The sequence below is a fragment of the Rutidosis leptorrhynchoides genome, chromosome 4 (assembly GCF_046630445.1).
Source record: "Rutidosis leptorrhynchoides isolate AG116_Rl617_1_P2 chromosome 4, CSIRO_AGI_Rlap_v1, whole genome shotgun sequence".
In the NCBI taxonomy this organism is placed as follows: domain Eukaryota; kingdom Viridiplantae; phylum Streptophyta; class Magnoliopsida; order Asterales; family Asteraceae; genus Rutidosis; species Rutidosis leptorrhynchoides.
In genome coordinates this window covers 511,407,264-511,551,442 of record NC_092336.1, presented here as the reverse complement: position 1 = coordinate 511,551,442, position 144,179 = coordinate 511,407,264, and the positions used below count along the sequence as shown (strand labels likewise).

The window sequence follows — 144,179 nt, the reverse complement described above, 5'->3', positions numbered from 1 at the left end:
TACTTAGAGAAGCTCATAAAACCAGATACTCAATACATCCTGGAACGGGGAAGATGTACAAGGATCTCAAGAAACATTTTTGGTGGCCGGGTATGAAAGCCGATGTTGCTAAATACGTAAGAGAATGTTTGACGTGTTCTAAGGTCAAAGCTGAGCATCAGAAACCATCAGGTCTACTTCAACAACCCGAAATCCCGAAATGGAAATGGGAAAACATTACCATGGATTTCATCACTAAATTGCCAAGGACTGCAAGTGGTTTTGATACTATTTGGGTAATAGTTGATCGTCTCACCAAATCAGCACACTTCCTGCCAATAAGAGAAGATGACAAGATGGAGAAGTTAGCACGACTGTATTTGAAGGACGTCGTCTCCAGACATGGAATACCAATCTCTATTATCTCTGATAGGGATGGCAGATTTATTTCAAGATTCTGGCAGACATTACCGCAAGCATTAGGAACTCTTCTAGACATGAGTACTGCCTATCATCCACAAACTGATGGGCAGAGCGAAAGGACGATACAAACACTTGAATACATGCTACGAGCATGTGTTATTGATTTCGGAAACAGTTGGGATCGACATCTACCGTTAGCAGAATTTTCCTACAACAACAGCTACCATTCAAGCATTGAGATGGCGCCGTTTGAAGCACTTTATGGTAGAAAGTGCAGGTCTCCAATTTGTTGGAGTGAAGTGGGGCATAGACAGATTACGGGTCCGGAGATTATACAAGAAACTACCGAGAAGATCATCCAAATTCAACAACAGTTGAAAACCGCCCAAAGTCGACAAAAGAGCTACGCTGACATTAAAAGAAAAGATATAGAATTTGAAATTGGAGAGATGGTCATGCTTAAAGTTGCACCTTGGAAAGGCGTTGTTCGATTTGGTAAACGAGGGAAATTAAATCCAAGGTATATTGGACCATTCAAGATTATTGATCGTGTCGGACCAGTAGCTTACCGACTTGAGTTACCTCAACAACTCGCGGCTGTACATAACACTTTCCACGTCTCAAATTTGAAGAAATGTTTTGCTAAAGAAGATCTCACTATTCTGTTAGATGAAATCCAAATCAACGAAAAACTTCAATTCATCGAAGAACCCGTCGAAATAATGGATCGTGAGGTTAAAAGACTTAAGCAAAACAAGATACCAATTGTTAAGGTTCGATGGAATGCTCGTAGAGGACCCGAGTTCACCTGGGAGCGTGAAGATCAGATGAAGGAGAAATACCAGCATCTATTTCCAGAAGATTCGTCAACACCTTCAACAGCTTAAAATTTCGGGACGAAATTTATTTAACGGGTAGGTACTGTAGTGACCCGAACTTTTCCATGTTTATATATATTAATTGAGATTGGTATTTACATGATTAAATATTTCCAACATGTTAAGCAATTAAACTTTTTAAGACTTGATTAATTGAAATATGTTTCATATAGACAATTGACCACCCAAGTTGACCGGTGATTCACGAACGTTAAAACTTGTAAAAACTATATGATGACATATATATGGATATATATATAGTTAACATGATACTATGATAAGTAAACATGTCATTAAGTATATTAACAATGAACTACATATGTAAAAACAAGACTACTAACTTAATGATTTTTAAACGAGACATATATATAACGATTATCGTTGTAAAGACATTTAATGTATATATATCATATTAAGAGATATTCATACATGATAATATCATGATAATATAATAATTTAAAATCTCATTTGATATTATAAACATTGGGTTAACAATATTTAACAAGATCGTTAACCTAAAGGTTTCAAAACAACACTTACATGTAACGACTAACGATGACTTAACGACTCAGATAAAATGTATATACATGTAGTGTTTTAATATGTATTTATACACTTTTGAAAGAATTCAATACACTTATCAAAATACTTCTACTTAACAAAAATGCTTACAATTACATCCTCGTTCAGTTTCATCAACAATTCTACTCGTATGCACCCGTATTCGTACTCGTACAATACACAGCTTTTAGATGTATGTACTATTGGTATATACACTCCAATGATCAGCTCTTAGCAGCCCATGTGAGTCACCTAACACATGTGGGAACCATCATTTGGCAACTAGCATGAAATATCTCATAAAATTACAAAAATATGAGTAATCATTCATGATTTATTTACATGAAAACAAAATTACATATCCTTTATATCTAATCCATACACCAACGACCAAAAACACCTACAAACACTTTCATTCTTCAATTTTCTTCATCTAATTGATCTCTCTCAAGTTCTATCTTCAAGTTCTAAGTGTTCTTCATATATTCTACAAGTTCTAGTTACATAAAATCAAGAATACTTTCAAGTTTGCTAGCTCACTTCCAATCTTGTAAGGTGATCATCCAACCTCAAGAAATCTTTGTTTCTTATAGTAGGTTATCATTCTAATACAAGGTAATAATCATATTCAAACTTTGGTTCAATTTCTATAACTATAACAATCTTATTTCAAGTGATGATCTTACTTGAACTTGTTTTCGTGTCATGATTCTGCTTCAAGAACTTCGAGCCATCCAAGGATCCGTTGAAGCTAGATCCATTTTTTTATTTTCCAGTAGATTTATCCAAGGAACTTAAGGTAGTAATGATGTTCATAACATCATTCGATTCATACATATAAAGCTATCTTATTCGAAGGTTTAAACTTGTAATCACTAGAACATAGTTTAGTTAATTCTAAACTTGTTCGCAAACAAAAGTTAATCCTTCTAACTTGACTTTTAAAATCAACTAAACACATGTTCTATATCTATATGATATGCTAACTTAATGATTTAAAACCTGGAAACACGAAAAACACCGTAAAACCGGATTTACGCCGTCGTAGTAACACTACGGGCTGTTTTGGGTTAGTTAATTAAAAACTATGATAAACTTTGATTTAAAAGTTGTTATTCTGAGAAAATGATTTTTATTATGAACATGAAACTATATCCAAAAATTATGGTTAAACTCAAAGTGGAAGTATGTTTTCTAAAATGGTCATCTAGACGTCGTTCATTCGACTGAAATGACTACCTTTACAAAAACGACTTGTAACTTATTTTTCTGACTATAAACCTATACTTTTTCTGTTTAGATTCATAAAATAGAGTTCAATATGAAACCATAGCAATTTGATTCACTCAAAACGGATTTAAAATGAAGAAGTTATGGGTAAAACAAGATTGGATAATTTTTCTCATTTTAGCTACGTGAAAATTGGTAACAAATCTATTCCAACCATAACTTAATCAACTTGTATTGTATATTATGTAATCTTGAGATACCATAGACACGTATACAATGTTTCGACCTATCATGTCGACACATCTATATATATTTCGGAACAACCATAGACACTCTATATGTGAATGTTGGAGTTAGCTATACAGGGTTGAGGTTGATTCCAAAATATATATAGTTTGAGTTGTGATCAATACTGAGATACGTATACACTGGGTCGTGGATTGATTCAAGATAATATTTATCGATTTATTTCTGTACATCTAACTGTGGACAACTAGTTGTAGGTTACTAACGAGGACAGCTGACTTAATAAACTTAAAACATCAAAATATATTAAAAGTGTTGTAAATATATTTTGAACATACTTTGATATATATGTATATATTGTTATAGGTTCGTGAATCAACCAGTGGCCAAGTCTTACTTCCCGACGAAGTAAAAATCTGTGAAAGTGAGTTATAGTCCCACTTTTAAAATCTAATATTTTTGGGATGAGAATACATGTAGGTTTTATAAATGATTTACAAAATAGACACAAGTACGTGAAACTACATTCTATGGTTGAATTATCGAAATCGAATATGCCCCTTTTTATTAAGTCTGGTAATCTAAGAATTAGGGAACAGACACCCTAATTGACGCGAATCCTAAAGATAGATCTATTGGGCCTAACAAACCCCATCCAAAGTACCGGATGCTTTAGTACTACGAAATTTATATCATATCCTAAGGGTGTCCCAGAATGATGGGGATATTCTTATATATGCATCTTGTTAATGTCGGTTACCAGGTGTTCACCATATGAATAATTTTTATCTCTATGTATGGGATGTGTATTGAAATATGAAATCTTGTGGTCTATTATTATGATTTGATATATATAGGTTAAACCTATAACTCACCAACATTTTTGTTGACGTTTTAAGCATGTTTATTCTCAGGTGATTATTAAGAGCTTCCGCTATCGCATACTTAAATAAGGACGAGATTTGGAGTCCATGCTTGTATGATATTGTGTAAAAACTGCATTCAAGAAACTTATTTTGTTGTAACATATTTGTATTGTAAACCATTATGTAATGGTCGTGTGTAAACAGGATATTTTAGATTATCATTATTTGATAATCTACGTAAAGCTTTTTAAACCTTTATTGATGAAATAAAGGTTATGGTTTGTTTTAAAATGAATGCAGTCTTTGAAAAACGTCTCATATAGAGGTCAAAACCTCGCAACGAAATCAATTAATATGGAACGTTTTTAATAAATAAGAACGGGACATTTCATATATACCAATAGTAAATACATCTAGAAGCTGTGTATTGTACGAGTACGAATTCTGGTACATACGAGTAGAATTGTTGATGAAAATGAATGAGAATGTAATTGTGAGCATTTTTTCTAAGTAGAAGTACTTTGATATGTGTCTTGAAGTCTTTCAAAAGTGTACTAATACATATTAATACACTACATGTATATACATTTTAACTGAGTCGTTAAGTCACCGTTAGTCGTTACATGTAAGTGTTGTTTTGAAACCTTTAAGTTAACGATCTTGTTAAATGTAATTAATCCATTGTTATAATACTTAAATAAGATATTAAATTGTTATGTTATCATAATAACATGGTGTATAAATATATCTTAACATCATATATATATATATATATATATATATATATATATGTTAAAATACTATTACAATGATAATCGTTACATATATATGTGACGATCGCTCCAAATCCATATGGACAATACGTCATTCATTGATTTCATTGCGAGGTATTTGACCTCTATATGATACACTTTGTAAACATTGCATTCTTTTGAAAAGGCACACCATAAATGAATATTTAAATCAAAGGTTTTCGACATATGATGATTTCTACATATAGACAATCACCGTAAATAATAGTTTACAATAGTACTTCCGTTGACAATGCAGTCAAAATAAGATACATGGTGATGATTTGGTGAATGCAACGTTTCCTTGAAAAGTATGTCATGTAAGACTCCATGCACATAACTTGTCTAACATATAAGCAACAGCGGAAGACTTCTAGTAAACCTGAGAATAAACATGCTAACAAGTGTCAACACAAAGGTTGGTGAGTTCATAGTTTTAGTGTTTCGCATAATCTGTATATAAAAGTGGATCACAAGATTTCAGTTGTTTCATCCAGAAACGTTTATCAAAATATTCCACGAAATTGAGCACCCTGGTAACTAAACTTAACGTATATATAATTTATACCCTTTGTATAATCATCTTAATAATACACGCAAACCAACGTGTACGCTTCTCAAATAGCATACGTCCGTTAAAAGGCTAGTGCTCTAGCTCGGACGGGGATATCAAGCCCTATGGATCCATATACTACTACTCGCGCCCACCAGTTCTTATAACCGGCAGTTACTAGTTACCAAAGCTAAGGGATTTTCGGTTCAAACTCAGTGTAGAATTTAGTATGTACTTGTATCCATTGCGTTTAAAATAAAGTGCATGTATTCTCAGTCCAAAAAATATAGATTGCAAAAGCAATTAAAAAGGGAGCATATGAAACTCACGCATATAAATATTGTAAATCAGTTAATAAAGCATTTGCATGTATTCTCAGCCCAAAAATGTAGAGAGTAAAAGGGATCATATGAAACTCACGCATATAAATATTGTAAATCAGTTAATAAAGCATTTGCATGTATTCTCAGCCCAAAAATGTAGAGAGTAAAAGGGATCATATGAAACTCACCTTAGCAGCACATAAAGTCATTCACCGAAATGTGACCGAAACTCGGAATGCAAACTAACCGTAGATCTCAACTTATCAATATTGAGATTCAATATTGTAGGAAAATATGTAGACGTAACGGAGATGATAAACACTAGGTTTGATTCATAAATATATCCCCGAACATTACCCATAACCTCCTTGGCAATAACCCATAATTTCCTTAGCTTCATCCCGCTCAAAAACCCGTTTTGAAAATAAAAATAAAATTGATACAGAGTAAATATAAATAAAATGATGGATGATATGCATATATATATATATATATATACACATATATATAATATAATAATATAAATATAATAATATAATAATATAATATATAATATAATAATAAGCCGCCATCACTTTTTATGTCGACAAACTTTTTATGTCGACAAACATTACGCGTTTCGCGTAGATAGATACACGGTCCGCGTATGGTGTCTTCACGAAAGTTGTAGATTTTTGAGTTATGGACGTCTGGACACTGGAATCACCCTTTTTCGAGTCAGTATGATTTAGTTATGATTTTTCTCGTGCAAGTGCGCAGGTTTAGTGATTTCCATCATTTTAACTTGAAATCTTGAGATGAAATGTTGTAGTCTTTTAGTGCTCATTAGAAACCTTTATTTTATCTCTATTTTTATTTTCATATCATTGAAAATCCATAAAAACATTTTAACAATAAAATTCTATTATATCGAAAAAAAATGTTTTCGTACGTTTGAAACTAAATCAAATAATACTATAAGGTTTAGTTTTCCAAAACTACTTATATTCCAAATCACTTTATTAAAAGGTTTAAATAATAGAAATTATTATATCATAAAATATTTTCATATAATAAAGTAAAATCATATAATATATACGTCATAATGGTTTCCGGTTTTTACTTACAGTTTATTCGTGAATCGTAGGGTTAAGTCCTATGAACAATTAAACGTATGAAATTATTTTAAATCAACATATCCATTTGCTTATCGTTTCAGGAATATTAAACCGTATCGAGAATTTGGTTCAGAATAATTCGAAATTTTTCGGGTCATCACAGTACCTACCCGTTAAAGAAATTTCGCCCCGAAATTTGAGTGAGGTCGCCATGGCTAACAATAAAAATGTTTTCATGACGTATATGTGTCGATCAATAGAGTTTTATCACCGTTAAATAATATGGATAAAACAATCCAATTACTCGAAGCGTATGAGGGAAGTTATCGTAATAAAGTGAAATGAAAGAATAGAGATTCGTCTTAGCTTTTGACGTAGTTACGATTGATTTCCGGAATTTAAGGAATAGAAAATCTTCATAATATAAATAAGATTTGATTCTTCGGAATTTGCGGAAATTAGGATTTTATTTGATTAAATGCGTAATCCGCCTTGATTGTTATGTCTGATATTTCGCTATAAATTGACCACTTCCGTTTCATTTATTTTCATCACTCCTATAATCTTCTTCCTTATTTCATACTTCCAAAAGATTGTGAAAATGCTTCATCCAGTTCTGATTCTTGATATTTTCCTGGCTATCGTATCCTTCATTCTTCTTTTTCATCTGCCACCAGAGGAAGTTATTTTCTTCTACTATTACCTTGGAGTTATAGTGTTTTTCATTCTCCCGTGTCTTTATATTGCTATACGCATTGATATACACGGTTTGTAATTTCGGGGTTGTTATCGGGCTTTATGTTCTCCATTATATTTCGGAGCTTCATGCTTTCGTTTTCTCTTCCCGACCTTAAGTCAAGCGGATAATGGTCTAGAATTCGTAGGTATGAAGTTTCAGATGAACATAACTAATGTTCTAAGAAAGAAATGGTAATCGCACGATCTTGACTTATCAAATTACCATAATATCCGAAAAAGACCGAATCATCAAGAAAATTATTTTCTTGATATGTTTAGAGGTTAAATAGAATGGAAGAGTTATGTAACATGGTTCATGATGAGGGTATGATCTGTGAACCTTTATCACGTTCCATTAGAAACTCAGCATGACTTACTGTAACATAATCACGTTGATCAAGTGTCATTATATTATACTAACTCATGCTTCAATTCCCAACATTACTTCAAACATCCATTTTTCTAATTTTTCAGAATTTTAGAAACTAAAATAGTTTCTTTTATGTTATAACACAGATAGCGCAAAGAGATGAATGATTTCAAATAAGAATGGTTATGAAAATATCTTCAGAAATATCGAGGATATTTATAATGAAAGATATGATAATATCTTAGAATATTTAAGATAATGATGATGATGATGAAGAATATCGTCCGCAAAGGTTTTAGAGTAAGGAGCAAGGTATTTACTAAGGATGTCAGCAGACACTGAATCATTTGGATTCTTTGAAGGCAGGTTCAGTCTTTGTGATTTATCCACAGCCTCCTTCATACTTTGCTCAATCCGTTTTCCAGTTCCAAACCTTCTCTTTTTCTCAGCTTTACCACCATACTATTCTTTATCATCAAACTTTTGACTGTTAAGGTCGTTTACAGTTTTTACTGCTTCATCAGCATTTTTCCAAAATTCGGAGAACTAGTTTTGTAGTTTGGGATGTTTTTCAGAAGCTTCACATTCGAAGTATGTAAGTCTAGAAGATAGAAATTATATGTATATATATATAACTGCGAAATTCAAAATACTGATTCCTAATTCCCGGTAGTTGGTATGGCAATTACCGTTTCAAGAGGTGGATCAGTACGTGATAGGGTTTCTATGAGTATAAGGATTTTTTTCGGAAGGTCAAGGATCAATGAAGTTGTTGGTAAATTTACTGCTAATGTGGTGGAACATGAAAGGTTCCTCGGTAACAATTATGATGGGGTAATCGTTATAATAAAGCTTATTCGAATGAACAATTGAAGGTGATTTGCTGGAGTGGTGACAAAACTGTCTATTTTGAAAAGGAATTGAAAAGTTATTTTAGCTAATAAATGCCAAAGGGTCTGACACGGATACGTGTTAAACTATGACTTTGATTTCGAGGGTTTTTCAGGTACCAGACTACGGTAACATGTGGTTGGATCATCATATCGATGATTTATTATTTGAAGTGTCTTCAGGAATTTCGAGGGATTTGAACATAGATTGTAATCGTTAATATTCATATGATGTTCTAGGAATTTGAATGATACAAATACTTTTCTGGGTTCTATGATGTTCTAGCACAGTTTTGAAGTCAAAGTATAGCTTCGAAAGATGTAGGAATCTAAGAATGATGTCTTTTGTTAAATCTTGACTTGGATTTTGATTTGTCAAAATCAAAATATGTAATTAAATTTGGATGAGGATGGTTGCTTTGATATTTATAAAAGAATATATATTGTTGTGAAAGTAGTGAGGATAGTTGATGATTTGTTGAATCAGAGTCGAAGAATGTAACATATTAATTGTGAATTTATATATCTCTCGGGTATTACCTACCTGTTAAAATATTCTCACCATTAACAGTTTGTACAAAAGAATTTTCTTAATTACAATCTTTATGAAAATATACTTACATATATATTTTCCTTAGATGTAATCATGGATTTAATGAGTTAACATAATATTAATCTCATCTGGTTTTCGACTAGGACTAGAATATATAATCTCTAAAACTTTTGGAAACTACATATTCTCTGCAAAATATTTCTTCGATGAAGTTATGAATCAATACTTCATCGTTTGTTGTTGTTGGTATTCCTTGGTATCTATGGTGCGTATGTCGTTGATGTTCGAGGTACAGATTGTGATGTTGAGGTGTGGGATGCGGGTGTTGTTGTTGGTGGTGGTGATGGTACTGTTGGTGTTGCTGATGGTGGTGTTGTTGCTGTCGGTGCTGCTGCTGGTGCTTGTAACCTTTGCACCACATTCTCCAAAGCCACTATCTGAGCGCGAAGCTCGTTGACTTCTTCTATTACACCTGGGTGATTATCGGTTCGGACGAGTGGACGAATAAGATTTAGAATTTGAGATAATATATAATCGTGACGAGACACTCTGAAAATGAGAGAGAAAATGGTGTCTCGAATAGGTTCGCCGGTAAGTGCTTCAGGTTCTTCGCCAAGAGGGCAATGTGGTGGATGGAAGGGATCACCTTTTTCTTGTCTCCAATGATTAAGTAGACTACGAACCCATCCCCAATTCATCCAGAATAGATGATGGCTAATTGGTTGATCCATTCCGGTTACACTGTCTTCGGAATTCAGGTGAATATCCATATCAGAATAGCTGTCGGAGTTTAAGGAATTTGAACTAGATACGTGATCCATCTTGTATAATCAGGGAATTGATTTTGATATGAGATAGATTATAGGATTTAGTTTGGTATTCTCCGATACATAATTTACATATGTATATATAATACCAAAATCCCATAAGTTACGGAGAAATTTTCGGAAGAGGTCAGCAAAAGTTTAGAGTAACAGATACGCTAAGATGTGAATTTTTGTCTATACACTATTTATGCAATAAATGCAGGAAAACGTGTCTAGACTTAAGAATGATAAACATGTAATTTCTGACAAGAAATGTTAAGCAAAACTTTTAACATGCAGACACGGTCGAAGTCCAGACTTACTAATGCATCTTAACAACTATCAGTTAGACACATTCAGGCAAGACCTGGTTCGCTAGGACCAACGCTCTGATACCAACTGTGATGATCGCTCCAAATCCATATGGACAATACGTCATTCATTGATTTCATTGCGAGGTATTTGACCTCTATATGATACACTTTGTAAACATTGCATTCTTTTGAAAAGGCACACCATAAATGAATATTTAATTCAAAGGTTTTCGACATATGATGATTTCTACATATAGACAATCACCGTAAATAATAGTTTACAATAGTACTTCCGTTGACAATGCAGTCAAAATAAGATACATGGTGATGATTTGGTGAATGCAACGTTTCCTTGAAAAGTATGTCATGTAAGACTCCATGCACATAACTTGTCTAACATATAAGCAACAGCGGAAGACTTCTAGTAAACCTGAGAATAAACATGCTAACAAGTGTCAACACAAAGGTTGGTGAGTTCATAGTTTTAGTGTTTCGCATAATCTGTATATAAAAGTGGATCACAAGATTTCAGTTGTTTCATCCAGAAACGTTTATCAAAATATTCTACGAAATTGAGCACCCTGGTAACTAAAATTAACGTATATATAATTTATACCCTTTGTATAATCATCTTAATAATACACGCAAACCAACGTGTATGCTTCTCAAATAGCATACGTCCGTTAAAAGGCTAGTGCTCTAGCTCGGACGGGGATATCAAGCCCTATGGATCCATATACTACTACTCGTGCCCACCAGTTCTTATAACCGGCAGTTACTAGTTACCAAAGCTAAGGGATTTTCGGTTCAAACTCAGTGTAGAATTTAGTATGTACTTGTATCCATTGCGTTTAAAATAAAGTGCATGTATTCTCAGTCCAAAAAATATAGATTGAAAAAGCAATTAAAAAGGGAGCATATGAAACTCACGCATATAAATATTGTAAATCAGTTAATAAAGCATTTGCATGTATTCTCAGCCCAAAAATGTAGAGAGTAAAAGGGATCATATGAAACTCACGCATATAAATATTGTAAATCAGTTAATAAAGCATTTGCATGTATTCTCAGCCCAAAAATGTAGAGAGTAAAAGGGATCATATGAAACTCACCTTAGCAGCACATAAAGTCATTCACCGAAATGTGACCGAAACTCGGAATGCAAACTAACCGTAGATCTCAACTTATCAATATTGAGATTCAATATTGTAGGAAAATATGTAGACGTAACGGAGATGATAAACACTAGGTTTGATTCATAAATATATCCCCGAACATTACCCATAACCTCCTTGGCAATAACCCATAATTTCCTTAGCTTCATCCCGCTCAAAAACCCGTTTTGAAAATAAAAATAAAATTGATGCAGAGTAAATATAAATAAAATGATGGATGATATGCATATATATATATATATATATACACATATATATAAAATATAATAATATAAATATAATAATATAATAATATAATATATAATATAATAATAAGCCGCCATCACTTTTTATGTCGACAAACTTTTTATGTCGACAAACATTACGCGTTTCGCGTAGATAGGTACGCGGTCCGCGTATGGTGTCTTCACGTAAGTTGTAGATTTTTGAGTTACGGACGTCTGGACACTGGAATCACCCTTTTTCGAGTCAGTATGATTTAGTTATGATTTTTATCGTGCAAGTGCACAGGTTTAGTGATTTCCATCATTTTAACTTGAAATCTTGAGATGAAATGTTGTAGTCTTTTAGTGCTCATTAGAAACCTTTATTTTATCTCTATTTTTATTTTCATATCATTGAAAATCCATAAAAACATTTTAACAATCAAATTCTATTATATCGAAAAAAAATGTTTTCGTACGTTTGAAACTAAATCAAATAATACTATAAGGTTTAGTTTTCCAAAACTACTTATATTCCAAATCACTTTATTAAAATGTTTAAATAATAGAATTTATTATATCATAAAATATTTTCATATAATAAAGTAAAATCATATAATATATACGTCATAATGGTTTCCGGTTTTTACTTACAGTTTATTCGTGAATCGTAGGGTTAAGTCCTATGAACAATTAAACGTATGAAATTATTTTAAATCAACATATCCATTTGCTTATCGTTTCAGGAATATTAAACCGTATCGAAAATTTGGTTCAGAATAAATCGAAATTTTTTGGGTCATCACAATATGTCTCGTTTCGAAATCCTTAAGTTAGTAGTCTTGTTTTTACATATGTAGTTCATTGTTAACACACTTAATGATTTACTTAATTATCATTTTATCATGTTAAATATAGTGTAACAATATCTTAATATGATACATATGTATTTAGTAAGACGTTGTTATAACGATAATCGGTATATATATCATTTTCGAGTTTCTTAAATCAATAATCTCATTTGTGTGTATATAACTCATTGTTAACATATTTATGGAGATACTTACTTATCATAATCTCATGTTAACCATATATATATATATATATATATATATATATATATATATATATATATATATATATATATATATATCCATTTATATAACACCATGTAGTTTTTACAAGTTTTTAACTTTCGTGAATAGCCGGTCAACTTGGGTGGTCAATTGTCTATATGAAACTCATTTCAAATAATCAAGTCTTAACAAGTTTGATTACTTATCATGTTGGAAATATTTAATCATGTAAATATCAATCTCATTTAATATATATAAACATGGAAAAGTTCGGGTCACTACAGTTGTTTCATGAATGAGTTTGGGTCCGGTGATTTGTGTGTCGCCTACTTCGCCCAACAAAGAGGTGAACGACATTTTCGGCCGTATAATGATTCGAATGGTGCAGCGTTAATACTCGCGTGATAACTATTGTTGTAGGAGAATTCGGCGAGAGGCAAGTGCTTGTCTCAAGCTTTTCCGAAATCGAACACGCAAGCTCGTAACATGTCTTCCAAGGTTTGAATCGTGCATTCGCTTTGTCCGTCGGTTTGTGGATGATATGCGGTGCTCATGTCTAAAGGCATTCCCAACGCTTCTTGTAAAGTACGCCAAAATCTAGAAACAAAACGGCCATCACGGTCAGAAATAATCGATAAAGGCACACCGTGACGGGCAACGATCTCTTTAATGTACAGTTGTGCAAGTTTTTCCATGTTGTCGGTTTCCTTCATGGCTAGGAAGTGTGCGGCTTTGGTGAGACGGTCTACAATAACCCAAATAGTATCATAACCGCTCGCCGTTCTTGGTAGTTTTGTGATAAAATCCATCATTATCCTTTCCCACTTCCATTGCGGGATTTCGGGTTGTTGAAGTAGTCCGGACGGTCTTTGATGCTCGGCTTTGACTTTGGAGCAAGTTAGGCATTTTCCAACATAAGTAGCGACGTCCCTTTTAATGTTCGGCCACCAATATTGTTCCTTGAGGTCGTGGTACATCTTATTGGCACCGGGGTGAATCGAATATCTTGACTTATGGGCTTCGTCCAAAATAAGGCTTCGTAGGTCCCCATAACTAGGCATCCAAATTCTTCCGGCGAAATATCGGAGTCCGGTTTCTTTAACTTCGAATCGAGAGGTGAGGACGTTCAAGTGTTCGAGAGAGATGTTTTCATCCTTGAGAGCCTCATCTTGGGCTACACGAATTTGATTATTAAGATTGGTGTGGATGGTGATGTTTAAAGCTCGGACACGAAGAGGCACCGCTCTTTCCTTTCGACTTAAGGCAACGGCTACTACGTTTGCCTTCCCGAGATGGTAACGAAGCTCGCAATCATAATCGTTCAATGTTTCAATCCACCGTCGTTGTCTCATGTTTAGTTGTTTGTTTAGTTGTTTTTGATCGAAGATGTGTTGAAGGCTTTTGTGATCGGTGAAGATAGTACTCTTGGTTCCATAAAGATAGTGTCTCCACATTTTAAGTTCAAAGACAACGGCTCCGAGTTCGAGATCATGTGTCGTGTAGTTCCGTTCATGAATTTTTAGTTGTCGAGAGGCATAAGCAATGACTTTCTTTCGTTGCATCAACACACACCCAAAACCATGTTTAGAGGCATCGCAATATACAACAAAATCATCATTGCCTTCGGGAAGTGAAAAGATAGGTGCGGTGGTTAGCTTCGTCTTCAAGACTTGAAATGCGGATTCTTGTTTGGTCGCCCAAATGAATTTTTTTCCCTTGTGAGTTAACGCGGTTAGAGGACGTGCAACCAAAGAGATGTTTTCGATGAATCTACGATAGTACCCGGCGAGACCCAAGAATTGACGAATGTGAGTAGGAGTAGTAGGAGAATTGACGAATTTGACGATAGTACCCGGCGAGACCCAAGAATTGCGGGATCGACCTTAATACCTTTGTCACTTACGATATGACCAAGGAATTGAACTTCCTTCAACCAAAATTCACACTTGGAGAATTTGGCATAGTGTCGTTCTTGTCTCAAGAGTTCGACCACGAGTCGAAGGTGTTGTTCGTGTTCTTCTTCGCTTTTAGAATAGACCAAAATGTCATCGATGAACACAATAATGAATTTATCGAGATACGGTTTGCACACGCAGTTCATAAGGTCCATGAACACCGCCGGTGCGTTAGTGAGACCAAATGGCATAATAAGAAATTCATAACTACCATAACTAGTCCGGAAAGCAGTTTTGGAAACATCTTCCCCCTTAACCCTTAATTGATGATAACCGGAGCGGAGATCGATTTTCGAATATACACGAGATCCTTGTAATTGATCAAAGAGGTCATCGATGCGTGGAAGAGGATATCGGTTCTTAACCGTCAATTTGTTTAGTTCACGATAGTCGATATACATTCGTAGGGATCCATCTTTCTTCTTAACGAATAAAATCGGAGCGCCCCATGGTGAATGGCTAGGTTGGATAAAACCACGGTCAAGTAGTTCTTGGATTTGACTTTGCAATTCTTACATTTCGGATGGGGAAAGTCTATATGGTGCAAGTGCTATGGGTGCGGCTCCCGGAATAAGATCGATTTGGAATTCTACCGGTCGATGAGGTGGAAGACCCGGCAATTCGTCGGGAAATACATCGGAAAAGTCACTAACAATTGGCACATCATCGTATGCTTCTCGTCAATCTCGACTTTTTTAACATGGGCTAGAATCGTGAAACAACCTTTACGAAGGTATTTTTCAACTTTAAGGCACGAGATGAGGTTGAGTCCGGTGCAACGCTTATCGCCATAGACAATCAAGGGTTCACCATTCTCGATAGGAATTTGAATCGCTTTAAGATCGTAAAGAATGTGAGATTTCGTTTTGGCTAGCCAATCCATACCAATGATTACATCAAAGCTCCCTAGTTCTATAGGTATCAAGTCAATTTCTAACTCTTTACCCATTAAGTTTAATGTACACCCCCGATAAAATTTGTCGGCACTCAATAGTTTTCCATTAGCCACCTCAATGGTATAAGTAGTATCTAGTGGGAGTGGTAGAGTGCTAAAGAATGAGTCAAAGTCTTGGTTACAAAACTCTTATCGGCACCCGAATCGAATAAACAAGAGACATAAGAATCGTTGAGAAGAAACGTACCCGTGACTAGTTCATTGTCATCTCGGGCTTCCTCGATGTTGATGTTGAAAGCTCAACCGCGTGTATTGGGGTTAGCTTTCTTCTTTGGGCACGCATTCCTAAAATGACCCGGTTGGCCGCATTAAAAACAAACGCCCGATTTTGGCGCATTGGGCCCCTTTTGAGCAACGGGGGCGGTATTTCTACAATCGTTGGCCAAATGACCACTTCTTTAGCACCGGTGGTAAAAAGGTTTGTCACATTCATCGTAGTGATGTTTGTGGCATTTGTTGCAAAAAGGTTTATTTCTGACATAACTTTTCTTGCCGTCGGAGGTGAAAGGCTTTTTGGTGAAGTTGTTGTTGTAGTTGCTTGATGGAGTGGCTTCCCATTTTCTTTTGCTGCCACCCGATTTATCCTCGGCCTTAGGTGCAGGTACTATGATTTCATCCACCGTTTCAATCAATTTGCGGGCCATATTCAAAGCTTCTTGATGATTAGTGGGTTTGGATGACATTACCCCGTGTTTGATGCTCTTTGGAAGACCATCCATGTAAAGTTCAACCCTTAAAGACTCGGGGTTCACAAGGTTTGGGCACATCAAGGCTAGTTTGGAAAATCGTTGATTATAGGCCTTGAGATCGTTTCCGACCGCTTTTAAAGTTCTTCGTTCTTATTCGAGCCTTCGGGTTTCTTCACGAGGAAAATATTCGATGATCATCTTTTCCCTTAAATCGGCCCAAGAGAGGGCGTGAGCTTCATCGGTACCCACCGATTGTACATAGGTGTTCCACCATGTAAGAGCGACACCGGCAAAAGTATGAGTGGAGTATTTGACCTTGTCTTGGTCCCGAAAACCGCTTATGCTAAAGACGGCTTTCGTTTGCTCAAACCATCAGGTGAGCACAACCGGTCCCCCGGTTCCATCGTAAGTGTGAGGTTTGCACCCCATGAAAGCTTTATAGGAGCATCCCCCGTTTGAATTACCGGCTCCATTGTTGTTGTTGTTGTGGTTGTTGTTATTGTTATTGTTGTTGGATGAGTGACCGGCCATGGTCGCATCCACGGCGGTGGCTATCATTCGTTGTAGAGCTTGTTCGGGTATTTCATGGCGTGGTACACGGCGAGGAGGCATTGTTCCTTCAAAACACAAGAATATCGTTGATTAGTATTCTCAATAATACTAACCGTGATATGGAATGAGGATAAAGAGAAAATTTTCCTTGACTCGCCTTAAATTCTTTATGTCATAATGTCGGAACGTTCATATGAGTCACCGTAATATAATTCCGGAAATTATATTACCCTAATTCATATGTGCATTCGACATTATTTCACTAAGTCAAGGTGGCGTGTCAATCAATTTAAACAACGAGAGATTAAGATGGAATAAAAGTTAGATATAAATAGAAGAGTTCGAGTATAAATGCACAAGTAGTCAAGTAATTCCTACTTCAAGTATATATGTCGGTTGTAGTCTAAACTCACTAATGTACCCTATGACTCGGGGTTGACACCAATGACCTCTAAATCCCTACAACCAACGCTCTGATACCTTCTGTAGCGACCCGACAAAATTGTCATTGATGGCGCCGTCTACTTAGGTCCCGTTACGTGGTCATAAGTCTTTAAAACAACGTTTGACCAGAAAATATGTCGCATTCATTTCAATTATAAAGATGTTTCAAAGTTTACAAAGTAGTTCGACGACCAAACATGTTACATTGTTTTAAGAACAACTGAAACCTATGCAACACAAATTAAGTTAAGTCAAAAGACGCTCCACGTATGCATGTATACTCGACATCCAAGCAAGTATCAAAAATAATGTGCAAAAGCATGTATCACCTAGCGTTCAAGGACCTGAGAAAACATATAGAAAACTGTCAACGAAAAACGTTGGTGAAATCATAGGTGTAATAGCAACGTTGTTTTTGAACCACAAGATTTAGTATAGTCGATTATCCAAATCATTTGTATTCCAAAGTATGTTCGCGAGCACCCAGTTATCAAGACTTAACTGTTTTGTACCCTGTTACGTAGTGTTAGAACATACACTATACTCGAAAATATATTTCATCCACTAACGGTAGCGAACCGTCCGAATGAGGGCTCATCAAGCCCAATGTGATCACATAAAAGTATGATACGTATATGTTTCTCATCCCATAGTTTAAAAGTAAAAGTTGTTGAAAATGTGGGACTATGATCTAACCTTGAGTGCACGAGTAAATAAGGTACTTCACAAAGTAACGTGTGCAAGAACGAATGCTAGTCTTGACCTAAACAAGTAGGTTGTATCAATATCGGTAAACACGGTCGGTCAAAGTGTTCAATTAGTCATATGGCTCATTACGAACCAATTAATTAGCATGTGAATCAAATTTGCCAAGTTTCATGCAAGATACAAGTATAAGAGCAAGTTATAATGGTTGCATAAGTAATTGGTTAAGTTTGATCAAAAGTCAACTTTGGTCGGGTCAAAGTTAACGAAAAAGTCAACACATTTGGGTCGGGTCCTGAACTATTTTTCTGAGGTTTTTAATTATATATAAGCATGTTAGAACAAGTTACATGTGAATTGGAGGTGCATAGCATAGTTAGAATTAAACGAAAAATGACCAACCAAATCAGAACCTGGCAGTTCATCTGGACGGCGTCCAGATGTGAAGGCCTGGACGGCGTCCAAGAATCTGGTGTAGTGACCCGAACTTTTCCATGTTATATATATATTAAATGAAATTGTTATTTACATGATTAAGTGTTTCCAACATGTTAAGCAATCAAACTTGTTAAGACTTGATTAATTGAAATAGGTTTCATATAGACAATTGACCACCCAAGTTTACCGGTGATTCACGAACGTTAAAACTTGTAAAAACTATACGATGACATATATATGGTTATATATATAGTTAACATGATTTTATTATAAGTATGTATCTCATTAGGTATTTTAACAATGAGTTATATACATAAAAATGAGACTATTAATTTAAGAAACTCGAAAACGATATATATAACGATTATCGTTATAACAACGTCTTACTAGGTACATATGAATCATATTAAGATATTGACACACTTGGTTAATTATGTTAAATGATAAGTAAATATATTATTAAGTGTATTAGCAATGAAATACATATGTAAAAATAAGACTACTAACTTAATGATTTCGAAACGAGACATATATGTAACGATTATCGTTGTAACGACATTTAACTGTATATATATCATACTAAGATATATTATATATCATAATATCATGATAATATAACAATTTAACATCTCATTTGTTATAATAAACAATGGGTTAACAACATTCAACAAGATCGTTAACCTAAAGGTTTCAAAACAACATTTACATGTAACGACTAACGATGACTTAACGACTCAGTTAAAATGTATATACATGTAGTGTTTTAATATGTATTCATACACTTTTGAAAGACTTCAAGACACTTATCAAAATACTTCTACTTAACAAAAATGCTTACAATTACATCCTCGTTCAGTTTCATAAACAATTCTACTCGTATGCACCCGTATTTGTACTAGTACAATACACAGCTTTTAGATGTATGTACTATTGGTATATACACTCCAATGATCAGCTCTTAGTAGCCCATGTGAGTCACCTAACACATTTGGGAACCATCATTTGGCAACTAGCATGAAATATCTCATAAAATTACAAAAATATGAGTAATCATTCATGACTTATTTACATGAAAACAAAATTACATATCCTTTATATCTAATCCATACACCAACGACCAAAAACACCTACAAATACTTTCATTCTTCAATTTTCTTCATCTAATTGATCTCTCTCAAGTTCTATCTTCAAGTTCTATCTTCAAGTTCTAAGTGTTCTTCATAAATTCCAAAAGTTATAGTTTCATAAAATCAAGAATACTTCCAAGATTGCAAGTTTACTTCCAAGTTTTCTAAATCCATTCCAAGTAATCATCCAAGATCAAGAAACCTTTGTTACTTACAGTAGGTTATCTTTCTAATACAAGGTAATAACCATATTCAAACTTTAATTCAATTTCTATAACTATAACAATCTTATTTCGAGTGGAAATCTTACTTGAAATTGTTTTCGTGTCATGATTCTGCTTCAAGAACTTTCAAGCCATCCAAGGATCCTTTGAAGCTAGATCTATTTTTCTTATTTCCAGTAGGTTTATACAAGGAACTTGAGGTAGTAATGATGTTCATAACATCATTCAATTCATACATATAAAGTTATCTTATTCGAAGGTTTAAACTTGTAATCACTAGAACATAGTTTAGTTAATTCTAAACTTGTTCGCAAATAAAAGTTAATCCTTCTAACTTGACTTTTAAAATCAACTAAACACATGTTCTATATCTATATGATATGCTAACTTAATGATTTAAAACTTGGAAACACGAAAAACACCGTAAAACCGGATTTACGCCGTCGTAGTAACACCGCGGGATGTTTTGGGTTAGTTAATTAAAAACTATGATAAACTTCAATTTAAAAGTTGTTATTCTGGGAAAATGATTTTTATTATGAACATGAAACTATATCCAAAAATTATGGTTAACTCAAAGTGGAAGTATGTTTTCTAAAATGGTCATCTAGACGTCGTTCTTTCGACTGAAATGACTACCTTTACAAAAACGACTTGTAACTTATTTTTCTGACTATAAACCTATACTTTTTCTGTTTATATTCATAAAATATAGTTCAATATGAAACCATAGCAATTTAATTCATTCAAAACGGATTTAAAATGAAGAAGTTATGGGTAAAACAAGATTGGATAATTTTTCTCATTTTAGCTACGTGAAAATTGGTAACAAATCTATTCCAACCATAACTTAATCAACTTGTATTGTATATTATGTAATCTTGAGATACCATAGACACGTATACAATGTTTTGACCTATCATGTCGACACATCTATATATATTTCGGAACAACCATAGACACTCTATATGTGAATGTTGGAGTTAGCTATACAGGGTTGAGGTTGATTCCAAAATATATATAGTTTGAGTTGTGATCAATACTGAGATACGTATACACTGGGTCGTGGATTGATTCAAGATAATATTTATCGATTTATTTCTGTACATCTAACTGTGGACAACTAGTTGTAGGTTACTAACGAGGACAGCTGACTTAATAAACTTAAAACATCAAAATATATTAAAAGTGTTGTAAATATATTTTGAACATACTTTGATATATATGTATATATTGTTATAGGTTCGTGAATCAACCAGTGGCCAAGTCTTACTTCCCGACGAAGTAAAAATCTGTGAAAGTGAGTTATAGTCCCACTTTTAAAATCTAATATTTTTGGGATGAGAATACATGCAGGTTTTATAAATGATTTACAAAATAGACACAAGTACGTGAAACTACATTCTATGGTTGAATTATCGAAATCGAATATGCCCCTTTTTATTAAGTCTGGTAATCTAAGAATTAGGGAACATACACCCTAATTGAAGCGAATCCTAAAGATAGATCTATTGGGCCTAACAAACCCCATCCAAAGTACCGGATGCTTTAGTACTTCAAAATTTATATCATATCCGAAGGGTGTCCCGGAATGATGGGGATATTCTTATATATGCATCTTGTTAATGTCGGTTACCAGGTGTTCACCATATGAATGATTTTTATCTCTATGTATGGGATGTGTATTGAAATATGAAATCTTGTGGTCTATTGTTACGATTTGATATATATAGGTTAAACCTATAACTCACCAACATTTTTGTTGACGTTTAAAGCATGTTTATTCTCAGGTGAATACTAAGAGCTTCCGCTGTTGCATACTAAAATAAGGACAAGATTTGGAGTCCATGTTTGTATGATATTATGTAAAAACTGCATTCAAGAAACTGATTTCGATGTAACATATTTGTATTGTAAACCATTATGTAATGGTCGTGTGTAAACAGGATATTTTAGATTATCATTATTTGATAATCTACGTAAAGCTTTTTAAACCTTTATTTATGAAATAAAGGTTATGGTTTGTTTTAAAAATGAATGCATTCTTTGAAAAATGTCTCATATAGAGGTCAAAACCTCGCAACGAAATCAATTAATATGGAACGTTTTTAATCAATAAGAACGGGACATTTCATCTGGATGGCGTCCAGATTAGTGCACAGATCTGATTGCTGAAATTACATAAGTGCACGAACCAAAACTTAAATAAACACAATTTATGATCCGCAAACAATCAAAACATGTATCTTATACAGTTGGAAAGGTAATTTGACGAGGAACGCAACTAAGCACATTTCATCAATCAATCTAACATTTACAACAACCAAAATCGCATTAAATGCTCACCATTTATTACATTCAAGTCCATTAAATGCGTTTCATGATTCGGGCAACCAATTTACAAGTATGATACGCCGTTTTGAAGGTAATTAAACATAAATCACATCTAAACACCTACAAACAACATTGTCAAGCATTTAATGCACCAAAAGTTCATATTCAAGTCTATCAAACCCTAACCAAAATCTCAAAATCAATAATCATTTTAATGAAGCTTTCTTAATCAACCTACACATCAAAATGAAGCTAGTGATGCTAGTAACACATTTAATACATGGACTTCTAACATCTAACAACATTTAAGCAGCCAAACCTCAAGATCAAACACACCAAGTTTTAAATTCATGCTAGTTACTTAAAATAACAAGATCGAGCATATAATTCACATATTCATGTTAGACTGGAGCCATAGACACTAATTAACACTTTTATAAGTTAAAAACATCAAGAACACAAAATCTAGTATTTTTAAAAAGTTACCCAAATGTAATGAAGTTGGTATGGATTCGAAGAGGAAGTTGCAAGGATTTCAAATATGCAATTTGTTTTGAAGAACGCTTGCTAGATTCAAAATGGATGATGATTCTTTATTTGGTTGTTTGAGAGAAAAAGAATGGAAGTATTAGAGAAAGAGGAGGATGAATGAATGGAGGAGGAAGGGTTTGACCCTTGACCTAGTCAAATGTTTGGCATCTTTGCGAGTTTAGTCCCTCAAGTTTGAATCGGGTGCGTGAATTACCTAAACGAGATAATTTAAAACGTGTATTAGCGGAAGATGTTATAATTATATAACGGACTTTAAAATGACATAACGGAAGGTATACGGAAAAAGACGGGATGTTACATTACCTACCCCTTAAAAGAAATTTCGTCCCGAAATTTAAGTAGGCGTAGTGGTCGTGGTTTCTTCCTCGAGATCTGGCGTTTTCGAATCCACAAATAAATGAGGGTATTTCTTTCGCATTTGATCTTGCGTTTCCCAAGTAAACTCGGGTCCCCTTTTGGCGTTTCAACGGACCTTGACAATTGGAATTCGGCTTTGTTTTAGCGTTTTGACGGAGGTGTCCACAATTTCCACCGGTTCCTCCACAAAATGAAGTTGGTCATCAATAGTAAGTTCCTCGAGAGGGATGACGAGTTCGGGTTCGGCAAAACACTTCCTCAAGTTCGATACATGGAAAGTAGGATGAACAGAGCTCAGTTGAGGCGGAAGATCTAAACGATAAGCAACGGTTCCAACACGCTCCAAGATTTTGAAAGGACTAATATACCACGGATTTAGTTTCCCGCACTTCCCGAAATGGATCCCACCTTTCCAAGGCACGAATTTTAACATTACGTGGTCGCCGACTTGAAATTCGAGGTCGTTGCGTCTTTTATCGGTATAGCTCTTTTGACGACTTCGGGCCGTCGTAAGCCATCTTGGATTTGAACGATCTTCTCGGTTGTTTCATGAATGAGTTCGGGTCCGGTGATTTGTGTGTCGCCTACTTCGGCCCAACAAAGAGATGAATGACATTTTCGGCCGTATAATGCTTCGAATGGTGCGGCGTTAATACTCGCGTGATAACTATTGTTTTAGGAGAATTCGGCGAGAGGAAAGTGCTTGTCCCAAGCTTTTTCGAAATCGATCACGCAAGCTCGTAACATGTCTTCCAAGGTTTGAATCGTGCGTTCACTTTGTCCGTCGGTTTGTGGATGATATGCGGTGCTCATGTCTAAACGCGTTCCCAATGCTTCTTGTAAAGTACGCCAAAATCTAGAAACAAAACGGCCATCACGGTCAGAAATAATCGATAAAGACACACCGTGACGGGCAACGATCTCTTTAATGTAAAGTTGTGCAAATTTTTCCATGTTGTCGGTTTCCTTCATGGCTAGGAAGTGTGCGGATTTGGTGAGACGGTCTACAATAACCCAAATAGTATCATAATCGCTCGCCATTCTTGGTAGTTTTGTGATAAAATCCATCGTTATCCTTTCCCACTTCCATTGCAGGATTTCGGGTTGTTGAAGTAGTCCAGACGGTCTTTGATGTTCGGCTTTGACTTTGGAGCAAGTTAGGCATTTTCCAACATAAGTAGCGACGTCCCTTTTAATGTTCGGCCACCAATATTGTTCCTTGAGGTCGTGGTACATCTTATTGGCACCGGGGTGAATCGAATATCTTGACTTATGGGCTTCGTCTAAAATAAGGCTTCGTAGGTCCCCATAACTAGGCACCCAAATTCTTCCGGCGAAATATCGGAGTCCGGTTTCTTTAACTTCGAATCGAGAGGTGAGGACGTACAAGTGTTCGAGAGAGATGTTTTCATCCTTGAGAGCCTCATCTTGGGCTACACGAATTTGATTATTAAGATTGGTGTGGATGGTGATGTTTAAAGCTCGGACACGAAGAGGTACCGCTCTTTTCTTACGACTTAAGGCATTGGCTACTACGTTTGCCTTCCAGGAATGGTAACGAAGCTCGCAATCATAATCGTTCAATGTTTCAATCCACCGTCGTTGTCTCATGTTTAGTTGTTTTTGATCGAAGATGTGTTGAAGGCTTTTGTGATCGGTGAAGATGGTACTCTTGGTTCCATAAAGATAGTGTCTCCACATTTTAAGTGCAAAGACAACGGCTCCGAGTTCGAGATCATGTGTCGTGTAGTTCCGTTCATGAATTTTTAGTTGTCGAGAGGCATAAGCAATGACTTTCTTTCATTGTATCAATACACACCCAAAACCATGTTTAGAGGCATCGCAATATACAACAAGATGAATGAAACGCAAAATGATGAAGATGATGGTGATGATTCACGAAACAAGATGAATAATTAATGATGAAAGGAAGGAGATGATGAATAGTAAATGTCGATGATGATGATGTTACTGTTACAGTGAAAATGGTGACCGTAAATGATGATTGATTCAATGATAATGATGAAGTCTGATGTTTGTAGAGGAGGTGAAGATAAAGATGTATGATGATGATGTTTGTAGAAGGAGGAGAAATATGAAAACATAATATAATGGGTTAATTATAATTATGATACTAGTAATAGCAGAAAGACAGTCACGGATGGATGGTTAAGGGATGTTTTGGGTGAACGAGAGGTCTCGGGTTCTGTGACGACCCGGGAATTTCCGACCAAATTTAAACTTAATCTTTATATGATTTCGATACCATAAGCAAAGTCTATAATGTTGTGTCTCAAAAAGTTTGAACTGTTTCATTTATTCAATTGACCTTCGACTGCACTCGACGATTCACGAACAATTAATTGTAAATAGATGTGTGTGTATGTATATATAAATAATAATTCGAAATATAAATTTGAAGTATTATATATTGTTGTCATTAAAAATTAATAAAATAAAAATAGGATATTATAATAATAATTATTTAAAATATATAGCTATATATAAATAATGTAAAAAAAAATAATAATAAATATTGAAATGATCGTAATACTCATTTGATGTTCCGATTGATATTAAGCAAGCTAAATTCAAACTTATGTAATTCTAAAATAAACGGTGATTCAAAAATGAGTTTTATAAATTTTTGACTTAATAACAATATATCTAGAAGTTGTTTGTCAAATTTTAAAACTTTTTATATTTTACTTGGGGGTTGGGAGTAAATAATTAATGTAATTTTTTATCTAATAGTTAATGACCAAATTTTATACTATAATGACTGATGTAAATAAATGAATTTAATTTAAAAATTTGGAAATTCTCTGAGAACTTCTAGTCCGCCAATGAGTAACCATGGAGTACGAAATAATAGTCCGTGATAAACTGTCGGTACAATAAGTTAATTGTGAATGGCTGCTAATGTATACTTTATTATTGTTAATTGTACGGAGATTTTACAAATCTGTATTAGTGATTACAACATCACCACTTACACTCACTTTTCAAATTTTGCTAAAGTTATTGTCCTTGCTTATTACTATGTTTGGCTTTGCAACATGTGAGTATACAGGTTATGTTGTCTGTGCAAATTTTCTCCACAACTTAAATTATATATCTACATATATGTAGATAGTTAGACACACACACACTTACACATTCTAGCAACCAACACCCTCTCCCTCTTTCTCTGTACGTGCAAGAATCAACCGGCTACCTCCGCTTTATGGTTTCTAGCTTCTATCTCAGTTTAAGAACGTGAACCAACACCACACAACCAACCGAAACCAAAACATCACCACCTCATCACCATTAAAACCATTAAAGACAGCTACATATAATCGTTACATATATATAGTTTTACAATCAAACAACCATCATTGTTGCAACCATCAAAACTACTCAACCCATCACCAAAACTCTTATTAGTCGCAACTATAAATGAAAAACACGAGCCCCACAAAACCTACAACTATTTTCATACGTGTTTCCGCTATAAAAACCGTTACCAGACATGCAAACTTTTATTGTTGCTATTCCATTACTGTGGCTTTTATTATCCACTTCTGTTCCTGCTGTTTGAAGGTCTAAAAACACCACTATAAAACTACCCATAACTGCAGCCATTCCTGCTAATATTACTGCAGCTGTTCGATACCCAAACATCACCATTACACCACTGTTTTGCTTTTTGTTCGAGAATCACTCTACTCGACTTGTTCGTTCGGATGTAACCTATGTAAACTCACAACAATAAATTAACACCACCAACACAACTTTTCACCCCAATCACCTTAATCACCAAAACTCCACTGTTGCTAAGTCGATTGTTGTTGCTATTTTTCCGTTTGAAAAACTTCATAAACCGTCACCACCCAACCCAACAACCACCGTTACAGCTACTATATTTCTCTTCTATTTAAATCATCGACCTAACCAAACACTAATTACTGCATACCTCATGTTGCTGCAGTAAGTATTTTCTTGTCTGTTAGTCGAACCTTTTAAACCAAGTAAAATAGGAAGAATACGTTCCAGCTTATGACTTTATCAACTTGGGTGTTTGGAATATTAAAATAACATCACATAACCAATTCTTGAAAACAACTTGCGTATGTGGGACTAGATCCTTGTAAGTGGCCGGCCAAGTAAGATAAGACTTCACACATACATATAACTTTTAAGTTTAGATAGTATATATATATATATATATATATATATATACATATATATATGGCATGTAGGCTGTCGGTTATGATTATTAATGGGATATGACTCATGGTGAGCTGGTAAACGAATTCCTTTATCACTAGCATTGGGTCGATTAGGATTTAATTGAATTTACATAATGGGATTTGGTTGTTGGGTTTAATGATTTTAATATTTGGGCCGAGAGATATGTTCTTGTTTTGAGCCGTAAGAGTTTAGATTTCATGGCAGCCATTCTTGTTCTTATTCGAGGCAAATGACAAGACCTTAAGGTGTTGATTAAGGATAGGTATAATTAGGTGATGATTTTGAACAAGATGATAATGGTGATGATAACGATATACAATAAATAAGATGAGGATTTATGCTACGATGATCGTTAGATGATGATGATGGTATTATGATGATGAATGATGATGAAAGTAGCTGAGATGATTGATGATTGCGTTCATAGATAATGATAGTAACAGTGACGAGCTTGATTAACAAACCGAAGACCCCACCATTTGAGTTCCTGTCTAGTTAACCTACTGAATGCACAATTTGATTCCTGGACATTAAACTGAAATGAAATTGGGTTTATTAAACGGGATATGTTGGGCTTATGAGGTTTCTGTTGGGCCAATGTAATTTGGACTAGGATATAAGAGATTTTACAATGATAGGGGTTATAAGATTATAAATCGATACAATAACAGATAAAACAAAGGTAGAGCAATGGTTAAGTGGGTTGACGGGTGAGTGGGAGGTCGCGGGTTCGAGTCCCATCCGAGACAAATTCTTTTTAGAAAAAGTTATAAGGTAGTTTCATGTATTATTATTTTTTTTTATTGTTATTATGATTATTATTTGTTGTTGTTATTAAATTAATTATTATTATCACTAATATTAGTGATATGAATATTAGTATAATTAATAGTATTATCATTATCATTATTATTATTACTAGTATTATCATTAAGTATTATTATTAATATTATTAATATTATTATTATTATTATTATTATTATTATTATTATTATTATTATTATTATTATTATAAGTATTATTTTACTTTCATTAACACTATAACTATTATTATTAATTGAATTATTATTATCATTATTATTTTTATTATTATTAGTAACATTATTATTATCAAAACTATAATTACTATTACTATCATTAATAAAGTATTATTACTATTATTATTATTATAAAAATACAACTTTTTATTTATTATTAATAGTATTTTACCAAATAAATATTAGTTACATACAAATATACTTAATACATATAACATAGCTATATTAATATTTTTATAATAAATAATAAATATTTATCTAAAGTGTGTATATAAAATAAATGAACTTAATTAATTACTAAAACCTATAATTATTAAATATAACAATTATATCACTAATAATATATAATTTGTTCGATTTCTAATTATATGTGTTAATATATAAAAATGAATATAGATTCGTGAATCCGAGGCCAACCCTACACTTATTCAATGTCGTCGTATGTGTTTTTACTACAAAATACAATATGGTGAGTTTCATTTGTTCCCTTTTACTCTTTACATTTTTGGGACTGAGAATACATGCGTTGTTTTTACAACTGCTTTATTAAATGCTTTTGAAATATATTTTTGAACTGCGAATACATGAAATGCTTTTATAAATGTTTGACGAGATAGACACAAGCAAAACATTCCTCGAATGAATTATTATGCAGACAGAAGTTCTGCGGATTATTATTGAATTATGTGGACATGATAATTGCCACCATTGAATTATGTGGACATGATAATTGCCATCATTGAATTATGTGGACATGATAATTGCCACCATTGAATTATGTGGACATGATAATTGCCACCAATTGATGTAAATGTTATGTCTCGAGAGAATGATTTTATACACAGGTTATGTGTATGTTATTTTTTATGCACGAGATATGTGCACGGTTACTAAGATTTATGAAAATGGTTTCGTACACAAGAAAGGTGTACTGTATTTAAAAGATATTGCATGTACATTACATGTGGGTATAGGATTCGGGCCCATTTGTACCATGCTGGATTTAAATCTTGTGGTCTATCAAAATGATGAATTTTATTGTTTTATAATAAACCTATGAACTCACCAACCTTTTGGTTGACACTTTAAAGCATGTTTATTCTCAGGTATTAAAGAAATCATTCGCTATGCATTTGCTCATATTACATGGAGTCGTTCATGGCATATAGAGGTCAGAACCTCGCAATGGGACCAACTGAAGAAGACTTCGTCCATGTGGATTAGGACGGGTTACTACAGGTTCGAGCCCGGGAAGCGTTGTTTTTATTTTAAAAGCCTATTCTTTTGGAGGTAGCCACTATTATTAAGTTTATTATTATTATTATCTTTATTATTATTATTATTATTATTATTATTATTATTATTATTATTATTATTATTATTATTATTATTATTATTATTATTATTATTATTATTATTATTATCATTATTATTATTATTATTATTATTATTATTATTATTATTATTATTAATGCTGTTACTAGTATTATTATTATTAAAAGTATTACTAATAATACTAGTATTATCATTATAATCATTAGTATTATCATTATAATTATTATTATAAGTATTATCATTTTTATTATGATTGTGATTATTATTATCATTATTAAGAAAACAATACAACCTATTATTATTATTATTATTATTATTATTATTATTATTATTATTATTATTATTATTATTATTATTATTATTATTATTATTATTATTATTATTATTATTATTATTATTATTATTATCATTAATATTAGTATTATTATCATACTTATAATTATTGTTATCATAAGAATTATTATTAATGTTATCATTATTATTATTATTAGCATGATTATCATTATTAATATTGTTATTATTAAAAACTATTATCATTATAATCATTATCACTTTGTTAACATGAAAACTAATACTGATATTATTATTAATATTATCAATATCATTATTTTTTAAAAATTAGTATGATTATGAAAATAAAGATTTTAAAAATAAATATACTGTTTTCAAGAAAATTATAAATGAAATATCATTATTATTATTATTATCACTGATCATTATCAATATTATTACAAATAGATATTCGTATATAAAATTTCATTACCATAATATTAGTAATACTATCACTATATTTTTTTTTAAAATGATACTAATTAACTTATAAAAGATATCAATTGATATATAAATATATTTTTATCATATAAAAACCCTAGTATAAATTTTTATTAATAACCTGTTGTAAAAAAAAGATAAATAATAGTTATATAAAATATATAAATTAAAAATATTAAATTTAACTAAATAACATATAATATAACAAGCATACTATTAATAATAATATATATAAACTTGCTCGATTACCATTATATGTGTTAATATATATACATGTTATAGGTTCGTGAATCCGAGGCCAACCCTGCATTGTTCAGTTCCATCGTGTGCATATTTTTACTACAAAATATCGTATCGTGAGTTCATTTGCTCCCTTTTACTCTTTACATTTTTGGGACTAAGAATACATGCGCTGTTTTTACAACTGCTTTATTAAATGCTTTTGAAATATATTTTGAACTGAGAATACATGAAATGCTTTTATAAATGTTTGATGAGATAGACACAAGCAAAACATTCCTCGAATGAATTATTATACAGACAGAAGTTCTGTGGATTATTATTGAATTAGTTGGACGTTATAATTGCCACTAATTGTTATGAATATTTTCCTCTGATTATTATTGCTTGGTAACCTAAGAATTAGAAACGGGTATGGAACTAATTCACGCGAATCCTAAAGGTAGCTATCGGGTTTAACACCCCACCCAGAATGTTCACTAGACGGAAGAGCTAGTGGGCGTGGTGTTTAGTACTTCGAAGTTTATATATTATACAGACGAGATGTTCTGTTTTGGGGATATTATTGATGCGCATTATATGTTAAGGTCGGTTACCATGTTAAGCAATGAAATCAAATTGAATGTTATGTATCGAGAGAATGATTTTTATATACAGGTTATGTGTATTATATTTTGTACACGAGATATGTGTACGGTTATTTAAAAATTGCGAGGCAACCTACGGGGGAGAAAAGGATACGAACCTACTCTGCTAAGCATTATGAAGAATGATTTCGTACACGAGATAGGTGTACTGTATTTAAAATCCTGTGGTCTATCAAAATGATGAATTTTATTGCTTATGATAAACCTATGAACTCACCAACCTTTTGGTTGACACTTTAAAGAATGTTTATTCTCAGGTATGAAAGAAATCTTCCGATGTGCATTTGCTCATTTTAGAGATATTACTTGGAGTCATTCATGACATATTTCAAAAGACGTTGCATTCGAGTCGTTGAGTTCATGAATATTATTATTAAGTCAATTATAGTTGGATATATTATGAAATGATATGCATACCGTCAACTTTTGATGTAATGAAAGTTTGTCTTTTAAAAACGAATGCAGTGTTTGTAAAATGTATCATTTAGAGGTCAAGTACATCGCGATGTAAGCAAATGTAATGTATTCGTCCAGATGAATTCGGATGGGTCGTTAAACAAATTCCGGGGTTATTTTGGACTCATGGAGAATATGCACTTGCCCATTAATGGTAGCGAAGTATCTAGTGTTGACGTGTGCCTTACCGGATGACAAATCCTGTGTTCCTTTTTCATTGATTTCGAAATTTTGTAATTCAAGAACATCACCCCAACAATTAGCAATTTTACGAAAGGTAGGCTCAGACCAACATGTAATGGGGACCCCTTTTATGTCTAACCAAATTAATCGTCTTGAGTGAGGTTCCTCGTCCGGGTCCCATGGCTTTATATCGTCAAACCACTTACAAATTGGATGTTTTTTTCCGAAACTTTGGAGGTTAAGTACATCGATACCACTACGTATATCATCAAATATAAGTAGTATTTGTTTGCCTCCGAGGTATTTGGTTTTGAAGCCGGTTAGATTTTCGGATTTGCATATTTCGTCAAAGAATTCAAGATGTTCATGGTTTTTGATGGTGCCAATAAGAGCATGTCCTAGAAGGTTAATAATTTTGCCGTCTTTTGGAATCTTAACAGAGAATTCTTTGGTAGGTTTATTGTCGACATATATGACATTGGGTGTGTGGGTATGCTATTAGCGTTTGTGGCAGTAAGGTGTGAGGCAAGGTTGCTGTTTAAAAGATCAGAAAATTTTTGATTATCAACAAAAGAGTTGTGATTTGTACTAGGGTTAACTTTGGGGTGATCAGTCTTAAAGGTGGGTTCGGTTTCAGTGTGACCTTTCTGATTATCGCTATTATTACGGGCTTTGTAAACAACAAGAGACTTACCGTCGATGTGTATCATGTTAAGTCTTCTAGCCATCGAATCGACGAGGTGTTCAGGTATGTTTTTGTAACGAACGAAGCCATAACATTTTCCATTTTTCAATCTCTTTTTGGGTATGTAAACCTCCGAGATATCACCATATTTTTTGAAGAGACCCCATAGTTTCACCGATGTCCATGAATCAGGGAAGTTGAAGAAAAGATACGAGGTGACGTTTTTATTTTCAGATCTAGATGGGAGGTGAGACATATTAGGTTTTCCAAGCTCCTTTATTAGGTTTTTGGCATTCTCATTGATCTTGAATCTTCGATATAACGAGTAATTAGCAGCGTTTAAGTTCGTGAAAAGGTTGGATCTAGGGTTTGTTAGGTTAGGGTTGGATCTAGGGTTTATCGGATTAGGGTTTGTAGAAGATGAAGCATTATGTTTAGTAGATGTAGGGTTTAGTGGTGGAAAATCGCTATAAACTGGATCGGCCGATTGATGAACAATATGTTTTTTTCTATTTCTATCAACCTTAATCCATAATCCAACGTTTTCGGGTTGATATTTTATGTTGTTAATCACAAGTTCCGATCTGAGATGATGATAGGGTTTGTACGGTTTAGGGTTTAATGGGGTAAAAGGAGATGTAGGGATCTTGAACATGGTAACTGATTAAAGTAAAGAGAATAGAAGAACAAAGCAGCAATTAAACGAAAAAAGATTGAATACCGTTAGATGAGAGGATTGCCGGAAATCGCTATGAGAAAGAGAGCATTTTTTTTTTTTAAGTTCTGATCAAATAAAAATGCAGTTATTGTCGCTACAGGACATTCTTACTCAAAATACGTCATTATAATTTAGTTCAACTCTATTTTGTGTCGAATCAAAATAAAAACAATAGTATTTTAATTAAAATATAAATATATATAAATGATAAGGCACTAATTAGGCCCAACACATTCAAATAAGCCCAATATGATTTTATGAGATACCCCAACAAAAGAAAAACGTACACACAGATATACTTCAAATAAACCGAATATGCGGCCATGCGGGTCAGGCTAGATAGACAAATATACTCTTTTTTTATTTTCTTTTTTTTTTCTTGTTTTTTTTCTGTCACTAGTCGGTAAATGTTTTAATATTACTACGATGAATAAAACTCTATAAGACAACCATTTCTTTTTATTTCGTTAATTAAGTAATGAAGTGGATGAGACTGTGAGAGGGCTTAGTGTGTTTCATTAAGGGTTTTCTAATTTATTGTTAAGTATTTTTTCTTTGTCCTTACCGACTGAGCATCATACTTGTGGTAGAAAGGAAAACTACATGCTTAAACGAATGTCTGCATCGAATTTTTTTTATTTATTAAAACGACAACCTTACAATTGTCACAAAATTATATACAATATATATCACACATTATGTATATATTGTTTCCTTAGAGGCTTGAACTTACAGACTCACGATCAGTGGATTTCTTACCTATCGTTGGGTCAAAATTCCTTTCAAAGTAGATACTTCTTGTAATAAAAAATGATACATACATACATACATACATACATACATACATACATACATATATACATATATATATATATATATATATATATATATATATATATATATATATATATATATATATATATATATATATATAGTGTTAGGATCAAGAGGGAAGTAACCAATCGGGGGGGGGGGGGAGCGGGGGGAAGCAAAACTTTTTTTTTCTTCGTTTTTTGAAAAAAATTTGTTCACGAACATTATAGATGAGATGAAAATATGAACATTTAGTAGAGACACTTTGTGATAAATGTTTTTATTTTGGCGGGAAAATGCTCGAAGAAGTAATATATAACAATTATCATATTTTTCGGGCGTATATTGAGGTTTTAGCTATTGGGGTTTAGATATTAGGGTTTAGATATTAGGGATTATAGGGTTTAGATATTAGGGTTTAGAAATTTAGGATTTAGGGTTTAGATTTAGGGTTTAGATTGAGTTTTTAACACGAACGGTTTAGAGTTTAGGGTTTAGGGTTTAGGGTTTGGTGTTTTGGGTTTATGGAATAAACCCAAAACACCAAACCCTAAACCCTAAACTCTAAATCGGGCTAAATTTTACTTCACAAAACATGAAAGAAAAAAAATGTTCATATTATTCACGAACAATATTATCTTGAATGTTATTTTTGTCGGTCGTTTTCCCGCCTAAATAATAACATTCATCACGAAGTGTCTCTTCTAAATGTTCATATTTTCGTGTGCTCTTGATGCCGGAAAAAAAAATTCCAAAAAAAACGAAAAAAAAAATTTGCTTCCTCCCGCTTCCCCCCGATTGGTTACTTTCCCATTGAACCTGCCCCTATATATATATATATATATATATATATATATATATATATATATATATATATATATATATATATATATATATATATATATATATATATATATTGTAGTGACCCGAACTTTTCCATATTTATATATATTAAATGAAATTGTTATTTACATGATTAAGTGTTTCCAACATATTAAGCAATCAAACTTGTTAAGACTTGATTAATTGAAATAGGTTTCATATAGACAATTGACCACCCAAGTTGACCGGTGATTCACGAACTATAAAAACTTGTAAACACTATATGATGACATATATATATATATATATATATATATATATATATATATATATATATATATATATATATATATATATATATATATATATATATATATATATATATATATATATGTAGTTAACATGATATTATGATAAGTAAGTATCTCATTAGGTATTTTAACAATGAGTTATATACATAAAAATGAGACTATTGAATTAAGAAACTCGAAAACAATATATATAACGATTATCGTTATAACAACGTCTTACTAAATACATATGAATCATATTATGATATTGATACACTATGTTTAATCATGATAAATGATAAGTAAACATGTCATTAAGTGTATTAACAATGAACTACATATGTAAAAACAAGACTACTAACTTAATGATTTCGAAACGAGACATATATGTAACGATTATCGTTGTAACAACATTTAACTATATATATATATCATACTATGATATATTAATATATCATAATATCATGATAATGTAATAATTTAACATCTCTTTAGATATAATAAACAATGGGTTAACAACATTTAACAAGATCGTTAACCTAAAGGTTTTAAAAACAACACTTACATGTAACGACTAACGATGACTTAACGACTCAGTTAAAATGTATATACATGTAGTGTTTTAATATGTATTCATACACTTTTGAAAGACTTCAAGGCACTTATCAAAGCACTTCTACTTAACTAAAATGCTTACAATTACATCCTCATTCATTTTCATCAACAATTCTACTCGTATGCACTCGTATTTGTACTCGTACAATACACAGCTTCTAAATATATTTACTATTGGTATATACACTCCAATGATCAGCTCTTAGCAGCCCATGTGAGTCACCTAACCATGTGGGAACCATCATTTAACATCTAGCATGAAATATCTCACAAAATAACAAACTAATGGAGCCTATATGGTGACACCATATTCACGTGATTGAACACACACATATACACTTTCATTTTGCAACTTACATGCATCAAACTACTCTCTCTCAAGTGTTATTCGATTGTTCTAAGTGTTCTTCATCATCTTCATCAAAATCTAGCTCAATCTAGTTCATAAATCCATACATAAACCAAGTTATAAAACAACTACTCAAGAACACACCAACAACACTTCCAAGTTTGCTAGCTTACTTCCAATCTTGCAAATCCACTTTGAGTGATCATCCAACCTCAATAAATCTTTCTTATTTACAGTAAGATATCTTTCTAATACAAGGTAATACTCATATTCAAACTTTGATTCAATTTCTATAACTTTAACAATCTTATTTTGAGTGGAAATCTTACTTGAACTTGTTTTCGTGTCATGATTCTACTTCAAGAACTTTCAAGCCATCCAATGATCCTTTGAAGCTAGATCTATTTTTCTCATTTCCATTAGGTTTATCCACAAAATATGAGGTAGTAATGATGTTCATAACATCATTCGATTCATATATATAAAAATACCTTATTCGAAGGTTTAAACTTGTAATCACTAGAACATAGTTTAGTTAATTCTAAACTTGTTCGCAAACAAAAGTTAATCCTTCTAAATTGACTTTTAAAATCAACTAAACACATGTTCTATATATATATGATATGCTAACTTAATGATTTAAAACCTGAAAACACGAAAAACACCGTAAAACCGGATATACACCGTCGTAGTAACACCGCGGGCTGTTTTGGGTTAGTTAATTAAAAACTATGATAAACTTTGATTTAAAAGTTTTTCTTCTGGGAAAATGATTTTTATTATGAACATGAAACTATATCCAAAAATTATGGTTAAAATCAAAGTGGAAGTATGTTTTCCAAAATGGTCATCTAAACGTCGTTCTTTCGACTGAAATGACTACCTTTACAAAAATGACTTGTAATCTGTATTTCTGACTATAAACTTATAATTTTTCTATTTAGATTCATAAACTTAAATTCAATATGATACCATAGCAACTTGAATCACTCAAAACGGATTTAAAACGAAGAAGTTATGGGTAAAACAAGATTGGATATTTTTGCTTGTTGTAGCTACATGAATATTGGTAACAAATCTATATTAATGATATCCTAGCTAACTTATATTGTATAATACATATATTCTAATATATTATGTAATCTTGGGATACCATAGACATGTATACAAATGTTTTGACATATCATATCGACCCATGTATATATATTATTTGGAACAACCATAGATACTCTATATGCAGTAATGTTTGAGTTAGCTATACAGGGTTGAGGTTGATTCCAAAAATATATATACTTTGAGTTGTGATCTAGCCTGAGACATGTATACACTGGGTCGTAGATTGATTCAAGATAATATATATCGGTTTATTTCTGTACATCTAACTGTGGACAACTAGTTGTAGGTTACTAACGAGGACAGCTGACTTAATAAACTCAAATCATTAAAATGTAATAAAAATGTTGTAAATATATTTTGAACATACTTTGATATATATGTACATATTTGTTATAGGTTCGTGAATCGACCAGTGGCCAAGTCTTACTTCCCGACGAAGTAAAAATCTGTGAAAGTGAGTTATAATCCCACTTTTAAAATCTAATATTTTTGGGATGATAATACATGCAGTTTTATAAATGTTTTACAAAATAGACACAAGTAATTGAAACTACATTATATGGGTGAATGATCGAAGCCGAATATGCCCCTTTTGCTTGGTAGTCTAAGAATTAGTAAACCGATCTACTAATTGACGTGAATCCTAAAGATAGATCTATTGGGCCTAGCGAATCCCATCCAAAGTACCGGATGCTTTAGTACTTCGAATTCGTTTTTATCATGTCCGAAGGATTTCCTGAAATGATAGCGAATATTCTTATATGCTTCTTGTTAATGTCGGTTACCAGGTGTTCACCATATGAATGATTTTTATCTCTATGTATGGGATGTATATTGAAATATGAAATCTTGTGGTCTATTATTACGATTTGATAAATATATAGGTTAAACCTATAACTCACAAACATTTTTGTTGACATTTAAAGCATGTGTATTCTCAGGTGATTATTAAGAGCTTCCGCTGTTGCATGCTAAAATATGGACAAGATTTGGTGTCAGCATGCTTGTATAATATTGTTTAAAACTGCATTCGAGATTTACTTTGTTGTAACATACTAATATTGTAAACCCATATGTATTGGTAGTGTGTAAGTGTGATATTTTTAGATTATCATTTCTGGATATCTAGGTGGTGTCTTTTTAACCTTGTCGATAAAATAAAGGTTATGGTTTATTTTAAAAACGAATGCAGTCTTCGAAAAACGTCTCATATAGAGGTCAAAACCTCGCAACGAAATCAATTAATATGGAACGTTTATAATCAATATGAACGGGACATTTCATATATATATATATATATATATATATATATATATATATATATATATATATATATATATATATATATATATATATATATATACACTAGATTTATGAGCCCGTGCGTTGCACGGATACTCATCCGAAAACATTATATAGTATTTTGCAAATGTATATGAAATAACGATATTATACGGTTATTTTCGTAAATACATAATAAATACTCTGTATATACTAAACTCAAACTTATGATAAAATCTTAACTTTTGTGACATAACTGATTTAGTGTAAAGATAAAGTGAATTGAAAAGATGATTTTTAATTGTATCGACATCATTTATAAACCATTTGAAATTTGTAACCTTTTGTCACAGGAGTAATGACATTGTCTTCTTTGAAACACTAAACCATCTTACCTTTGAATTTAAGTCATCAGGGGCTACTTTTTCTGCTCCAAATTGAATAAGATAAGGGAGATGTGGTAATACAATATATGAATTACACCATATTTTTAAAAAGTTAATAATAGATATTTGAAAAATAGAACGGTAAAACGATCACATGAATATAAACTTAACAAGAAAATCAGAAGGAGAAAATAGATGTCCATTACGATCTTGAATCCGTGCTTTGATAACCATCTTGTAATGAATTGATTTTGAAGAACAATAAATTGATTTTGAAATAACGAATTAGGGTTTGCCATACCTTGACAATATCTTCATCGGCGATGAACAATTGAACATCAGATCATCATCTGGTTAAAATCACAGCTTTTGTTTACTGGTTGATTGATGGTAAAATCGTTGATGGATTGTAATTAAAAAAATTGTTGATAATGAATTATAATAAGAAATATTATTAAACAAATGTTCCGAGCATGGTGTCTGCAAATGAAATCATATTGAGCATTGCAAACACATTCAAAAAATATTCGGAAGCATATAGCACACTTAAAAGACACTCACAAACTGGAAATAATTAAGGAACTCAGTGAATTTTGTAGATCTACTGCAGCGTCTTTGTTTTGTAGATCCCTGCACCAATTTGTATAAAACTCATTTTACACAAAACACATGTATGAGATATTATCATGTAACATTGTCAAATTGAGTCATTTCCATTAAGAAAAAGTAAATTTACGGGTTAACATTAAGTAGTAACCTTAAAAAATTTGGTTGTTTCCATCAACAATAACATTAACAACTTAACAAATGCGGACATATGCAACAAAACGAAATTGAATCCCAATCAATAGTATAAAAAATAAATAGAATCAAAAGTCAAAATTGATAATACCCGCGTGCAATACCAATAATCCATATTAATGCTTGACCTCCAAATCGCAGGTCACTGATTAACTAAACAAAGCCAACCAAATCAAAATCGGATAATAAACAAACGTTCAATTACATTAAATTCAAGCATTGGAATTACATGTTTCAAACCTCAATCGTCAATAAAAGATAAATAAAAAAACTATGATTTGTAATGAAATCGAAAGAATCCAAATATAAGCATAGTACCTGTTTGATTGTATTTCTTCACCAAATCGATTTAAATACAATTGAACCCATGTATTAGGGTTCACCAGGAATTGAATTCGCCAAATTTGTATCCGAATTCAATAAAAACTACCCAATTTAGGTATCTAGTTGCATTCATCACTTGTCATAATATATATCAAATTGAACAGAAACATAACTAAACAGTCACAACTAATAACTATAATTATAATTACTAATAATTAAACAAAACATATAACCCTAGGTATGCATAAATTAAACTTACGCATGAATTTGTTAGAATTGGATAGATACTAAACTTTGGGCCGCGTGTTAACAAATTGTAAGCCGATGGGTGTAGTGAAGGGTTTAAGAGGTGAATTGACGGTTCCGATGAAACTGACGGAATTGGCCCTAATATTCGTTGACGATTATGTTGTAATATTGGTACCTTTAAACCGATTCATCATCTCCATATGATATTCAAGAGATTACGTCATGAGTTTATGAAATTGGAAACCCTAAATAAATTGATCGCATCATCAGTTTATGAAAGAAAAAAAGAACGTATCTATTTATGAAATTGGAAGCCATAATTCAAGCAATGGATGAATCTTCAATTGTGATTGAATTGCATCTGATTACGGTTTAATAGTTTGAAGAGAGAGAGAGGGGAACGGTTTGAATGTTTCAATTGAAGGAAAATGAAAAGGGTTAAAACCCTAAAACGAAAATTGAATGTGGACACGCGTCTGTTATACATAAAAATCGAATTTTTTAATTCAAAATTATGAGAAAATTAGAAATGTTGAGGAGTAACCAGGAAGCGCCACGTGGATATATCTTACCGTTTTAGTAAGATAGATGATATATATATATATATATATATATATATATATATATATATATATATATATATATATATATATATATATATATTGGTAGGATCAAGCGGGAAGTAACCAATCGGGGGGAAGCAAAAATTATTATTTTTTTTTTCGTTTTTTGAAAAAACTTTGTTTACGAACATTACAACAACAACAACAACAACAACAACAAAACCCAATCTCATATGAGTGGGGTATGGGGGAGGTGAGATGTAGACAATCCTTCATCTATCCTAGAATAAAGAGAAATCATTTCTCCACCCCGAGTTAAACACTCACAAGGGCGGAGAAAGTCCTCCCTCTCTCTATTCGACGGGTAAAGAGATTGCTTTCAAGGGGACCTCCGGCCATAGAGAATGAGAAAAAACAACAATAATAAATAAATAAATATATATATATATATATATATATATATATATATATATATATATATATATATATATATATATATATATAATAGTAATAAAAAAAATAATAAATAAGTAAAATAAAATAAAATAAACAGAGACGCCATGAAAATGGTAGAATTAAATTTTCATAGGTTTTACATTGTGCCTGGAGTTCAATTTAGGCTCTAAGCGGCAGTCAAATCGCCAATAAATCGACGCTTGCTAAGCCTCGCTTAACAGAACCGTGTAAAAAAAAGTATATGTATATATATATATATATATATATATATATATATATATATATATATATATATATATATATATATATATATATATATATATATATATATATAATGGGAAAAGAAGACGTACCTTAGACAGTAGGGCGAAGCTCAGGACAGAACGAGAGATGCTACAACTAAAAAGCGAAAACATATATGACCGCAAACAAGCAACCCTAAACACAACAAAACATACAAACCTTGCAACACAGACCAACAAACGAACAAACAAACGTACGTGCGCAAGACAGTAGTGCGAAGCACAAGAAATTTCAAGAGAAGTTACAACAGAAGAACAATAAACATGTATGACCACATACAAACCACCAAGAACAACAAAACATACAAACCTAGATACATAGACCTACAAACAATCAAACATACAAACAAGCTTACATACATACATACATACATACATACATACATACATACATACATACATACATACATACATACATACATACATACATACATACATACATACATACATACATACATACATATATACATACATACATACATACATACATACATACGTACATACATACGTACATACATACATACATACATACATACAAACATACATACAAACAAGAAACCGTAAGTAACCAAACAAAAACATGCATGCCTGAAACATGGTCGCGTGCATACATACATACATACATACATACATAATAAACGGCCCACATGCAAACATACATACATACATACATACAAGCATACATACATACATACATTTATACACACATATAAACATACAAGAAACAGTACGTACAAACATGTATACAGAAGCATACGTAACAAGGCCGTATATAAAACAAACGTAGCAGACATAAAGCAAACATATAATCATACATACAAACATATCCGCAAACCCTAAACAAGTAAACAAACAAACACAAACAAGCACAAACATACAAACCCAATAAAAAGAAGAGGGCCCGATAATAAGCAGAGCGTAAAAATACACGCTACATGACGAAACGAACAAACAAAAACAAACACACGAAAATCACAGTAAAAGAAGACACATAAACACCCACACATAAACACACAAACCCCCCAACACACAACCACACCAACACACCAGCACCTAACCAAACAAAAACCTACTCCTCTATTCTAATTCTAGTCCTCCATGTAATCCTATCAGAAGTCATGTCCTCGATCAATAAAAGCTCCTTCAAGTCGAGCTTTATTCTATCCTCCCACCTACGGGTAGGTCTACCCCTTCTCCGTACACCGTCAACCGTAAGTGTCTCGACTCTCCTAACAGGTGCAGCAGGAGATCGCCTTCTCACATGCCCAAACCATCGTAGCCGCTCTTCTCTTAGTTTGTCGACGATGCTTCTAACTTTCAGGTTCTCTCTAAAAACACTATTTGGAATCAAATCCAGCATGGTTTTACCGCATGTCCACCTAAGCATCCTCATCTCTGCCACCTCCATCTTCCTCTCTTGCGCCTTTGTCATTGGCCAACACTCTGATCCATATAACATGGCAGGTCTAATCGCCACCTTGAAGAATTTTCCTTTCAACTTTAGGGGGATCTTCTTGTCGCATAAGACTCCAGTCGCTGCACTCCACTTCACCCACCCTACTTTTATACAGTGCGACACGTCTTCATCTATCCTCCCCGATTTGTGGAGCATCGAGCCTAGGTATCTAAACGAAGTTTGTGGATGCAAGATCTGGTCTCCAATGCAGATGTTCACTCCATCACCTTGTTCATCATCATTCCTATCAAAATTGCAACTAAGATATTCCGTCTTTTGTCTACTAATGTGTAGTCCATTACTTTCAAAGGCCACCCTCCATTGCTCTAGTCTTCTATTAAGCTCCTCCTTAGAATCCGAAATAAGCACAATATCATCGGAAAAGATCAAGCACCAAGGGATGCCCTCTTGTATCCCTCGAGAGAGCTCATCAAGGATCAAAGCAAAAAGAAAAGGGCTAAGGGCCGATCCCTGGTGCAGGCCTACTTCTATTGGAAAAACTTCAGTATTTCCCACCGGCGTTCGAACACAAGACTTCGCCCCTTCATACATATCCCTAATAACATTAATATACCTACTCGAGATACATCTACCCTTAAGGGTCTTCTAAATCAAGTTTCGTGCCACGCAATCGTAGGCCTTTTCCAAGTCTAAGAGAACCATCTCTAGGTTCTTTTGTTTTTCTCTATACTTCTCCATAAGGTTCCTAATAATATGGATTGCCTCTATCGAAGAGCGCTTTGGCATGAAACCAAATTGGTTATCCGAAACATTGGTTTCGCGTCGTAGTCTAGTCTCAATCACTTTCTCCCAAAGCTTCATAGTATGACTAAGTAATTTTATGCCTCTATAGTTACCGCAACATTGAGCATCCCCCTTGTTCTTATAGATGGGAATAGTCTCGCTCACTCTCCATTATAAATTGGATGAAAATATGAACATTTAATAAAGATACTTTATGATAAATGTTTTTATTTTGGCGGGAAAACGCTCGAAGAAGTAATATATAACAATTATCTTGTTTTTCGAGCGTATGTTGAGGTTTTAGATATTAGAGTTTAGATATTAGGGTTTAGATATTAGGGTTTATAGGGTTTAGATATTAGGGTTTAGATATTAGGGTTTAGAAATTTAGGGTTTAGGGTTTAGATTTAGGGTTTAGATTTAGGATTTAGATTGAGTTTTTTAACACGAACGTTTTAGAGTTTAGGGTTTAGGGTTTAGGGTTTGGTGTTTTGGGTTTATGGAATAAACCCAAAACACCAAACCCTAAACCCTAAACTCTAAATTGGGCTAAATTTCACTTCACAAGACATGAAAAAAAAACGTTAACATTCTTCACAAAGAATATTATCTTGAATGTTATTTTTGTCGATCATTTTTCCGCCAAAATAATAACATTCATCAAGAAGTGTCTTTTTTAAATGTGTCATATTTTCGTGTAATCTTGATGGCTGAAAAAAAAATTCCAAAAAACGAAGAAATTTTTTTTTTTTGCTTCCCCTTGATTGGTTACTTCCCCATTGATCCTGCCCCTATATATATATATATATATATATATATATATATATATATATATATATATATATATATATATATATATATATATATATATATATATATATATATATATATATATATATATATATATATAGGGTGAGGATCCATGGATAACCAAAGGTAGTAGAGAACCAATGGAACCATCGACTAACCTTTCAAACTTGCGTGCTGATTGACTTTTTTTTGCAGATTGACTTTTTTTTCTGTGCAATTTTTTTGTGCAGATTAAGTCAATCTGCGTGCAGATTGACTTTTTTTTGCAGTTTTTTTTTGCCGATTGACTTTTTTATGTGCAGATTGACTTTTTTTGTGCAGATTAAGTCAATCTGCGTGCAGTTTTTTGTGTGCAGATTGACTGTTTTTTTTCAGTTTTTTTTGCACATTGACTTTTTTTTTGTGCAGATTGACTTTTTTCTGTGCAGATTGACTTTTTTTTTTGTGCGGATTGACTGTTTTTTTTCATTTTTTTTTTGCAGATTGACTTTTTTTGTGCAGATTGTGTCTGTACATGCAGTTCAGTAGAACTGTTACAAAGTTGTAACTACCGGATCATTTGATCTTTTATATATATATATATATATATATATATATATATATATATATATATATATATATATCTTATCCTTAATTAGAAAACTAATATGATGCCATATTTTTTGCAAAAAGGACACATGTCAAAAAATGAACCTTTAGATGATTTTCTTTAATCCAATCCCAGCCATTCAAATAGCAAATGACATCATTTAACTTTTTACGCATCAGTTAACAAACCTAATTTACCCTTATGCCCATGCCCTAACTGACAGACTTTTACCCGTTAGATGTATTTGCACGTTTAAATCTGAACCATTCAAATTCTTGATAGCGTCATATATGTCTCTCTCTTCTAAAATTTGCCCTAAGGCTCTGTTCCAGAGATCATATTTGGAGAGAAAGGAAAGGATTTGAAAAGAATTGAAAAAAAAATTGTGTTCCTGAGTTTTGATTTTAAGAAAGGGAAAGAAAAGGGAAGGATGATTTTAGCCTAATTTCCCTTTCAACCTTTCCTTCCAAATTGAAAGGATCCCAAATCTTCTCCTTTCCTTTCACTTCATTTCATTTCATTTCTTTTGGGCAAAATCTGTGGAACAGAGCCTAAACTTCCCTTACGGCCCTTACCAGTTACCACATAAAACCGCTCCTATTATTATACTTTGCAGAAAATCGTAAACATAAATTCACCCATTTAGAATGTTAAAAATTAACAACTGCTCTTCAAAACCGATCGAAAAGGAAGTGGACCAATGATACGCAAGGTTAGTTTTTATATCTGTTTTGATTTTCCAAATTTGGTCCTTTTGTATTTCAAACATGTATACATCGCAGATGATCATTGATCAGTACAACCAGAAAATTTTGCATTCAACCGGAAATTTAAAGCAACTCCGGCGGCAGTTTCTCATACTTTTAATCGATCTTTATAATAAATTGAAAGTTTCTCAGAATCTTACATGGGGCGGAGTAAGATGTATCTTCAAATTAGGTTCGTCGATGGTATGAAATGTAATTTGTAGTGAAATTTATAACATGTTCTATGAAATTTATATGACTTCATATTTTAGCACATTTCATACTAAAATGAACAATATAACTATCATGTGGCCATTACTAAACTGATGAGAATGATTTCGATTCAAAAAGTTACCGACATTGTTTGAAAGATGAACATAATGAGATAGTAGTAAATATCAACTCGAGAATTTCTATCGATTTCAATAGAAAATTCAGGGCATCAATAAAGGGCGTAGGATCTACCGGCATGGGAGGAGTTCGTCAACTGATAAATTGTGAATTCAAGTGAAATTTTTTCATTTTGTTTGTAGTTGATCGATATAGCGGTAGAAATATGTGAATAAACTTTAAGATCTGTTCATATTTACGTTTAGGCATGTGTTTGTTTTAACAATTTATCTAAATAAATATTAAGCTTTCAAAAAAAAGTAGAAGGAAGAATCGAATTAAATAGTTAATGTTTTAGTTTCGCGAAAGCGTAGGTTATAAACTATGCAGCTGCTCGAAAACTTAGTATTTAGTTCAACCGAAATATACACTGCACTTGATGACTTTAAAGTCGACCCATTCAAGACTGTTGAAGAATTCAGATACATTATGGAGGTAAATATCTTCAATGAATTATGAATTATATATGAGTATATTAATTGTAACTATTATTTCGACTATTTTTTTTCTAATTGAAATGCATCATCGTTGCAAAAAACAGGCTTCTACATTTGTTACCAGAGCTGAGTAGGTGAACATATGTTCTGAAGATGGCTGGTTTTCATAAGGATTGTGTTCCATATGGGAAGAAAGCTTGCATCAAAGAGTGTGATCAGTGCGATAGGTGAAACACCGGCAATTTTCTTTTTTAAAACACAGCGGAAGACTTTATTAACAAACACACTATAAGTCGCGTCATTACATTAATCTGAGTAATTAAGTTTAACTTTACACAACGGTGTTACGTTATTACAAAACATGATTTAAACAAAAGTCCACATCAGAGTAGGGTTGTCAAACATGTCTTCTGCATCAGCACCCATCCCGACTAACGATACCTAAACCTGCAATGGGTAATTATGTGGGGGATTAGCGCACCGCTAAGTGAATGGAATCTATCTAACAGATATAGCTTAAGTCACACACAAGCTATATACTAATAACAACACATGCTAACTACCAACTAGCATACAATAAGACAATACGAGGATCGACGGCTTATACGAACACAGGACTCCTAGCTGATCGGACTTGAGTCTACCGATAGTCCCTGCTACTCAATTCACAGTATAGTTATCCAGATGCAAGGGGTGCATCGTTCACACTATACTCCACAATCAGTAGCCTATGGACCTAACCTCCCCTAGGCACGGTTGACCTCATACGGACTCTAACCTCTCCTAGGCACGGTTTCGAGTTCCCAGTCTCCCTAGGCCCGATTGGTGCCATTCACACAGTGTACACATAAATCACATACAACATCAGGCATACTATCTTATTCTAACATGGCAATTTCTACACTATGCATGGTAAAAGAATCAACCACAGTAGCATGATATGCTACTTAAACTCTATCCGGAGATAGACCCACTCACCAATTACCAGCAACTGCTCAGTTATTATTTCTGAGCTTCCTCCTTGTCCTTATAACCTGAGAACAACACAAACAAAGTTAATATACATATCCAATAAATAATATAATCATTTCATACGATTAACTAGGTCATAACACCATATATTCATAATTTTATGAGTCTACATCATGACTCCATTCAATAATGGCATACAGGTGCGTGCAAAACACGACATACACACTAAAACTTCTTTTCTGGCCCAAAAACAGTTTAATCTAGTTTCTTAAAAGTTCACCATTGAAAAGTATTCTTTATTACGATTCTAATGATAGTTTATTCATCAAAAACGGAGTTACGTTTTGAAAGTTACGCCCGTTTCAATTTCATAAAAGGTACTGTAGCAAATAGTGGCACTGTAGCAACTCGGGTACTGTAGCAAATAGTGACACTGTAGCAACTCGGTACTATCGCAAAAAACTGTAGCAACTGGGTTTCGAATAAGAGTTGCTGATTTCGAACATTTTTCGCCCAAAACTCGATTTTTGAGCGATTTTGATCAAATTTTAAGCACATGGAAGCTACTAAACATATATACAACCTATTTCTAACATCAATTGATATTTTTAAACATTAAACAAATAGATTTGAGCTAATTTCTATCAAAAAGCCATTTAACACAAAAATCCAATTTCTTTAAGAATTAACACACGAATTCAAGTAAACAAACATGGATTAATGATAACAAAGATAATAAGAATCAATCCTTAAAGCCTTACAATCCAATTTCTAGCTTGGATTAATTTAGGGTTTGAGAGTAAATGAAGTTAGGTACGTACTTGTTTTGAGATAATTCTAGAAAATGGGAAGATAGAAGCTGATTACACTCTTAAGTGGGTATTAAAACCCATACCCCACAACACACGGGTATTTACCAGTTATCTGATAACCTTTCGTATCTCCTTAGGCAGTCCTAACGGAGTCCAAATTAAATAAACCAACCTGTTCTGGGACCCTTGTCACAAACTGGTCACAACACAATTATAATAAAATACTAATAAAATAATTAAAATAAAAGCACTTAAGACTAAGCACAAACCCTAAGGGCAAAATAGGCAACTTACAACTAGCCCGGGTTTCAGTCTGTTACAATAGGGTCAAAGATGTGACGAAATGGTATGAAACAGTATTATTGCATGAAATACGTAGTTACATACACTTAACACTATATGTAACATTATCTGTGATGGCCCGCTAAAATCCCTATTGTCGCAGCACATCATTCAGGTCCCATTGCGAGGTTTGCCCTCTATATGATGCGTTTTATAAACATTGCATTCATTTCAAAAGACGCGCTTTCTATATAAGAAAGTTTTAAAATCTGTATACATTTTTAAAGCATGTATATAAATGTTTTCGACTTGTGGTGATTTCTACATATAGACAATTCCAATAAATGATAGTTCATAATAATACATCAGTTGACTAAACAGTCAAAATATAATACATATTAATGTTTGAATGGAAAGTTTTCTTGAAAAATATGTCATGTAAGACTCCATGCACATAGCAGTTAAACAGCGGAAGCTTCTTTAATACCTGAGAATAAACATGCTTTAAAGTGTCAACCAAAAAGGTTGGTGAGTTCAAAGTTTTATCATAAATAATGATTTTCAATAGTTGTAATAGACTACAAGATTTCAGTTTCATAAATAACCATACACTCGCAAGTGTATAAAAAGCATTCTATAAGTTGTAGGCACCCGGTAACAAGCCTTAACGTTCTTGTTTTACCCTCTGAAAGTACACCGAATCAGGTGTGTTATATAAACCTCGAAGTACTAAAGCATCCTATAGTCAGGATGGGGTTTGTCAGACCCAATAGATCTATCTTTAGGATTCGCGCCTACCAGTCATACACCAGTAGTTATGGTTAACCAAGCTAAGGGGATATTTCTCGTTTAAACCCACGTAGAATTAGTTTTAGTACTTGTGCCTATTTCGTAAAACGGTTATAAAATACGCATGTATTCTCAGCCCAAAAATATATAATGCAAAAGCATTTAAAAAGGGAGCTATGAAAACTCACGTATCAATATTGTGGTTCAATATTGTAGGAAAAGTATGTAGACGCAACGGAAATGATAAATGCAAGGTTGGCCTTTGATTCACGAACAATACCCCCGAACATTACCTATAACCTCCTTAGCTATAACCCATTTGAAAACCCGTTTGAAATCACTTGAACATAACCCCGTCGTAGTATTTTATGTGTATACTAATAATAATAATACTACTAATGATAATAATAAGATTAATAATAATAATATTAATTTTAATAATAATAATAATAATAATAATAATAATAATAATAATAATAATAATAATAATAATAATAATAATAATAATAATAATAATAATAATAATAAAATTGTGATGATGAATATGATACGGAGTAAATATCTATTTCTATGTGAAAATTAATTGAACGAGAAATTGAAGTTGTGTGAAATTATTGGTGTCGATCATTCATATATATAGATTAATAAAATAATAATATAAAAATTTTGTAATAAAATATAATAATATAATAATAATCAATAATTCAATATAATAGTAAAAAAATTAAAATTTGAAAACTTGTGAATTTAAAAAGTAGCCGCCTTTGTCTCATTCTACCAACAGTTTTCACGGACCGGTATTTCGTACTCTGTTGCTAATAATTGACGGGTAAAAATATGGATAAAAATTCCACTTTTTATATTTGTATATATATATATATATATATATATATATATATATATATATATATATATGTTTTGGTCTTAAGCTTTATAAAATTAGTTGTAAAAAAGTTCGTTTATAAAGTTTTTAAGCGTAATATGTGTTTTTCTAGTTTTTGACTGGACAAAGATATATAATATAATATAAATTTTAATATAGTAATATAATAAATATAATAATATAATAATATTGAAATAAAATATAATAATAAATTTAGAATCAAATTTGAATCGTAAATTTTTAAAAAGTCATATTTATTAAATACTTCAGGGGTATATTATGCAACTTATAATTAATATTTCTATCATGTCGCTTTCATGTGAATAGTAAATGAATTAATTTCATTTCATTTACTATTCAATGAATAGTAAATGAATTAATTTAAATTTAACTATTTAAGCTACACGTTGTTGTTCGTTGTGCTTTATAAATTGTATATTTTTAATTTAACTTCGTTTCTTAAAAAAAAATTACAAAAATTATATCATAAAAATAAAACGACTTAATACGTAAAATTTTTAATTTGAAATAGCATCGTTTAATAGTAAATTTTTTTATCATTTCATATATAAATATTATAAAATTTAGTTTTCTAGAACTAATTATATTCAAAATCATTTTATTAAGAGGTTATAATAATAGAAATTATTATATCATAAAACGTTTTTATTTAAGAAAGTAAAATCATATATAAATCATGACGGGTTCAAGTTTTAAATTATAGGTTGTTCGTGAATCGCAGGGTAAAGTCCAATGGTTAATTAAATGTATGAAAAAATATTTTAATGCAACACATCAATTTTCTTATCTTGTCGGAGTTATCAGAGTTTAAATTTGACCGAAATTTTCGGGTCATGACAGTACCTACCCGTTAAAAGAAATTTCGTCCCGAAATTTGGCTAAGGAAAGTTGATAATGAAAACGGGGATATTTTCGTATCACGAAATATGATATAACTTGAATTCTTTAAATGAATTCGATTTTTAGTATAATCATTATCAAAGAAAATGATAAGATCGATGAATGGAGTATTTCGAGTACCCTAAATGGGTCGGGTTCCGTTTTATGATAAGCACAAGTTCAATAAATTTCTCACTATTGAGAAATACAAATGAAATGATAAAGATTTCTCCGAAAATACGATAGATAGGATTTCAAATGAGCATAACTAGTGTTATAAGCAGAAGGAAAAATGTAATGGCACGATTATATTAGCAAACTATTGGAATCACGGAAAGTATAAAACTATCAAGAAAATACATTCTTGGTATGTTCAGATGTTAAGTAAAATAAAAGAGTCGCGTAACATGGTACATGGTGAGGGTAATGTTGATCAAGTACTACCTTCATCATGTGCCATCAGAACTTCCGCATGAATTACTATAATATAATCACATTGATCGGGCGTCATTATATTACACTAACTCATGCTTTCATTCCAACACTACTCTATAATATCAATGAACTTAAATTCGAATGTTACAAAAATTTTGAAACTAAAACAGTTTCCGTTATGATGTAATACAGATAACGTGAAGAGATAATTAATTTCAGACAAGAATAGTTATGGAGGTATTTTTCAGAAATATTGAGGATATTTATAATGGAAGATACGATGATATCTTAGAATTTAAAAAAAAAATCAAAGGAAGATGAAGAAAATTCTTCCGCAAGGATTTAGAATACGTAAAGAGATTGCATATTTTCTGAGATTTCCATCAGAAACTGAATTATCTAAATTCTTTAGGTACAGGTTTAGTCCTTGTGATTTGTCAACGGCCTCCTTCATAGTTTGCTCACTCCATTTTTCAGTTCCAAATTTCTTTTCTAACATACTTTTCTTTATTATCAACTTTTGACTATTAAGACCATCAACAGCTTTGGCTGCTTCATCCGCATTCTCATATATAACGAGTCCGATTCGTTGATTTTCAATCTGATATGCTTTCAAGAATTTTGAATTGGAGTGTTTGAACGCAGGTTGTATCCGTTAGTATATGATGGTGGAGGTGAAATCATCACGAATTATGAAAGATACGAATAATATTCTCCTCGGTTTTATGAATAACTTTTTGAATTCAAAGTATGGTTTCGAAGGATGTAGGAATTTAAGATTGATGACAATTCTTAAATCTTGACTTGGATTTTGATTTGTCAAAATCAGAATATGTAATTGAATTGGCATGAAAAATGGTTGTCTTGATTTTTGTGAAATGATGTATATTGCTATGAAAGGAGAGAGTATAATTAACTATTGTCGAAACATCAGCATAACATATTAATGCGAACCTAAGTATTTCTCGAGTATTACCTACCCGTTAAAATAAAATTTCACAAGTAATATTTTGTACAAAAGAATTTTTATTACAGTCTTTATGAAAATATATGTATGTATATTTTCTTCAGATGTAATATGGATTTAATGAGTTAATATTATATTAATCTCATTTGGTTTACGGTTGGAACTAAAAATGAATAATCCCTAAAACTTTAGAGATTACATAATCTTTACGGAGTATTTCACTAATGTAATTAATACATCATTATTTATTCTTATTGATATTCCTTGGTGAATGATGTTGATGCTCATGAAATACTTGTGAATTCCGCAAAGTACGAATGATGTTTTCTGGAAAGTTTCGAGTATATCAAAAATGGGAGTGTAAAATCAAACATGTAGTTGAATAATACACTTGGTTCATTATGAAATGGAATTCATTGGTTTGAAACAGAGATTGTAGTTAACTAAAGATGTACATCATAGTATATTAGTAATATGAATTAACCGAGTAGTATCTACTTGTATACGTTGGTTTGCGTGTATTATTAAGATGATTATAAAAAGGGTACAAATTATATATACGTTAAGTTTAGTTACCAGGGTGCTCAAATTCGTAAAATATTTTGATAAACGTTTCTGGATGAAACAACTGAAATCTTGTGATCCATCTTTATATACAGATTATGCGAAACATACAAACTATGAACTCACCAACCTTTGTGTTGACACTTGTTAGCATGTTTATTCTCAGGTTCCCTAGAAGTCTTCCGCTGTTTGCTTATATGATAGACAAGCTATGTGCATGGAGTCTTATATGGCATATTTTTCAAGAAAACGTTGCATTCACCAATTCATCATCATGTACCTTATTTTGACTGCATTGTCAACGGAAGTACTATTGTAAACTATTATATACGGTGATTGTCTATATGTAGAAATCATCAGATATCAAAAACCTTTGATTTAAATATTCATTTATGGTGTGCCTTTTCAAAAGAATGCAATGTTTACAAAACGTATCATATAGAGGTCAAATATCTCGCAATGAAATCAATGAATGACGTGTTCGTCCATATGGATTTGGAGCGATCGTCACAGTTGGTATCAGAGCGTTGGTCCTAGCGAACCAAGTCTTGCATGAATGTGTCTAACTGATAGTTGTTAAGATGCATTAGTAAGTCTGGACTTCGACCGTGTCTGCATGTTAAAAGTTTTGCTTATCATTTCTTGTCGGAAATTACATTCTTGTCATTCTTAAGTCTAGACACGTTTTCCTGCATTTATTGCATAAATAGTGTATAGACAAAAATTCATATCTTAGCGTATTTGTTACTGTAAACTTTTCCTGATATATCTTCCGAAAATTTCTCCGTGATTTATGGAATTTGGTATTATATATACATATGTAAATTATGTATTGAAGAATACCAAACTAAATTCTATAATCTAATTCATATCAAAAATCATCTCCCTAATTATACAAGATGGATCCCGTATCTAGTTCAAACTCTGACAGCTATTCCGATATGGATATTCACCTGAATTCCGAAGACAGTGTAACCGGAATGGATCAACCAATTAGCCATCATCTATTCTGGATGAATTGGGGATAGGTTCGTAGGCTACTTAATTATTGGAGACAAGAAGAAGGCGATCCCTTTCATCCACCACATTGCCTTCTTGGCGAAGAACCTGAAGCACTTTCCGGCGAACCTGTTCGAGACACCATTTTCTCTCTCATTTCCAGAGTATCTCGTCACGATAATATATTATCTCAAATTCTGGATCTTATTCATATGCTCGTCCGAACCGCCAATCATCCCGGTGTAGTAGAAGAAGTCAACGAGCTTCGTGCTCGGGTAGTGGCTTTGGAGAATATGGTGCAAAGGTTACAAACACCAGCAGCATCACCGGCATCAACAGTAATACCGACAACAACACCAACAGTACCATTACCACCACCAACAACATCCGCATCGCAAACCTCAACTTCACAATCTGTTCCACGAGCATCAACGTCATACGCACCGTAGTTACCAAGAAATACCAGCAACAATAATCGATGAAGTATTAACTCATTTCCCCTGAAAAAATTTTATGTATATTTAATATATATGAATTTTGAAATCAAAATAAATATTTTCGTACTAAGCTATTACGTGTGAATCTTAACTGGTAGGTACTACTCGGTTAGTTCATATTACTAATATGCAATGATGTACATCCTTCCTTAACAACTTAACCATTGTTAACTACAATCTCAGTTTCAACTCCATGAATTCCATTTCATAATAAACCAAGTGTATTAATCAATTACATAATTGATTTTACATTTTCAATTTCAATATACTCGAAACTTTTCAGAAAACATCATCTGTGCCTTGTAAGCTTCACAAAAATTCCACGAGCACCAACATCCTTCACCGAGGAATATCAATAAGAATAAATAATGAAGTATCGATTACATTAGCGAAATACTCCGCAAAGATTATGTAATCTTTAATGTTTTAGAGATTAATCATTTCTAAGTCAAGCCGAAAATTAAATAAGCTTAATATGATATTAACTCATTAAATCTGTTTTACATCTGAAGAAAATATACATACATATATTTTCATAAAGTCGGTAATAAAAATTCTTTTGTACAAAGTATTAATTGTGAAATCTTTAACGGGTAGGTAATACCCGGGAAATATATAAGTTCGCAATTAATATGTTACACTGTACATTCTTCAATTTTGATTCAAAAATTATTAACTATGCTCACAGCGATATACAATCGTTTCCATACAAATTCAATTACATATTCTGATATTGACAGAGCAGCATCCAAGCCAAGATTTAACAAGTGACATCATTCTTAGATCTCTACATCTTTCAAAGCTATGCTTTGACTTCAAAACGGTGAAAGATCCTTTAGCATTGTTATTACCGAAAATAATCTTGCAATTTCTTTTCAAAGTATCCAGTTTTATCACACTTCCAACCAGTCAACTTTAACTTTTCAGATTAAGCCTTATTGTAACCTTGATATATACATTTTGTTACTGGGGAACCTTTCATGTTCCGCCACATTAGAAGTAAATTTACCAAACAACTTTATTAATCCTTGACCTTTCGAAAAATTCTTATACTCATTGAAACCCTATCATGTACTCATCCACATCTTGTAATAATAATTTCCATACCAACCACCGGGAATTAGCAATCAGTATTTTGAATCTCGCAGCATTTTCTACGACAACAGTTATATATATATATATAACATCTATCTTCTAGACTTGCATACTTCGAATGTGAAGTTTCTGAAAAACACCTCAAACTACGAAACTAGTTCTACGAATTTTGGAAAAATGCTGATGAAGCAGTAAAAACTATAAACGACTTTAACAGTCAAAAGTTTGATGATAAAGAGTAGTGTGTTAAAAAAGCACAGAAAAAGAGAAGGTTTGAAACTGGAAAACGGGTTGAGCAAAGTATGAAGGAAGCTGTAAACAAATCACAATGACGAAATCTACCTTCAAAGAATCCAAATGATTCAGTGTCTGCTGAAACCATTAGTAGGAATCTTACTTCTTATTCTAAACCTTCACAGACAGATTTTCCGCATCATCCTCTGATATTAGAAATTCTAAGATATCATCGTATCTTCCATTATAAATATCCTCCATATTTCTGAAGATATTTTCATAACTATTCTTATCTGAAATCATTTATCTCTTCACGCTATCTGTGTTACATCATAAAAGAAACTATTTTAGTTTCTAATTTCTGAAAATTTCAAAAAATGGATGTTTTTGAAGTAGTGTTGGGAATTGAAGCATGAGTTAGTATAATATAATGACACTTGATCAACGTGATTATATTACAGTAAGTCATGCTGAGTTTCTAATGGAACGTGATAAAGGTTCACAGATCATACCCTCATCATGAACCATGTTACATAACTCTTTCATTCTATAAAACCTCTAAACATATCAAGAAAATATTTTTCTTGATGATTCGGTCTTTTTCGAGGTATTCTGGTAATTTGACAAGTCAGATTGTGCCATTACCGTTTCTTTCTTAGAACATTAATTATGTTCATTTCAAAATCCATACCTACGAATTTTGGACCATTATTCGCTTGACTTAAAGTCGGGAAGAGAAAACGAAAGCATGAAGCTTCGAAATATAATGGAAAATATAAAGCCCGAAAACAACTCAGAAATTACAAACCGTGTATATCAATGCGTATAGCAATATAAAGACACGGGAGAATGAAAAACAATATAACCCCAAGGTAATAGTAGAAGAAAATAACCTCCTCTGGTGGCAGATGAAAAAGAAGAATGAATGATATGATAGCCAAGAAAATATCAAGAATCAGAACTGGATGAAGCATTTTCACAAATCTTTTGTAAGTATGAAATAAGAAAGAAGATTATAGGAGTGGTGAAAATAAATGAAACAGAAGAGGTTAATTTATAGCAAAATATCAGACATAGCAATCGAGGCAGATTACGCATTTAATCAAAGGAAATCCTAATTTTCTTAAATTCCGAAGAATCAAATCTTATTTAAATTATGAAGATTTTCTATTCCTTAAATTCCGGAAATCAATCGTTACTACATCAAGAGATAAGACGAATCTCTATTCTCCATTTCACTCTATTACGATAACTTCTCTCATACGCTTCGAGTAATCGGATTGTTTTATCCGTATTATTCAATGGTGATAAAATTCTATTTACCAACTCATATTTGTCATGAAAACATTTTTATTGTCAGCCATGACGACCTCACTCAAATTTCAGGACGAAATTTCTTTAACGGGTAGGTACTGTGATGACCCGGAAATTTTTGACCAAATTTAAACTTAATCTTTAACGTTTCTGACACGATAAGCAAAGTCTGTAAAGTTGAATCTCAAAATTTTTGAACTATTCAATTACCTTTCGATTGTTCTCAACGATTCGCGAACAATTATAGGTAAATAGATACATATATATATATATACCATAACTTGAAAACGTAACAAAGTGTTGAGTATATGATACTGTGCATTAAACTTATTGGTTTGATTATCTGATTGATATATTTAGATACAGAGTTAAAAGATTATGCCAAACGATTGAATTAAAAGATAATTATTGAGTCCCTTAAGGATTATGATATTATTACGGGTATCTGTTGTAAGGTCCACGTTGATTTGGGAAATCTTTCATTCTTAACGGTATTCGGAATAAATGGTAAAGTGTTTGTTTAAATAACATAATTTGGACACATACAATAATAAGGAATATCAACTGTTGGAATTAGATATATGAATAACTTGCGATATGTATTTTAAAACGTGATTATTAATATCGAAAATATATATTTAACAATACGATAAAATATAATATTAACTTGGTCATAAAAACGAATTGTTATTATATATATATATATATATATATATATATATATATATATATATATATATATATATATATATATATATATATATATATATATATTAACAAATAGCGAGAAGATGATTTATAGAAGTAAATGATCAAAATACTCGAAAGTTTAAGATATACTTTGAGTGGTATAGTTTAGGGATAATTTAAAAATTAAATATATTATATATATTATATAAAATTATGTCGACAAACAAAAAGTTAAAAGTTTGTGAGCTGGATCAGAGGGCCATGCGATCGCATGGCCTTGAAGCACAAATCCCATGCGATCGCATGGGGTGCTTTTTCAGAAAAGGTACTATAAATTCAATTGTTTTGCTCGAACATCACACACACTTACACAGATATAGATATATACTCCGTAATATTTATATTATTTATATTATTATTATTATTAATATTATTATTATAATTATAATTATTATAATTATTATTATTATTAAAGATTAATATTAATATTAATCTTATTATTATCAGTAGTATTAATATTATTTTTATTAGTATTATACATAAAATACTACGACGAGGTCATGTTTAAACGATTTCAAAAATGATTTTCGAGTGAATTAAAGCTAAGGAAATTATGGGTTATTGCCAAGGAGGTTATGGGTAATGTTCGGGGGTATAATTGTGAATCAAACTTAGTGTTTATCATCTCCGTTACGTCTAGGTACTTTTCTACAATATTGAATCTCAATATTAATACGTAAGCATTTATATTTTATATTTTATAAATTAATAGTGTATACATACTAGTGCTCGAGTGTATATATTTATACATGCTTGTATGCTAAATTTCATCGTTAAACAGTTTATAATAAATCACAAATTAAATACATATATTACGGGTAAAAGGTATATGATATACATGTTTTCGGAAAGCTGGCGAAAAATCAATAACTTTTCATTTAGATATCGAATAGTTTCGAGGAACGAATCAAAAGATATGGTCAACTGAATTATAATTGACATTAATTGGAATTTCTTTTTGAATCTGCAATTAATACTTAAACAACTTGTTTACGAGATTGATAAAATGGATTTTTGAATATTATCAACCGAGTAAATGAATCCTTATATAAGGTACGTCTCGTTTGTTGAACTATTGTCAAAATTAACTTTTTGAAACAACTTTGAATAACTTTTGTATGTCAATTTCGAGCATTAGGATTGTGATACACTATGACCTGACCTAGCTTGATAGACATTTATTGACCAACATATGTTCTCTAGGTTGAGATCTACGATTATTTGATATACCGAGTTTCGGTCACATTACGATGAACAACTTTATGTGCTGCTAAGGTGAGTTTCATTGATCCCTTTTTAATTGCTTTTGCAATATATATTTTTGGACTGAGAATACATTTATTTTAAACACAATGGATACAAGTACATACTAAATTCTACACTGAGTTTGAACCGAAAATCCCTTAGCTTTGGTAACTAGTAACTGTCGGTTATAAGAACTGGTGGGCGCGAGTAGTAGTATATGGATCCATAGGGCTTGATATCCCCGTCCGAGCTAGAGCACTAGCCTTTTAACGGATGTATGCTATTTGAGAAGCGTACACGTTGGTTTGCGTGTATTATTAAGATGATTATACAAAGGGTACAAATTATATATACGTTAAGTTTAGTTACCAGGGTGCTCAATTTCGTAGAATATTTTGATAAACGTTTCTGGATGAAACAACTGAAATCTTGTGATCCATCTTTATATACAGATTATGCGAAACATACAAACTATGAACTCACCAACCTTTGTGTTGACACTTGTTAGCATGTTTATTCTCAGGTTCCCTAGAAGTCTTCCGCTGTTTGCTTATATGATAGACAAGCTATGTGCATGGAGTCTTATATGGCATATTTTTCAAGAAAATGTTGCATTCACCAATTCATCATCATGTACCTTATTTTGACTGCATTGTCAACGGAAGTACTATTGTAAACTATTATATACGGTGATTGTCTATATGTAGAAATCATCAAATGTCGAAAACCTTTGATATAAATATTCATTTATGGTGTGCCTTTTCAAAAGAATGCAATGTTTACAAAACGTATCATATAGAGGTCAAATACCTCACAATGAAATCAATGAATGACGTGTTCGTCCATATGGATTTGGAGCGATCGTCACAGATGTTGATGCTCGAAGTACAGATTTTAGATGTGATATTGAGGTGTGGGATGCGGATGTGGTTGTTGGTGGTGGTAATGATAATGTTGATGTTGATGATGGTACTGTTGATGTCAGTGATGCTGCTGGTGTTTGTGGTATTGAGGCTTCCGATGTGGATGTTGTTAGCGGTACTGGTGTTGTTGATGGTGCTTGTAATCCTTGCACCATATTCTCCAAAGCCGTCACGCGAGCGCGTAGCTCGTTGACTTCTTCTATTACACCGGGATGATTGTCGGTTCAGACAAGCGGATGAATAAGATTCCGAATTTGGGATAGTATATAATCGTGACGAGATACTCTGGAAATGAGAGAGAAAAGGGTGTTTCGAGCATGTTCGCCGGTAAGTGCTTCAGGTTCTTCGCCAAGAGGTGAATGTGGTGGATGGAAGGGATCACCTTCTTCTTGTCTCAAATGGTTAAGTAGATTACGAACCCATTCCCAATTCATCCAGAATAGATGATGGCTAATTGGTTGATCCATTCCGGTTACGCTGCTTTCGGAGCTCATATCGAATTCCATATCGGAATAGCTGTCGGAATCCGAGGAATTTGAACTAGATGTGGGATCCATCTTGTATAATCAGGGAAAGAATTTTTAGTATGAAATAGATTATAGGACTTAGATTTGGTATTCTTCAATACATAATTTACATATGTATATATAATATCAAAATCCCATAAATTACGGAGGAATCTTTGGAAGATGTCAGGCAAAGTTCACAGTAACAGATATGCTAAGATAGGAATTCGTCTATACACTATTTATGCAATAAATGCAGGAAAACGCGTCTAGACTTAAGAACGATAAGCAGGTAATTTCCGACAAGAAATGATAAGTAAAATTTATAATATGCAGATACGGTCGAAGTTCAGACTCACTAATGCATCCTAACAACTACTGGTTAGACACACTAATGCAAATTCTGGTTTGCTAAGACCAATGCTCTGATGCCAACTGTGATGGCCCGCCAAAATCCCTATTGACGCAGCACATCATTCAGGTCCCATTGCGAGGTTTGCCCTCTATATGATACGTTTTACAAACATTGCATTCATTTTAAAAGACGGAGAAAGTTTTAAAATCTGTATACATTTTTAAGGCATGTATATAAATGTTTTCGACTTGTGGTGATTTCTACATATAGACAATCCCAATAAATGATAGTTCATAATAATACATCAGTTGACTAAACAGTCAAAATATAATACATATTAATGTTTGAATGCAAAGTTTCCTTGAAAAATATGCCATGTAAGACTCCATGCACATAGAAGTTAAACAGCGGAAGCTTCTTTAATACCTGAGAATAAACATGCTTTAAAGTGTCAACCAAAAATGTTGGTGAGTTCATAGTTTTATCATAAATAATGATTTTCAATAGTTGTAATAGACCACAAGATTTCAGTTTCATAAATAACCATACACTCGCAAGTGTATAAAAAGCATTCTATAAGTTGTAGGCACCCGGTAACAAGCCTTAACGTTCTTGTTTTACCCTCTGAAAGTACACCGAATCAGGTGTGTTATATAAACCTCGAAGTACTAAAGCATCCCATAGTCAGGATGAGGTTTGTCAGACCCAATAGATCTATCTTTAGGATTCGCGCCTACCAGTCATACACCAGTAGTTATAGTTACCAAGCTAAGGGGATATTTCTGGTTTAAACCCACGTAGAATTAGTTTTAGTACTTGTGCCTATTTCGTAAAACAGTTATAAAATACACATGTATTCTCAGCCCAAAAATATATAATGCAAAAACATTTAAAAATGGAGCTATGAAAACTCACGTATCAATATTGTGGTTCAATATTGTAGGAAAAGTATGTAGACGCAATGGAAATGATAAATGCAAGGTTGGCCTTTGATTCACGAACAATACCCACGAACATTACCCATAACCTCCTTAGCTATAACTCATTTGAAAACCCGTTTGAAATCACTTGAACATAACCCCGTCGTAGTATTTTATGTGTATACTAATAATAATAATACTACTAATGATAATAATAAGATTAATAATAATAATATTAATCTTAATAATAATAATAATAATAATAATAATAATAATAATAATAAAAATAATAATAATAATAATAATAATAATAATAATAATAATAATAATAATAATAATAATAATAATAATAATAATAATAATAATAATAATAATAATAATAAAATTGTGATGATGAATATGATACGGAGTAAATATCTATTTCTATGTGAAAAAGAATTGAACGAGAAACTGAAGTTGTGTGAAATTATTGGTGTCGATCATTCATATATATAGATTAATAAAATAATAATATAATAATTTTGAAATAAAATATAATAATATAATAATAATCAATAATTTAATATAATAATAAAAAAATTAAAATTTGAAAACGTGTGAATTTAAAAAGTAGCCGCCATTGTCTCATTCTACCGACAGTTTTCACGGACCGGTATTTCGTACTCTGTTACTAATAATTGACGGGTAAAAATAAGGATAAAAATTCCACTTTTTATATTTGTGTGTGTGTGTGTGTATATATATATATATATATATATATATATATATATATATATATATATATATATATATATATATATATCTGTTTTGGTCTTAAGCTTTATAAAATTAGTTGTAAAAAGGTTCGTTTATTAAGTTTATAAGCGTAATATGTGTTTTCCTAGTTTTTGACTGGACAAAGATATATAATATAATATAAATTTTAATATAATAATATAATAAATATAATAATATAATAATATTGAAATAAAATATAATAATATAATAATAAATTTAGAATCGTAAATTTTTAAAAATCGTATTTATTAAATACTTCAGGGTATATTATGTAACTTATAATTAATATTTCTATCATGTCGCTTTCATGTGAATAGTAAATGAATTAATTTCGTTTCATTTACTATTCAATGAATAGTATATGAATTAATTTAAATTTAACTATTTAAGCTACACGTTATTGTACGTTGTGCTTTACAAATTATACATTTTTAATTTAACTTCGTTTCTTAAAAAAAATTACAAAAATTATATCATAAAAATAAAACGACTTAATAGGTAAAATTTTTAATTTGAAATAGCATCGTTTAATAGTAAATTTTTTTATCATTTCATATATAAATATTATAAAATTTAGTTTTCTAGAACTAATTATATTCAAAATCATTTTATTAAGAGGTTATAATAATAGAAATTATTATATCATAAAAAGTTTTCATTTAAGAAAGTAAAATCATATATAAATCATGACGGGTTCGAGTTTTAAATTATAGGTTGTTCGTGAATCGTAGGGTAAAGTCCAATGGTTAATTAAATGTATGAAAAAATATTTTAATGCAACACATCAATTTGCTTATCTTGTCGGAGTTATTAGAGTTTAAATTTGACCGAAATTTCTGGGTCATGACATTATCATACAATAATATCTTACGTTATTATATCAAACCTACTGTTCGATATTAAATTTCTATATTCGGCACTGTTAGAATGACAATCCATGTTAAGGACTGGTCTGGTGCAACATCCTTTTGTTCTCTTCGGAAACAATCTGGCCACAAATCCATAATCCTAAAGCATAGTTGCACTTGGTTACATGCAAAGATGGATATGGTAAATATATTTATGATTCTGATGTTAACATAATAGCTATATTTTTATATATTAGTCAATTTTTTACATTGTTCTGTTATTAATATGCTCTTTATATATGATAGGTTGCTGATCCGACCATTGTACCTGATGAGTTTGTCTTCCTTCTAAATAAGGAGTTTGTTGCAGAAAAGTTGGCTAATAGGTTGGCCTATGTTAATAATGAATCCCTGTGAATGAACTCCCTCTCAATGAAGTTCCAAGGTACTACCTTTGACCTTACCATAGTATGTATAATTTAACTAGTTAAAATTTTAATGTTTGACATATTATTAAATAATTGCCTTTTTAAATCACTGAAATAAATATCAATGTAAAGTAGCAAATGCAGTAACATAAGAAATATTGACCATCATCTTGTCATTTTTTATATGCTTTAATGAAACTTTCAGTTCTATTCCTCAATACCGTACTTATAAGCTGCTATGATCATTGCATAGGTACCAACTGCGATTGTTGACCTTACAGCAGGATAGTGAAATTTCGCCCAAGAGTGATACCTCCAAACGCAAGAAAAGTCCACCTAAAGCCATTGACTTGGAATGTTCAACCTCGTCTTCAAAGGTGGTCAAATGTCTAGCGTCTTTGAAGATACCAAAGATGGAGGACATATGAGAAGTATCGGTCTTGGATCAACATTTTGATGGTGTTTTAGGACTTCCTAGGATTATGTTTGTGGCTGTTGTTTAGGTTGCTTATGTTTTGTGTTCGTATCGTGGTGAACTTTGTTTGTTTCGGTTTTTTCAATTTTCTCGAGACACTGGTATCTTAGTTTAACTGTTTCGTTCGTATCAGTATTTATGTCAGTGTTGATCCGTGATTTAATAATAACATAACGAAGTGTTTTTTCTTAGTAACTTCAGTATCGTGTACTGTTTTTTAGTTAATCTCTATAGTGCACTTTAAGTTGTCTACTTATCTAAACGTATTGAAGTTGATTTTTAGGGATTTTAGTATGATTATACATTCTACGTTTGTGGAGACCAACACCAGTTTGCAAGCTAACTCTTCTACCAATGTTATCAGCATACATGATGCAAATGATTCTATCTTCATAATCAGTAATTCTCCATGTCTATTATTGGGTCTTAAAATGTATCATTCTAAGCATTTACTTTTGGAACGTCTTTTAATATAACATATTCAAATATCATAATTTGGCTAACTTTATTTTGTTCTGCGATTGAATACACACTAAAGTTTTAAGTCTAAACAAACAAAAGTGTTATTTTGTTCTGCGATTGAATACACACAAAAGTTTCAAGTCTAAACAAACAAAAGTCTCACCTCCCCCGTACATCACTCATGTGGTATTGGGTTTTGTTGTTGTTGTTGTAAACAAAAGTTTTATTTTGTTCTGCGATTGAATACACACAAAAGTTTTACCAAGTTTTTGAGGATGACCAATCCAATTACTAACACTATCTCTTGTGCTGTAAAATTATTTATCTTTTGCATCTTATGCAGTTGACCATGTTCATTTAAATTTCGCTTTTTAACAAAAAGGGGCTCTCCCCATACCTACATTAAGCGGTTGTTGGCGGTCACGTCCTCAACTATGAAATTATATTTATGTATTTATCTGATAAATAGATTTGTTTTTTTTTTTCAATCACAATGTAATTCTGTCAGTTATAACTTTCTTCTTATAAATATAGATGTTTTACTTTGCATGTTCATTTTTGATTTTATTCGTTTTGTATCACTCAATAATTAAACATGAATTTCATTAATGTTTGTATGTCCATTCACATAAATGTCTTATAAACAATATTTTATTTTATAATCATCTATTTATAATTCCCGCCAAGTGGCCGGTTATAAGCTATATATATATATATATATATATATATATATATATATATATATATATATATATATATATATATATATATATATATATATATATATATATATATAGTAGAGGGATTAAATGAGAACTTTTTTTGAGTGGAAACTGTGAGAACCCCGGCGGGCGAATAAAAAATTGTAAGGGCGAACAAAATTAAATAAGGTCGAACAAAAATTGAAAAAGCACAGGCAACTTAAAGAAATTAGGGCAGTTCTCAAAATCATTCATGAGCCTTTCTTCTCTAAAAGCACCTTCATAATTAGGGCTTTTCAATTTGGAGCTTTTCAAATTGTAAAGAAAATTCTATATTTCATCCAAACTTTCCTTCAAATATGAGAGATCGAAGCTGTGTTGTCATCACCAAAGCTTGGCTTAGAAACTTTTCAATTTGTGTTGCTGTAGAGACAAGTGGGTATGCTAAGCGTGATGGTTGAGGGAGGATTGTACACTCTATATAATTCAATTATCCTTTTAGTTTCTATAGGTTACAAATTATTATTATTCATGTTGTGGTAGCTTACAGAATATAGCTACAATATAGATGAGAGTAAGTTGAAGCATACTGCAACGCCTCGATGCAGAGCATTTAATAGTGCAACACATATGTAGAAGATGAGTCTGCTACCACTACAAAAATTGTTGTTGTCAAAGTTTAGATCAATTTTGTTGTTTTCTTCAAGATGCATATCTATGCATCTAAACAATTCTATTGAGAAAGATAAAGGCAAAGCTTGTTATTTTTATCCAGGTATGTCATGGAAGATGTAAACTTAATGTTTTGCACATTCAATTTGATTCTACAAATTGATCAGAGTTCGAACAATTTGTACTAAGTTCGAACAATTTTTACTAAGTTCGAACAATTCTTAACATATTCGAACCATTTTTGTTTAGATGCAAAAATGGCTTTGGTTCTAAATTTTTGGTTCTACATTTTGAATTCGAACAAAAAAGGGTAATTCAAACAATTTTGAGTCTGTTCGAACAATTCTTAGTTCTACATTTCATAATTCGAACAAAAAAATAGAAGGTCGAACAATTTTGATTATATTCGAACTTATTCTATATTTGTTGTTTACAATTAAAGTTCTACAAAAAAGATGCAAGTATATGCATCAAACAGAGTATCCATTGTACTGTAAATTACTCACTTGCTAAAAACTTCAAAATTCTATTAAAAGAAACATTATAATAAACATATAAATTGTAACTAAATTCCTTCATGATACTCTGTTTTTAGCAATATTATTAGTAAATACGGAATAGTAATTAATCGAATCACAGTTACGAAGATGGATACAAGTATAAGAAAATATGGAATTTGTTGGTTGTTGATGATTGTTGTTGATTTTGAAACCGATTTTAACCTCAATTCTTCAAATTAGATCGTCGATCGTAGCAAAATATGGTTGTTCGAAATTTTTTTTTTTGTTCGCCCGCCACTTGAATTCTCAGGGAACTTGAGTTTTCAGGGGATCCTCACCATATATATATATATATATATATATATATATATATATATATATATATATATATATATATATATATATATATATATATATATATATATGGTGAGAATCCATGGAGAATCAAAGGTAGTAGAGAACCCATGGAACTCGTGCAGATTGAGTCAATCTACTGCAGATTAACATTTTTTTTTTTGCAGATTGACTTTTTTTCTATGCAGATTGACTTTTTTTTTTGTGCAGATTGAGTCAATCTGGGTGCAGATTGACTTTTTTTGCAGTTTTTTTTTTTTTTTTTGCAGATTGACTTTTTTTCTGTGCAGATTGACTTTTCAATCTGCGTGCAGATTGAGTCAATCTGCGTTTTTTTTCCAGTTTTTTTTTTTTTGCAGATTTTTCTGTGCAGATTGACATTTTTTTTTGTGCAGATTGAGTCAATCTGCGTGCAGATTGAGTCAATCTACGTTTTTTTTTGCAGTTTTTTTTTTTGCAGATTGACTTTTTTTTGTGTAGATTGACTTTTTTTTGTGCAGATTGAGTCAATCTGCGTGCAGATTGACTTTTTTTGCAGTTTTTTTTTTGCAGATTGACTTTTCTTCTGTGCAGATTGACTGTTTTTTTGCAGATTTTTTTTATTTTTTTTTGTGCAGATTGACTTTTTTTTCCCATAAACCCTAATATCTAAACCCTATAAACCCTAATATCTAAACCCTAATATATATATATATATATATATATATATATATATATATATATATATATATATATATATATATATGTATCATATGTCATGTTATATACTTTCCCTTTCTTATGATTTACTTCATTAGTTATTAAAATGAAAATTAGTGAATAAATAAATGATAAAAGATTAAACAAATGGCCCATTAATAACAGAATGGGGGCAGATAATGATAAAATACAAGTATTCGGGCCGGCCCGCTTCGCTGAGCCCAAGATCGCTTGCCTGAAAGAAAAAAGAAAAAAAAAATGCCAACTTCAAGGTTTGAACCTGCATTCCTTTAGATTTCAACAAACCTCCTTACCAACTGATCTACATTTTCATTCTGATAAATTTATAGTTTGTTTAAGATATATCCCTTAAAATTAGAGGGTTGGTAAAAATTAAAAAGGTAATCAAAATGGGTGAAATTTAACATAATGTAAAAACCGGGGGGTAAGGTGACAAAATTTCCAAAAAAATTCAAATTAATAGTGTCATTTTTTTGTCTTCTTTTGTTTTTCAATTGATACTATATATAATATATAATGAAGGAAATGAATATCATTGTTGTTATAATAATAACAATATTATTTATATGTAGATAGTCAATTTTGTACTAATACTTAGTCAATATTGGGTAGCTTTGTTTTTGTATAAATAGCCATGTATTGCAAGCTAAAACACTTGCACCATTTCTCACACTTACAAAGTGTTTCCTTCTTTCTCTCAATTATCATCTTTGTTCTTACACTTCATTATTAGTATTCTTAATCAAGAATCAAACTGCTAAATGTAGTTATAAGCCTACAGAATTATAACACAATCAAACCACTAAAGGTAGTTATAAGCCTACTTAATTATAACACGTTATCAGCACGAATTGCTCCGTATAATCAAGGTTTATCTAAGCAAGCACAAGTCACTAATCAAGGTTATAAATTCTTTAACGATATCTTCTATTATTTATTAGTAAGGTAACTATTATTATCATCATAAGTAAAATTATATTTCAATAATCTAACTTTTATTAACTTCACTAACATTTATATTTATGTTATTTAAGTTATATATGGTCGGTTATACCGCCTGAATTATATTTCTGTAATCTAACTCTTAACTTCACTAACATTTATATTTATGTTATTTAAGTTATATATGGTCGGTTATACCGCCTGAATTATATTTCTATAATCTAACTCTTAACTTCACTAACATTTATATTTATGTTATCTAACATTTATGATTACTTATGCAATTAATCATTATTTATTTCATGCATACTAATGTTTATTCTTAAAATTTATTATTTATGCATAATATGTTTATTCTCTTAATCTTCGTATTTATACTAAACGTATTTATACTAAATGTATTTATAGTAATCGTATTTGTACTAATAAAATTCTTTTATTAAAATTATTATTAGTACAATGAGTACATAACAGTCGTTAACGTTAACTAACGACGTTACAACAGTCATATATACATAACGGTTGTTAACGTCAACTGACGACGTTACAACGACTATATTTTTCAAATATAAAATAAACATCTCCGTTTTCACATTTTCACAAATCAATCTTCATTTTCTCAGATTACCACTCTCAAAAAGTTTTTTTGTAAAGATGATTCACACAAGGATAATTTTTCCTATTGTATTGGTCATACTAACTATCATCATTGTTGCTAATATACCACGGGGTGAACCTATATTCTATCCTGCTCTTGTGATTTTATCATTTGTAATCATGCCATTATTCTATTGTTTGCTACTTATGAATTTAAAATGATTCTAATTTCATTTTATTATTTGTCTATGAATATAAGTTGATTATGATTATGATTTATGTTGTTCATCTTTTGATAATAGAAAATGTCGAATTTGAAAAGGCTTAAATTTGCTCCTTTAGAATCAAGTGGGAACAACTACTTAACATGGGTTATGAATGTAGAAAAACATCTCGAATCAATCGGTATTTTAGAAACCCTGAATGAGAAATATCTATGTAGCACCAAAAAGCGCATATGATGAAAAGCGCAACGCATATGATTAAAAGCGCATATGATAAAAAGCGCATATGATGAAAAGCGCAACGCATATGATTAAAAGCGCATATGATAAAAAGTGCATATGATGAAAAGCACATATGATGAAAAGCGCAAACGCATATGATTAAAAGCGCATATGATGAAAAGTGCATATGATGAAAAGCACATCGCATATGATTAAAAGCGCATATGGTGAAAAGGATATATGATTAAAAGCTCATATGATAAAAAGTGGATATGATGAAAAGTGCATATGATGAAAAGCACAGCGCATATGATTAAAAACGCATATGGTGTAAAGGATATATGATGAAAAGTGCATATGGTGATTAATGAAAAGCACATATGGTGATTAATGAAAAGCACATATGGTGATTAATGAAAAGAATATTGAGAAAGAATCACCAATGTTTCTTGAAAGAATTCAAGGTAATATATATGGACCAATTCATCCATCATGTGAACTATTTTGATATTTCATGGTTCTAATAGACGTATCTAGCGGATGGTCTCATGTTTGTGTGTTATCAAGCCATAATATGGCATTTGCAAAGTTTCTTGCACAAATTATTAAATTGAGAACACATTATTCTGATTACACCATTAAAAGGATGAGACTTGATAATGCTGGTGAGTTAACATCTCAAGCATTTAATGATTATTATATGTCTACATGGATTGTTGTTGAACATCCAGTTACTCATAAGCATACACAAAATTGGTTCAGCTGAATCAATAGATAAACGCTTGCAGCTAATAACTAGACAATTGGTAATGAGTACAAAACTCTCAATATTTATATGGGGACATGTAAATTTACATGACGCGACATTAATTCACATTAAACCAAGTGCAAGTCATAAATATTCTCCGTTACCAACTTAATTTTGGTCGAGAGCCAAATATTTTCCATCTTAGAACATTTTTGTGGAGTGTATTTTTAATTGCACCACCACAACAAATGGTTCCTCAAAGAAGGATTGAAATATATGTTGGATATGAAACATTTTCAATCATAAGATATATTAAACCCATGACGGGTGATGTTTTTACAGCACGTTTTGCTGATTGTCATTAAAAAAAAAATTATTCCCTATATTATGGGGAGAAATGAAAAATAAAGAAAAATATGCTTCATGATGTGAACATCAATTAAGGTATATAGAACTCGCACAAAAGAATGCGAAACGAAAGTTCAAAAAATAATGCATATGCAAGAACTTGCAAATTAATTACTTTATGCATTTATAGATACAAAAAGAGTGACTAAATCATATATAATAGTAGGAAATGCTCCAGCTCGAATTGAAATTTAAAAAGCTGACAATAATATCACTCATGAGTCTTTGCCACGTCTGAAACGTGAAAGATCAATTGGTTCCAAAGATAAAAATCCTCGAAAAAGAAAATCAGCTGATAATGAGGTAAAAGAACGTGTTCAAGAAGAACCACAAATCAATATTCCTTCTACAGAGGATATTGATAAATGTAAATACATAAATTGCGATAAATTATGCAATATTATGGAACCGAAATGAAATGAAAAATCTTGATGAGATATTTTCATATAATGACATCATGAATAAAGATGATGATTTGGAACCAAAATCTGTCACTGAATATCAAATAGACATGATTGAGCTCAATGGAAATGAGCAATACGAGCTGAATTAAATCGCTCAATAAAAGAAAAATTTTCGGATCAATCGTTATCACTTTTAAAGATGTGGAACGTATGAGATAAAAAAAATGAATTTTTATCCGAAAAAGAAATGAGAAAAAATGAAGTTACAAGATAAAGCTAGACTTGTAACTCAAGATTTCTCTCAAAGACCATGAATGGATTATGAGAAAAACTTATTCTCCTGTTATGGATTCAATTACTTTTAGATACTTAATCAGCCTAACAGTTTCTAAAAAATTTAGAAATGCATCTCATGGGTGTTATTACTACTTATTTAAATGAATCACTTGATAGTGATATACATGAATATCCATGAAGGATTTAAGGTATCAGAAGCATCTAATGCAAAACACAAGGAAATGTATTCCATTAAATCACAAAGATTTTATATGGGCTGATACAATGGTACAACCGATTAAGTGATTACTTGATAAGAAACAGGGTATACAAATAATCTTATTTGCACATGTGTTTTCATTAAGAAAACAACAATCGAATATGTGATCATATTTGTTTATGTTGATATTCTTAACATCATAGGGACAAATAAAGAGATCCATAAAACCATTCAACTTCTAAAAGAAAGAAATTAAAATAAAAGATCTTGAAAAAAAAAATCAAGTATTGCACTAGTTTGCAGATTGAGCATATGCCTAATGGTTTACTTGTACATCAAACAACTTACACCGAAAAGATTTTAAAACATTTTTTAAAGACAAAACCATTGGTTGTTAGATCACTCAATATTGACACTGATCCATTTCATCACTGTGAAGATCATGAAGATATCCTAGGACCAGAAGTACCATATCTTAGTGCAATTGGAGCTCTTATGTATCTAACAAATTATACCAGACCTGACATTTCTTTTGTAGTTAATTTGTTGGAAAGGTTCAGCTCAGCTCCTACCAAAAGACACTGGAATGGGATCAAACACATATTTCGATACCTTCGAGGAACTACTGATTTAGGATTATTTTATTCTAACGAATCAAAACAAGATTTGGTTGGTTATGCAGATGCAGGTTATTTATCTGATCCTCATAAAGATAAATCTCAAACTCGATATGTATTCCTAAATGGAGGTACCACAAAATCATGGCATTCTTAAAACAAAAACTTGTTGCAACATCATCAAATCATGACGAAGTGATTGCATTATATGAAACTACTCGAAAATGTGTTTGGTTGAGATCAATGACACAAATCATTATTGATTCTTATGGGCTAGAACGCTATAAAAAGACCAACAACTATCTTCACCAACAACTATATATGAAGATAATGCAGCTTGCATAGTACAAATGAAAGAAGAGTATCAAAAGTGACAGAACAAAATATAAATGCAGACAAGATGCTAAAGCCATAGACGGTCTTAGCGGTCATAAGTTTGATGAGAAAGAACGGTATGTAGGTGAAGCTTAGAAAAAGACTGAAAGAGAATAGGAATTGAAACAACGTTGAGCTAACCATGAAGGAGACTGTAGACAAATCACACGGGCTAAACTTGTACATAAAAGATTTAGATGATACAGTTTCAGATGAAAACCTCAGATTCTTCTTATATACTCAAGATCTCATAAAGGCCAACCAGATTGAAATGAGATACGTTCAATTAACAACTCTGCTGATCTTTATACCAAAGCACTGTCAACTGCTATTTCCAGAACACACGTTCACAATATTGGCATGAGTCAAGTTCAAAAGATGTGATGACTCAATGATGTCTACTTGAGGGGGAGTCAACTCCATGCTGCACTCTTTTTCCCTTAGCTAAAGTTTTTTTCTTACTGGGTTTTCTTTAGCAAGGTTTTTAACGAGGCAGTAACTTATAGTTGATCTTCAATAAAACAAAATTGATATCCAAGGGGGAGTGTTATAATAATAACAATATTATTTATATGTAGATAGTCAATTTTGTACTAATACTTAGTCAATATTGGGCAGCTTTGTTTTTGTATAAATAGCCATGTATTGCAAGCTAAAACATTTGCACCATTTCTCACACTTACAAAGTGTTTCCTTCTTTCTCTCCATTATCATCTTTGTTCTTACGCTTCATTATTAGTATTCTTAATCAAGAATCAAACCACTAAAGGTAGTTATAAGCCTACTGAATTATAACACAATCAAACCACTAAAGGTAGTTATAAGCCTACTTAATTATAACAATTGTATTTTATTTCGATGAAAGTACGGAGTATTTCTTTTTAATTCAATAAAAAAAAAGAGTGAAGGGTGCACGTGATTTTCTGTCGGCGCCGGGATCATAGTCCTGATCATGTGACTAAGTTATGTGGGGGCACGTGATTAGGTGGGAAATATATATTTCGTAGAAAACGTGACGTCCGACTCAACAACAACACAACCGACTTTTGCCTTCCGGTTAGCACTCATTTTTAGATTAATTAATTTTTATTTTTTATATTCGTGTCTAGTTACACTCATATTTCAGCTTTTGCTGTGTGTAATACTGAAAATAACTAATTAGATTAATCTCTTAATTAATTACTAATTAATTTGAATTTGATTATATCAGTTTTATGCATGTATGACTATTTCACTACTAATTTACTTCACTGTGTGTTTCACCATGGCACCATCGGTGTGTGTTATACACGAAAGTGATCAGGAATTTAACATAATCATAATTTATTTATTTGGAACGTTCTAGAGTGATGATGTGGCGGACCTGGAATGGCTATCAGAATTTGTTGACGATTCGTTCAGTAATTTCCAGGATAATAACATAGCTGGAACGATAAACATCCAACCGAAAAACACGCCATTTGACAGCAGTTGGACATCATCGTCAACAACAACACCAGCAGTACCTTGCACGTCAGCAACATCTTCGTGTAGCGAAATGACAACGGTGAACCGACGGTGCACACACTGTTCATCAGAAAAAATGCCTCAATGGAGAAGTGGTCCTCTAGGTCCAAAAACGCTATGTAACGCGTGTGGCGTGAGGTACAAGTTAGGTCGATTGGTACCGGAGTATCGACCGGCAGCGAGCCCTACGTTTGTGCTGACTCAGCATTGTAATTCACACCGGAAAGTAATGGAGCTCCGTTGGCAAAAGGAAACAATGTTAGGTCACCTGGTAGTGTCGTTGGAACACTAACTCTATGGTGGGGGAAATCACAACCGGGAACAACGGAATGTACATCACGAAAGCAACTACGAGATATGCTGATGTCAGGGGCCAAGAAATGCGTTATCTGTTATCAGATTTTCAAAATGCCACATTTCTGTTTTGTAAAAAAAAAAAAAAAAAAAAAAAAAAAGAACTAAGTGATATGGGCATACAGTGAACTTCCAAGCCTCTTTTAGGCCCTCATACCCAGTGTTGTAAATCTCCTGAGATCTCGTTTAGGCCCTCCCCCGAGATCTCGTTTTTAGAAGGCAACCGAGACGAGATGTTCATCTCCCGAGATTTCTCGGTCAACGGGGTCAAACTTAGTTAAAGCCACGATTTCTCAGATTTTCTTGCTAATTTGTAAGATTTCTTGTAAAATTCATAATTTCTAAGATTTTCTCTCTCATTTCTCGGATATTTTTATAAAATCTCGTAAAAAAGTATATAAATATACATATATTTATGTTTTTATGTATATTTTTATTAAAAAAAACTATAAAGTCAACGTCCGAGATCTCCCCGAGATTATTCCGAGATGTCGAGATCTCCCTAAAAAAGTCCAAAGGAGATCTCCATCCGAATTCTCCAACCTTGCTTATACCTACATTCCCAAACCCCATATGAAAGTTACAAGATTCGGCCCACAGTAAATTAAGCAGCCAAATTCAGTTTGTACGTGTAACCTAAGTTGCACCATTCAACTGCCACTCATGCATTAGTCTATATTTCCCATTAATTCCTCGTTTCTTGCTAATTGTTATTGTTAGTTAAGTGCATGATCTAGTAACCGTTTAGTAGCATTTTATTTATGTATGTAGGTCTTTAGCTAGTATAAATGTTTATTCTATTTTGGTTGAAAAGATATGAATGAAAAAGTATTTGGTGTAACCAAAGTCTCTGTCTCTCTGTTTTCTTGAAAGTTAGCGGTTGACTCGAAAAGATTGTATCATTTGGTGCTTTCATTGCCAACACTCAACATGTCTTCCCACCATAAAATTCCTACTGTAGCGACCCGACAAAATCGTCATTGACGGCGCCGTCTACTTATGTCCCGTTACGTGGTCATAAGTCTTTAAAACAACGTTTGACCAAAAATATGTCGCATTCATTTCAAATGTAAAGATTGTTTCAAAGTTTACAAAAATAGTTCAACCACAAGTTACGTTACAACGTTATAAGTACAAATGAAACCTATGCGACACAATTTAAAAGTAGCCAAAAGACGCTCCATGTATGCATATATACTCGATATCCAATGCAAGTATCAAAATAATGAGCGGAAGCATGTATCACAAAACGTTGAAGGACCTGAGAAAAATATAAAAATTTGTCAACGAAAACGTTAGTGAAATCATAGGTTTAAGTAAGCAAGTAAGTACAAATGAACCACAAGATTTATATCATTGAAATAATAGTAAACCATTCTAAAATTTGTTATCACGAGCACCCAATTATCAAGGCTTAACTTTCCATCCATAGAACCCAATCACAATAGTGTTAGAACATACACTGTTTCTCGAAAATATATTTCATCCGAATAACGGTAGTGAACCTTCCGAATGAGGGTTTGTCAAACCCATATGGCCATACAACATAAGTTCTCGCTTACACCCGGCAAGTGTAACTAATGATAATCGAATTGAGGATTTTTGTTCTAACTCGTATGTAGAATATTTGTTTTAGTACTTGTGTTCACTTTGTAAAACGAAACGTTTATGTTTTCTCATCCCAAATGTAAGTTTAAAGGAGTAAAAGTGGGACTATGATCTCACCTTGAGTGCAATAGTATTAAAGTACTTCACAAGTAAGCGTGTGCAAGAACGAATGCTAGTCTTGACCTAAACAAATAGGTTGTATCAATAACGGTAAATACAGTTAGTCAAAGATGTTCAATTAGTCCTATGGCTTGTTACGACTTGATTATGTAGCATGTGAATCAAATTGTCAAGTTTCATGCAAGATACAAGTATAGAAGCAAGTTAGGATGGTTGCTTAAGTATTTGGTTAAGTTTGACTAAAAGTCAAACTTGGTCGAGTCAAAGTCAACAAAAAAGTCAACACGTTCGGGTCGGGTCTCGAACTATTTTTCTAAAGTTTTTAATCATATATAAGCATGTTAGAACAAGTTACATGGTAATCGGAGGTGCGTAGTATAGTTTGAATTTAATGTAAAATTTTAATTTAAACAGCCATTTTTCCCTGCCTTAAGCCGTGCCGCGGCTAGAACACCCGCGCCACGGGCTAAAGCATGTTTTGGGAGTCGAGGTTTTTGATGGTCCCAGACCATCTGAGTCTGTGTTAAGCCGCGCCGCGGCCTGGATGAAAGGACCCGTCCTAATCCATCCGGACAAAGTCCACATCGATTATGAATGATTCACAACAGTTGATTACATCGCGAGGTACTTGACCTCTATATAATACATTTTACAAACATTGCATTCATTTTTAAAAAGACAATCTTTCATTACATCTACGGTTGATGACATGCATACCATTTCATAATATATCTTACTATAATTGACTTAATAATAATCTTGATGAACTCAACGACTCGAATGCAACGTCTTTTGAAATATGTCACGAATGACTCCAATTAATATCTCTAAGATGAGCAAAAGCACAGCGGAAGATTTCTTTCATACCTGAGAATAAACATGCTTTAAAGTGTCAACCAAAAGGTTGGTGAGTTCATTAGTTTTTCATAAACAAACATTTCATAATTTTAATAGACCACAAGATTTCATATTTCCAATTCTCATAAATAAACGTCCCATGCATAGAGACAAAAATATCATTCATATGGATTGAACACCTGGTAACCGACATTAACAATATGCATATAGAATATCCCCATCATTCCGGGATCCTCCTTCGGACATGATATAAAATTCGAAGTACTAAAGCATCCGGTACTTTGGATGGGGCTTGTTGGGCCTGATAGATCTATCTTTAGGATTCGCGTCAATTAGGGTGTCTGTTCCCTAATTCTTAGATTACCAGACTAAATAAAAAGGGGCATATTCGATTTCGATATTTCAACCATAGAATGTAGTTTCACGTACTTGTGTCTATTTTGTAAATCATTTATAAAAATTGCGCATGTATTCTCAGCCCAAAAATATAAAGGGTAAAAAGGCAAATGAAACTCACCTGACAACTTCAGAAATAAATCACAGAGATGTGACCGAAAATCGGAATGCAAGTAACCGTAGACCCCAACCTAGAGAACATATGTTAGTCAATAAGTGTCTAATAAGCTAGGTCGGTCTATAGGGTTCGTATAGTCTTATTGCTCAAGTCCTACTCATAAATTTAGCAAAATTTAGCAAAAGTCAACAAAAGTCAAAGTAAGTCAAATGTAAGTCAAACGCAAGTCAAACACAGTCAACATAGTCAACACCAGTCAACAATCTCATAATAATACTCAAGTTGGTCAAATAGTCAAACATAGGTCAAACTTAAGTTATACATTTTTATTTAGTAAAAACAATATTATTTACATATATGTATATGTAGTAGCTTTACAGCTGATTTCGGGTCCCACCAAATCCGATATAATACTTTGAGTCGTGACCGTTGGAAAGTATGTCATCCCACCTTTCTATAGACAGTTTATTTGACAAAGACGAAGTTACAATTTGAAAGTTATGACCTCGCGAAAACAGTCCTTCAAAACACTAAATGCTGAGTTTTGCTGTTGTTAACAGCATTGGATCAGCCCTGATGTTCCATTTTTGTACTCGTTTTAGACCAGTTTAGTCTCGACAAAATCATACATATAACATATCATTTTAAAGCTTGTCGTAAATACTTTCAATATCAATTAATGGTTTTTATCCAAACTTAACCAATTTCAACTTATGAGTCCGCAAAGTAGGCTCGAGAGTCATTTTTGACACTTGTTAAAAATGCTAAAACTTTCGGTTAACGACCCAAATTTGAATCCGGCTGACCTGAGTTAACCAAATTTGTATCACAGCTCAAAAATGACATTTTAGATGTGTTGGTGACTTTCGTTTTCCAAAATTATGTATATGGGTCAATTTATTCACGTTTGACCCGAATAGGTCATAAATCTCTCTTTAAACCAAAATAGACCCAAAACTCATTTTTAAAGCACCAAAACTTGCAGGCATACTAAATCAACATATAGGATTTGTTTACGCTGACCGTTATCCATTTTGACATTTTTAGACTCAAACGGGTCAAGTGTCCAAATGGACGGTCCAAGTTCGGGTGTCCATTTTCGCATGCAATTATCTCAAAATCTAGAAACTTTTAAGATACAACACCTATATGAAAACTTAACTACTAATCATGAACTTTTCAAATATAAAATCCACATTTTCCAGAACTCAAGTTAATTAAACATATTGGCCTGTTTAGTTTGTAGTTAACACGTATTGTCACAAATTTTCACGCGCGTCATACAAACAACGGACATAATTCATAACACATATAACATGGTAACATGGAAAACTCCAGATCAAAAGTAGACTCAAAATATATTCCAAAAAGTCCAGCCAGGGCCTCATACGATGTCTACAAGTCAGATTTTAGAAGAGGTACATTTATGGTTCGCTAAATCAGTTTCTGACTGCGCACCAATCTCGTAATGGCTATAACCGGAGCTAGGGACATGCAAATCAAGCTAGGTTAGTGGTCTTAGTTCAAGGAAAAGTCAAATTACCACATATCCAAAAATGAGAAACTTTTGTTTAGCCAATTGGTACAGTTTATTCAATCAAATTGGACATTCTGTTTCAGCTCAATTCAGAAGTTACCAAATCTACGACCTTAGTGTGTACAATGTATCGGGTTTCAGAGGTTTCAATAAACTAGACATTTATCACATAATATACAAAGTTCGATAATCCAGAAGGTCAAGGTCTCAAAAGGTGTACAACTCTTACTATAAAACTATAGGTGCATACGTTACAGATTTGGACAGAATGCATGTTACCATTTCGACACGCACATTACTCAAGCTTCACAAATCCAAATGATGCAAGGCCTAGATGAAACGTTAACTACAACATATAAAATTTTCAGATATGCAAAGTCCTAAATCACTATCATACTTCAAATAAATTTAAAAGTCAGTTTTATAATACTGAGCAAATCAGTTTTTCATATACGATCAATTAAGCATAACGGGAGTATTACAAATCCAAATAGCATGATATCCTAGTCAAATTTGAGTGTTTGTAAATCCTCTACACAATTATGATCAGTTTAAAATTCAATTCTATGTCCATTTTTCCAGAATTCGACATAATCACATATTCATCACAAAAACTTCAATCAATCATATCTTAAGCATACGGTAATGAAAATACGCGAATCTAAAGCCTAAAATTATTAATTTTTCGAGAGGATTTTAATTATATCATAATATTTAACATTCAAGAAAATCAAGTTTCTGTAACCACACAAAACAAATTCGGGATTAAACATAAACACATCAAACGAGCAATATAACACATACAATCATGTATAATCATATAGACTTGAGCAATAGACACTATATCTACCCTAATATGTAACAAAAACATGAAAACCCAAAAATTTGAGTTTTTAAAACTTACACAAATCATGAAATTGTTGGTATGGATGTGTAGAGCTCTTCGAGAGGAATCCGAATATATAAACGATTTTATGATCCATCAAGTTTTTAAGGTGTTCTTGAGTGATAAAAGATTGATGATGATGATGAATAGTAGTGGGTGTTCTTGAGAGAAAAATTGGGTGTTTGATAAAATGAATCTGGAAAGGGCAATAATATAGATAGATTAGATAAGGTCACGGGTGTTTTACTGGTTAATCACGGGTATAGATATAACACGGTGTAATAATTAAATAAACTCGGGTATTAAATGTGTAGTCACGGGTTGGTATTCAATTTTTATCTGTTATCTAAAACCCAATATATTTTAGTTTAATATGATTCAATGATTGGTTAATTTTATATTTATAAAAATTATATATATATATCTATATTGTTTTAAACCTTTTAAAATTCTTGACGTCATACCTAGTTGGTGTGTTTCATTATTTATTATATTTTTAATAAGCCTATAATTTATAAAACTCATTTTCGGATCATCGTTTATTTTAAAATCACATAAGTTCCTTTTTAACTCGTTTACTATCAATTGAATGACAATTGAGCGTTACCGTTGTTTACTAAATAACTTCGAAATCACTAAATATATATTCTATACACTTTATTTATATGTATATATACTTTCTAAATAATATTTATTATATATTATTATTATTTACGTAATTAATTCTAACAATTACAATATATAATATTTCATTTTATTATTTACATATATATATATATATATATATATATATATATATATAATTATATACATATCTATTTACAAGTAATCGTATTGTGAGTCGTCGGGAAAAGTCAAAGGTCAAATGGATTCATAAAAATAGTTCAAAATTTTTGAGACTCAACTTTACAGACTTTGCTTATCGTGTCGAAATCAAATAAGAATTAAGTTTAAATTTGGTCGAAAATTTCCGGGTCGTCACAGTACCTACCCGTTAAAGAAATTTCATCCCGAAATTTGAGTGAGGTGGTCATGGCTAACAATAAAAATGTTTTCATGACGAATATGAGTTGATAAATAGAGTTTTATCATCTTTGAGTAATATGGGTAAAACAATTCGATTATTCGAAGAGCACGAATGAAGCTATCACAAATGATTGGGATAGAGATTTAACTTTTGACGTAGTCACGATTGAATTTAGAAAATAAGGTGCTTCTTTACTTTTGACGTTGTCTTGGTTGAATTTCGGGATTCAAGGGATTTAAAGAAAATCTATGAAATCTATAAGATCTTATTTTTCGGTAAATGAGGAAATTAGGATCTCTTTAATTAAATGTGATGATCTGCCTCGATTGCTCTGTCTGATATTTCCATTATAAATTAAATTCTTCCGTTTCATTATTCTCATTATTCCTATACTTTCTTTCTTAGTTCATACATCCAAACGATTGTGAAAATGCTTAATCCAGTTCTGACTCTTGTCCTCATCCTTAATATCATAACAATCATTCTCCTTTTCCAACTTCCACCGGAGGAATCTGTGTTCTTCAACATCGCCCTTGGGGTGATACTATTCTTAATTATACCGTGTCTTTATATTGCTACTCGTATTAATATACACGGTTTGTAATTTCCGTGTTGTTATTGGGTTTTATATCTTCCCTTATATTTCGAAGCCCCTTGCTTCTGTCTCCTATAATCATTGCCATCTACAGATAATGCTTTCTCTTATTTGCTGCGATTTATACTCCTATTTACACTTCGAAGCTTTATGCTCTGTTTTCTCTTCTATCCATTAAGTACCTCAAGTAATGGTCCAGAATTCGTGGGTATGGAGTTTCGAATGAAAATGGTTAATGTTTTAAGAAGGAAATCGTAATAGCACGATTTGATTTTCAAATTTATCAACATCATGGAAGATAGAACCATCAAGAATACATTTTCTTGATATGTTCAGAAGTTAAGTAGAATGAAAGAGTTATGTAACATGGCACATGATGAGGGTGTGATCTACTGTGAACCATCATCACGTTTCATTAGAAACCTAGCATGACTTACTGTAATATAATCACGTTGGCCAAGCGTCATTATATTATACTAACTCATGCTTCAATTCCCAACACTTCTCCACAATTCATTCATAATTTATACTTAGATTTTACAGAAGTTTTCAATATAATGAAATACAGAAAACACGAAGAGTTGGACAAGAATATTTATGAAAATATCCTCAGAAATATCGAAGATATTTATGATGATATTTTGGAATTTCTAAGTTCGAAGGTTGATGAAGAAAAATTTTCCGCAAGATTTTAACATGACTTCGGAGCAAGATATTCTCTAAAGATTTCATCGGATCCAGAATTACCCGGATTCTTTGAATATAGGGGTTGGTCCTTGTATTTGTCATTGGTCTCCTTCATGGTTAACTCAATCTGTTTTTCTGTACCAAATTTTCTATCAAGCGTTCCTAACACTCCTTTCTTTATCATCAAACTTTTGGCCGTTTAGACCATCTACCATTTTTCTGTTTCCTTTGCATTTAATGCTACGATATCTGAATCATCGGTTATCAATTTGAGGTGGTTTCAGGAGAACTGTGTTTTTAGATGATTAAACGCTGATGGTAATATGATGGAATATGAAAGGCTCTCCGATAACAATAAAAGAGCACGCATATATATCAAGGTTATAATTAGGTTGTTTCGAACAATAAATTGAAGTTGACTTGTTGGAGCTGTGACAAAATTGGCTAATTTGGAAAGAGATTGCAAAGTTATTTTCGGTAATAATAACGCTAAAGGAATTAGCACAGCTACGCGTTAAACGTTTATTCAGTTTCCGAGAGTTTTTCAGGTATACTACTATATGCATAAATCTTTTCCTTCCGTAGATGAAGTGCGGTTGGTTCATCCTCTCGATTGAGGTGTTTTCAAGAATCATGAAAGGTTTGAACGCGGATTGCAATCGTCAAGATACAAATGAGGTTTAAGATGAAATCAAGTGGCAAACTTGAAGAATTGTTTAGTTTCATATATTATAATCAATATTTTAATTCATTTTAATTGTCCAATCTTATTAGTCCACAGTCGATAGTCCACAGTTGACAGTCCAATAATTCATACAAAGTTTAATATATAATATTCGAATTTATTAATATGTGTCGTGACCCGTATATGTCTCAGACTCGATCACAACTCAAACTATATATATTATTGTAGAATCAACCTCAACCCTGTTTAGAGAACTCGATCATTACTGCATATAGAGTGTTTATGGTTATTCTAAATAATATATATAGATGCGTCGATATGATATGTCAAAACCTTGTATACGTGTCCCAATATTTAAAGTGCGTAAAATAAATAACAGAAATTAAATGACGATAAATAAAATTGCGAGAATTAAAATTGCGATAAATAAAATGTTGTCAGTTAGCTAGGAACAGTTAGCTAGGATTTTGTTAGCGTGGATTCTTAACAATATTCTCATAGTTAATTTGTTTGTTTCTAATAAATTTTATTTTGTCCAATGTTTTCTTCATTATGCCACTTGTTGGATTCTGATAGAACAAAATTCAAGTATGAAATTGAATGAAAATGGTTATTCTGTGGTGAACGGATACGTATATCGGTGGATGTAAGTAGAATAGTAAATGACTGTTGAATCAGATTTGAAGAATGTACAGTGTAACTTATTAATGTGAAATTTAAATATTCCTCGGGTATTACCTACCCGTTGAAATATTTTCACCATTATTAGTTTGTACAAAAGAATATTAATTACAATCTTTATGAAAATATACTTACATATATATTTTCTTCAGATGTAATCATGAATTTAATGGGTCAATATGATATTAGACTCATTTGATTTACCGTTAGAATATGAATATATAATCTCTTAAAATATTAAAGATTTTATAATCACCATGTCGAACGAAGATAAATAATGTAGAATGATTCGTAGAATGATGATTATGCTCGAGGTACAGAATGAGATATTGGGGCATGTGATGTTGAAACTTGTGTTGTTGGTGATACTGTTGATGCCGGTGATGTTGTTGAAGCTGGTACGTTTTGCACCATATTCTCCAAATTGATTACTCGATCTCGAAGTTCGTTGACTTCTTGTATTACTCCGGAATAATTGTCAGTCGGAATGAGCAGATGAGTAAGGTTTCAAATTGTGGATAGAATATAATCATGTCGAGCTACTCTGGAAATGAGGGTGAAGATGGTGTTTCGGATTGGTTTGCCAGTGAATGTTTCAAGTTCTTCGCCCAGCGAACAATATGGTGGGTGAAAGGGATCGATTCTTCTTGTCTCCAATGATTAAGTAGACTACGAACTCATCATATGAATTGGGGATGGTTGGTTGGTTGATTCATTCTGGTGACGCTGCTTTCGGAGCTTAGGTGAACGTCCACGTCGGAATAGCTGTCGGAATAACTATCAGAATAGTTATCGGAATTCGAGGGACTCGAACTGGTTAAAAGATTCATCCCGTACGATCAGATGAAGGATTTTCGATAAGAATTAGATTATAGGATGTAGATTAGTACCCTGCAATACATAATTTACATATGCATATATAATACTAAAATCCCATAAGTTACGGAGGAATCTACGGAAGCTGTCAGGCAAAGATAACAATAACAGGTACGCTAAGATATGAAGTAGCAGATATGTTAAGATATGAATTTTTTTTTGTCTATACACTATTCATGCAATTATTGCAGTAAGATGTGTCTAGACTAAGAATGATAAGCAAGTAATTTCCTAAGGATGATAAGCAGATGATTTCCGACAAAAATGATAAGCAAAACTTTTAACATGCAGACACGGTCGAAGTCCAGACTCATTATTGCATCCTAACGATTTATCAGTTAGACACACTAATGTAGACCTGGTTCTCTAAGACCATCACTCTCATACCAACTGAAAGGACCCGTCCTAATCCATCCGGACAAAGTCTACATCGATTATGAACGATTCACAACAGTTGATTACATCGTGAGGTACTTGACCTCTATATAATACATTTTACAAACATTGCATTCATTTTTGAAAAGACAATCTTTCATTACATCTACGGTTGACGCATGCATACCATTTCATAATATATCTTACTATAATTGACTTAATAATAATCTTGATGAACTTAATGACTCGAATGCAACGTCTTTTGAAATATGTCATGAATGACTCCAATTAATATATCTAAGATGAGCAAAAGCACAGCGGAAGATTTCTTTCATACCTGATAATAAACATGCTTTAAAGTGTCAACCAAAAGGTTGGTGAGTTCATTAGCTTATCATAAACAAACATTTCATAATTTTAATAGACCACAAGATTTCATATTTCCAATTCTCATAAATAAACGTCCCATGCATAGAGACAAAAATATCATTCATATGGATTGAACACCTGGTAACCGACATTAACAATATGCATATAGAATATCCCCATCATTCCGGGATCCTCCTTCGGACATGATATAAATTTCGAAGTACTAAAGCATCCGATACTTTGGATGGGGCTTCTTGGGCCCGATAGATCTATCTTTAGGATTCGCGTCAATTAGGGTGTCTGTTCCCTAATTCTTAGATTACCAGACTAAATAAAAAGGGGCATATTCGATTTCGATAATTCAACCATAGAATGTAGTTTCAGGTACTTGTGTCTATTTTGTAAATCATTTATAAAAATTGCGCATGTATTCTCAGCCCAAAAATATAAAGGGTAAAAAGGCAAATAAAACTCACCTGACAACTTCAGAAATAAATCACAGAGATGTGACCGAAAATCGGAATGCAAGTAACCGTAGACCCCAACCTAGAGAACATATGTTGGTCAATAAGTGTCTAATAAGCTAGGTCGGTCTATAGGGTTCGTATAGTCTTATTGCTCAAGTCCTACTCATAAATTTAGCAAAATTTAGCAAAAGTCAACAAAAGTCAAAGTAAGTCAAATGTAAGTCAAACGCAAGTCAAACACAGTCAACATAGTCAACACCAGTCAACAATCTCATAATATTACTCAAGTTGGTCAAATAGTCAAACATAGGTCAAACTTAAGTTATACATTTTTATTTAGTAAAAACAATATTATTTACATATATGTATATGTAGTAACTTTACAGCTGATTTCGGATCCCACCAAATCTGATATAATACTTTGGGTCGTGACCGTTGGAAAGTATGACATCCTACCTTTCTATAGACAGTTTATTTGACAAAGATGAAGTTACAGTTTGAAAGTTATGACCTCGCGAAAACAGTCCTTCAAGACACTAAATGCTGAGTTTTGTTGTTGTTAACAGCATTGGATCAGCCCTGATGTTCCATTTTCGTCCTCGTTTTAGACCAGTTTAGTCTCGACAAAATCATACATATAACATATCGTTTTAAAGCTTGTCGTAAATACTTTCAATATCAATTAATGGTTTTTATTCAAACTTAACCAATTTCAACTTATGAGTCCGCAAAGTAGGCTCGAGAGTCATTTTTGACACTTTTGTTAAAAATGTTAAAACTTTCGGTTAACGATCCAAATTTGAATCCGGCTGACCTGAGTTAACCAAATTTGTATCACAGCTCAAAAATGACATTTTAGATGTGTTGGTGACTTTCTTTTTCCAAAATTATGCATATGGGTCAATTTATTCACGTTTGACCCGAATAGGTCATAAATCTCTCTTTAAACCAAAATAGACCCAAAACTCATTTTTAAGGCACCAAAACTTGCAGGCATACTTAAATCAACATATAGGATTTGTTTACGCTGACCGTTATCCATTTTGACATTTTTAGACTCAAACGGGTCAAGTGTCCAAATGGACGGTCCAAGTTCGGGTGTCCATTTTCGCATGCAATTATCTCAAAATCTAGAAACTTTTAAGATACAACACCTATATGAAAACTTAACTACTAATCATGAACTTTTCAAATATAAAATCCACATTTTCCAGAACTCAAGTTAATTAAACATATTGGCCTGTTTAGTGTGTAGTTAACACGTATTGTCACAAATTTTCACGCGCGTCATACAAACAACGGACATAATTCATAACACATAAAACATGGTAACATGGAAAACTCCAGATCAAAATCAGACTCAAAATAGATTCCAAAAAGTCCAGAAAGGGCCTCATACGATGTCTACAAGTCGGGTTTCAAAAGAGGTACATTTATGGTTCGCTAAATCAGTTTCTGACTGCGCACCAATCTCGTAATGGCTATAACCGGAGCTAGGGACATGCAAATCAAGCTAGGTCAGTGGTCCTAGTTCAAGGACAAGTTAAATTACCACATATCCAAAAATGAGAAACTTTTGTTTAGCCAATTGATACAGTTTATTCAATCAAATTGGACATTCTGTTTCAGCTCAATTCAGAAGTTACCAAATCTACGACCTTAGTGTGCACAATGTATCGGGTTTCAGAGGTTTTAATAAACTAGACATTTATCACATAACATACAAAGTTCGATAATCCAGAAGACCAAGGTCTCAAAAGGTGTACAACTCTTACTATAAAACTATAGGTGCATACGTTACAGATTTGGACAGAATGCAGGTTACCATTTCGACACGCACATTACTCAAGCTTCACAAATCCAAATGATGCAAGGCCTAGATGAAACGTTAACTACAACATATGAAATTTTCAGATATGCAAAGTCCTAAATCACTATCATACTTCAAATAAATTTAAAAGTCAGTTTTATAATACTGAGCAAATCAGTTTTTCATATACGATCAATTAAGCATAACGGGAGTATTACAAATCCAAATAGCATGATATCCTAGTCTAACTTGAGTGTTTGTAAATCCTCTACACAATTATGATCAGTTTAAAATTCAATTCTATGTCCATTTTTCCAGAATTCGACATAATCACATATTCATCACAAAAACTTCAATCAATCATATCTTAAGCATACGGTAATGAAAATACGCGAATCTAAAGCCTAAAATTATTAATTTTTCGAGAGGATTTTAATTATATCATAATATTTAACATTCAAGAAAACCAAGTTTCTGTAACCACACAAAACAAATTCGGGATTAAACATAAACACATCAAACGAGCAATATAACACATACAATCATGTATAATCATATAGACTTGAGCAATAGACACTATATCTACCCTAATATGTAACAAAAACATGAAAACCCAAAAATTTGAGTTTTTAAAACTTACACAAATCATGAAATTGTTGGTATGGATGTGTAGAGCTCTTCGAGAGGAATCCGAATATATAAACGATTTTATGATCCATCAAGTTTTTAAGGTGTTCTTCAGTGATAAAAGATTGATGATGATGATGAATAGTAGTGGGTGTTCTTGAGAGAAAAATTGGGTGTTTGATAAAATGAATCTGGAAAGGACAATAATATAGATAGATTAGATAAGGTCACGGGTGTTTTACTGGTTAATCACGGGTATAGATATAACACGGTGTAATAATTAAATAAACTCGGGTATTAAATGTGTAGTCACGGGTTGGTATTTAATTTTTATCTGTTATCTAAAACCCAATGTATTTTAGTTTAATATGATTCAATGATTGGTTAATTTTATATTTATAAAAATTATATATATATCTATATTGTTTTAAACTTTTTAAAATTCTTGACGTCATACCTAGTTGGTGTGTTTCATTATTTATTATATTTTTAATAAGCCTATAATTTATAAAACTCATTTTCGGATCATCGTTTATTTTAAAATCACATAAGTTCCTTTTTAACTCGTTTACTATCAATTGAATGACAATTGAGCGTTACCGTTGTTTACTAAATATATATATTCTATACACTTTATTTATATGTATATATACTTTCTAAATAATATTTATTATATATTATTATTATTTACGTAATTAATTCTAACAATTACAATATATAATATTTCATTTTATTATTTACATATATATATATATATATATATATATATATATAATTATATACATATCTATTTACAAGTAATCGTATTGTGAGTCGTCGGGAAAAGTCAAAGGTCAAATGGATTCATAAAAATAGTTCAAAATTTTTGAGACTCAACTTTACAGACTTTGCTTATCGTGTCGAAATCAAATAAGAATTATGTAATGACCCGAAATTTTCCGACATAATTATACTTATGAGATTAATATTTACATAAATTAAACCATACCAACATGATAAGCAATCCAAATTGTTGAGACTTGTGTTTTTGAAAAGAGTTTTACACAACGTTTGACCGTCCAATATGACCGATGATATCACGAACTATATAACATACGATAATTATACGTTTGTGTATATATATGTATTTATATATATTTAACATGATCTAAGGATGGTTTAACATCTCATTGTGTACTAATGACAATGAGTTATAAGTATATTTTGAAACCACTAACTTAAGTTTTCAAAACGATAACTATATGTAACATTCTTTGATATATATACTTATAATCTATAATGCTTATACATGTATCGTATATATAATGTATTTAATCACTTTTTAAGGACTTAAATACATAAAACAATATAAGTATATTCACAAAAGATAGCTATATTTGAATTCTCGTTCCGTTTCCTCAAGATTTCTATACGTATATCTAGGGTATATGTACCCGTATCATACCCAGCTTCTATACGTATTTACTATTGGTATATACACATTAAATCAACATCCTAATCAACATTATTACTGCCCTAGATATGAGGTAACTAGGATTTGTCAAGTAGTATGAATTATTAGTAAGAAAACAAAATTAGGAATCCTTTTCTTTCTTTATAAACTAAAAACGTTTTTATAAATGAACACCATTTCTTCACTCCATTTTCTCATACCTACACCCTCATTTCTCTCTCAAAATACTCCTAACTTCATACTTGATCATCGCCAAGCATTTTCCCCATCATTTAGCTTCAATTATAAGCCTTAAACACCATAAGAAAACTCTTTCAAGAACATATCAAAATAACCACCCATTTGAAGAAGTTTACTTCCAACCTTTTGATCTAACTCCACCACTCTTTGATTCTAAGATTATTTCTTATATTTTGCAGTAACTTTGTCCAAGTAACTTGAGGTAGTAACCTTGTTCATAATCTTATTCAATTCATATTCATATTCATATAGCTATCTTATTTTGTGGTATAAAATTTTAACAACAAGAACATAGTTTGAATGATTTCAAACTTGTTCGCAAACTAAATAGATCCTTCTAACTTGACTTTTAAAACACTTCAAGACCTGTAATATATCATAATGATATGCTAACCTAACAAGATATAACTTGGTTTTACAAAGAACATCTTAAAAACTGAATCTACGTCGTCGGAGTGCAACCGGGGGCTGTTTTGGGTTGAATAATCAAAAACCATCTTGAACTTTGAATTGGAAGTTCATGTTCTGGAAAAATGATATTTCTTATGAATATGTTAACACATAAAAATTTCATGGTTTAACTCAAAGTGTAAGTATTTTTAGAAAAATGATCATTAAATGTTGTTTTTATGATGGAAAATGATCACTTTCATAAGTTTCACCAAAGTTTGACCTATAACCTATGATTTCGAATACAAACTAAGGTATTTTCAGTTCATATTCTTAAAATTTGACTCAATCCAAGGAAGTGGCAAGTTAAACCAACAAAAACGGAGTTGTAATGAAGAAACTGCGACTAAAACAAGATTGGGTATCCGAAGCTAGTTTAGCTACGAAAATATTTGGAGAAAAAGTCAATTAATCATATCTTTTCTAATTAATATGATATTTTATATATAATTACTTATGATTTGATTTTATATATTTCAGGACCACCCGTAAACAACACGAGAAGATTAATCATAAGACCTCATGATTGTACGCAACACGTCATTTGACAACACGGTACTTTATGTACGCAACACGTCATTTGACAACATGGTACCATGGGTCGAGATTAATTCTGATCAATACGAATACGATGAGGTCTTTATTTATTTTATTTAAGCAACTAATTGTGGACCACTAACATCGGACTGCTAACTACGGACTAAGAAAATATTAAAAGTATTAAAAGTATATATATATATATATATATGTAACGATTACTTAAAAAGAAAATATGTTGATATATTATATATATGGTTAGGTTCGTGATATCTATCGGAGACCAAGTCGAATTAAATACCTTTAAGGCAAAAGTGAGTTTCATTTGCTCCCTTTTTAATTGCTTTTGCAATATATATTTTTGGGCTGAGAATACATGCGCTGCTTTTATAAATGTTTACAAAATAGACACAAGTACTTAAAAATATATTCTACGTTGAGTTGTACCACTGGCATATTTCCCTGTAGCTTGGTAACTACTATTTACATGGGTATTGTAAATGCGAATCCTGTTGATAGATCTATCGGGCCTGACAACCCCAACCGGACTGGACGACAAGTATTCCACAGTTGTACAGTACTTCGTTTTGGTGACTACACTTGGTACGGTGTAGTGAGATTTCATAATAAAGGGAATATGCGACGTTGATTAAATGTTAAGTATGGTTACCAAGTGCTCAACCACTTAGAATGCTTTACATACACTTGCGAGTGTATTATGTTTATGATTATGAAATCTTGTGGTCTATTAACATATTGAAATGATTGTTATGATAAACCTATGAACTCACCAACCTTTTGGTTGACACTTTAAAGCATGTTTATTCTCAGGTACGAATTAAGTCTTCCGCTGTGCATTTGTTCAATATAAGGACATTACTTGGAGCCGATCATCGCAATGGGACCGAATGTTGATGACTTCGTCCAGGTGGATTAGGACGGGTCCTTTCAAATTAAGTTTAAATTTGGTCGGAAATTTCCGGGTCGTCACTCTGGAGGCCCGCGCCGCGGTGAGTATCTGATCAGCAATCTGGGTAGTTTTCAAGTGTCAAAACGAGCCAAACTTCAAACAAGCATAATTTATGAAACGTAAACACTTAAAATGCGTATCTTATATCGTTGGAAAGGTAATTTAACGAGGAATACAACTAAACACCTTTCATCAATAAAAAATGTGATGACCCAGAAATTTCCGATCAAATTCAAACTTAATCTTTATATGTTTCCGACACGATAAGCAAAGTCTGTAATGTTGAAATCTCAAAACTTTGAAAACTGTTTCATATATTCAATTGACCTCCGACTATTCCCGATGATTCACGGACGATTGTGTGTAAATAAATATGTAAATAAATATATATATATTATATATGTAAATATAAATAAAGGCTTATATATTAATTTGAGTTAATATAATACTATTTAAACATTTGAATTAAACATATATACAAAATAAATAAGATGTTATTCTGCACACAATTAATATGTATGTTGTAATATATATATATATATATATATATATATATATATATATATATATATATAATATGTATGTTGTAATATATATATATATATATATATATATATATATATATATATATATATATATATATATATATTAAATATTCAAATATGTTACTATATAATATAAGTATTACATAATTAATAATATGTAATATTATTATAATAAAATAAATCACAAGTTAATATATAGTTATTACTTTCATTATTATTATTAATGATAGAATTAAATATAATATTTATATTATCAATATTATAATTCTAATATAAAGTGTATATATATATATATATATATATATATATATATATATATATGAAATTTAATATGTATAAGTTGATAAAATATTAATTTTATTATTATTATTATTATTATTATTATTATTATTATTATTATTATTATTATTAATATTATTATAACTAATATTATTATTAGTATTATTATTACCATTTTTATTATTATTATCTTTATTAACTGTATTAAGATTATTATTTTTGTTATTATTGTTATTAGGATTTTTCTTTATATTTTCAGTATTATTATTAATGATATTATTATTATTATTATTATTCCCTAAAATAATTGTCATATAAAAATTTCATACAGATACATTCGGTTGAACGTACCTATCTACTTTATATTCTTTTTCCAATTGATTAACAGTTCATGTATAGTACTTCCTGTCTATTACCTTACTTTATGAAAGTTTTGATAACTCATCCTTGATTTATGAATTACTTTATGAAAGCAACATGTAACAAACTTGTGATAATTCATCCGTGATGTTTATTGCTAATATTAAATTAGTTAATGTTTTTCTTTTCATATCTTTCCACCTTATATATACATACATATATGAAGATATGATATATCAACAATATCAATCTATCTTCTTCTTTCTCTGTACGTCCAAGAATTCACCGCCATCACCACCTCTTTCTTTCTCTTCTCTCTCTCTTGATTGATCACTATTACAAACCGCCACCACCTTCATAGATTATCTCTACGACACTATTGTTCTATCACCTTAAACCCATTACCATCTTCAACCTTCGATCTTAAATCAACACCAACAACAACCTTCCATCACATACATATATATATGTTTTCCATCGGCCAAAGATCACAACCACACTTAAACTTGATCACTAAAGAACTAACACTTTTGATTACCCACATTACCACCATCACGTGAAAACGTTTTCTGTCATATTCAAACCGAAACCCACAATCACTTGTAACTGTTATTGCTGCTGTTGTTGAGCTTGTCCACAGCTAGTTTTGCAACCAATAATCACGAATCCAAACTACTGTATGTGCTTCTGTCTAACTGCTTTCTGTTGCTATGTATATATATTTTTGTTCTTTTCTTTTTCGATCATTAAACACAATCACCACCACAACAATCACCATCACTAACCTTCAAGAACACCCACACCCATTTGCCTTTCTATTTCTTCTATTAGTCGATATAATTACTGCAAGAACTCCTGTTACAATTTCTGTTTGTTCCTGTATTAACCCGTCACCAAGAACCACTTCTCTCTCTCATCATCTATCTCTTTTCCTCTTTCTTGTTTTCTCTTTCGTGGACTAACTGAAACCAAACTACTGCCATGTTATTCTTCTATTCTTATTTATGTTTCTGTTTTTGTTCGAGAAACAACCAACAATCCACAACCCTTGCACACTTTAACGAAATAAATTAGGATAAGGATATGTTTACAGCTGGATCACCATGGAGATAATTGGAAATATATAAAGCATTATTTAATAAACAAGTGGAACAATGTATCACTCATGGCCGACCAATATGGGTCAATCAAACAAGGACGTTTTTTTATATTATCTTTATGGTTCCTGGCATCAAGAATTACATACAAGTGAATTGTGTTAGACGAATTTTGGGTTATACATTTGGGCTGACGCGTTTTAATTCCAATTTGGGTCGTGTACTCATTTTTCTATTGGGTTGAGTTATGATCCATTGTCCGTATTTCTATTGGGCTACTTTAACCATCGTGGGTCAGTGTGGCACTCGTAGTACACATACTCAAGGTGAGAGCATGATCTTAATTATACAGTTATATATGATGATGATCATAATGTATGATCATGATAATGTGACGCCAAAATAATATAGTGATGATAAAGATATAGTCGATAATGATGACGATTAAGTTAAATTATAGTGATTGACGTGAGAGTGATGAGGGTTATGTTGACCAGTACACGATGATCATGATATGATGATAATGGCGATTAGAATATAAGATAGACCAAATGATGATTAAATGATGATTAGTGATGATTATGATATAGATGACATACGATGATGATAATACTTGATTATGATGATGATGTTACGGTATATGTTTGATGATGTCGTGTAAATGATATTGGAGAGGTTGATAATTGTTATGAAAGACGTTTAGATGATTAAAGTTATGATGATTATGATTCGTTAATAATATGTGAAATAACGATAATAATAAATATGGTTAAGGATGCTATCGGGTTAGCGGGACGTCGCGGGTTCAAACCCGGACTCGGGCATTTTGTTCAGGGCTAATTCTTTGAGGTAGTAATTTTACTCTATTTATTATTTTTATTATTATTATCATTATTATTATTATTATTATTAATTGTTATTATTGTTAGGTTAATTATTATCATTACTAACATTAATATAATTGATATTATCATTATCATTATTATTATTAAAATAAATATTATTAGTATTAATATTATTATTATTATCATTATGAATAAAATTACTATTTTTATATGGTTATTATAGTTATCATTATTATTTTTATAATCATTAATATTATTACAAAAGTTATCATTTAAATTATAGTTATTATTATCATCAATACTATTATTATCACTATTTTAAATATTATAAATATTATTGTAATAAACAAATGAAATTTATATATTTTACATCTATATTAATATTAGATACAATTTTGTTTAATAAAATGTTATTATAATTAAGTTACAAATAATATATAAATATATTTTAAATTAAAGCAAATATATATATATATATATATATATATATATATATATATATATATATATATATATATATATATATATATGAGTCCTAATACATTATTTAATATTTTCAAGCATTAATATATAATATTTATAATAAATAACATATATTATATCCTAATTAAAATACTTTAATAAGAATCTGTTATATAACTACTAAGCATCTAAAATATATATAAAATAGATATAATTTATTTATTTATTTATATAAAATACAAATTCTTAATATAAGAAGTATACTAATAATATTAATATATAAACTTGTTAATTGTTATTATGTGTTTTAATATATGTAAAAATGATATAGGTTCGTGAATCCGAGGCCAACCCTGCATTGTTCAGTTCTGTCGTATGAATATTTTTACTACCAAATATCGTATAGTGAGTTTCATTACTCCCTTTTTAAATGCTTTTGCAATATATATTTTTGGGACTGAGAAATACATGCGCTTTTATAAATGTTTTACGAAATAGACACAAGTAATCGAAACTACATTATATGGTTGAATGATCGAAGCCGAATATGCCCATTTTTGCTTGGTAGCCTAAGAATTGGGGAACATCACTAATTTTGAGAATTAGTGCACACCTAATTGACGCGAATCCTAAAGATAGATCTATTGGGCCTAACAAACCCCATCCAAAGTACCAGATGCTTTAGTACTTCGAATTCGTTTTTATCATGTCCGAAGGATTTCCCGGAATGATAGGGGATATTCTTATATGCATCTTGTTAATGTCGGTTACCAGGTGTTCAATCCATATGAGTGATTTTTGTCTCTATGCATGGGACGTATATTTATGTATATATACTTTCTAAATAATATTTATTATATATTATTATTATTTACGTAATTAATTCTAACAATTACAATATATAATATTTCATTTTATTATTTATATATATATATATATATATATATATATATATATATATATATATATATATATATATATATATAATTATATACATATCTATTTACAAGTAATCGTATTGTGAGTCGTCGGGAAAAGTTAAAGGTCAAATGGATTCATAAAAATAGTTCAAAATTTTTGAGACTCAACTTTACAGACTTTGCTTATCGTGTCGAAATCAAATAAGAATTATGTAATGACCCGGAATTTTCCGACATAATTATACTTATGAGATTAATATTTACATAAATTAAACCATACCAACATGATAAGCAATCCAAATTATTGAGACTTGTGTTTTTGAAAAGAGTTTTACACAACGTTTGACCGTCCAATATGACCGATGATATCACGAACTATATAACATACGATAATTATACGTTTGTGTATATATATGTATTTATATATATTTAACATGATCTAAGGATGGTTTAACATCTCATTGTGTACTAATGACAATGAGTTATAAGTATATTTTGAAACCACTAACTTAAGTTTTCAAAACGATAACTATATGTAACATTCTTTGATATATATACTTATAATCTATAATGCTTATACATGTATCGTATATATAATGTATTTAATCACTTTTTAAGGACTTAAATACATAAAACAATATAAGTATATTCACAAAAGATAGCTATATTTGAATTCTCGTTCCGTTTCCTCAAGATTTCTATACGTATATCTAGGGTATATGTACCCGTATCATACCCAACTTCTATACGTATTTACTATTGGTATATACACATTAAATCAACATCCTAATCAACATTATTACTGCCCTAGATATGAGGTAACTAGGATTTGTCAAGTATTATGAATTATTAGTAAGAAAACAAAATTAGGAATCCTTTTCTTTCTTTATAAACTAAAAACGTTTTTATAAATGAACACCATTTCTTCACTCCATTTTCTCATACCTACACCCTCATTTCTCTCTCAAAATACTCCTAACTTCATACTTGATCATCGCCAAGCATTTTCCCCATCATTTAGCTTCAATTATAAGCCTTAAACACCATAACAAAACTCTTTCAAGAACATATCAAAATAACCACCCATTTGAAGAAGTTTACTTCCAACCTTTTGATCTAACTCCACCACTCTTTGATTCTAAGATTATTTCTTATATTTTGCAGTAACTTTGTCCAAGTAACTTGAGGTAGTAACCTTGTTCATAATCTTATTCAATTCATATTCATATTTATATAGCTATCTTATTTTGTGGTATAAAATTTTAACAACAAGAACATAGTTTGAATGATTTCAAACTTGTTCGCAAACTAAATAGATCCTTCTAACTTGACTTTTAAAAGACTTCAAGACCTGTAATATATCATAATGATATGCTAACCTAACAAGATATAACTTGGTTTTACAAAGAACATCTTAAAAACTGAATCTACGTCGTCGGAGTGCAACCGGGGGCTGTTTTGGGTTGAATAATCAAAAACCATCTTGAACTTTGAATTGGAAGTTCATGTTCTGGAAAAATGATATTTCTTATGAATATGTTAACACATAAAAATTTCATGGTTTAACTCAAAGTGTAAGTATTTTTAGAAAAATGATCATTAAATGTTGTTTTTATGATGGAAAATGATCACTTTCATAAGTTTCACCAAAGTTTGACCTATAACCTATGATTTCGAATACAAACTAAGGTATTTTCAGTTCATATTCTTAAAATTTGACTCAATCCAAGGAAGTGGCAAGTTAAACCAACAAAAACGGAGTTGTAATGAAGAAACTGCGACTAAAACAAGATTGGGTATCCGAAGCTAGTTTAGCTACGAAAATATTTGGAGAAAAAGTCAATTAATCATATCTTTTCTAATTAATATGATATTTTATATATAATTACTTATGATTTGATTTTATATATTTCAGGACCACCCGTAAACAACACGAGAAGATTAATCATAAGACCTCATGATTGTACGCAACACGTCATTTGACAACACGGTACTTTATGTACGCAACACGTCATTTGACAACATGGTACCATGGGTCGAGATTAATTCTGATCAATACGAATACGATGGGGTCTTTATTTATTTTATTTAAGCAACTAATTGTGGACCACTAACATCGGACTGCTAACTACGGACTAAGAAAATATTAAAAGTATTAAAAGTATATATATATATATATATATATATATATATATATATATATATATATATATATATATATATATATATATATATATATATATATATATGTAACGATTACTTAAAAAGAAAATATGTTGATATATTATATATATGGTTAGGTTCGTGATATCTATCGGAGACCAAGTCGAATTAAATACCTTTAATGCAAAAGTGAGTTTCATTTGCTCCCTTTTTAATTGCTTTTGCAATATATATTTTTGGGCTGAGAATACATGCGCTGCTTTTATAAATGTTTACAAAATAGACACAAGTACTTAAAAATATATTCTACGTTGAGTTGTACCACTGGCATATTTCCCTGTAGCTTGGTAACTACTATTTACATGGGTATTGTAAATGCGAATCCTGTTGATAGATCTATCGGGCCTGACAACCCCAACCGGACTGGACGACCAGTATTCCACAGTTGTACAGTACTTCGTTTTGGTGACTACACTTGGTACGGTGTAGTGAGATTTCATAATAAAGGGAATATGCGACGTTGATTAAATGTTAAGTATGGTTACCAAGTGCTCAACCACTTAGAATGCTTTACATACACTTGCGAGTGTATTATGTTTATGATTATGAAATCTTGTGGTCTATTAACATATTGAAATGATTGTTATGATAAACCTATGAACTCACCAACCTTTTGGTTGACACTTTAAAGCATGTTTATTCTCAGGTACGAATTAAGTCTTCCGCTGTGCATTTGCTCAATATAAGGACATTACTTGGAGCCGATCATCGCAATGGGACCGAATGTTGATGACTTCGTCCAGGTGGATTAGGACGGGTCCTTTCAAATTAAGTTTAAATTTGGTCGGAAATTTCCGGGTCGTCACACTGGAGGCCCGCGCCGCGGTGAGTATCTGATCAGCAATCTGGGTAGCTTTCAAGTGTCAAAACGAGCCAAACTTCAAACAAGCATAATTTATGAAACGTAAACACTTAAAATGCGTATCTTATATCGTTGGAAAGGTAATTTAACGAGGAATACAACTAAACACCTTTCATCAATAAAAAATGCGTATCTTATATTGTAGCAGCCCAATTTTTGAACCGGATCCGAGGCTCATGCGATCGCATGAGATTTTAACTATCAACCCATGAGATCGCATGGTTTGAGTTGACAGCCCTGAAACCTATGACTACCGAATAGGTTTAGGGTTTAATATTAACTATTATTATTAATTAAAACCTAATTAGGGTTTTATTTATTTATTAATTAGTTTTAGTTTTATTATTTTGTATTTTTAGTTTTAAACTAGTTTTATTAAATTATAAAATTAATACTTTTATAAAATAAATAATATAAAAATAATATTTTTATAAAAATTGTATTTTATAAATTTAAGTTTCTTTTTATATTTATATCTTTTTAATCGTTTATTCGTAATATTTATATTTTTCGCTCGTAATTAGTTTTAAGTTATAGTTTTTGCCGTAGTTATTTATATTTTTAGATTTTTAAGATTTGTCGTAAAGTCCCTTAAGTGCTTTTTCTTTAGACTAAGATTTAGGTGCTTTAGAATTTTACGACCTCACTTATCGCTTTAATATTTTATAAATTTTAGTACTTTTTAAGTTATTACCATTTTGGATATAGAATTCCTTTTAAGATTTAATACCTTTAGACGTAACTTTTAATTTTTAGTTTTTAGACTTTTAAGTTTCGACGCGCTACGTTTTTTTATTATTTTTCGACCTTTTATTTTTCGACGTTTTTCGACGCGCTCTTTTTCTTTCTTATTTCTCGACGCTCTAGTTTTTAAGACATAGAATTTTCTATTTCTTCTCTAAAATTTCTTTAAACCTCGAAGAAAAATTATTTTAAGCGGTTAAATTGATAGACATCCAAAATTTTCTGGTTCGTAGTAATAGTTGGATTTGTTAGTGGCGAGTTGTGGGCGTCCGATTTAAAGGGTCCTGGCTACCTGCTGCATCTATTGGCTATTCGAAACGTGGGCAAAATCAGAAAAGTCTATTAATTTGATAACTTATATAATTTTTATCTTTTATAACTAATAGGATATTCAGTGAATGCATCGAGCAAAACGTTCACCACCTTTTATACGTTCACCACCTGTAACTCGATCAAGACATCTAGCCAATATTGTCGCCGTTGATTTTTCTTTAGAATCATCATCTAGACGACCAAATACTCCAATACAAATTTCCGATAATCCATTTTTTGAACTCGACCTCACAATTGAGAATCCGGAGGATATTCAGGGACAATTCAGAGATCCTGAACCACTAATTATTCCTCCTGAACCACAAATCACTCATCCAGAGATTTTCGAGGAAGGAACCATTAAATCAGAATCCTCTAGTGATTCAGATTCAACAAATTCAATCATGGAAAATTTGGAACTCCTAAGTGTGGAAGACCGAATGAGAGCTAAACGCACTGGCCAAGGTCATGCAATTACTCAACCAGAAATTAATGCGCCAGATTTTGAAATCAAAGGACAAATCCTACACATGGTAACTAATCAATGCCAATTTAGTGGTGCGCCAAAGGAAGATCCAAATGAACATCTTCGTACCTTTAATAGGATCTGTACTCTATTTAAAATCCGAGAAGTTGAGGATAAACAGATATATCTCATGTTATTTCCCTGGACTTTAAAGGAAGAAGCCAAAGATTGGTTAGAATCGTTACCTGAAGGGGCGATTGATACATGGGACGTTTTAGTTGAAAATTTTCTTAAACAATTCTTTCCGGCATCTAAAGCCGTGAGACTTCAAGGAGAAATTGTTACGTTCACGCAAAAGCCAAATGAAACTCTATATGAGGCATGGACAAGATTTGGAAAATTGTTAATAGGATGTCCGCAACATGGTTTAGACACTTATCAAATAGAACAAATATTCTACCAAGGACGCGACATCACTACAAGAAAAGACATCGTTATAGCAGCTGGTGGTTCCATTATGAAGAAAACCGCAACTGAAGCTTACAAAATTATTGATAACACTGCTTCCCACTCACATGAGTGGCATCAAGAAAAAGATATCGTTAGATCATCTAAAGCAGCTAGAGCCGATTCTAGCCATGACTTAGATTCCATTTCTGCAAAGATAGATGCTGTGGAGAGACGAATGGAAAAGATGACTAAAGATATTCATTCAATACGAATTAGTTGTGAGCAGTGTGGAGGACCACATTTGACAAAAGATTGTCTCAGTATTGAACAAACAATGGAACAAAGAGAGAATGTTTCATACATGAACCAAAGGCCTGGAAATAATTATCAGAATAATTATCAACCGCCAAGACCAATCTACAATCAAAACCAGAATTATAACCGAAATGTTCCATACAACAATCAACAAGGTCCTAGCAATCAACAAGTATCTAATAATACTTACAATCAGTAAAGACCTATTTTTCAAAACAAACCACCACAAACCGATGATAAAAAGCCAAATCTAGAAGACATGATGTTAAAGCTAGTTGAATCTCAAACTCAATTTTTCAAATCTAGAAGACATGATGCCAAATCTTGTTGATTTCACATTTAGAAATCAACAAGCTTCTATTCAAAATCTGGAACAAGAAGTAAGCAACCTAGCAAGGTTGATAGGTGAAAGAAAACCGGGAAGTCTACCTAGCGATACAAATGCTAACCCCCGAAATGAAACAGCTAAAGCCATTACCACAAGAAGTGGTATTATACTTAAACCACCTGAAATACCTGTAATTTATGATGAATCTATTCCCACTCCACAGGCACCACAACCTGAGCAAGATAAGAAAACAGAACGGGTAGTTAAAAAGGTTAATGAAGATAACACAGTTAAGGCTAAACTTTATGTTAAACCATACCAACCACCACTTCCTTACCCAAGTAAAATGAGAAAAGAAAGACTTGAAGCCGAGCAATCCAAATTTTTGGATATGTTTAAACAAATAAATGTAAATCTTCCTTTCATTGATGTGATATCAGGAATGCCAAGATATGCTAAATTCTTGAAAGATCTAATTACAAATAGAAAGAAAATGGAAGAACTCTCGGCTGTTACTATGAATGCTAATTGTTCTGCAGTGCTATTGAATAAGATACCAGAAAAATTATCAGATCCAGGAAGTTTCACAATTCCATGTTTTCTGGGTAGTCTTAGTTCAATAGAAGCATTGGCAGACTTAGGTGCTAGTATAAATCTAATGCCGTATTCACTATACGCTAAACTAGACCTTGGAGAATTGAAACCAACACGAATAAGCATACAACTAGCTGATCGATCAGTAAAATATCCTAGAGGAATAATGGAGAACATGCTAGTTCAAGTTGGTACTTTAGTATTTCCAGTAGATTTTGTTATTTTGGACATGGAAGAAGATTCTCGAGTTCCTCTCATATTAGGAAAACCATTCTTAAACACAGCTAAAGCAATAATAGACGTGTTCGGTAAGAAACTGACCCTAAGTATAAAGGACGAGAGTGTTACCTTTTCTGTTGATAGAGCCATGCAACAACCGCAATCTGCAGACGATACATGTTATTATATTCAAACTATAGATTCACATGCAGAATTGTTAGAAGAATTTCCAGAATTACAAGGAATAGGAGAATGTTCTTTAGGAGAAGGAACTGAACCAATTGATGAAGCTGAAATGTTAGCCGCACTCATGGCTAATGAATATGAACCAACAACAGAAGAAATTTAAATGCTAAAAGAAGAAGACAGATATCGATACAAATCATCGATAGAAGAACCACCGACATTAGAGTTAAAGCCACTTCCAAACCATTTGGAATAAGCTTATTTACATGGTGAATCTGAATTACCTGTAATAATATCGTCTTCTCTTACTGAAAATGAAAAATCTCAACTCATTTCTGTGCTAAAAGCTCATAAACCAGCTATTGCATAGAAGATTCATGACATTAAAGGCATAAGTCCTTCGTATTGCACACATAAAATCCTTATGGAAGAAGGCCATAAAACGTATGTGCAACGCCAACGAAGACTAAATCCTAATATGCAAGATGTTTTTAAGAAAGAAATTATTAAACTGCTTGATGCAGGTTTAATTTATCCAATCTCTGATAGTCCATGGGTAAGCCCAGTTCAATGTGTACCTAAGAAGGGTGGTATGACTGTCATCACAAATGAGAAAAATGAGCTTATTCCTACTAGGACTGTAACAGGATGGCGTGTTTGTATTGATTATAGAAAATTAAATGACGCCACCAAAAAAGATCACTTTCCCTTACCTTTCATTGATCAAATGTTGAAAAGATTAGCCGGAAATAGTTACTATTGTTTTCTTGACGGTTTTTCCGGATATTTTCAAATCCCAATAGCACCTGAGAATCAAGAGAAAACCACATTCACGTGCCCTTATGGTACTTTTGCTTACAAACGCATGCCATTTGGACTTTGCAACGCCCCTGCAACCTTTCAAAGGTCCATGATGGCAATTTTTCACGACATGATAGAAGAATGCATGGAAGTTTTCATGGATGACTTTTTAGTCTTCGGTGATACTTTTGAAACATGTCTAGTTAATCTTGAACGAATGCTTATTAGATGCGAACAATCAAATCTAGTTCTTAATTGGGAGAAATGCCATTTCATGGTTAAAGAAGGCATCGTTCTTGGTCATAAAATTTCAAAGGAAGGAATTGAAGTGGATAGAGCTAAAGTAGATGTAATTGCTAAACTTCCACATCCCACCAATGTTAGAGGAGTTAGGAGTTTTCTAGGGCATGCCGGTTTTTACCGACATTTCATAAAAGATTTCTCTAAAATTGTCACTCCTATGAATAAACTCCTAGAAAAAGATGCTCCATTCATCTTTTCAGATGAATGCATCAAATCTTTTAATATTCTTAAAGAAAAACTCACTAATGCGTCGATCATGATAACTCCAAATTGGAATCTACCATTTGAACTTATGTGCGATGCAAGTGATTTTGCAATGGGAGCCGTTTTAGGACAACGGATTGAAAAACAATTTCAACCTATTTATTACACTAGTAAGACGTTACAAGGAGCACAAACGAATTACACAATTACTGAAAAAGAACTCCTTGTTATTGTCTTTGCTTTTGACAAATTTCGTTCATATCTCGTTCTAGCTAAAACGGTGGTCTATACCGACCATTCTGCTCTTAGATACCTATTTTCGAAACAAGATACCAAACCAAGATTAATCCGTTGGATCTTACTCTTACAAGAGTTTGATATTGAAATCCGAGACAAAAAGGGAGCAGAAAATCTCGCAGCTGATCATCTTTCTCGTCTTGAAAATCCCGAATTAGAAGTTCTAAATGAATCGGCCATACAAGATAACTTTCCTGATGAATATCTATTGAAGATAGATTATAGTGAAATTCCATGGTTTGCAGACTATGCAAACTACTTAGTATGTGGATTCCTTGAAAAAGGGTTGTCGTACCAAAAACGAAAGAAATTCTTTAGTGATATAAAACACTATTTCTGGGAAGATCCACATTTGTTTAAAAGTTGTCCCGATGGAACAATACGCCGATGTGTATTCGGAGATGAAGCTAGTCAAATCTTAAACCATTGTCACACAGGACCAACAGGAGGACATTATGGGCCTCAACTCACAGCAAGAAAAGTTTACGATGCTGGATTCTATTGGCCTACAATTTTCAAAGACGCACACCTTCTTTGTAAATCCTGTGATGCTTGTCAAAGGGCCGGAAAAATAAGTCAACGTGATGAAATGTCACAAAATATCATTCAAGTATGTGAAGTATTTGACATTTGGGGTATTGACTTTATGGGTCCATTTCCAAAATCTCATAATAATCTCTACATTCTCGTTGTCATTGATTATGTATCTAAATGGGCGGAAGCACAAGCTCTCCCGACTAACGATGCACGATTTGTAGTCAACTTTTTAAAACGTCTTTTTGCTAGGTTTGGAACACCGAAAGCTTTAATAAGTGATCGGGGTACTCATTTTTGTAATAATCAACTTGAGAAAGTTCTCAAAAGATATGGAGTAACTCATAAAATCTCAACCGCTTATCATCCACAAATAAGTGGACAAGTTGAAAATACCAACCGAGCTTTAAAACATATTCTAGAGAAAATCATAGGATCAAATCCGAAAGAATGGTCCATGAAATTGGAGGATGCACTCTGGGCTTTTAGAACATCCTACAAAACTCCAATTGGAACCACACCTTTTAAACTCGTTTAGGGAAAAGCATGTCATCTTCCAGTAGAAATTGAACATAAAGCATTTTGGGCTTTAAAGACATGTAATCTTGATTTACATGAAGCTGGACGTTTACGGTTAAGTCAGCTAAACGAATTAGAAGAATTAAGACAGGAAGCATATGAAAATTTGTTAATCTATAAAGAAAGAACGAAGAAATGGCATGATAAAAGAATCAGAAGTTCAAAAGAATTTAAGGAAGGAGACAGAGTCCTTCTTTTCAATTCACGATTCAAGCTATTTCCTGAAAAATTGAAATCAAGATGGTCTGGACCATTCATAATCAAAAGAGTTTTCCCGTACGAAACAGTAGAATTAATAAATTCAAATGGGATTGAATTTAAGGTTAATGGTCACAGAGTTAAACATTACATAGATAGTCCGATGGAAGTTGAAGATGAAGTTAATCACAATTTCGACACCACAGTTAACTAAGTGTGGGAAGGTTCGAATCTTTTGAGGGTAATATATATTTCTGTTAGAGTTAGATATTCCGTTTTCGTGTAGTTCTCGAGAATGGAATCCGAATGGTCTTTCCCTAGCAGACCCTAAAGAACTAGTCTTCTCCCCCCATTCTGAATTTTTTTTTTTTAGGTTTTACGAGATGAAGAATTCCTTTGATTTGAACCATGGTCTAATGCTACACTCTTTGATTACTAAACGTAATAATGACACACTCCCGAGTGACCTGGTGTCAGTAATAAGAGGCAGATGTGACGAAGTGAGGAAAGAACTCAGGAAAGATCATCATAAGATACATTTTGGTAAAGGAAAATCAAAATCCGCAACAAAAAGAAGAGCACGACACCTTGAAAGATGTCATAAATGCGGAAAATGGTCACACGAAGGTAAATGTTCGAACAATCAAACATATTCAAATACCGAATTTTTTACTCTATGTAGAGAAGGACCGTTCATATGTTTAGAAGAAAAGATATTGAACAATCGAGGTTACGCTTATGTAGCTATGGAGAACCAAATCACACGACTCTCCTATGAGTCGGCTAAAGCAGGTCTCTGAGAATTCTTTCTCACAGGTAAGTATGTACAGTTTTTATTTTTTTATTGCTTTTAACCTTTTGATAATAAACGCTGAATCGTTCGCTATAAAGTATTAAATTGGTATTCAATAAAATTAGGTATGTTTAATCGAAATTATTGATATCATACAAAAATTTATTACATCACTGCGAAATTTACCGTTTATTCTTAAGGTATAAATATCTTTAATCAATCAACCCAAAATATTTCAGAAATTCGTCAGGAGTAAAACTAGGTTATGGAACCGAAATTACTTTACCGAAAAGAGGGACGTATATTTTTGATAATATTTGATTGATTAAAGTGGGATAAAAGACAAAAAAGATTTTTAACTTTAATTTTTACCTTGTTATTAAAATTAAAATATAAATATTAAATTAATATTCTAAACTTTTTAAAATTAATATATTTAAGTTTGTAAATATTTGAAAAAAATTGATATTTTTAATATAAGTTTGTATTTATAAAAATAAAAATATAATATAAATTTGGTGTGAATTTTTAATTTTATGCATTTTAAATATAAGTTTGGTGTGAATTTAAAAACAAAATGTACTTTATTTCATTAAGTTAAAATTTTGATATCTAAAAATTCGTCGTGACTTGAAAACTATGTCGTTGAACCGAAATTGCTTTACCCAACTTGATGTTATGCGAGGTGTATATAAAATAGCTTATATTTTACTAGGAAAAAACTATTAAATACGATACAAGTTTACACAAGATATTTATTTATTTATAGAATGGATATACTTAAACCTTGCTACAACACTTATAGGCAGTGTACCTAATCGTACAGTAGTGTAGTTTTTAGTAAGTCCGGTTCGTTCCACAGGGAAATCTTTAAACAAAGCTCAACGTTATATTAGTTTACTTTTATAAAAATACAAACATATATATAAGTAATATTATTATTATAAAGGGGGGTTTTTACCGTTTAATGACCGGTTTGTCGATTTTAAGACTTTAGTCGCAGTTAAAACCTAATGTAAAATATAAAATAAATACAAGACTTAAATTAAAGCATAAAGTAAATGACGATAATGAAATTGCGAATTAATAAAAGTGCGATAAAATAAACTTGCGATAATTAAAGAGTACGATAATTAAAAGTGCAATTAAATAAAATAACAATAAAAAATGCGATAATTAGAAGTGCAATTAAATATAAAATAAAGGAAATTAAATATGAAATAAAAGAATTATGCTTATTTAAACTTCCTTAATCATGATGTTTGACGTGTTGATTTTAGTTTTATGCCCATGGGTTAATTGTCCTTTGTCCTGGATTATTTAATATGTCCGTCTGGTTTTTGTCCATAACAGTCCATCAGTCATAAATATAAAGTGCGAGTGTCCTCATCAAATTATTCTTATACCCGAAGTTAAATATTCCAACTAATTGGGGATTCGAATTGTAACAAGGTTTTAATACTTTGTTTAATGAATACACCAGGTTATCGACTGCGTGTAAACCAAGGTTTTACTACTTTGTTAACAATTACACCAATTACCCTTGAATGTAATTTCACCCTTGTTTTAATTATTCTAGTGGCTATTAATCCATTCCCGTGTCCGGTTAAATGAACGATTATTCGTACATATAAATACCCCGCCCATCGTGTCCGATCGAGTGTATATGGTAATTTATAGGGACGCCCAATTATAAATCTTTATATTAACATTAACAAACTTTCATTTAGTTAAACAAATATAAAGCCCATTAATAGCCCATAGTCTAATTTCCACAAGTGTCGTTCTTTTGTCCAAACCCCAATTATGGTACAAAGCCCAATTACCCAATTTTAGTAATTAGCCCAACATCATGATTACTTCGTTTTAAATAAGCATAATAATAACTTAGCTACGAGACATTAATATAAAAAGGTTGAACATAACTTACAATGATTAAAAATAGCGTAGCGTTACACGGACAGAATTTCGACTTACACCCTTACAACATTCGCTAACATACCCTTATTATTAGAATTATAATTAAAATTAAAATATAAATTATAAATATATATATATGTTTTTCGTATGATAAGAAGAAGAAAAAGATTTTATGGTGTTTCAAAAACGGATCACGAAGTCGCTTTAAATAGAAGGTGGCCTGGAAAAGGTACTCATGCGAGTCGCATGAGTTTGGGCATTAGGCCATGCGACTCGCATGGCCGTGATTTCCAGCTCAGGATCATTTGTTTTCTAGCTTGCCGACATAATAAATAATATAAATATATAAATAATTTTAATAATTATTTATATATTATATTATATTTATATGCATAGTTGAGTAGATATTTTTTGGTCCGTTACGTCGGGCGTTTCTTCTAGGCTCAGGTCCCGGTTCCGGATTTTCGGACGTCTTCGCGTATTATTTTAAATCGCGTACTTTGCGTCTTGTAACTTGTACTCTTGTTATTTTGAGACGTTCCTCATCAATAATTTGAACCTTTTTGATTGAATCTTGTACTTTTTAGCTTTTTGGACCTTTCCGTCTTCAATTTGTCGAATCTGCCTTTTATCTTCACTTTTTAATATTTAAACGAATAGTGCTTGTAAATCGAACAATATCAACTAAAATCTTGTCTTTCTTGGGAAATAATGCTGTAAAATATGTGTTCATTTTTAGCCTTATCAATATTCCCACACTTAAGCGTTGCTTGTCCTCAAGCAATATAGTCTTGAAACACTTGAATCACTTCTTTATTCTTCACACTTTGTACATAAGTGACTTCAATACAGCGGTATAAACAATGATAGTAACGATGTGGTTTAAAGGTGGGTGTGTCTTTTATAGTTGCCTCGGGTTTAGGTCAACGACACTTGCAATCAAATAGCCGATTTACTTTCGGTTTCCAAAGCAAAGTGCACATTTGAAAGGTGGTTTACAGTCCCACATGACTATAAAAATTTAGATCCTTAAGGAAATTGGATCTTTATAAAAACATTTGATCTTTTGAAAATTCAAGCTGGATTTTACCCTAGACAAGTTTTCTGATTTGATCCATCATCGGTGTTGCAAAATATATCTGTGGATCAATATTTTGGCTAAAACTTTTAGGCTCGTGTAATCCACTGCTATCCCTGTATCGGAAAGCACACATCCAGTTTACTTGTTCCGTATATTACCTTTCGGCAAACTACCGTCCGGTTGTAAAGGAAAGCGATGAACAAGAAACTGTTAAGGCAATGTCTAGTGACATGCAGATGATTATGGTCTTTTTAACGTGTCGGATGCTAGAACTATCCTTGGTAGGAGCAATAGTAAAGATCATCCTTTAATTCTTTGGTCTGGCACAAGGTCCTGTCTCCGACCATGCTATGCAACCACCGTTCTTACGGTTGACACCCGATTTGGTTCAGGTGACCTAATGAATTCCAGGTGAATTCCTAGGATTTTACGTTCAATGGTAATGAACGCATTGAAAATGGATTTTCAGAAAACAAATTGGTTTGTAATTTTGATCAAAATATTTTCTCGTTCAAGCTCGAGTTTAGATATCATTGAATTCCATGAGTTTGAATTCTCAATCTTTAAGGTCAATCTCAAGGATTGAGTAATATCAGGCTTAAAAGCTGATTTTTAATCTTTAAGGAGATTATCCTTTCTGGGGATCTGATTCATTAGTCTTATCAAGCTAATTTGCACGGTGCCTCCCCATTGTACGAGATAAATCCTTCTCATGGTTAGGATAAATCTGACCACTTGGCAACCCTGTTTAATGCTGAGGTCCGTGAATTTCCTGCTGATTTTAGTGATGACTTTTCTAGATTTTTCGTCAACCTACAGCTGGTCTGGACGACAACTTCATGACCTAAATCAAGAAGCGCGTGTCTTTTTCGGAAGACTTTACTTCCTTTTAATGATAGAATTGATTCATCGTGTAGATCCATCTCTTCTTTTCTTTTATCGGGTAAAACAGTTTAGTTTAGTCCAAAGCAAAAGAATTTTCAGTTATTTGTTACAGATATATGTGACATATGTTTAAAATAACTTGGTAAATTTTCCCACACTTGGCTTTTATTTTCCTTTTTATCGTCCTCTATTCCATTTTAAATGAATTTTAACATTTTAGTTTGTTTCTCAATTTATGTCCTTTCCGAGGTAACAATAATTTCGGTGTTAAAACCTAGTTTTATCGTTCATAAATATGTATAAACATGATTTGAATTCATTTAATTGAAAATTTTGAAAAATTTTACTAGAATTGGGTAGTTAGTATATAAGACTAGGGCTGTTCCTTGTTATCGGAGAGCACTAGATTCTAACACAACTACTGCGTTACTAGCATTTTTAATGGTAACCAAGTGTTTAAATCAAAAAAAAAAATATTTTAAAAATCCGAAAGAATTTAACCCCTTCCCACACTTAAGATCTTGCAATGCCCTCATTTGCAAGAAATCAGAAACAATTTAAATTATTGAGGGTTATTAGCGTAGAAAAATGATTAAATTTTACCAAAGTTTCAAACATATTGTCGTTTGATTGTTGGATGATAAATGGTGCACGTCATTTGTTCATTCCGTCTTGTTGTTATTTCACATATATTTTGCATCTTGTCGTCAAAATTACTTGCTTTTGCTGAACTTAATGCCAGTATTTGAAAACGCGTTGTTTTATCCTGTTTTGTGCATAACATAAAATACATGCAATACAAATATAATCATACATGCAATTTGAAATGGAACTTTGGCATCCCACTTTCAAATTATAAGAAAAATATTAGTACACAATAATAATAGAAATATCAAACATTACATAAATGTAATTAAAATGTTAAGTGTTTAAAATAATAAAAATATAAATTACCAACTTATCTCTACTGATCAGGAGGTGGGTTAGGAGGATAATTAGGATAGGGATCCCAATTCATGTTTGGATCAGGGTTCCATGGCTGTTGATAGGTGAACTGGTATGCTGCGTCATAATCATATATGTCATAGGGCGGTCTCATTTCTGGCTGGTGTGCAGGATAGAATGCGGGTCGGGTCGGATAATAAATCTCATTAGGCTGCAGCCGGCTTATAATTTGGCGCTGATGATAATCCCATCGGTGATGCTCTCGTTGCCGGGAATGCTCGTAATCATTCCGGCGTTGCCACGCCTCGTACTGCATATGCCTATCATCGTTCGTCATGTATTCTTCCTCCATACGAACGCCTAAATCAAGAGCAGTATCCCGAACAACTTCCATAATGTTGTTCGCCTCCTCCATTTTGTCATCCGAACCTCTTTCTACCTGTCGCTGAGGTCCCTCGTATCGATATACCCGATTACGTCTCATCAATAAAACCTTTGCACCCTGATAGACGTGTGAACTTATAGTTTCACCTTCGTCCTCTATTTCTACCATTGGACCCCCTCGGTTCTTGTCAACACCTAAATACTCTCCAATGAGAGTAATGAAAATACCACCACCTATAATACTCCCCGATTTCATCCCCCCAACTACATTAGATAGATAATAACCTACACAATAGAGAATGTTAACGAAACTCCTCGGGTCTCTAATACACTTAAGGTAGAATAAATCATTTAAAGTCAATTTCTCCTTATTTTTACCCCTTTGTGTAATTGTGTTTGCTAAGAATCGATGTATCACCCGGAGTTCAGCTCTATCAATATCTAAGTATGTATGTCCCCCACCAGCTTGAAACTCATTAAAATGGGACATACGCCTCCAGACGGCGTTAACATTAAATTCCCTATCTACCCTTTCTCCTTGGGCAATCAGGCTATTACAATCGGGGCTCAAAAGTTCAGCAGGAGTGTAAATCTGTAAGGCCCTGGCTAAATCTATCATGGACATTCTGTACATGCGTCCACCTAACAGAAATCTAATAAAGCTTCTATCATCTATCCTCCTAACATCGCTGTTTAACTTAATAGTACTAAGTAATTCTATACACCATTCCCTATATATGGTTCTACGAATGGATAATAGGCGCATCCAATCGTTAAACTGAGAATTACCATACCTTTGCACCAATAATTCCCGAATCGGTTCGGCAAGGTCAACTGTTTCCAAAGGTACCCAGTCAATTGCCCTTGGCATTTCAACAACCTTAAAGTAGAGAATGTGCATGTTCTTTTGATAATCTGGATACTCTATCCAACATCGATCAAATCTCAGATTTGGGTGTAACTGATCTTCATTAATGTCTAAGCTCAGAATCATTTGATGTGGAGCGAATTGACGAAACTGATTCATGAATAATTGATCTTGATCGTGATATGGAATATGTTGATCCTCATGTTGTTCTTCTTCTTCTTGCACTTGTTGTTCTTGTTCATTAAACATTTCCGGTTCGGGCTCTGGTTGTCTGGACGATGATGCACCGTCCGTATCTGTATTTCTCTGCAAAACACATTAAACACAAAAATTGTGCATCCAAATATGCATTAGTGTTAGCAAAATAATAACTTGAAACAATTATGATGACATGTTCAATTCATAACACATTTTATACATATTTTCCTAAAAATAACAATTCTATACTTTTACATACGAAAATGTGTACAATGTTTTATCACATTTAAACTCTTAAACATGTCAACAATAATTATTATAACAATTAAACACTTGTTACATGGCATTCATATCAAACTAGTGCTCATTTTCATATTTTTGTCAATCCTACATTTTTTTCAAATATGTACATATGAAAATATTCATCAAGTTTTTAAACATTCATCTTAAATAACATGCCAAACTAATCACTACTAGCAATTAAACAAGTTTAAAATGGCCTTTATATCAATTTAACCTAGTTTATGAATTTTTTAGACTTAAAAAGTCTACTTTAATTCTCAAAAACATGTTTAGGCTCATAGTTTGGATCAATTAACTACCTAAACATGTTACACTACTTAATTTAGCAACAATTCATGACAAAAATCGGCCATAACCTGTTTATATCAAAAAGCCTCAAATTGCTCAAGAACACAAACCCTAGATTCTTAAAAATTTGAAGTTTTTAGCTTCAATTCATGTTAAATAGCTTCTATCTAGGATATACATGCATAATATAACATCAATTTAATACTAATTTCAATAAAAATTAACAAAAATTAAATTAGGTAAAATGGCTCAAGAACACACATAATTCGAATTTAAAGAGATTAGGGGTGAAATCTTTACCGTGTGCCTGAAGGGGTTGAGCCTACTGAACCTACGCATGATTATTGTGAAGTTTTGCAAGAAATTTCAAAAAAAATGACGGATTTTTGAGAGAGTTTGGGTGCAAGTTCGTGTATATGTGTGTGTATTGTGACAGAATCAGCGAAACTGAGAAGTTTTGTATGTGGCCAGTTTTTATCAGCCATGCGACTCGCATGTTATTTGCCCTTCCCCCATGCGAGTCGCATGGGGTTGAAATCCAGGTTTTTTTTTTTTTTTTTTTTTTTTTTTAAACCTTATACTTTTAAAACATAGAATTAAATAAAATTTTAAAAATTTTGTTTCTTTTTAGGACGAGGTCGTTTCGGGACGATGCCCTAGTCCGTCCCTCGACAAAATTTTAAAATTTTGTCATTTTCAAGCGATTGTTTTAAAAGCTTAGATTTTTGGATTTTTCAATTTTTTTTGGCATACTTTAAATCAAGAAGCTTAAAAATAATGATAATAAAAATTCTCGTCCCGCCCTCGGGTAAAGCAATTTCGACTCAACGGTCTAGTTTTCAACTCACGACGAATTTTAAAAATCATATTTTTAACTTAATGAGATAAAGTAAATTTTTTTTTTTTTTTTTTTTAAAAAAAAAAAATCCACACAACTTAATTTGAAATGCATAAAATTAAAAATTCATATTAAAAATTAAAAATGCAATATATTGTTGATATTTTTAAACTTATATTAATTTTTATAAACTTAAATTGAATATTGATTTAAAATATTTAAAAACTTAAAGATATTATATCATAAGATATATATATATTAGTTTTAAAACAAAGTAAAAATAAAATTAAAAATCTTTTTGGTCTTTTATCCCACTTTAATCAATCAAATATTATCAAAAATATGCGCCCCTCTTTTCGGTAAAGTTATTTCGGTTCCAAGACCTAATTTAACTCATGACGAATTTTTGAAATATTTTGGGTTAATTGTTTAAAGATATTTATACCTTAAGAATAAACGTTAAATTTCGCAGTGATGTAATAAATTTTTGAATGATATCAATAATTTCGGTCGCCAAACCTAATTTTATTCAATACCAATTTAATACTTTTTAGCGAACAAATTAGCGTTTATTATCAAAAGGTTAAAAATAAAAATAAAAATAAAAACTGTACAGACATACCTGTGAAATACATTTCTTAGTTATATGATCTATCCCATTCATAAGATAGTCGGTTTAATTGGTTTTCCATGGCTACATAGGCGTAACCTCGAGCATTCAGTGTCTTTTCTTCTAAACATATGAACGGTCCGTCTCTGCATAAAGTAACAAATTCGGTATTTGAATAGGTTTGATTATTTGAACATTTACCTCCATGTGACCATTTTCCGCATTTGTGACATCGTTCTAGGTGTCGTGCTCTTCTTTTCGCTGCGGATTTTGATTTTCCTTTACCAAATTGTAACTTATTATCTTCGCATCTGGATTCTTTTCTAACTCCGTCCATTCTTTCTCTGATTACTGATACTATTTCACTCGGTAGTATGTCATTATTACGTTTAGTGATCAAAGCGTGTAGCATTAGACCATAGTTTAGTTCACAGGCAGTCTTCATTTTGTAAAAACCTAAAAAAAATAAAAATTCAGAATGGGGGGAGAAGACTAGTTCTTTAGGGTCTGCTAGGGAAAGACCATTCGGGTTCCATTTTCGAGAACTACACAAAAACAGACAATCTAACTCTAACAGAAATACATATTATCCTTTAAAGACTTGATTCTCCCCACACTTAGTTAGCTGTGGTGTCGAAATTGTGATTAACTTCGTTGTTGACTTCCATCGGACCATGTATGTAATGTTTAACTCTGTGACCATTAACTTTAAATTCAATCCCTTCTGAATTTATTAATTCTATCGTTCCGTATGGGAAAACTCTTTTGACTATGAATGGTCCAGACCATCTTGATTTCAATTTTCCAGGAAATAGCTTGAATCGTGAATTGAAAAGAAGAACTCTGTCTCCTTCTTTAAATTCTTTTGAACTTCTGATTCTTTTATCATGCCATTTCTTCGTTCTCTCTTTATAGATTAACGAATTTTCTTATGCTTCATGTCTTAATTCTTCTAATTCATTTAGTTGACTTAATCGTAGACGTCCGGCTTCATGTAAATCAAGATTACATGTCTTCAAAGCCCAAAAATGCTTTGTGTTCAATTTCTACTGGAAGATGACATGCTTTTCCATAAACAAGTCTAAAAGGTGTGGTTCCAATTGGAGTTTTGTAGGCTGTTCTAAAAGCCCAGAGTGCATCCTCCAATTTAATGGACCATTCCTTCGGATTTGATCCTACGGTTTTCTCTAGAATACGTTTTAAAGCTCGGTTGGTATTTTCAACTTGTCCACTTGTTTGTGGATGATATGCGGTGGAGATTTTATGAGTTACTCCATATCTTTTAAGAACTTTCTCAAGTTGATTATTACAGAAATGAGTACCCCGATCACTTATTAAAGCTTTCGGTGTTCCAAACCTTGCAAAAAGACGTTTTAAAAAGTTGACTACAACTCGTGCATCGTTAGTTGGGAGAGCTTGTGCTTCCGCCCATTTAGATACATAATCAATGGCTACGAGTATATATAGATTATTATGAGATTTTGGAAATGGACCCATAAAGTCAATACCCCAAATGTCAAATACTTCACATACTTGGATGACATTTTGTGGCATTTCATCACGTTGACTTATTTTTCCGGCCCTTTGACATGCATCACAGGATTTGCAAAGAAGGTGTGCGTCTTTGTAAATTGTAGGCCAATAGAATCCAGCTTCATAAACTTTTCTTGCTGTTAGTTGAGGCCCATAATGCCCTCCTGTTGGTCCTGTGTGACAATGGTTTAATATTTTACTAGCTTCATCTCCAAATACACATCGGCGTATTATTCCATCGGGACAACTTTTAAACAAATGTGGATCTTCCCAGAAATAGTGTTTTATATCACTAAAGAATTTCTTTCGTCTTTGGTACGATAATCCTTTTTCAAGGAATCCACAAACTAAGTAGTTTGCATAGTCTGCAAACCATGGGATTTCTTTATAATCTATCTTCAATAGATATTCATCAGGAAAGTTGTCTTGTATGGCCGATTCATTTAGAACTTCTAAATCGGGATTTTCAAGACGAGAAAGATGATCAGCGGCGAGATTTTCTGCTCCTCTTTTATCTCGGATTTCAATATCAAACTCTTGTAAGAGTAAGATCCAACGGATTAATCTTGGTTTAGCATCTTGTTTTGAAAATAGGTATCTAAGAGCAGAATGGTCGGTATAGACCACCGTTTTTGCTAGAACGAGATATGATCGAAATTTGTCAAAAGCAAAGACAATAGCAAGGAGTTCTTTTTCAGTAGTTGTATAGTTCGTTTGTGCTCCTTGTAATGTCTTACTAGCATAATATATAGGTTGAAATCGTTTTTCAATCCTTTGTCCTAAAACGGCTCCCATTGCAAAATCACTTGCATCGCACATTAGTTCAAATGGTAGATTCCAATTTGGTGTTATCATGATCGGCGCATTAGTGAGTTTCTCTTTAAGAATATTAAAAGATTTGATACACTCATCTGAAAAGATGAATGGAGCATCCTTTTCTAGGAGTTTATTCATAGGAGTGGCAATTTTAGAAAAATCTTTTATGAAACGTCGGTAAAAACCGGCATGCCCTAGAAAACTCCTAACTCCTCTAACATTGGTGGGATGTGGAAGTTTAGCAATTACATCTACTTTAGCTCTATCCACTTCAATTCCTTCTTTTGAAATTTTATGTCCAAGAACGATGCCTTCTTTAACCATGAAATGGCATTTCTCCCAATTAAGTACTAGATTTGATTTTTCGCATCTAATTAGCATTCGTTCCAGATTAACTAGACATGATTTAAATGTATCACCGAAGACTGAAAAGTCATCCATGAATACTTCCATGCATTCTTCTATCATGTCGTGAAAAATTGCCATCATACACCTTTGAAAGGTTGCAGGGGCGTTACAAAGTCCAAATGGCATGCGTTTGTAAGCAAAAGTACCATAAGGGCACGTGAATGTGGTTTTCTCTTGGTCCTCGGGTGCTATTGGAATTTGAAAATATCCGGAAAATCCATCTAGAAAACAATAGTAACTATTTCCGGCTAATCTTTCCAACATTTGATCTATGAAAGGTAAGGGAAAGTGATCTTTTCTGGTAGCGTCATTTAATTTTCTATAATCAATACACACACGCCATCCTGTTACAGTCCTAGTATGAATAAGCTCATCTTTTTCATTTGTGATGACAGTCATGCCACCCTTCTTAGGTACGCATTGAACTGGGCTTACCCATGGACTATCAGAAATTGGATAAATTAAACCTGCATCTAGCAGTTTAATAATCTCTTTCTTAACTACATCTTGCATATTAGGATTTAGTCTTCGTTGGCGTTGCACATACGTTTTATGACCTTCTTCCATAAGGATTTTATGTGTGCAATATGAAGGACTTATTCCTTTAATATCATGAATCTTCCATGCAGTGGCTGGTTTATGAGCTTTCAACACAGAAATGAGTTGTGATTTCTCATTTTCAGTAAGAGAAGACGATATTATTACTGGTAATTCAGATTCACCATGTAAATAAGCGTATTCCAAATGGTTTGGAAGTGGCTTTAACTCTAATTTCGAAGGTTCTTCTATCGATGATTTATATCGATATCTGTCTTCTTCTTTTAGCATTTGAATTTCTTCTGTTGTTGGTTCATATCCATTAGCTATAAGTGTAGCTAACATTTCAGCTTCATCAATTTGTTCATTACCTTCTCCTAAAGAACATTCTTCTGTTCCTTGTAATTCTGGAAATTCTTCTAATAATTCTGCATGTGCATCTATAGTTTGAATATAATAACATGTATCATCTGCAGATTGTGGTTGTTGCATTGCTCTATCAACTGAAAAGGTAACACTCTCATCCTCTATACTTAGGGTCAGTTTCTTACCGAACACGTCTATCATTGCTTTAGCCGTGTTTAAGAATGGTCTTCCTAATATGAGAGGAACTTGAGAATCTTCTTCCATGTCTAAAACAACAAAATCTACTGGAAATACTAAAGTACCAACTTTAACTAGCATGTTCTCCATTATCCCTCTAGGATATTTTATTGATCTATCGGCTAGTTGGATGCTTATTCTTGTTGGTTTCAATTCTCCAAGGTCTAGTTTAGCGTATAGTGAATACGGCATTAGATTTATACTAGCACCTAAGTCTGCCAATGCTTCTATTGAACTAAGACTACCCAGAAAACATGGAATTGTGAAACTTCCTGGATCAGATAGTTTTTCTGGTATCTTATTCAACAGCACTGCTGAACAATTAGCATTCATAGTAACAGCCGAGAGTTCTTCCATTTTCTTTCTATTTGAGATTAGATCTTTCAAGAATTTAGCATATCTAGGCATTCCTGAAATCACATCAATGAAAGGAAGATTTACATTTATCTGTTTAAACATATCCAAAAATTTGGATTGCTCGGCTTCAAGTTTTTCTTTCTTCATTTTACTTGGGTAAGGAAGTGGTGGTTGGTATGGTTTAACATAAGGTTTATCCTTAACTTTGTTATCTTCATTAACCTTCTCAACTACCGGTTCTTTTTCCTTATCTTGATCAGGTTGTGGTTCTTGTGGAGTAGGAATAGTTTCATCAGAAGTTACAGGTATTTCAGGTGGTTTAAGTGTTGTACCACTTCTTGTGGTAATAGCTTTAGCTGTTTCATTCCGGGGGTTAGCATTTGTATCACTAGGTAGACTTCCCGGTTTTCTTTCACCTATTAACCTTGCTAGGTTACTTACTTCTTGTTCCAGATTTTGAATAGAAGCTTGTTGATTTCTAAATGCTTGAGCATTTTGTTCATTGGTTTGTTTCTGAGATGTGAAAAACTGCGTTTGAGTTTCAACTAGCTTTGTCATCATATCTTCTAAATTCGGCTTTTTATCATCGGTTTGTTGTGGTGGTTTGTTTTGAAAATTAGGTCTTTGCTGATTATAAGTATTATTGGATACTTGTTGATTGCTAGGACCTTGTTGGTTGTTGTATGGAATATTTCGGTTATAATTCTGGTTTTGATTGTAAATTGGTCTTGGCGGTTGATAATTATTCTGATAATTATTTCCAGGCCTTTGGTTTATGTATGAAATATTCTCTCTTTGTTCCATTGTTAATTCAATACTGAGACAATCTTTTGTCAAATGTGGTCCTCCACACTGCTCACAACTAATTCGTATTGAGTGAATATCTTTAGTCATCTTTTCCATTCGTCTCTCCACAGCATCTATCTTTGCGGAAATGGAATCTAAGTCATGGCTAGAATCGGCTCTAGCTGCTTTAGATGATCTAATGATATCTTTTTCTTGGTGCCACTCATGTGAGTGGGAAGCAGTGTTATCAATAATTTTGTAAGCATCAGTTTCGGTTTTCTTCATAATAGAACCACCAGCTGCTATATCTATGTCTTTCCTTGTAGTGATGTCGCATCCTTGGTAGAATATTTGTACTATTTGACAGGTGTCTAAACCATGTTGCGGACATCCTCTTAACAACTTTCCATATCTTGTCCACGCCTCATATAGAGTTTCATTTGGTTTCTGTGTAAACGTAACAATTTCTGCTTGAAGTCTTACGGCTTTAGATGCAGGAAAGAATTGTTTAAGAAATTTGTCAACTAAAACGTCCCATGTATCAATCGCCCCTTCAGGTAACGATCCCAACCAATCTTTGGCTTCTCCCTTTAAAGTCCAGGGAAATAACATGAGATATATCTGTTCATCCTCCACTTCTCGGATTTTAAATAGTGTGCAGATCCTATTAAAGGTACGTAGATGTTCATTTGGATCTTCCTTCGGCGCACCACTAAATTGGCATTGATTAGTCACCATGTGTAGAATTTGTCCTTTGATTTCATAATCTGGCGCATTAATGTCTGGATGAGTAATTGCGTGACCTTGGCCAGTGCGTTTAGCTCTCATTCGGTCTTCCATACTTAAAGGTTCCAGATTCTCCATAATTGAATTTGTTGAATCGGTATCACTAGATGATTCTGATTTAATGGTTCGTTCCTCAACAATCTCTGTTTGAATGATTGGTGGCTCCGGAGGAAAGTTTAGTGGTTCAGGATCTACGAACCGTTCCTGAATATTCTCCGGATTCTCAATTGTGAGGTCGGGTTCAAAAAATGGATTATCGGAAATTTGAACTGAAGTTCTTGGTCTACTGGATGACGATTCTAAAGAAAAATCAACGGCGGTTATATTTGCTAAATGTCTTGATCTAGTTACAGGTGGTGAACGTACAAAAGGTGATGAACGTCTTGCTCGGTGCATTCACTGAATATCCTATTAGTTTTTTAAAAAGGAAAGAAAAATTATAATAAGTTATCCAATCAATAGACTTTTCTGATTTTGCCCACGTTTCGAATAGCCAAAAGATGCAGCAGAGGGGCAGGATTCGTTTGGTCTCAATATAATTGAGGACTGTTTGGCTCCAATAACCCGGTCCACGTACAAATCCAACTATTACTACGAACCAGAAAATTTTGATGTCTATTAATTTAACCACTTAAAATAAATTTTCGTAATTTTAAGAAATTTAGATAAGAAGTAGAATAAAAATCTATGTCCTAAAACTAGAATAGCGAGAAATAAGAAAGAAAAAGAGTTCGTCGCAAAAGGTAGAAAAAGAAAAAAATGGTTGAAAAATAAAAGGTGACGGAAAAATAAAAGAAACTTATAAAAACTTAAAAATACTTGACTAACCTAACCTTATTACTACAACTAACTTAAAATTATAATCGCAAATTGAAATTACTAATTGGAATGATAATTGATACATAGTAAAAGGTCGTCTAAAAATATTAAAGCTTACAAGAAAAACTAAATCCCAAATGGAAATAACTTAAAAAGAAACTAAAACTTAAAAAGGCGTCGCAAAATTCTAAAGCACCTAATACTTAATCTAAGGAATAAGCACTTAAGAGAGTTTACGGCAAAGCTTAAAAATCTAAAGTTACTACGGCAAATACTATGTCTAAAAACTAAGTACGAACAATAAAAATATAAAAATTACGCTAAACGATTAAAAAGTACAAAATATTAAAAGAAATAAAAAGTGAAAAAAAAAATACAATTTTTATTAAAATATTATTTTTATATTAATTATATTAAAGTATTAAGTTTTAAATATAATAAAACTAATTAAAAGTAATTAAAAATAATTAAACTAAAAACTTAATTAATAATAATAAAAACAAACTAGGTTTTATAATAATAATAATATATTACTCCGCATTAAATGCAGAATTAGGGCAAAGATTGTGGCCTGTCAGAACCATCATGCGAGTCGCATGGGTTCAGGGGAAAAGGTCATGCGAGTCGCATGACCTGCTGAGCCGGTTCAAATGGGGGTTCAAACAACAGGTTCAGTTCGTAATATTTTAAATATTTATTAATTGTATTAATATTTTCTGTTTTATATTTAAAAGATAAATATATATATAATTAAAATAAAACTTAATTTTAAAAACTAAAAATAAACTTAAAATACTTTATAATTTTGTAAAAATAAAAGAAAAACTTAAAAATATATTTAAAATACTTTTTTTTTTTAATAGATTTTAAATTTTTATATATATATATATATTTTTTAATTAAAAATATATATTTATTATAAAAACTAATTAAGACTTAATAAAAAAATTTTATATTGACGTTTCGCTTCGGCGTTCCCCGGCAGCGGCGCCAAAAATAACTTGATGTTATGCGAGGTGTATATAAAATAGCTTATATTTTACTAGGAAAAAACTATTAAATACGATACAATTTTACACAAGATATTTATTTATTTATAGAATGGATATACTTAAACCTTGCTACAACACTTATAGGCAGTGTACCTAATCGTACAGTAGTGTAGTTTTTAGTAAGTCCGGTTCGTTCCACAGGGAAATCTTTAAACAAAGCTCAACGTTATATTAGTTTACTTTTATAAAAATATAAACATATATATAAGTAATATTATTATTATAAAGGGGGGTTTTTACCGTTTAATGACCGGTTTGTCGATTTTAAGACTTTAGTCGCAGTTAAAACCTAATGTAAAATATAAAATAAATACAAGACTTAAATTAAAGCGTAAAGTAAATGACGATAATGAAATTGCGAATTAATAAAAGTGCGATAAAATAAACTTGCGATAATTAAACAGTACGATAATTAAAAGTGCAATTAAATAAAATAACAATAAAAAATGCGATAATTAGAAGTGCAATTAAATATAAAATAAAGGAAATTAAATATGAAATAAAAGAATTATGCTTATTTAAACTTCCGTAATCATGATGTTTGACGTGTTGATTTTAGTTTTATGCCCATGGGTTAATTGTCCTTTGTCCTGGATTATTTAATATGTCCGTCTGGTTTTTGTCCATAACAGTCCATCAGTCATAAATATAAAGTGCGAGTGTCCTCATCAAATTATTCTTATACCCGAAGTTAAATATTCCAACTAATTGGGGATTCGAATTGTAACAAGGTTTTAATACTTTGTTTAATGAATACACCAGGTTATCGACTGCGTGTAAACCAAGGTTTTACTACTTTGTTAACAATTACACCAATTACCCTTGAATGTAATTTCACCCTTGTTTTAATTATTCTAGTGGCTATTAATCCATTCCCGTGTCCGGTTAAATGAACGATTATTCGTACATATAAATACCCCGCCCATCGTGTTCGATCGAGTGTATATGGTAATTTATAGGGACGCCCAATTATAAATCTTTATATTAACATTAACAAACTTTCATTTAGTTAAACAAATATAAAGCCCATTAATAGCCCATAGTCTAATTTCCACAAGTGTCGTTCTTTTGTCCAAACCCCAATTATGGTACAAAGCCCAATTACCCAATTTTAGTAATTAGCCCAACATCATGATTACTTCGTTTTAAATAAGCATAATAATAACTTAGCTACGAGACATTAATATAAAAAGGTTGAACATAACTTACAATGATTAAAAATAGCGTAGCGTTACACGGACAGAATTTCGACTTACACCCTTACAACATTCGCTAACATACCCTTATTATTAGAATTATAATTAAAATTAAAATATAAATTATAAATATATATATATGTTTTTCGTATGATAAGAAGAAGAAAAAGATTTTATGGTGTTTCAAAAACGGATCACGAAGTCGCTTTAAATAGAAGGTGGCCTGGAAAAGGTACTCATGCGAGTCGCATGAGTTTGGGCATTAGGCCATGCGACTCGCATGGCCGTGATTTCCAGCTCAGGATCATTTGTTTTCTAGCTTGCCGACATAATAAATAATATAAATATATAAATAATTTTAATAATTATTTATATATTATATTATATTTATATACATAGTTGAGTAGATATTTTTTGGTCCGTTACGTCGGGCGTTTCTTCTAGGCTCAGGTCCCGGTTCCGGATTTTCGGACGTCTTCGCGTATTATTTTAAATCGCGTACTTTGCGTCTTGTAACTTGTACTCTTGTTATTTTGAGACGTTCCTCATCAATAATTTGAACCTTTTTTATTGAATCTTGTACTTTTTAGCTTTTTGGACCTTTCCGTCTTCAATTTGTCGAATCTGCCTTTTATCTTCACTTTTTAATATTTAAACGAATAGTGCTTGTAAATCGAACAATATCAACTAAAATCTTGTCTTTCTTGGGAAATAATGCTGTAAAATATGTGTTCATTTTTAGCCTTATCAAGGGACGAGAAATTTTATTATCATTATTTTTAATCTTATTGAATTAAAGTATGCCAAAAACATTAAAAAAAAACTCAAAAATCTTTGCTTTTAAAACAACGCTTAAAAAGTGACAAATTTTAAAATTTTGTCGAGGTACGGACTAGGACAACGATCCGAAATGCCCTCATCCTAAAAAGAAACAAAATTTTTAATTTTTAATTAATTATTTGTTTTAAAAGTATAAGATTTTTATATAAAAAAAATATCAGACCCCATGCGATCGCATGGGGTTCCCTTGTAAAATTCATGAGGTCGCATGAAGACCAAAAACTGGTCAGGATCAAAAAGAGCAGTCGCTGGTTCTGCTCTCCACAAACACACACACAATACACGAACATAACCCAAAAACACCCCTAAAATCTTCATTTTTTCACAAAATTCACCAAATTTCTTGCTATAATCCGCTTTAATCATGAATTTGTTAAGAAGTTTTTCAAGAAAGGTAACAATTACATCCCTAAAACTCTTTAAATTTGAATTTTAGTGTTCTTGAGCTAATTTTTACCTAATTTAATTTTGTTGAATTCTATTGTAATTAGAATTAATTTGTTAGTATATTATGCATGTATAACCTAGATTGATGCTATTTAACATGATTTGAAGCTAAAAACTTCAAAAATTTTAAAAATCTAGGGTTTGTGTTCTTGAGCAATTTGGGGCTTTTTGATATAAACAGGTTATGGTCGATTTTTGTCATGAATTATTGCTAAATTAAGTAGTGTAACATGTTTAGGTAGCTAAATGATCCAAACTTTGATCCTAAAATTAATTTTTGAGAATTAAAGTGGACTTTTCAAGTCTAAAATTCATGAACTTGATTAATTTGATGTAAATGCCATTTGAAACTTGTTTAATTGCTAGTAATCGTTATTTTAACATGTTATTTGAGTTGAATGCTTATGAACTTTGTAAACATTTTCATATATGCTTATTTGAAAAAGTGTAGAATTGTTAAAATTGTGAAAATGTGTAGAAGTTTAATTTTGATTAAACATGTTATTGTAATTGTTTCAAGTTGTTATTTTGCTAACATTAATGCATATTTGGATGCACAAATTTTGTGGTTAATGTGTTTTGCAGAGATATACCGATACTGATGGTGCATCATCATCATCTAGGCAACCTGCTCCAGAACCACAGCCAGAGATGCAATATCATGAACCGAAGCAATAACAGGAACAACAACAACAATCTGATCAACATGTACCATACTATGATCCGCAACAAGAATATGTTAATGCCTACGTACAATTTCCGATTCATCCAATAATAGAACACCCAACGATTCATGAAGAATAGTTGCATCCTAATTTGAGATTTGATCGAAGTTGGAGAGATTACCCGACGTACCAAAGTAACAAATTTAAACTGGTAACGAAAAATGTAGAAGTGCCGAGGGTAATCGATTGGGAGCCTTTGGAAAGGGTCCAACTAGTTAACTCAGTTAGACAGCATCTGATCCAAAGGTATGGCAGCTCTTCTTTTCCCGATTGGGAACGTTTATTCACCATTCGTAGGCCTGTATATAAGGAATGGTGTGTTGAGCTTATGAGTACTATAGCGTTAAATGCGGATGTAGTTAGGTTAGATGATAGAAGTTTTCTTATATTTTTACTTGGTCGTAGGATGTACAGGATGTCCATGCTGGACATGGCCAGGGCTTTACAAATTTACACTCCTGGTGAATTACTACTACCCGATTGTACAAATTTGATTTATCATGGGGAGCGGGTAGATAGGAATTTTGATGCGGACGCCGTCTGGAGGCGTATGTCAAATTATAATGTTTTGTCACTGGGAGGAAGACACTCCTATTTAGATATTAACAAAGCAGAGCTACGTATTATACATAGATTTTTAGCTAATTCGATTACACAAAGAGGTAAAAACAAGGAGAAGATGACCTTACACGACTTATTTTACTTTAAGTGTATTCGAAACCCTAGAAGCTTTGTTAATATCCCCTACCGTGTTGGTTTTTATCTGTCCAAAATAGTGGCAGGAATACAGGACGGGGGAATAATAGGAAGAGGTATTTTTGTTACTCTCATTGGAGAGTATTTGGGTATAGATAGGGATCAAGGGGGTCCACTGATGGTGTGTAGGGAATAGGTTGATACTTTAGGATTGAAGGTCTATCAGGGTGCTAAGGTATTAAAAAGCAGACGCAATCAGGCAGTACCATATGATGGTCATCATCCACAGGTAGAGAGAGGTTCAGATGAGGAAATGGAGGAAGCGGATGACATTAGGGATGTCATTAGGGAGGCTATGACAGACGTCTACCAGCGTATAGATGAGGTAGAAATGACAAACAAGGCTAGACATAGTCGGTACGAGCAGTGGCAAGCCGAGAATGTGTACGAGCATTCCAGGCAATGATAGCATGATAGATGACACTATCATCAGCATCATATCATGAGCCAGCTATCACCTCAGGTACCAAATAACTATGTACCGACCCGACATGCTTACTATCCTCCACACCAGCCCGATATGTGACCACCATTTACTCTCTATGACCCTAACAAGGCCTATCAGTACACCTATAACCAACCGTGGAACCCGCCCGACGACATGAACTGGAACCCCTATCCAGATTGATATAGTTCACGTTGGTGATTTTTATCTTTTATTATTTTTATTTATTTATGTTTAAACATATAATATTGTGATACTTTTATGTAAGTTTTAACATTTTTATTATGTTGTACTAATATTTCATATTTGATTTGAAAGTGGGATGTTAAGTCCCATTTCAAATTACCATGCATGTTATTATTTGTATGTATGTATATTGTCATGTACACAACAGGGTAAAACAGCGCATTTTCAAAGACTGGCATTAAGTTCAGCAAAAGCTACTAATTTTGACGACAAAACGAAAAACAAATATGATGTAACAACAGACGGAATGAACAAATGAAGTGCACCATTTATCATTCAACAAACAAACGCCAATATGTTTGGAAACTTTGGTAAAATTTAATCATTTTTCTACGCTAATTACCCTCAATAATTTAAATTGTTACTGATTTCTTGCAAATGAGGGCATTGCAAGATCTTAAGTGTGGGAAGGGGTTAAATTCTTTCGGATTTTTAAAATTTTTGACTTATACACTTGGTTACCATTAAAAATACTAGTAACGCAGTAGTTGTATTAGAATCTAGTGCTCTCTGATAATAAAGAACAGCCCTAGTCTTATATACTGACTACCCAATTCTAGTAAAAATTTTCAAAATTTTCAAATAAATGAATTCAAAATCATGTTTATACATATTTATGAACCATAAATCTAGGTGTTAACACCGAAATTATTGTTACCTCGGAAAGGACATAAATTGAGAAACAACTCAAAATGTTAGAATTCATTTAAAATGGAATAGAGGAAAATAAAAAGGCAAAGAAAGGAAAATAAAAGCCAAGTGGTGGGAAAAATTTACCAAATTATTTAGAACATATATCACATATTTTTGTACGAATAATTGAAGATACTTTTGTTTTGGACAATTTTATCAGTTTTACCCAATTTCTTATAATATATTTGAAAGAAAGATGGATCTACATGATGAATCAATTCCATCATTAAAAGGAAGTAAAGTCTTCCGAAAAAGACACGCGATTCTTGATTTAGGTCAGGAAGTTGTCGTCCAGACCAGTTGTAGAGTCTACGAAAAACCTTGAAAAGTTTTCTCGAAAATCAGCTGGAAATTCACGGACCTCAGCATCAAACAGGGTCGCCAAGTGGTTAGATTTATCCTAACCATGAGAGGACCTGTCTCGTACAATGGGGGGCACCGTGCAAATTAGCTTATAAGACTAATGAATCAGATCCCCAGAAAGGATAATCTCCTTAAAGATCAAAAATCAGCTTTAAGACTAATATTATTCAATCCTTGAGATTGACTTTAAAGATTGAGAATTACAAACTCATGGAATTCGATGATATCTAAACTCGAGCTTGACCGAGAAAATATTTTGATCAAATTACAAACCGATTTGTTTTCTGAAAACCCTATTTTCAATGCGTTCATTACCATTGAACGTAAAATCCTAGGAATTCACCTGGAATTCATTAGGTCACCTGAATCAAATCGGGTGTCAACCGTAAGAACGGTGGTTGCATAGCATGGTCGAAGACAGGACCTTGTGCCAGACCAAAAAACTATAGGGTGATCTTTACTATTGCTCCTACAAAGGATAGTAATTGCATCTGACACGTTATAGACCATAATCAAAAGCATGTCACGGGACATTGCCTTAACAGTTGCTTGTTCAACACTTTCCTTTACAACCGGACGGTAGTTTACCGAAAGGTAATATACGGAGCAAGTATACTGGACGTTTTGCTTTCCCAATACAAGGTTCGCAAGTGGGTGACACAAAATTGCAATTTTTGAGCAAAAATTTTCAAATCTGAAACCCACCAAACCCACAAAAACAATTTGCAAACACCGGTGAAGGGTTATTCTGGAAAACTTATCTAGGGTAAAAGCTAACTTTAATTTTCAAAAGATCAAATGTTTTCATAAAGATCCAATTTCCTAAAGGATCTAAATTTTCATAGTCATGTGGGACTGTAAACCACATCGTTACTACCATTGTTCATACCGCCGTATAGAATTCACTGATGTACAAAGTGTGAAGAATAAAGAAGTGATTCTAGTATTTTTATTTCAAGACTATATTGCTTGAGGACAAGCAACGCTCAAGTGTGGGAATATTTGATAATGCTAAAAACGAACATATATTTCATAGCATTATCCCTCAAGAAAGACAAGTTTTTAGTTGCAATTGTTCTATTTACAAGTAATATTCGTTTAAATAATAAAAGGTGAAGACAAAAGACAGATTCGACGAATTGAAGACGCAAACGACCAAAAAGCTCAAAAGTACAAAATACAATCCAAGAGGTTCAAATTATTGATGATAAACGCCTAAAAGTTACAAGAGTACGAGCCGCAAAACGCAAAGTACAAGATATTAAATAGTACGAAAGGACGTTCAAAAATCCAGAATCGGGACCAGAGTCAACTCTCAACGCTCGACGCAACGGACTAAAAATTACAAGTCAACTATGCACATGAATATAATATAATATATAATTAATTCATAAAAATTATATATATATATTATATTATATATTAAAACCATCGGCAAACAAGAAAACAAAGTATGTGAGCTGGATCCTTGCTCCATGCGATCGCATGGCCTGGAGGCCTAATTCCAATGCGACCCCATGGCCTACTTTTTCTGGCCACATTCCTATAAAAGGCAGTCTGGTGCTCGAGTTCTATATACCATTCATCAATCTCTCTCTCTCATATATATATATATATATATATATATATATATATATATATATATATATATATATATATATATATATATAATTTTAATTTTAATTTAAGATTAATAATAATAAGGGTATGTTAGCGAATGTTGTAAGTGTGTAAGTCGAAATTCTGTCCGTGTAACGCTACGCTATTATTAATCATTGTAAGTTATGTTCAACCTTTTTAAATTAATGTCTCGTAGCTAAGTTATTATTATGCTTATTTAAGCCAAAGTAATCGTGATGTTGGGCTAAATATTAAAGACGGGGTAATTGGGCTTTGTACCATAATTGGGGTTTGGACAAAAGAATGACACTTGTGGAAATTAGACTATGGGCTATTAATGATCTTTATATTTGTTTAATTGAATGATAGTTCGTTAATTTAATATAAAAATTACAATTAGACGTACCTACAAATAAACACATACACTCGATCGGACACGATGGGCGGGATATTTATAAGTACTAATAATCGTTCATTTAACCGGACACGGGAATGGATTAATAGTTAATGGACTTATTAAAACAGGGGTGAATTACATACAAGGAAAATTGGTGTAATTATAGTTTAAGTCCCCAATTAGTTGGAATATTTGACTTCGGATATAAGAATAATTTGACGAGGACACTCGCACTTTATATTTATAACTGATGGACTGTTATGGACAAAAACCAGATAGACATATCGAATAATCCAGGACAAAGGACAATTAACCCATGGTAATAATTTAAAATCAACATGTCAAACATCATGATTACGAAAGTTTAAATAAGCATAATTCCTTTATTTCATATTTCATCGCACTTTTATTTACTATCATTTTATTTATCTCACTTTTCATTATCGTACTTTTTAATTATCGCAACTTTTATTTACTGTCAATTTATTTATCGAAATTTTATTTATCGCACTTTAATTATTGTCATTTACTTTACGCTTTAAATTAAGTTATATTTATTTTTAATATTTTACATTAGGTTTTAACTGCGACTAAAGTTTTAAAATTGACAAACCGGTCATTAAACGGTAAAAACCCCCTTTTTATAATAATAATACTACTTATATATATATTTATATATTTACAAATATAGTTTTAAAAATATAGCGTTAAACTTGGCTAAATCCCTGCGGAACGAACTGGACTTACTAAAAACTACACTACTGTACGATTAGGTACATTGCCTATAAGTGTTGTAGCAAGGTTTAGGTATATCCACTCTTTAAATAAATAAATAACTTGTGTAAAATTGTATCGTATTTAATAGTATTTCCTAGTAAAATATAAGCTATTTCGTATACACCCCTACGCACATCACCTGTAATAAAATTCTTTTGTACAAAATATTAATTGTGAAATTTTTTTTAACGGGTAGGTAATACCCAAGAGATATATAAATTCATGATTAATATGTTACATTCTTCGAATCCGATTCAACAATCATCAACTATACTCACTAGTTTCTCAACAATATACATTCTTTTATAGAAATCAAAACAACCATACTCGTTCAAATTCAATTACATATTCTGATTTTGAAATCGCAAAAATTCAATTCGAAATATAACCAGTATCATCACTCTTAGATTCTTATATCTTTCAAAGCTATACTTTGACTTCAAAACTGTGCTAGAACATCATATGTATATTAACGATTACCATCTGTGTTCAAATCCTCCAAAATTTCTGAAGACACTTCAAACAATGAACAATCGAGATGATGATCCAACCACATGTTACCCACAGTTATGTACCTAAAAACCCTCGAAACCAAAGTCATGGATTAACACGTATCCGTGTCAGACCCTTTGGCATTTATTAGCTAAAATGACTTTTCAATTCCATTCCAAAGTAATCAGTTTTGTCACAGCTCCAGCAAGGCAACTTCGACTTCTCAATCGAAACAGCCTTATTATAACCTTGATAAATATGTTGTCCTCTCGCCATTGTTATCGGGGAACCATTTATGTTCCACCACTTTAGCAAATAAATTTACCAACAACTTCATTGATCTTTGATTTTCAAAAAAATCTTTATATTCATTAGAACCCTATCATATACTCACCTGCACCTTGTAACAAGAAATTCCATACCAATTATTGAAAATCAGCAATCAGTATTTTGAAATCTCGCAGCATGGCTACATCAAGAGTTATATATACATATAACGTCTACCTCCAAGATTTACATACTTCGAATGTGAAGTTTCTGAAAAACACCCTGAACTGTGAACTAGTTCCCGAAATGTTGATGAAGCAGCAAAAACTGTAAATGACCTCAACAGTAAAAAGTTTGATGATAAAGAATAGTGTGTTGGTAAAGCTCAGAAAAAGGGAAGATTTGGAACTAGAAGACGAATTGAGCAAAGTATGAAGGAGGCTGTGGACAAATCACAAATAAAAAATCTACCTTCAAAGAATCCAAATGATTCAATATCTGCTGAAGTCATTAAAGAATACCTTACTCCTGACTTTAAACCCCTACGGACAATATTTTTCATCATCCTCTAATATTAGAAATTCTAAGATATCATCGTATCTTTCATTATAAATATCCTCCATATTTCTGAAGATATTCTCGTAATTACTCTTGTCTAAAATCATTTACCTCTTCGCGCTATCTGTGTTACATCATAAAAGAAACTATTTTAGTTTCTAAATTCTGAAACCTTCGAGTTTAAAATAAGAATGTTTTGAAGTAGTGTTGGAAACTGAAGCATGAGTTAGTATAATAAAATGACACTTGATCAACGTGATTATATTACAGTAAGTCATGCTGAGTTTCTAAATGGAACATGATGATTCACAGATCAAAACATTATCATGTGTCATGTTACACGACTCTCGTATTCTATTTAACCTCTAAAAATATCAAGAAAATATTTCTTGATGATTCGGTCTTTTCCAGGATATTCTGGTAATTTGACAAATCAGAATAGTGCCGTTTCGATTTCCTTCTTAGAACATTAACTATGTTCATTTTGAAATCTATACCTATGAATTCTGGACCGTTATTCGCTTGACTTGAAGTCGGGAAGAGGAGACAAAAGTATGGAACCCTTGAATATAAAACAAATTATAAAGCTTGACAATAACACGTAAATTACAAACTGTGCATATCAATACGTATTGCAACGTAAAGGCACAGGAGAATTAAAAATACTATAACCCCAAGGTAATAGTAAAAGTAAATAAAATCCTCCGGTGGTATATGAAAAAGAAGAATGACGGATATGAAAGTTAGGAATATATCAAGAAGCAGAACTTGATGAAGCATATTGACAAATGCTTTAAAGTATGAATTGAGGGAGAAAGAATAGAAGACGTGAGCTGTGGAGATAAGGAAACGAAGGGGGTGGATTTATAGTGAAATATCCGACAGAGCAATCGAGACAGATCATCGCAATTAACCGAAGAGGATTCTAATTTCCTTAATTACCGAAGAATCAAATCTTATCATAAAGATTTTCTCTAAATCTCTTGAACTCCGGAAATAAATCCTATCTACGTCAAAAGATATGACGAATCTACACTTACTTATTTCACTATTTTATGATAGCTTCACTCGTACGCTTCGAGTAATCGAATTGTCTTATTTACATTACTCAACGGTGATAAAACTCTATTTATCAACTAATATTCGTCATGAAAACATTTTTATTTTTAGCCATGACCACCTCACACAAATTTCGGGACGAAATTTCTTTAACGGGTAGATACTGTGACGACCCGGAAATTTCCGATCAAATTCAAACTTAATCTTTATATGTTTCCGACACGATAAGCAAAGTCTATAATGTTGAAATCTCAAAATTTTGAAAACTGTTTCATATATTCAATTGAACTCCGACTATTCCCGATGATTCACGAACGATTGTGTGTAAGTAAATATGTAAATAAATATATATATGTAAATATAAATAAAGGTGTATATATTAATTTGAGTTAATATAATACTATTTAAACATTTGAATTAAACATATATACAAAATAAATAAGATGTTATTCTGCACACAATTAATATGTATGTTGTAATATATATATATATATATATATATATATATATATATATATATATATATATATATATATATATATATATATATATATATATATATATTAAATATTCAAATATGTTACTATATAATATAAGTATTACATAATTAATAATATGTATTATTATTATAATAAAATAAATCACAAGTTAATATATAGTTATTACTTTCATTAGTATTATTAATGATAGAATTAAAGATAATATTTAAATTATCAATATTATAATTCTAATATAAAGTATATATATATATATGAAATTTAATATGTATAAGTTGTTATAATATTAATGTTATTAATATTATTATTATTAATAAAATTAATATTATTATAACTAATATTATTATTAGTATTATTATTACCATTTTTATTATTATTATCTTTATTAACTGTATTAAGATTATTATTTTTGTTATTATTATTATTAGGATTTTTCTTTATATTTTCAGTATTATTATTAATGATATTATTATTATTATTATTATTCCCTAATATAATTGTCATATAAAAATTTCATACAGATACATTCGGTTGAATGTACCTATCTACTTTATATTCTTTTTCCAATTGATTAACAGTTCATGTATAGTACTTCCTGTCTATTACCTTACTTTATGAAAGTTTTGATAACTCATCCGTGATTTATGAATTACTTTATGAAAGCAACACGTAACAAACTTGTGATAATTCATCCGTGATGTTTATTGCTAATATTAAATTAGTTAATGTTTTTCTTTTCATATCTTTCCACCTTATATATACATACATATATGAAGATATGATATATCAACAATATCAATCTATCTTCTTCTTTCTCTGTACGTCCAAGAATTCACCGCCATCACCACCTCTTTCTTTCTCTTCTCTCTCTCTTGATTGATCACTATTACAAACCACCACCACCTTCATAGATTATCTCTACGACACTATGGTTCTATCACCTTAAACCTATTACCATCTTCAACCTTCGATCTTAAATCAACACCAACAACAACCTTCCATCACATACATATATATATGTTTTCCATCGGCCAAAGATCACAACCACACTTAAACTTGATCACTAAAGAACTAACACTTTTGATTACCCACATTACCACCATCACGTGAAAACGTTTTCTATCATATTCAAAATGAAACCCACAATCACTTGTAACTGTTATTGCTACTATTATTGAGCTTGTCCACAGCTAGTTTTGCAACCAATAATCACGAATCCAAACTACTGTATGTGCTTCTGTCTAACTGCTTTCTGTTGCTATGTATATATATTTTTGTTCTTTTCTTTTTCGATCATTAAACACAATCACCACCACAACAATCACCATCACTAACCTTCAAGAACACCCACACCCATTTGCCTTTCTATTTCTTCTACTAGTCGATATAATTACTGCAAGAACTCCTGTTACAATTTCTGTTTGTTCCTGTATTAACCCATCACCAAGAACCACTTCTCTCTCTCATCATCTATCTCTTTTCCTCTTTCTTGTTTTCTCTTTCGTGGACTAACCGAAACCAAACTACTGCCACGTTATTCTTCTATTCTTATTTATGTTTCAGTTTTTGTTCGAGAAACAACCCACAATCCACAACCCTTGCACACTTTAACAAAATAAATTAGGATAAGGATATGTTTATAGCTGGATCACCATGGAGATAGTTGGTAATATATAAAGCATTATTTAATAAACCAATATGATGATAATGGCGATTAGAATATAAGATAGACCAAATGATGATTAAATGACGATTAGTGATGATTACGATATAGATGACATACAATGATGATAATACTTGATTATGATGATGATGTTACGGTATATGTTTGATGATGTCGTGTAAATGATATTGGAGAGGTTGATAATTGTTATGAAAGACGTTTAGATGATTAAAGTTATGATGATTATGATTCGTTAATAATATGTGAAATAACGATAATAATAAATATGGTTAAGGATGCTATCGGGTTAGCGGGACGTCGCGGGTTTAAACTCGGACTCGGGCATTTTGTTCAGGGCTAATTCTTTGAGGTAGTAATTTTACTCTATTTATTATTTTTATTATTATTATCATTATTATTATTATTAATTGTTATTATTGTTAGGTTAATTATTATCATTACTAACATTAATATAATTGATATTATCATTATCATTATTATTATTAAAATAAATATTATTAGTACTAATATTATTATTATTATCATTATGAATAAAATTACTATTTTTTATGGTTATTATAGTTATCATTATTATTTTTGTTATCATTAATATTATTACAAAAATTATCATTTAAATTATAGTTATTATTATCATCAATACTATTATTATCACTATTTTAAATATTATAAATATTATTGTAATAAACAAATGACATTTATATATTTTACATCTATATTAATATTAGATACTATTTTGTTTAATAAAATGTTATTATAATTAAGTTACAAATAATATATAAATATATTTTAAATTAAAGCATATATATATATATATATATATATATATATATATATATATATATATGAGTTCTAATACATTATTTAATATTTTCAAGCATTAATATATAATATATATAATAAATAACATATATTATATCCTAATTAAAATACTTTAATAAGAATCTGTAATATAACTACTAAGCATCTAAAATATATATAAAATAGATATAATTAATTTATTTATTTATATAAATTACAAATTCTTAATATAAGAAGTATACTAATAATATTAATATATAAACTTGTTAATTATTATTATGTGTTTTAATATATGTAAAAATGATATAGGTTCGTGAATCCGAGGCCAACCCTGCATTGTTCAGTTCTGTCGTATGAATATTTTTACTACAAAATATCGTATAGTGAGATTCATTACTCCCTTTTTAAATACTTTTGCAATATATATTTTTGGGACTGAGAAATACATGCGCTTTTATAAATGTTTTACGAAATAGACACAAGTAATCGAAACTACATTATATGGTTGAATGATCGAAGCCGAATATGCCCCTTTTTGCTTGGTAGCCTAAGAATTAGGGAAAATCACTAATTTTTAGATTTAGTGCACGCCTAATTGACGCGAATCCTAATGATAGATTTATTGGGCCTAACAAACCCCATCCAAAGTACCGGATGCTTTTGTACTTCGAATTCGTTTTTATCATGTCCGAAGAAATTCCCGGAATGATAGGGGATATTCTTATATGCATCTTGTTAATGTCGGTTACCAGGTGTTCAATCCATATGAATGATTTTTATCTCTATGCATGGGACGTATATTTATGAGAAATGGAAATAAAATTCTTGTGGTCTATTAAAATGATGGAAATGAATGATTATGATAAACTAATGAACTCACCAACCTTTTGGTTGACACTTTAAAGCATGTTTATTCTCAGGTATTAAAGAAATCTTCCGCTGTGCATTAGCTCATTTTAGAGATATTACTTGGAATCATTCATGGCATATTTCAAAAGACGTTGCATTCAAGTTGTTGAGTTCAGTAAAGATTATGATTAAGTAAATGACAGATTAGATCATTTAAGATGAATATGATGGAATGGTATGCATGCATGTCAACTTTCGATGTAATGAAAGTTTGTCTTTTAAAACGAATGCAATGTTTGTAAAATGTATCATATAGAGGTCAAATACCTCGCGATATAATCATATGTTATTGTATTGGTTCTTATGGATTGGGAAGGGTCTTTACAAAAAACATCATTCACAAAAATCAAATCCAAGTTGAATGCTCATTTAATGTTCATCATAAATACCTTCAAGTTCATAAATGCACATTTATGATTCGGGAAATAAATGCACACATATAATACGCCGTTTCATAGATAATTACGCATACAATACAACTAAACACTTACAACCCACATTGCAAAGCATTCTATGCATCAAAAGTTCATATTTAAGTCTATCAAACCCTAACCAAAATCACAAAATCAAGAATCAAGTTTATGAAGTTTTTCCAAGTCAACCTACATACCAAAATGAAGCTAGTGATGCTAGTAACACATTTAATACATGCACTTTTAACATCTAACAACATTTAAGCAACTAAATCTCAAGATCAAACACATCAAATTTCAAGTTCAAGCTAGTTACTCAAAACAACAAGATCGAGCATACAAATCATATATTCATGTTAGACTTGAGCCATAGACACTAATTAACACTTTATAAGTTTAAAAATATCAAGAACAAGAAATCTAGTGTTTTTAGAAAGTTACCCAACATAGATGAAGTTGGTATGGAATTGAAGAGGAAGATGCAAGGATTCCAAATATGTAATTTGTTTTGATGTTTGATTTCTAGATTGAAAATAGATGATGAATCTTTGTTTGAGGGTTTGAGTGAAAAATTTGAAGTAGTAAAAAGAAATGGGGAGGATGAATGAATGGAGGAGGGTGAAGGTTGACTAGTTGACCTAGTCATCTCTTTGCCCTCTTGACAACAACGGTCCCTCAAGTTTCAAACGGGTGCGTGAATTAACCAAACGAATTACTTTAGATACGTAGAGTAAACGAACGATGTTATAATTAAATAACAGACTTTAAAATAATTAAACAGAAAGTAAACGGAAAAAGACGGGATGTTACATTACCTACTCCTTAAAAGAAATTTCGTCCCGAAATTTTAGTAAGCGTAGTAGTCGTTGTTTCTTCCTCGAGATTTTGCGTTTCCAATTCCGCGAATAAATGAGGGTACTTCCTTTGCATTTGATCTTGTCTTTCCCAAGTAAACTCGGATCCTATTTTGGCGTTCCAACGGACTTTAACGATCGGGATTCGGCTTTGTTTTAGCGTTTTGACAGAGTTGTCCACAATTTCAACCGGTTCTTCCACGAAATGAAGTTTGTCATCAATAGTAAGCTCCTCAAGAGGGATGACGACATCGGGTTCGGCAAGGCACTTTTTCAAGTTGGATACATGGAAAGTAGGATGAACGGAGCTCAATTGAGGCGGAAGATCTAAACGATAAGCAACGGTTCCAACACGCTCCAAGATTTTGAAAGGACCAATACACCGCGGATTTAAGTTCCCGCTTTTCCCGAAACGGATTACACCTTTCCAAGGTGCAACTTTTAACATTACGCGGTCACTGACTTGGAATTCGAGGTTGTTGTGTCTAATGTCGGTATAGCTCTTTTGATGACTACGGGCTGTCCTAAGCCTATCTCGGATTTGAACGATCTTCTCAGTTGTTTCATGAATGAGTTCGGGTCCGGTGATTTGTGTGTCGCCCACTTCGGCCCAGCAAAGAGGTGAACGACATTTGCAACCATATAATGCTTCGAATGATGTGGCGTTAATACTCGCGTGATAACTGTTGTTGTAGGAGAATTCGGCGAGAGGCAAGTGCTTGTCCCAAGATTTTCCGAAATCGATAACACAAGCTCGTAGCATGTCTTCCAAGGTTTGAATTGTGCGTTCGCTTTGTCTGTCGGTTTGTGGATGATATGCGGTGCTCATGTCTAAACGCGTTCCCAATGCTTCTTGTAAAGTACGCCAAAATCTAGAAACAAAATGGCCATCTCGGCCAGAAATAATCGATAAAGGCACACCGTGACGGGCAACGATCTCTTTAATGTAAAGTTGTGCAAGTTTCTACATTTTGTTGGTTTCCTTCATGGCTAGGAAGTGAGCGGATTTGGTGAGACGGTCTACAATAACCCAAATAGTATCATAACCGCTCGCCGTTCTTGGTAGTTTTGTGATAAAATCCATCGTTATTCTCTCCCACTTCCATTGTGGGATTTCGGATTGTTGAAGTACTCCGGACAGTCTTTGATGTTCGGCTTTGACTTTGGAGCAAGTTAGGCATTTCCCAACATAAGTAGCGACGTCCCTTTTAATGTTCGGCCACCGATATTGTTCCTTAAGGTCGTGGTACATCTTATTGGCACCGGGGTGAATAGAATACCTTGACTTATGGGCTTCGTCTAGAATAAGGCTTCGCAAGTCCCCATAACTAGGCACCCAAATTCTTCCGGTGAAATATTGGAGTCCGGTCTCCTTAACTTCGAATCGAGAGGTGAGGACGTTCAAGCGTTCGAGAGAGATGTCTTCATCCTTGAGAGCCTCGTCTTGGGCTACACGAATTTGATTATTGAGATTGGTGTGGATGGTGATGTTTAAAGCTCGGACACAAAGAGGCGCCGCTTTTTTCCTTTCGACTTAATGCATCGGCTACTACATTTGCCTTCCCGGGATGGTAACGAAGCTCACAATCGTAATCGTTCAAAGTTTCAATCCACCATCGTTGTCTCATGTTTAGTTACTTTTGGTCGAAGATGTGTTGGAGGCTTTTGTGATCGGTGAAGATAGTACTCTTGGTTCCATAAAGATAGTGTCTCCACATTTTAAGTGCAAAGACAACGGCTCCGAGTTCGAGATCATGTGTCGTGTAGTTCCGTTCATGAATTTTTAGTTGTCGAGAGGCATAAGCAATGACTTTCTTTCGTTGCATCAATACACACCCAAAACCATGTTTCGAGGCATCGCAATACACAACAAAATCATCATTGCCTTCAGGAAGTGACAAGATAGGAGCGGTGGTTAGCTTTGTCTTCAAGATTTGAAATGCGGACTCTTGTTCGGTTGCCCAAATGAATTTCTTTCCCTTGTGAGTTAACACGGTTAGAGGACGAGCAACTAAGGAGAAATCTTTGATGAATCTACGATAGTATCCGGCAAGACCCAAGAATTGACGAATGTGAGTAGGAGTAGTAGGAGTTTCCCATTTGCTAATGGCTTCGATTTTTGCGGGATCGACTTTTATACCTTGATCACTTACAACATGACCAAGAAATTGAACTTCCTTCCACCAAAATTCACATTTGGAGAATTTGGCATAGAGTCGTTCTTGTCTCAAGAGTTCAAGCATAAGTCGGAGATGTTGTTCGTGCTCTTCTTCGCTTTTAGAATAGACCAAAATATCATCGATGAACACGATAACGAATTTGTCGAGGTATGGTTTGCACACGCGGTTCATGAGGTCCATGAACACCGCCGGTGCATTAGTTAGACCAAATGGCATTACAAGAAATTCATAATTACCATAACGAGTTCGGAAAGCGGTTTTGGAGACATCTTTCCCCTTAACCCTTAGTTGATGATAACCCGAGCGGAGATCGATTTTTGAATATACACAAGACCCTTGTAGTTGATCAAAGAGGTCATCGATGCGTGGAAGAGGATATCGGTTCTTAACCGTCAATTTATTTAGTTCACGATAATCAATGCACATTCGTAGGGATCCATCTTTCTTCTTAACAAATAAAATCGGAGCGCCCCATGGTGAATGGCTAGGTTGGATAAAACCACGGTCAAGTAGTTCTTGGATTTGACTTTGCAATTCTTGCATTTCGGATGGAGCAAGTCTATACGGTGCACGTGCCATGGGTGCGGCTCCTGGAATAAGATCGATTTGGAATTCTACCGGTCGATGAGGTGGAAGGCCCGACAATTCATCGAGAAAAACATCGAAAAAGTCACTAACAGTTGGCACATCATCCATATGCTTCTCGTCAATCTCAACTTTCTTGACATGGGATAGAATCGCGAAACAACCTTTACGAATGTATTTTTCAACTTTAAGGCACGAGACGAGGTTGAGTCCGGTGCAACTCTTACCGCCATAGACAATCAAGGGTTCACCATTCTCGATAGCAATTTGAATCGCTTTAAGATCGCAAAGGATGTGAGATTTCATTTTGGCTAACCAATCCATACCAATGATTACATCGAAGCTCCCTAGTTCTATAGGTATCAAGTCAATTTCAAACTCTTTACCCATTAAGTTTAACGTACACCCCCGATAAAATTTGTCGGCACTCAATAGTTTTCCGTTGGCCACTTCAATGGTATAAGTAGTATCTAGTGGGAGTGGTGGAGTGCTAAAAGAATGAGTCAAAGTCTTGGATGCAAAACTCTTTTCGGCACCCGAATCGAATAAGCAAGAGACATAAGAATTGTTGAGAAGAAACGTACCCGTGACTAGTTCATTGTCATCTCGGGCTTCCTCGGTGTTAATGTTGAAAGCTCGGTCGTGCGTATTGGGGTTATCTTTCTTCTTTGGGCATGCATTTCTATAATGACCCGTTTGGCCACATTCGTAACAAGTGACCGTCTTTGGTGCATTGGGCCCCTTTCGAGCGACGGGGGCGGCACTTTTACAATCATTGGCCTTATGACCAATTCCTTGGCACCGATGGCAAATTAGCTTGCCACATTCACCAAAGTGATGCTTGTTGCATTTGTTGCAAAGAGGTAGGTTTCCGGCATAACCCTTCTTACCGTCGGAGGTGAAAGGCTTCTTGGCGAAGTTATTGTTGTTGTTGCTTGATTGGGGGGCTTCCCACTTTCTTTTGTTGCCACCCGATTTATCCTCGGCCTAAGGTGCCGGCACTACAATTTCGTCCACCGTTTCTATCAATTTGCGGGCCATCTTCAAAGCTTCTTGATGATTAGCAGGTTTGGATGACATTACCCCGTGTTTGATGCTCTTTAGAAGACCATCCATGTAAAGTTTAACCCTTAGAGACTCGGGGTTCACAAGGTTTGGGCACATCAAGGCTAGTTCGGAAAATCGTTGATTATAGGCCTTGAGATCATTTCCGACCGCTTTTAAATTTCTTAGCTCTTGTTCGAGCCTTCGGGTTTCTTCACGAGAAAAATATTCGATGATCATCTTTTCCCTTAAATCGACCCAAGAGAGGGCGTGGGCTTCATCGGTACCCACCGATTGTACGTAGGTGTTCCACCAAGTGAGCGCGACACCGGCGAAAGTGTGAGTGGAGTACTTGACCTTGTCTTGGTCCCGACAATCGCTTATGCTAAAGACGGCTTCTGTTTGCTCAAACCATCGGGTGAGCATAACCGGTCCTCTGGTTCCATCGAAAGTGTGAGGTTTGCACCCCATGAAAGCTTTATAGGAGCATCCCTCGTTTGAATTAC

General features: G+C 32.2%; 1 protein-coding gene, 1 long non-coding RNA gene and 1 pseudogene across 2 annotated transcripts; 2 read left to right on the top strand and 1 right to left on the bottom strand.

Moving 5' to 3' along the window:
* Positions 1-42,131: 42,131 nt before the first annotated feature.
* Positions 42,132-44,087, bottom strand: LOC139842495 (uncharacterized). Its single transcript, XM_071832629.1, has 5 exons — positions 43,763-44,087; positions 43,256-43,522; positions 42,827-42,915; positions 42,278-42,403; positions 42,132-42,170 (listed from the first exon to the last, which is right to left on the bottom strand). The coding sequence occupies exons 1-5, from the start codon at positions 44,085-44,087 to the stop codon at positions 42,132-42,134; spliced, it is 846 nt and encodes a 281-aa protein (XP_071688730.1).
* A 3,267-nt stretch (positions 44,088-47,354) lies between these two features.
* LOC139904588 (uncharacterized) lies at positions 47,355-64,684 on the top strand. Its single transcript, XR_011778895.1, has 4 exons — positions 47,355-47,478; positions 49,361-49,381; positions 64,397-64,520; positions 64,625-64,684. It is a non-coding gene; the product is annotated as an uncharacterized lncRNA (long non-coding RNA).
* Positions 64,685-66,743: 2,059 nt separating this feature from the next.
* On the top strand, positions 66,744-75,533 carry LOC139842494 (GATA transcription factor 4-like; annotated as a pseudogene).
* Positions 75,534-144,179: the final 68,646 nt, after the last annotated feature.

What these genes read in the sequence shown, in the direction of transcription:
- LOC139842495 (XM_071832629.1), bottom strand. Translation starts at nt 44,087, where the DNA reads ATGTATGAAGGGGCGAAGTCTTGTGTTCGAACGCCGGTGGGAAATACT. An exon ending in TAGGAATGATGATGAACAAG is followed by an intron (nt 43,523 to 43,762) that starts GTGATGGAGTGA and finishes TATATGGATCAG; the next exon opens with AGTGTTGGCCAATGACAAAG. An exon ending in CGCACTACTGTCTTGCGCAC is followed by an intron (nt 42,171 to 42,277) that starts GTACGTTTGTTT and finishes TTTTAGTTGTAG; the next exon opens with CATCTCTCGTTCTGTCCTGA.